The sequence below is a fragment of the Thunnus maccoyii genome, chromosome 24 (assembly GCF_910596095.1).
Source record: "Thunnus maccoyii chromosome 24, fThuMac1.1, whole genome shotgun sequence".
In the NCBI taxonomy this organism is placed as follows: domain Eukaryota; kingdom Metazoa; phylum Chordata; class Actinopteri; order Scombriformes; family Scombridae; genus Thunnus; species Thunnus maccoyii.
The window spans coordinates 16592699-16736877 of NC_056556.1; the positions used below are offsets into that span (position 1 = coordinate 16592699).

The 144179-nt window shown below is 40.1% G+C and overlaps 4 protein-coding genes and 3 long non-coding RNA genes across 26 annotated transcripts in view; 3 read left to right on the plus strand and 4 right to left on the minus strand.

The window, feature by feature from the left end:
• The first annotated feature begins 9818 nt into the window (after nt 1-9818).
• LOC121892236 (cysteine/serine-rich nuclear protein 3-like) lies at nt 9819-16761 on the plus strand. Of its 2 annotated transcripts, none has more exons than XM_042405146.1 (4): nt 9819-10008; nt 11373-11632; nt 11876-12172; nt 13666-16761. In XM_042405146.1, exons 1-4 carry the CDS (start codon nt 9858-9860, stop codon nt 14761-14763), a joined length of 1806 nt encoding a protein of 601 aa, XP_042261080.1. In that variant the 5' UTR covers nt 9819-9857; the 3' UTR covers nt 14764-16761. The 2 variants fall into 2 exon arrangements, with proteins under 2 accessions (XP_042261080.1, XP_042261079.1); XM_042405145.1 differs by having other exon boundaries at nt 11876-12187; nt 13666-16760.
• LOC121892238 lies at nt 13904-17454 on the minus strand. The gene is made up of 3 exons (XR_006094353.1): nt 17188-17454; nt 14543-14662; nt 13904-13986 (listed from the first exon to the last, which is right to left on the minus strand). It is a non-coding gene; the product is annotated as an uncharacterized LOC121892238 (long non-coding RNA).
• Nucleotides 17455-19780: 2326 nt separating this feature from the next.
• Nucleotides 19781-65418, minus strand: scn1lab (sodium channel, voltage-gated, type I like, alpha b). Of its 5 annotated transcripts, none has more exons than XM_042405141.1 (27): nt 65250-65418; nt 55131-55450; nt 53599-53717; nt 53163-53252; nt 51337-51465; nt 50313-50404; nt 47864-48151; nt 46932-46995; nt 45259-45400; nt 44710-44916; nt 42883-43161; nt 41994-42314; nt 41266-41398; nt 40788-41026; nt 40484-40657; nt 38802-39158; nt 38104-38631; nt 34314-34449; nt 33494-33648; nt 32797-32970; nt 31969-32091; nt 30448-30723; nt 29051-29104; nt 28718-28855; nt 25320-25424; nt 23740-24010; nt 19781-23654 (listed from the first exon to the last, which is right to left on the minus strand). In XM_042405141.1, exons 2-27 carry the CDS (start codon nt 55395-55397, stop codon nt 22462-22464), a joined length of 6054 nt encoding a protein of 2017 aa, XP_042261075.1. In that variant the 5' UTR covers nt 55398-55450; nt 65250-65418; the 3' UTR covers nt 19781-22461. The 5 variants fall into 5 exon arrangements, with proteins under 5 accessions (XP_042261075.1, XP_042261073.1, XP_042261074.1 ...); XM_042405139.1 differs by having other exon boundaries at nt 41973-42314; XM_042405140.1 differs by lacking the exon at nt 65250-65418 and adding an exon at nt 64002-64302 and having other exon boundaries at nt 41973-42314.
• Nucleotides 65419-70645: 5227 nt separating this feature from the next.
• Nucleotides 70646-80834, plus strand: LOC121892388 (cordon-bleu protein-like 1). Of its 4 annotated transcripts, none has more exons than XM_042405426.1 (11): nt 70646-70664; nt 70960-71014; nt 71820-71973; nt 72276-72477; nt 72569-72842; nt 73769-73810; nt 73898-73980; nt 74092-74286; nt 74423-74522; nt 76545-77897; nt 78785-80834. In XM_042405426.1, the coding sequence occupies exons 3-11, from the start codon at nt 71882-71884 to the stop codon at nt 78790-78792; spliced, it is 2349 nt and encodes a 782-aa protein (XP_042261360.1). In that variant the 5' UTR covers nt 70646-70664; nt 70960-71014; nt 71820-71881; the 3' UTR covers nt 78793-80834. The 4 variants fall into 4 exon arrangements, with proteins under 4 accessions (XP_042261360.1, XP_042261358.1, XP_042261357.1 ...); XM_042405424.1 differs by lacking the exon at nt 70646-70664 and adding an exon at nt 70671-70830; XM_042405425.1 differs by lacking the exon at nt 70646-70664 and adding an exon at nt 70746-70764.
• Nucleotides 80835-102332: 21498 nt separating this feature from the next.
• Nucleotides 102333-119859, minus strand: LOC121891664. Of its 5 annotated transcripts, none has more exons than XR_006094105.1 (4): nt 119777-119859; nt 117225-117346; nt 106088-106330; nt 102333-103224 (listed from the first exon to the last, which is right to left on the minus strand). It is a non-coding gene; the product is annotated as an uncharacterized LOC121891664 (long non-coding RNA). The 5 variants fall into 5 exon arrangements; XR_006094104.1 differs by lacking the exon at nt 119777-119859 and adding an exon at nt 117524-118837; XR_006094102.1 differs by lacking the exons at nt 117225-117346; nt 119777-119859 and adding an exon at nt 113703-113790.
• Nucleotides 111937-144179, plus strand: part of LOC121891662 (fidgetin-like) — a 48309-nt gene continuing 16066 nt past the window's right edge. The window contains exons 1-3 of one of the 8 annotated variants that reach the window (XR_006094099.1): nt 111937-112742; nt 113716-113917; nt 114232-117235. Coding sequence is in view for 3 of the 8 variants with exons in the window: in XM_042404176.1 (XP_042260110.1) it covers nt 126835-126958 (124 nt within the window). In the remaining 5 variants the exon portion in view is untranslated. Of the gene's footprint in view, nt 112743-113715; nt 113918-114231; nt 117236-119846; nt 119924-126724; nt 126959-127896; nt 127928-136278; nt 136416-138022; nt 138728-142466; nt 142531-144179 lie in introns of those variants that run through there. The other 7 variants (XR_006094100.1, XM_042404176.1, XM_042404177.1 and 4 more) reach the window with 7 other exon arrangements.
• On the minus strand, nt 135412-143232 carry LOC121891666. Its single transcript, XR_006094114.1, has 3 exons — nt 142581-143232; nt 136234-136333; nt 135412-135841 (listed from the first exon to the last, which is right to left on the minus strand). It is a non-coding gene; the product is annotated as an uncharacterized LOC121891666 (long non-coding RNA).

Here is a 144179-nt window from a genome sequence, read left to right on the forward strand (position 1 = left end):
GCATTGACTCGCCCAACATTACCCTGAGCTGAGGTTTAATCAGACAGAATAAGTGAAGCCTAACTAGCCTTTAATACTCAAACATTATTATTATTATTATTATTATTATTATTATTATTATTATTATTCAGTATATAAAAGATATGGCCCAAAAGCCTTGCTGATTCATATTTTTATGAATACTGTTGAAAATGTTATATATACTTCAATAGCAACTGCTACTGTTCACAACAAATATCCAATGCCTTCTGTAATATTTGCTTCGATATGGTATTCCCATGTGAAGACAATATTTACAGCCTTTCAGATAAACTACACCACACACCATGCTAATAATTGCTACATGTAATCCCACAAACATTCCTCTAACAGTTTTGTACAGCTTTGTTTGCTTTAACATTCAGTTTTTGTGTCAAAATGTTCCCCAAGTAATGCCAACAGGAGGACAATGAATCATTGATGTGTTAATTACAGCAGAATGGAATAATTCGAGAGGAAAATATGCATGGCACAAAGGCTCGGTGAGGGATACAGGTGGGAAAATGTAAGTTGCCAAGTAAGTAATCTGCTTTATGTACTTGGAAGAGTAAATGGAGTTTATGGATTTTCAGTTTAAACAAAGTGACAGTTAGGGCTCCCTAGAAGAAAAGCATTGGCAGCTCTGCTAATCATTCCCTGACACCGTTTCTGTGAGGACTGAACCGCATATTAGGCACCATAGAAACCTACTTTATATACAAGTCCTGTATTTCTAATTTTAGAGAGGTTAGGTCAGCTGTAAAAAAAACAAAACGTTGTTTTGGTCAAAACGGAAATACAACAAATAGATTACATAGAAATGATGTAATTCACACCATTTATTTTTTCCCCTGAGGTTAAGAAACTCCCTTCTCTTCAATTTTCTCTCTTTTTCACTGTCTCTTACACACACACACACACACACACACACACACACACACGAACCCAGGTCTGTGGGTCACAGAGCAGCTAGACAGCTGAGCCATTCATCTGGGTCCCTGGGGAAACAATTACACCCGACCAGGCAGCAGAGCCGGACAGAGGCTGGCAATAAATGATGGGCTCATGACTCAAGCTGAAGCAAAAACTTACAGTGAAAGGTTGGTGTCACAGACCAGGAACGTCCCCCCCCTTGCCGATCACTGCCAGCATGGTAAATTAAATCAGTAGCTCCCAAATCACTTCATTTGACTTGTTCCATACCAACATGTCAGCTTTTCTTTTGCAACATGAGTGATATCCTTTTAGCTGATGAAATCAAACATCACACAGAAATTACAAACCATATATAACATCCTTGAGTTATCGCGGTGGAACAGTGGACACAAACTAAACAAAAGATACGATAAATTCCTTTTGGACTTTCATTAGAATGATATAGTTATTATTCACCCCTGTGCTTTTCTTACAAAATATTATGCATTTTGCCCAGGCCTGCAGAATTAGCTCCACCTTGACCATTAAAATGCTGCTTACATGTTAATGCATCAGTAACAATCCACACTCTGAATAATGAGTAAGTGAAATTTGGAATGCAGGACTTATTGGAGTATTTTAGTAGTACTGATTATACGTAAGTAAAGGACTCGAGTACTTCTACCTGCGACTGTAATATTACAGGAAAGTTGTTGTCATGCAGCAGATGGTCACTAAAGTCACAATAAACTCATTTAATACAAAAGACACACTGCAGGTCCCTTTAAGGGGATAATACAAGATAATTACAGTCATTATTTTGTTTGGTATTATTTAGTTTTTTTTCCTGCAGATATGAACCATCCAATAAAAATAAGGGAAATGGATTTTAGTATGTTGTTTTGATTCTTATTACAAGTTACTGTGTGTGGACGTTGATCATGTGATATGTGGATTAGAGTCTTACACAGCCTGAGCCAAATTCACATGTACAGATGGTTGCAGTGTCCTCTAGTGACCTCAAGAGCCACATCAGCACAGACTTTTAAAAGGATGTTTATGGGAGAGAATACCCAGTATATGTGGAAATCATTATGGTGTTATTTGTACTTTGTGTATTCCATCCCACAATAATAAAATATTTGATGAATCCGGTAATAAATAAAATGGTCAAAACATGATCACGTCTCTGCTGTTGCTACAATAACATGATGCTATTCTTGCCTGACAGACTGTTATTTTAGTGTCTCATTTTCCTTAGCTGTATCCATTGTTCGAATATGCGAGCATGCACACACACACACACACCGTACACACACACACACACAGTGTTCTTTCTCTCGCTGTGAAAATGCAGACCTCTTCCAGCCTCCCCTCATGCTCTAACGTTTGGAGCTGCCACATCCCAACCCCCACCTCCCCACAACCCCTCTAGCTGCCTCCTCCTCTTCCTCGTCCTCCTCCGACTCTCCTACCCACCCTCCCCGCCTCCCTCTCATGGCCCGTTGCCATGGAAGCTGATTGGAAGGATCACTCTGTCTCTCCAGCACATTGCCACTCCATCCTTGCCAGGAGAAAACAAGGCGATTCAGAGCACAGCACAAAACCGAAAAACATCCTTCCCAAACACCAAGTGGAGATCAGGTATTAGTTGTTAATATATATAAAAAAATGGATTTTTCAGTCCTTATCATAGTATTTTTTTTGGTTAGATTTCTTAATTAAAATGCATTAACTTTTCATTTCATATTTTCAGCTCTCAGCAGTACTGACTCAACACTTCACATATTGTGCAGAAATATTTTGAGACTGTGGTTTTTCTACAACTGTGTGAGAATATTTATTCATATCAAGCACTTGATTTATGTGTTTTTTGCCCTTAGTTCCATGATCAAGGACATTTTTCCTCTACACACACCGGTAGTTTCATCCAACAGTAAACAGCATCCTGACAGAACACAAGCTTCAGTACTTTTTAATCACCCTTTAAACTAATTAATGAGGCTCTTTGCTGCAGAGAAAGAGGAGAATAATCAGCTGTTGCAGATCTCAGTGCAGTGCAATTATGTACTATGTGACAGATGGACATAGTCATAAATAAACATAATAACTATATATTATAAACTATATTATTTATATAATATCATATTAAACATAATGACAAGGTTTATTATGAATATTAATCTACTATAAATGCACCGATTATAAGTGCAGTTTCAACATAAATTATTCTATTTTGTATAGGAAACAAAGCTGTAAAACTAATTCAGGAAATCAGATTTACGTCCACATTTTTTTTTCGCTTTCTCAATGCTGCATTTGAAAAAGGAAAGAAAAAAAAAGTCTGACTGACAGATGAAGCTGGAACACTAACAGATTTTCTGTCAGTGCAGTACTGTACATACAAACTCAAGGCTAAGGCTCTTTATTTCTAATATTTTTCAACCAAGTACCACTATAATGGGATGACTGAACATTCATGGACCAGCATTGCTATAGCAACAATGTTTAGGGGCTTGTGGGTGGGGGTTGGGTGCTTAAACACATATTTTTGAAAGAAATTGTTGTGTGTATTTATGTTAACCTTCGTTAGTACTATATATAGAGTAAAGGCGGGTCTTTTTGCAATGTGAAATCAGTTTTAAAGAGATTTTGGCTTAAATTTAGCTCTCAAGAAATAAAGAAAGAAACTGAAATTCTCCACTGTTTTAAATCTTAAATGAATGATTTTCTTAATTTGGAATGAATCTACCCAGGGCTGTAGCTAACTGTCAGCTAGCAGGCTCATTAGCACGGTCGCTGACGTACGTACATATTTGTACCATTGACTCCTGTCTCATTACTGTCTAACATACCACGCCTGTTTTTGTGGAGCAGTTTTACTCCGACAGAGGAGGTTAAATGGAAGTGGAGCAACACAGCTAATAAGCAAAGATAGATTTCTTCATTTTGGATTCTCCAGACCTCCGGTCAACACTGTCAAAAAGGCTCGCTATTGGTCAAAAGCACAAATTAGTGAGTCACCAAAGTTGAACTCGACACAAACAAATCTGCAGATTTACTTTGTCCTTGCAATTCCAATAGAATGAATTGATTTCACTGTTTTTTAAATACAGGTCTGCTGACGCCTTTAATTTGACTGTTTCCCAGCAAAAAAACTGAAATGGAGAAGTCAGATAGCTGCCCAGAAATAATGGAAAGTTTGAGCATCCACAGTTCCAGCTATGAAAACTATATCTGCTAATGAAGGCCATGTGGTACAGTCAAAAGCTCCAGAACAAGCAATCAGGCCTCGAGTTAAGATTGTTCCGTCAACTGCTGTTGAGAGGGTCAGGAATCAGCTGTCAACTTTAAAATACTAAATAAATAAACACAAATAAAGGAATGAAGTATCCTCCACCAGACCTGGTGATGAGACAATTACTGAACAGTTAAACTAATAAATAAAGCATGATATTTTTAGATTTTTGTTTAAATACTCAGACAATTGTACAGATTTTGGTTAGTGGTGTCAGTTTGTGAAAAATGTCTTATATGTTCTGCTTAATGTAATAGAGTCATGACCTCAGTATTTCTAAAATCCTGGTGCTGAATCCATTTCATTTCATTTGGGAGTTTAGAAAAGGCAACAACGCCTAACTACTTGGACATTTGGTTTAAAAATCAATCAGTTAATAACTTCTATTTCATCCTGCGAGTGCTATTGTCAGAAATCACAATGCTTGTGTTAATTAAATATGCATTGAACACACACAAGACACAACATCTGGAAACTGTGTGAGGCTTGTGGCAGTACATGTGATCAAAAGCAGTGAGTCATCATCAACAGACGACAAAAAAAACACCCCAGCTTTCTCCAATTTTAGTCAATTGCACGTCTCATGCTTCCTCCGAATGACTAACAAAGATTTCAGCAGAAAACAGTCAAACATGTTTCATTTGGATGGCAGATTTGATCGCCTACTGTGGAAAATGAGCATGGAGCAACTGAAGAGGCTGTAGCAGTAATAATGCTATAGTGGTGAATGTGACAGTTTGGATCATAAAGTGACTCCTGTGCCTGCACAACTGAACCACTCCTGTTGGACGTGATGTGTGATGATGATGATGTCAGCCTGCATGGTTTGTGTCTACATGTGTACTGCATATGAAACACCTCCCACCAGCTCCAAGCACTATCTGACAACCTTAAAATCCTTGTCAGTGAAGCAAGATGCAGGAATTAATTTGTTTTGAAAACTTTTTTCATGTAGTTGGAATATTAGGATTATTTGGGATCATCAGTGCTATCTGTTTTAGGATTTTATCTATCTTTTTAGGTATTTATTTTTAAGAATTTTAATGTAATTCCTTGTTATGTTATATATATGTGGTTGTCAATCTTCTATTATCCTTTTGATCTTATGTGTTTTGTGATCCTTGATTATTCTCATCATATTTTATCTAAGTCATTATAAATCCATCTTCTGTGTTTTATGCCAATGTTTAATAAATAAAAGTTTCATATTTATATGAATGTTATATGTTGTGCTGCTATCCTGGATGAAACACTACAGTATAAAACACTGTTAATCTCAGTGAGGTCCTTTCCTGGTTCAATGAAGTTGTTTAATAATCTCAAATTCATATTAATTACAGAAAGAGAGAGAGAGAGAGAGCGAGAGAGAGAGAGAGAGAGAGAGAGAGAGAGAGAGAGAGAGAGAGAGAGAGAGAGAGAGACTGCGACTAGAAGGTTGAAAGTTTAAATCCTGGGACAACATTAAATGTGCAAGTGAATGAACAGAGATTTTTCCTCCCATAAAAAAATATTGTGCCTATGAGCAGCTAACTTCTCCGCTTCTCTGCCCTACAAAGCCAAAACGCAGTAACAAAATATTTGGTCAAATTTTGAGATCTGACTTTTTGACATCTGTGTTTCCATGTAAAAAACAAAAAACAAAACTATGCCATAGAAACTGGTGTAAAAACAGCATGTAAATATGCAGTAACTAGAAAACAGAGCTGGCTTTGTACTTACATTTAGGTCTTGGCTTTGTATTACTGCACAAGCTGCGATAACTGCTGTGTTTCGGTTTAATGAGTGACCAGTTTAACTGGTGACTTTCATCCGAAAGCATACTGGTTGCTTGTAGTGACAGCAGTTGTTAAAAACACACAAATAGAGCTCCTGCAGCATTTCATTTCAAAGTATCAATCTGGGTTAATGTTGGTGGTCACTTTTTCTACAGACATAGTGTCAAATTCTTCATAAGAAGGTAGATGCTCTGACTTTTATATAATATTGTATAATATAATTATATAATACTAACTTTTTGATGTTTCTAATCCTGAACTATTGACTTAAATGATGAAAATAAAGTTTATTTTTTTAAACAGGTTAAGATGGACAAGAAAGCTAAAACAACACATTTTATTTGCACTAGATACTGCATTTTCCCCACGAAAACTGTCAAAAAGCTGAGTGAAGTTTCTGCATTTTCTATATTGTTTTTTTTTTTTATTTTTTAGGTTAAATAATCAGCCTAAAAAGGCATAATATGAAAGCATCACAACCTATTTATACGAAAACCCATTTTCTCCTCAACTTGACTGGTTCTGCAGTTATTGCTCTGTGCAGTTGAGCGGTGGTCAACAACAGAAGTCTGTTTCTGTACTCACGTTCCTCTTCGACAAGATGAATGTCACCGACAGACTTTTTTCTGCATAAAGGCACAGTGAAAATAATTGATTTCCCAGTCATTGTCTCTCTTTCCTCGTTTCCTCTGATCTATTTGTCTCTGCTATCTATTTCAATTTCAAATGAGCTTTACAGACACAAAAAGAGGGAGCGTCACAAAGCAAAAAACACGTAACATTTGCATGATAAATACCCTGCACTAATGATAATAATGAATGTGAGAATTAATAAATTGTAGGGAGTGGAAAAAACTAGGAAGGACTGTGAAAAGGTGAAGAAAGTCACTGTTTTCGCTTATTTGTTTAAATAGTAGGAATTATTTCTTATATATTTGTGTTAATAATTCTCCTAAAGACTGTGGAAAGGAGGTGTTTCACATAGCAGAATCTACACTTTCCACCCCCACCCTATTACATCCACAACCACATCTACTAACCCCCCTTTCTCTCTCTGATCTCAAAGGGCTTGCTTCACCTCAGTCAAGCTCCAGCGCTCCAGCCGGCAGCAGCATCGAGCTAACAAGTCTTTGTGAGGAGAAAGAGAGAGAAAGGAAGGGAAGGGGGTGAGGGGGTGCAGAGCAAGAGAGAATCAGACAGCGAGAGAGCTGATAGTATGAGCATAGGATGAGGGTGCAGAGAGGGAACGCATAAGATAGTGACAGAAGTAGAGGTGTTCAGAGCTGCACAATAGTGCCAGAGGCTGCTGGAAAGAGTGAGAGAGAGTGCGAGAGAGAGAGAGAGAGAGAGAGAGAGCAGGCATCATGGCAGCGCTCACTGCATCATCACGACACATGGGGATGTTTGGCTGCTGCTGGTGAACACTGTGTGATGCAGAGGAGAGAGTCGAGGACTTCCTGGAAACCAAAGGCAAGCCAAGGAAACAGGTCAGTGACGGTAACACTCACACACTCATAGGAAGCCTTTAAGCATCCAGTAGAGTGAGATTTGATCACGTCACAGGATGCTTGCTGCATCTGGTGTTTGTTAGTATTTACATTTGTCAATAAGAATTCCCCTGTTAGATGCATGGGGAGTGGGAGGTTGCGCATGCATGCAGACACGTGAGCAGGCTTGTATGTGTGTGTGTGTGTGTGCAGGTTTGGTTGCACACTGCCCTAAATGGCACCGGTAAAGAGCTTGACCGGGAATGTTTAGGTGAAAGATGCACACAGGAAATCCTCCCGGATCCATGAAAACTGCAACACCTTCCGTGGCAGCACATACATAAAGAGGTGTTATGTAGCATGATGTGTTCAGTGTCTCTTCTAGTAGAGATCTTGATGTCCTTTTATTTCCTGAAAAGCAGTGAGCTGGATTGAAGGATTGTGAGAGGAGGAGAGGGACAGGAGGTAGCAGGGAGGTAAATTTTAAGGTGGAATAATGGAGGAAATAGTAAAAAAAAAGCAGGCAGGACAAAAGGATGTGGCACAGTGGAAGAATTGTATAGCAGTGGGTTGTAAAAGAAGGATAAGGGAGACAAAGCCTGTCAGAGAGGGAAAGCTTGGCCCAGCATTCAGCTCTGCTGCATATGATGTAATCCTCTACGAGTCCAGTTCACAAGCAGTCAGCTCAACAGTTTCTACAAATTTCAAATAGAAGTATTGACAAAGTGCTGAGGGCTTGGTGAAGACACACTCCCCATAATCAAGTACAGGAGAGAACTTACGATGTGTACGTATCATCTCACATCAGAAGTGTTATCGTACTTTCAATTTTCCACAAAAGCAACCACTAGAGAATATCAGTTAATCAAAATCTTAATGAGCTCAACACTTCATTTAACACGATTCATTCTTGACTTTTGAAGTGTCACAAAATTTGGCAAGGTCACTTAACAGCACATAATGGTTGGGATGCCAGTTTTAGCTTGATCATTTCTGACTAAATCAGCTCAGATATCTGGCAAAAAAAAAAACAACCCTGCTCACTGAGCTCAACTGAGAATTGCTTTTGTCACATTTGTTAGGTTTTACCTTCCACACATAAAAGTACAAATACAGTTTTCCAAAAATATAAATATTCTATCTGCTTGCTTGGCTTAAATGCTTTCCAAGTTCAATACAAGGGTTTATATTAAATCCTACCACTCCATAATGGAGTGATCAGCCGGTGTAATGGAATAAATGGGCTTAATAATAAATAATGACCCTTGAGAGGAAAATGGGTAATTCCCTTGTCCAGTGCAGTCAGAATGGCAGCAAGCTTGGAGATAATAGGTGCTGTTTTATTTCCAAACATTTTTGAAACTCCACTGCAAATAATCATTGACTTTATAATTATTTTGTAGCTTTAAAAAAGAATATATCTCTGATTGCATTGATAAATATCTATAGTTTTATTTCTGTGACACTGAACTTTTCACTTTCCTGGATAATAATACTGTACATAAATAACAATTCAGCTTTTCAGCTTTTAACATAGTCTTGTTAAGATAAAAACAAATTAAAATGTAAAATTATTGCAATTATGTAGACCTTGTGACTGTGGTTATTCTACATATTCCCAATTTTATGATGTATTTACTTAATTGTTGAGGAGGCCAATATGCTGTATATCTACATGAATAATATGGTATAATGTTAACTCCATTAAAAGTAAGCTTTTATCCAAGTTTGAAGAAAAGTCATTTGAATATCTTGCTATTAAAAAAAATATGTATATATACTGTATATTTATATACACATAAATACAAAGGTATGGTCCTGAATGATACATGTTACATCTCACTGATCTAGAAGCTAAAGATCTTAAACTGTACAGTTGAGAACTGTTATTTGGCTCAACAAAACCTTGCTATATTATTGTGTACAGATGATTAAAAATTGTAATGGTTGTTCAATTTTGATATGTTTAACTTTGTCCCAAAAGTCTGGAAAAGAACCCCTAACCCTAACCCCATATAATTAATCATTATACAGTATATGAATTGTCAATGACTTACAAATTTTGTTGTAGACACTAAAGGTCAGAAAATATGATTGTAAAAATGATTCGAATTGATCTTCTTTGTTTTCTGACTTTCTGTAGTATTGATTGAAAATGCATTCACAGCGTTCTAGATCTGGCTTGTATGATATTGTGGTGTGTTGTAAGGCCAAGTGGGCTGTGCATAGCTGTTTACATAACACAATTATAAAAACTTCATTCATTCATTCTAACTCAAATAATTTGAAGAGTTACTCCAACCCTGGTCGCCCATAAATGTTACCTCTGTCCTTTGTGTAGGTGTGACCAGTGGGAGGAGCCACATGATGAGTGGGATCCTGAAGAGGAAGCTTGAGGAGGGACCCTCCCCATATCTGTCCCTGCAAGGGTCCGACGATGATGAGGTTTCCTGCAGTGACAGTGGCAACAGCAGTGATAGTCTCAACCATCCTGTTCCCTCCGGACTGTTGGACTGTAAGATCACACACCACAACACTGCTTCTGTCAGCAGCTAGTATGTTTTGTTGCAATAAGATGAAAACATGAAAGATGTGACACAACATTTCTATATTGTAATTTTGAGTAACTGCATATATTTCTGTTTGAACCAGGACATTGAGGTGGAGGAACTATTCAAAATTGGGCAGAATAAACTAAAGTATAGACAGAAAAGGTTCAATGAGAACAATAAAACATGGTGGTTTAGGATGGAAGGTTTACTAGGGAGATCATTTTCAAATTTTCATGTATGCCTTATGACTATATATACCAACAACATGTTGTTTTGCAAGTAATTCAATACTCTCAACTCAATAAAACAGCTTATTTTTTTCGTGCAGAGTTAAAATGGTTACATCAATAGCAGGTCTGGCTTTTTCAAATTTTACAGCACTGAAACTGCTTGTAATTTTGAGTAATTGCACATATTTCTGTTTGAACCAGGACATTTAGGTGGAGGAACTATTCAAAATTGGGCAGAATAAACTAAAATATAGACAGAAAAGGTTCAATGAGAACAATAAAACATGGTGGTTTAGGATGGCAGGGTTACTAGGGAGATCATTTTCAAATTTTCATGTATGCCTTATGACTATATATACCATGTTGTTTTGCAAGTGATTCAATACTCTCAACTTAATAAAGCCGCTTATTTTTTCGTGCAAATTTTACAGCACTGAAACTGCTCTTGTCAAGGTCACCAGTGATTTACACCCTTACATCTGACTGTTTTAATCTTACTTGACTTGTCTTTGATGGCATAACTGGAAAACTGGATTGGCATTAAAGACATGGTTCTTAGCTGGTTTTCTTCCTACTTTACTATTGATAGAAGGTTCTCTGTAAGAATTGGAAGGGCCTCTTTCACACCTGTGGTGTCCATCAAGGCTCTATTTTGGGACCACTTTGTTTTCTATATACATATGCTACCATAGGGATTTAATTTATATTTCACCTTTATGCCGATGACACACAGCTTTACGTCTCCCTATGGCCTGATGACACTGTTAATGTTACCCAAATCTTGTCATGGCACAATAACTCTCTACAAGGAGAGATGTTTTGCTGCTACAGCACTACTTGGTCTGGTATGACCAGTAGCTTGTAGTGTCTGATGTTAGCTAATGTTAGCAAACTTTAGATACTGTAAGTATTAATACTATGTGTTACAGACTTGGTGTCAGTTTGTTTACTCCTCTCTATTTATGCTACTTTTAGCACCATTATCTTTTAGCAAAAGCTACATAGTCTTGCTTTAACTAGCATTTCCAAGCTTTGATCAAACTGTAAAGTTCTGTTTTTCACTCAGTATGTTTCTCACCTCTCTGTCTCAATCTCAGCTTCCTCTCTACAGCAGCAGCCAAAGCGACTGCGGGGCCGCAATGTGCACTTTGAGAGTGTGACCGTCTACTACTTCAACCGGCGGCAGGGATTCACCAGTGTTCCCACACAGGGTGGCAGCACCCTAGGGATGTCACCACGTCACAGTGGGGTGAAGCGCTTCACCCTGAGGGAGTTTGCCATGGAGCAGAAAAGGAGCCACCGGAACATGCTGAGGGATCATCTCAAAGAGGAGAAACTCAATGCCATCAAACTCAAAGTCAGTGGGACGTCTCAATAAGGCCTTGATTACCTGCAGTGATGTGGGATTTTTAGCTCTTCTGCTTGAACTGTTTCTTAACTGCAATTTGCCTACTTTTAAAGACTGTCTCCTTTTAAATATTAAAATGACTGTCTGCTGCTCATATGTTTATTGAAGAAGTCAGGCCTGAGGGTTTAAATGTATGTGTCGGTGTACATTTATGGTCCAATCTTAATTTAACTCAGCTTCCCTGTCCTCCAGCTGACTAAGAACGGCACCGTGTCATCTGTGGAGGCGGATACCCTGACACTCGATGACATCTCAGAAGACGACCTGGACGTGGACAACACGGAGGTGGATGATTACTTCTTCCTCCAGCCTCTGACTACCAGGCGGCGCCGCGCTCTTCTGCGTGTGTCAGGGGTGCGACGCATTGATGTGGATGAGAAGCACGAGCTGCGCACTCTCCGTATGTCCCGAGAGGAATGTGGGTGCCGCTGCCGGGGAATATGCGACCCAGAGACCTGTGCTTGCAGCCTGGCCGGCATTAAGTGCCAGGTAAATGGAACTGTGGTGAGGCCCATCTATAATCCTAAAGTGTTGTTCATGTCTGTCTGTGCGGTAGAACTTCTCTAAAGTCCAACTGAAATAAAAATGTATTTTCGTGAATCCATACATATATCCTTGGCGTTTCCACAAGGAGGAAAATAAAGTTTTGTACATTTTTCTGCAGTGACAGTGCACAACATTAGCATTCTCCATAGGCATGAAGTTTTAAGCGTGACAGTGTTGGTACTGGTAATTTGATTGGTGCATTATTTGTATCAGTGGACACTGAAAAGTTTGATCATTTATCGTTTATCATTTGAATGGACACAGAGGCACTTTACCAGCTGGGAGGCTGATGTTGTTAGCCGTTGCTTAGCACCATCTGTGATTTGAGCTGTCCCTAAGATATTCCATGACTTCATGTCTTAATCAGAATCACATGGTAATGTAGGGAGTGCTGAGCTTACAGGATTCTACTCATTGCTGTGAGTTTTGACAGTCTGGTCATTTGCCATCACCAACAACTGGGCTAATGGATGAGAGATAGCTAATGCTAGCTCCTTTCCATAATGTGAGATGAAAACTAGTGTGCAGGAGCTGATAACTCTGCAGGTGATAAAATAACATGAGCGACAAGTAACTAATACCGGGAATCAGTGTTAACGTTAGCAAGGTGGGTCAACTAGCTTTCACTTTCTGAGTAGACGCTAGTTAGCCTAGCTTGCTAGCTTCCACTTTTCAAGTGAAATACAATCTTAACAGACGTGTTCATTGTTATGGTACATATCTAACACTATGTTTATCTGTTGAAAAAGGGGGCGTGCCCCAGTCAGATGATCATCATTCAATTTGTATCATTTTTTAATTTATTTTTTAAAATATGCCCAAACAAACATCTTTTTTTGAAGAATGGAAAACTATTTGCCATAGCCGTATCATTATAGAGATAGATTTTCTTACACATTAACAAGGAGAATTCCAATTTCAGTTCGACTTTAAAGCAGAATGGAGCAGGTACTGAAATGTTCCCCGTCCACCAGCCTTTCCCAGGGGGCCTTGTGCCTGCGGTGCCCTCCCCCTGCATCTAAAAGTTTCTGTGCATACCACTGCTCATCTTACAGCATTTGTCAATCAAAACCCTGATGTTTCAAAGATGTTGTGTATTCAGGGTGGTATTCAGCTTTGTGAGTAGGCATTATTGAATGTCGCTTTGGGAAAATTTTTGAGACCAAATGATGATTTAAAAAAAAAAAAAAAAATACATACACATTTGTAATCCTTTAATTTAAGTTAGAAATCAGATCACTTTGATTTAAGATTTTCAGGGTATTTATGACACGAACATGAAGTTCTACTGCATTAAGGTGTGTAATAATATTAATAACACCAACAGTAGATTCTGCAGTTTCTCTTCAAGCATGACCAGCTATGATTGGCAGCTGAATTTACCTTTGCTGTTACTGCTGTTCCACACTGGTGTATTTAATTATTTTTGTCTGCAGGTGGACCGCATGTCCTTCCCTTGTGGCTGCACCAAAGAAGGCTGCAGCAACACCACGGGACGCCTGGAGTTCAACCCGGTCCGGGTGCGCACCCACTTCCTGCACACCATCATGAAGCTGGAGCTGGAGAAGAGCCGGGAGGAGCAGCAGCAGCATCAGCAGCAGCAGCCGGAGCAGCAGCTTGTAACCAATGGTAACGGTTACCATGGTGACTCTTCTTTGGTCCAGCAGCAGCAGCCGAACCTGCAGTTTCCACTGATGAGCGGCACGGCGCACATTCCCATCATGCACCTCCAGAACACAGGCGACACAGATTCGCATCTAGATGAAGAGGAAGAAGAGGAGGAAGAGGAGGAGGAAGAAGAAGACGAGGATGAGGATGATGAAGCTTATGAGGAAGATGAAGATGGCAGCAGTATTTGCAGCGGGTTGTCAGACTGCAGCACACACAGCTTAGAAACAATTGACCCAGAGGAAGATGAAGAGGATGAGGAGGATGAAGAAGAAGATGATGATGATGAGGAGGAGGACGAAGAGGAAGAGGAGGAGGATTGGGATTGCTCAATGCATGGAACAGGTCACCCTCCCTACTCAGTTCCGCTCCCTTCTGTGCTGGGTTACTCTAACAACACACTCATGAGCCTCAGTAACCCCTTCCACAACAGTCCCTCCATGCAGCATTATCAAATAGACAGCTCTGTAAATGAACCTACAGCTTTTCTAAGTGAAAATGTCACCGTCGCTCCCACACTCCCCACAGTAGAGCCTACATTAGAGTCCGAAATAAACACAGAACTCCACCGCCAAACAGAGCAGCAGAGCATTCCCTGTCATTTCCCCGACCCCACAGAGCCCCTGACACTCCAACCCTGCTCACATGTGGACACCCGTGAGAGTAACACTGCCCCTGCTGGCGCATCCGACAAACAGCCGCTCCCGACGGACCTCCAGAACAATCCAGACGCTCATGACTCACAGACTGAGGCTTCGGCTGGGTCTGTGGAGCAGACAGGGGAGGAAGTGAAGAAACTACCAGCGCAGGAAGACGCAGTTTTTCCATATCAAAAGACAGACACGTCATGCTCAGAGGCTATCTGATGATTCAAATGTTCTAGAGAGAGATCAGTTCATATTTGGAAATCGTTATTCAAGAATCGTGACCTTCAAACGTCAGAGTTTGATTTATTCTTGATAAGTGCACTTCCGAAGAGAGAATGAGTCACAATGAGTTGATTTGCTGTTGTTGATTTTGAAACAGAAGGCTCAAAGAGTTGATCTAATTTTAGCTCAATTCGTCTCTAAACCTTTGTAAGATTGTTGGTTTAGATAAAAGACTATAAAAGTATGTTCATTGATGAATATCAATAAAACAGTGTTTCTGTAAGTTACTGGTAACTATATGGAGTATTATGTATGCCCTGTTCTAAAGTCTTTGATCACTACAGCATGTTTTCTGGCCATGGCTGGCATCTATGACAAATCTACGAGATTTTGAGGTGCTTGTATTGTTTCACTATTTTCCATTGTGCTGGTGTCTCTAAGCGTTGCTGCTAATTGTTCTTATGCCTGTCTGTATAGCATGTATTCAGTTTACCTATGATGTTTCAAGGCTTTCACAAACTGTAAAATGATAAATAATGTCACTGGCAAAACACTGACATTCATATGAATTATTACCAACACATAAATACGTTGTCATTCATACTGTTTTTGTTCCATTTTTGTGCTCAGTTTCTAAGTCTTTGGTCCAGACTGAAACATGCCAACATAATTTTAATAATGACTTCAAATCGGCTATAATCAATATTTTTATATACTGATAATGGATCATATGAAAGGGGTCGCTGGTGGTGACAATTATCAGCAGACTGCGGTTCCTCTCAGCTCTATGGCGCTTTTTAGCATCTTTCAGCTTTTTGTTTTGAATTGTTTTAGTTTTACAGCCTGCATTTTTTACAGTTTGTGTACACTGTTCTCATGGCACTGTACCCTACCTGTCCTTAACGGCAGACTAGCTGGTGAACATTTAGCATTTAGCAGCTAGAGAGCTTGATATTTCCCTAAAGCCAAAAAAATAATGTGTCAGTATTGTGTTTCCAGCTTTCTGCTGCTGCTGTTACTGCAAGTTTAACTCGCGTCAGAATTTCACTTTGTCCTATATTTTATTTTCTGTTCAAATACCAACAAAATTAATGACATTCCCCCTTAGCATCAACTGTACTTGCCATTTAGCAAATGCTAACCTGCTAAACTAAAACATGGTAAACATTACCTGATGAAAATAGCATTGTTATTGTGAGTGTGTTAGCATACTGACCTTCGCATTCTGCTTGCACATTGCTGCTATCATGGCTGTTGACTCTTTGTTCAACCTTACAAGCCCTTACAAGACTGTAACATGAACAAAATGCTTCCACAGTATTAGGCAACAAAGTATTTTACAATAGACTGCAATAGAATTCAAGGAAACCATCAGTTTCACATATTCTTTCTGCACTTTTAAAACAATGATTTTGACACAGTATCTCCATCACCATTAAATTTGAGCTTTTAAAAAAGAGATGCCTTCCACCACTGAATCTATTTCAAATCTCGGACACTTTAAATTACATTTTCCCGTTTGAACGGCTACCAGCCAGAACATAAACAACCTTGTCAGTTCACGTTTTTCAAGACGAGTTGCATTAAATTTTTCATTAGAGTGAGATTTCGCATTCTCATGTCTTTCTCCTGTTTCTGTCTGTCTTCTCTCCACTCAGTAACATCACAATCAATATTTCTCACATATCAAAATACATGTGCCAAAGCTGATAAGATCAGAGAAACGCTTGTCTATGCCTGTTATTTATCATTTTACAGTCTTGTGAATAATGTGATCAAACTGCACTTTTTTTTTTTAAATATAGTTTTCAAATAAGTTAAGGCTTGAGTCTGACTAATTGACTTTGTCTCTCAATACTGCCAAGATGTGGGGGCCAAATATATTTCATGATTGTTTTGTTCTTTTTAAAACGACTGTACATTTCCATGACAGTGTGATTAAAAAGCTTTTTAACATCCTTCTGTTTAAAGTTGGTTAATGAACTGTGATTTGTTTTAATATCTGGGATAAAGATTTTTACTCTATTGAACTCAATCAGTGTCATATCATAGAGTTTAAAAGATGCACATTAATAAAATATAATATTTTTTTTAAAACCAGGGCAGACAAAGAGCCTGCCTCCACAAATACTGAGAATTTCTCAGCGTACTCTGTTTTTCTGCCAGCAGATGGCGCCTGTTACTTATAAACTGTTTTCACCTTCCTCGCCACTGACAGCCAACATGAGAGGGTTAAATCATTTTTTCTGACGTCAGTAAATTTGTTGATTACATGTTTTCAGCCTCAGAGCAGTCTGTGACATTGGTTTTGCTCGGAACATCTGTCAGCAAACAAACATTACCTAAATCTTTTTTTTTTTTTTAAACCAAAAAACACACATTCATCTCTGGCGTCAGAGACATTGTGATGTCAATACACACCTGTGGATTCCCAAACAGAGGATGACCTTTCTAACTGCTGCGTCACACTGCTGTCCCATTCTCATTTATGTACGTTACCAGTGCTTCCAGTTGAAATTCTTTGCACCTTGTAGCCTCTAGAGAGCACTCCTGAGTTGATGTCTGTGTTTGGGTGAGGCAGAGATCAGACAAGGGTAAGAGGAAGCTATGTGTTCCCACCTCATTGGCCAGCCTGTTCATGTATAGAAATATTTTCATGGCTTGTTGCATAACCACACAACAAACAGACTCTGCAGCAGGTGCTGGGCACAATAGAGCCCTGTACAGACTAAACGTACATTCAGTAGTCCTTTCTGATCTTCCAACAATGAAACAACAAGTGTGCAGTATAGGCAGTATACTGAATCTCATTGGGAACACAAGGTCATCACCTGACCTCTCTCTTTTCTTACATAATCAAACCGAGAAGGTGTGTGGCAGCATGCGAATGTCTGCTTGCTTTTTGACAGCAAGGTATTGTGGGTAAGCAAGCTCAGAAACGCTGCTGATCAATCACAGGCAGGGGAGCTGTGATGTTAGGTTGCCAGGCAACAGGAAGGGAGAAGCAGGAGCAGCAATGCATTAGGAGGGTGCTGCTGGGTGGGGGTAGTCTCAGCTTTTCACCTCCATCTCCCTCCTGTCTATCCCAGTACCACCTTCTCCTCCCTATACATGTCTGTCTAGTGGTTGACTGTCCTTCATCCTGTATAATGTGACAAAAGTTGACTTAAATATGTTGTTTAAAAAGCTACATACAGTATATAGTGCATGTAAAAGACAAATAGCTTGCTCCCTTAGCATATTTAACATTATATACCAAGTATTGCTCCACATTCACTCATTCAGCCATGTTCCCTCCTTCTCTATCTTCCTTTCTTTGTCTTTTTCTCTCAAATTCTCTGATCCAACTACGAATTTTCAGCCCCAACACCACCCCGCTCTAATTGGCAAAAATACAATCTGTATTTGAGCTTGACAGTTCATTCTTCACCTTGGAAACAGTAGTCTGGCAAAGAAATGTACATCTCAAGATCCACTTACTAGATTTCTTTCATAGCTTTAAGCCACATCTTGTGGCCTTCGTCAGCAGATGAGGTTGTCATAGAGATGTCATCAGGTTCAGCTGACAAGCTTGGACATGTGATAAGATGGGGTCATACATGGGATGATGAAGGTCATGGGAAGAAATCTGGTAAATGGACCTTGAGTCAAGATTTTTTTGTCAAAAATATCGGTATTTCATTCAAATGCAACGAAAATGTTTTTAAAGACCCCCTTAGTATTTATAAGCAGTATATAAACAGTTTGTAAATGATTTATAACACATTATAATGTATTATCTCAAAAACTATAACTCCTAAAATACATTATAAATAATTAACAAGTTAATATAGCAAGTTATATGTAATGACATATTTATTCAGTATATCTGCCAATTATATTATTTTTATTAATCATATTTTTATGAAGGTACTTTTAAACTTTATTATAAAGTATTTATTTATTTAGTTATAAGTACTTCTTCACTGTCATGACAACTGAGCAAACTACATCCACTGATGAAAGCCATGAGATGCATCTGAAAGCCTTGGAGGAAGTCATGTAAGTGGATGTTGAGCTGAGAATTTCTTTCTGCAGTTTCCAAGGATTAACCTGTAAGCTCAACATGTCTTTATGAGTTTTGAACACAGTCATTAACTGTTTTACACCAACATGTGAGTAACTTCTATGTATTTACAATTAGTATATGATTAATAACACACTAAGATTTACATAGTAATCATATTTCATTAGATATAATTACAGCTGTTATATTGTGTTATCAATCATTCAGTCAATCATCAGTCATTATCTGTTCACACTGTACACCAGTTTCAGATTCTTTCCATCTGCTTACAACTATGTTAAAGTGTGCTATAAATCACTAATTGAGTGTTTATCTATATACTATATCACTATTATTTATATAAATTATTTTTAAAAGATGATGGTTATGGAATGTAATCTGGTGTAATTTTTTTTTTTTTTAAATAGAGCAACTTGCAGCGTAAAAACACCCACCAGTATGGCTCCGTATTCCACCCTCTGGCAGGCTTTACTGGCCCAGTTTACCCTCATGAGTCCCAGCTATCTATATTCAATACATCATCCTCAGGCTGAAAACAGACCATCGTCTCAGAAGCTAAGTATCTATTTAAACCTCATTGAATATGCTGAGCCTCTTAACTGTTTCTTATAATGAGCTCTCACCTCAGAATGAATGCATCCTGCATGCAAAATATGCTTCCCAAAATAGGTTTTATTTTGGAAATCTAGATTTTGTGTTTTGTTGCCACATCTTTGGTTATAACAAAAAAATGTCACTTGTCACATTTTGCAAATTGATACATAGTTAAGTGTAACATGTACTTGAACCACATGAATGATCCTGTCAATCAAAGTTCCCGCCATGTTAAGCAATCATACTTCAGGTTCAGATCACAGACCAATGAGCTGATGTCACTCACAGAAAAACCTTTAGAACCATCAAGCAAGGAAAAGGCTGGAAAGGAAATGGAGAAAATAAGCAAGCAAATACAAAAAATATGTCCTTTATTCTTTTGGCTTTAAAATTATATTACCATATGAGCGGACAGTAGTCACATCTTGCATGCAGTTCACTAAAACACTACAAGCGCAATGAGAGATGGCTACTGATTGCTTCATGGTTTGTATCTACAGATATGGGGACCATACATGTGTTTCATCATGTGTTACGGAGCAGAAAGGAAAAAACGAGTTCTAGAAAAAATGTAAAACAAATCCGAAGACTGGAAAAAAGCACTCATATCTACAGTAAAAATGCTATTTATAATCGGTAGAACATAAGCAACCCGCAGACCCCAGTTGCACACATACACTCGCTCACATAAAGAGATAGATGCTTACATTCTCCCTTTCTTACAAATACACACATAAACATACAAATACAGACACACTTGAACTTTCTCTCGCACACACACTTACATGTATGACCGCCACACGTGGTATTACATAGCAGTGGGGATAAAAAGTGCTCTTACATCAAATGTAAGTGTGATGCATACTGTGGGCCCAAATAGCTATATTATTTACAAACCGAACCACTACATTAAAACCACTCGCTTCTCAATGTAAATCAAGAACAACATGAATGTCATACAAACATTTGTGATATTATAACTTTTAAATGTGATATATTGTCATATTCTAGTGTCAGAGCAGTTAGAAAGAGTGACATTTTCTTTTCAGTATGTTTCATTACTTAAGATATTTTCTTTACAAGACTCTGGGAGATGTGTGAAGAGGGTGGGATGGAGGATAAAAGGGAGGAAAATGAATGCATTAGAGGAGACACTGTAATACCACAGCGGATGAAGTAGATGTAGATGTGAGTGTCACTTTAAAGAAATAGTTAGTCATTTTGAGGAATACACTTCTTTGTTTTCTTGCAGAGAGTTAGAAGAGAAGATCAATAGCACTCTCAAGTCTGTGCGTTAGCTAACTACAGAGCTAAAGCTAGGAGTCCATTATCTTAGCTTGGCGCTGAGATTCGTAAACAGCTAGCCCACCTCACTCCAGAGCTCCAAAATATGCTTATCAGTGCCTCTAAAGCATGTTATATCTTTATTTAATCCGTTCAAAAATCCAATTGTAAAAAAAACAAGTTGTGGTTTTATGGAACTATTTTTTTTTATTTTTTTTTGCTGGTTTTTGCAGGTAATGGTTCATGTAACTAGGAATGAATGCACCACCACTGACCTTATTATGCAAATCAGGTAATAAGGTCCACATGAAGTACAGTTTTCTGTGCCACTCTGTCTTTTGTCAGAATAAATGCTTTTGAATGTGAAGGCAGTGGTAAGTCTTCACGGTAAAACCTGATGTGTTGACGTTAGCTAACGTTACCAAAATGGTAGATTTAAACATTTTCTGTACTTTTTGTCAGGACATTTTGAAGCTTTACATGAGCAGAATATATATATATATGTTTTACATATTTCACAAAGCTTGATAAAAAAAACAGCTCAGGAAATTCTTATTGATTACAAACTTATAACAACTAGAGGAGCTAAATGTGGAGCTACCGTTTCACAGGTGAAGTGGTTTGGTGAGGAGATGTAGTAGCATATAATTACACTGAGGGACGCTTTTATCACACCAGCTCAGCTCAATGTGTAATCTTTGCATGTTACAGGATTAGCAAAAACATGGTGGTGTGTCTGTCATTATGAGGTTGATGCTTTGTTATTATGCCATGTGTTAGTGAGCTTTATCCTACCTAACAGTCTCCTGGTGTTAGCTTAACATTTAATGGACAGACATGAGAGTGGTATCAATCTTCTCATCTATCTTTTTGTTTAAAAAAAAAAGCAAATAAACACATTTCACAAAATGTTAAACTATTCCTTTAAATGTGTCTCATTCCTTCAGCTTGCATACATTCAGCTTCTCTGTATTTAGAGACTATTTTCCACTGTGACGGGGAGATAGCAGTCCGAATAGCACAATTCAGAATTACAGATTTTAACAATCACTGATTGCACACCAGTCGGTATAATGTATTTGTCCATTGTACCTCAGTGAGATGCTTGTTGTTTCAGCTTTGTACAGTGTATGATTCAAGAGCATTCTGGCACAGACTCTGCATGATACAAGTTTCAAATGGTTGTTGGAGTTTCCAGCATTGACTTTGTCTGCCCTTGGTGATTTTACAACAGTGAAAGCAGTGGACACATTCTCACAATAATGACACAAAAAGTAGAAAACATTCTTTCTCATAAAAAAAGGAAATCTTGTAACCAAAAAATAAACAAAACCAAAAAAAAAAATGCAGAGTACTAAGTGATACAGCGATTGTTAAATTCAAGACACTGGATTTATAGTAGTAGCAGCAGCACTAGCTACAGACAACTTAACAGTACACTCAAGTGTGTCAGATAGTAACAACAACCAATAGGAAAATCACAAGCGTTTTGCAGAGAGGCTTTTCCGTGTTCCACTCAATCTCTGGCAGTGTCTGCTGTATCATTTGTTTCCAAAGTTCCCCTTTGAGAAGTCCTTATGTATTCATATATGACGTAACTGCGCTCCCATTTTAGGCCTACCTGGCATAGCATTCCTCAGCTCTTGACGATTAAAACACAAGCGTACATCTAGCTACCCCCTTTAGAAGCTGTAAACAAATTTCCCTCATGTCTCTGATGCATTTTTATTTTTTTGTTCCTTTTTAAAAGTCTATTTCTTTCGGTCTTTCAAGTCTTTCCCTTTGTTTTCTTTTTCCTTATTTTCTTTCTCGTATTTGTCCTTGTCCGATTTTGTCACGCTGTTGTAGGAGGGCGGGGAGGCTGTGGAGGGGGTCATGTCTGTTTTGTCTGAGGTTGAGTTCTCGTGGAACTTGCTGATGACCATCACGTCCTTGTCTGGGTCACGGATGCCCTCCTTCAGCTGCTCCTTGTAGAGGGTGGAGGCCTTCTTCATGGCTAGGCGGATCATATAGCGGCGGAAGGCTCTCTGGATGATTACAGCAGACATGTCCTCCTGCTTGCGGCGGAGCGTGGTGGTGATGGGCTCGTAAGACACCTTAGAAGGGTTAGAGGCCATGAAGCGCTCCTCCATCTGCCCGCGTAACACATCCATCTCACCACCTTCGCCCAACACTCGCTTGGTGAAGGCAAACAGGATGTCAAGGCAGTGGATGCGCTCCCCACTGACCATCGGCAGGTCCATGGAGATGAGCTGGATCATGTTAGGCTTGGGCATACGCAATGGTGGATCTAGAGCATCTGCAAAGTCAGAGAGCTTGCTGTACTCCATGAATTGAGTGGCGTCAGGGTCAAAGCGCTCCCACACTTCGTAGAACATCTCAAAGTCATCCTCACTCAGCGGCTCTGCACTCTCCTCTGTTGCCACGCTGAAGTTCTCCAGGATGACAGCAATGTACATGTTGACCACAATGAGGAAGCAAATGATGATGTAGCTGACAAAGAAGAAGATGCCCACTGATGGGTTGCCACAGTTGCCTTTGTAGGAGTTGCCTGGGTGCTCTATCTGGCTATCACAGTCAGGCTCCCTCTTGTTCAGTATGGGCGCCAGCAGGCCGTCCCACCCAGCTGAGGTGGTGATCTGAAATAAACAGATCATACTGTTCCCAAAGGTCTCGAAATTGAACATGTCATCAATTCCTGCCTCCCGCTTGACATAGGCAAAGTTGGACATGCCAAAGATGGCGTAGATGAACATAACCAGGAAGAGGAGGAGGCCAATGTTGAATAGGGCAGGAAGTGACATCATCAAAGCAAAGAGAAGCGTCCGGATGCCCTTGGCACCTTTGATAAGGCGGAGGATGCGGCCTATCCTGGCCAGACGGATCACTCGGAACAGCGTTGGGGACACAAAGTACTTCTCGATAACTTCAGATAAAAACATACCTGTAAAAGGAAAAACATTACATTCAGCCACGTGATTTAACTCGAATCTACTGGAAAGATGAGGCACCTTAAAATGTCTTCTTACCTACAATCGACAGGATCACTACCACAAAGTCAAATATATTCCAACCAATGGTGAAATAATAGTGACGCAGTGAGATCATCTTAAGCACACACTCCCCCGTGAAGAGCACGATGAAGACCAGGTTGATCCAGTACAGGATTTTGGCCATGTCTTGTGTTTGGTCGTCCGTCTCTACCATCATGGTCACCATGTTAAGGCAGATGAGGATCATGATCACAATGTCGAAGGCCTGTTTTGTGATGCAGTCGAACACGCAGCCTTGAAATGCATTCTGAAGGCAGAGGAGGACAAGGAAAGCATTAGTCATGTAACGTTACTGTTTGACATTCTGAAACACGTCAATGCAATTTTTATAACGTGTAATTTCATTAAATCAGTGTTCTGCTTTGTGAGCCATGACACAGAATTTATCAGAAGAACTGAGTGAATTGTGAAAAGTCTGTTTGATAAGTTAATTTACATTTTAAATAATTGACTACGAGGCAGCGACACAAACATGCCAGTTTTTACAATGTAGTTTGGCCTACAGTCACCTGTGTACTAACGATTGATTGGAAAAAGTATTTTAATTATTTTTGTGATGTTAACAGTGTCATGTTGTGAAATAACTTTATTCAAGTAAAAGTCATCAAGTCAAAGTGTGCCTTCAAAACATTTTTATCAGTTAAATGTAGTTAAATATCATCAGATAAAGTCTTCAACTGTTTCCTACTGTCGGAGGAAAACCTCTATTAACATATTGTTAAATTTAACAGAGCTGAGCTTACCGGTAAACATCTACTCCTTTTTAAAGATCATTTATGATTTCTTACAACTCATAAACAGACACTAACTCATTAGGTGAACATTTAACATAAAATTCATTATGAATTTTAGCTCCATGTAAAGTGAATAAACGTTATGTTTCCCAGATATTGCTCGTCTGCCTTAACAATGCAGTTTACACATTTTTATAACTGTTGATTTATTAAATCGATGTTCTACTGAGTGAAACATTACGCCGAAATTAGCAGAAGACCTTAGTAATATACAAAAAGTCTGTTTTGTCAGACTTTAGGCTAGCTCTGTTGTCTTTTGCACTTAAAATCTTGGTATATTTTGACATGCTTGTTAAAAAAGAATTATGTTTTATGGTGTGACAACACTGTGGTTAAGGTCTGATTAGATTTATGCACAAAAATCATGATTAGGGTTAGGGAAAGATCATGGTTTGGGTGAAAATGATCACTTGCACGTCAAAATACACTTACATATTAATGGCAAAAACTTTAGGGAAAGTGTGTTTTTTGTGGAGCAACGGGCCTTCGGAGCAGTGGGCGTTTTTTTTGGGGATAACAGGCTGTTAAACTATGGGCTTTCAGTCCAATGTTAAGTTTTTCAAATTACTGGTGTTTCGGAATAATGGGCCATCAAACCAATGGCATGGCACCTAGTAAGAATCAACAGACAGCAGACAAAGCAAAGCCCACAGTCTGAGTGCTTTGCCAGTGCATTTCCACTTCCAAAGATGGACATGTGAAGAATAACAAGCCATAACATCACAATGTCAGTGAAAAATATGTTAGCGAAAATAGTCTTACTGTTGGCCGAGGTATGGGTTTTTGTGGTTTCTTGGAACCCAGCTTCTTCATGGCATTATAGTATTTCTTCTGTTCCTCTGTCATGAAGATGTCCTGACCTCCAAAGTAAAGGGAACACAACAAAACTTGGTTATAACCACATACTTTGAAAGAATGTATTTCTTTTACATTTTAGAAAGCAATGTGATCCACGGAGCAACCTTCTATTTCACTTTGGACCAATACCTTCGAAATACCCTGGGTCTTTTAGGAAATTAATGAGTCTCACAGAGTATAAAAATATTGGCAGAGTCGGCAGGAAGAGTGTTAGGAAATTGTCTCCGAACCAGCTTTTCAACTTCATCAAAACTTTATGACTTTTATGTAGCAGTACGGCCTTTTAATGATGTCCCTGATAGGAATTCTATGCGCAGTCGAGACAGGAGGCATTTCTTTGGGTGCGTACATTTACAGGCCATTGAAAGGAAACATAGGGTGAAAACCATGTCTTGTAAAGCAGAGATGTGAAATAGTGACACTGGGGAACCGTCTTGTTCAATTGCCAGAACAAAGGTTGCATTTTCTCTGTCTGACTTGCATTTTATTATTAAATATTTGAAATAAACCCACGCTTAGAATTTACATTCAGATCAAGGTACCTTACTACACAGAACCATGTATCATTTACAGCGAAGGCAGAGGTCCCTGTGTGCTTAATTAAGAGCTGGTACCTTACTCCTGGCAACTAAGCTAAGGGTTTATTGGGGTTTTTGTGATCTCTGTGTTGTTGAGGAGGAATTTCATTTTATGTCTCATTGTCACATATACAGTGGCCTAAGGAGTCCACTATTATCAGTTAAAGAATCCTGATATGTTCCTGTTGTCTGAACTTTGAGTTGGTGATTTAATGAGAAGATTTTTGTTTTGGTGAGATTTATAGAAAATGCATGGCAGCTACAACAGAATACACTGTGTTCTTCATAATAGGACACTTATGTGAACTGGATCTTTAAAATGTTTTTTATTTCTTTTTCTTTTTCATTATTATAGATTTGGTTGTTGTTGTTTCTGTTCAGTGTTTGGTAAGTCCATACAAGTTGGGCACCATTTGGTGCAAGATACATAAACCCCCCCTCCACTCAAAAACACGTTTTTCTTATTGTGATTTCACATTCATCTTCATCTGTGCTCGCCTTAAATCACAGTTTAAGAAGTGTGCGTATGAGCAGGATTTTGTGATATCACAGCTAGTTTGGAACCAATCTTGGTCCAGTATGCAACAAGTGTGATGTGGAAACCTGAAACCTCCACTGCACAAACACTAAGAATGGACTTTTCAGTGAAGTAGGAGACATCTTGTTTCCAATAGTTAAACTTTTGAAATGAACAATATTTGCATGTTCATAGATAATAGATTTTTAAATGATGGAGAAGGAGGAGATATCATTTTAAGAATTTTTAGTCAATCAGTCTCCATGGGGTAAATTCCTCATGATAACAACATCTTGAAAATGTATTTTTATTTGACTTATTCTGTTTTTGGTTTTATATCTAGTGCAGACTTTGTGTATCAAGATTCCGACAACATCGAACAGCGTGATAGAAATGTCAAAAAATATATAGTGTCATAGCTGTCATTTCTAAATTATTTCCAAACATTTCAGCAGCTATGCTTTCATTAAAGAAATGAATACCCTGACAATGGCGTACATGAGGCACACATCACACTCTCCGTGCTGCTCACTGAGTGTATGATGCGTGTCTGGAGGGAGGACTGGTGTCAACACTGAACAACCATCTGTGTGACGCTGTGACTGTGGGGCTGCTGAACCAACTGATACAGTGGCTCAGTCAGTCAAGCCAGACCTGCCAGCACGCAGCAAAGCACAGAGCAAACCCCCTCCCCCCTCTCTCCTCCTCCCCTTCCTCCCTCTCTTGGGCGTTGCCAATCCTACTTGTTAGCGCTTGGTTGAATGGAGGGCACATTTTTAGACTATATTCACTGTGACACTGCATGTATATATGTGTGTGTGCAGGCAGGGTGTTTTTCAGTGACTCATGCACCCTCAGTGCTCTCAGTAATCCTTGGCAGAGGCAGGTCCTCACCGTGCTACAGATAATCATTATTCTGGAGCTCCGTTCTTTCTTTAACACAGCTGTGGGTCTGCTTTGGCTAAATCAGTGCTATCAGTTGCTATGTATGTGTTTGGCACAGGATTGGTACCTGTTGCTGCTCCATTGTGAGTGTTAACAACAGAGCAGAAGAACCAAAGCTGTAAGTCAACATTAATAACAGCTCGCACGGTGGACCAACTACGTTGTTTTGCTTCTATATTCTGCCTGGGATTTCATCTTCACTATGAAATACCATTACATCAACAAAAGCTAGGGCTACAGTTAGCGCTGGGGAATATATCAAATTAATTTGAATAAGTCAAATTGTGCAGGATGTGTCAAATATCATCAAAACTGAATTATTACAACATGCACAAAAAGTTATTTTCAGTCAAAAAGAAACTCAAATGATTGTTGGCTACATTAGCTGTCGAATCGTGACAGTTATGTAAACTATGAAGTGATTAGTACTATCGTTGTTCCATATAACATAATAATTATACACATTATATACTAAAGTATATACTAATATTCATTTTACACTGTTTTTGCAGTTAGTATACAAAATTCTTCTTATATTAACAAGAAACTTAACAGGAAATAACAACACATTCACCCTCAGACACCAGTCAAACTGTGATTTTAAAATCCACTGCCAATTAAACTTCACAAAGGAATAGCACAATGTTTTTCTAAGCATTTAATAGCTGTTTTTTGCTTTCTTAAATGTGTCAACGGAGCTGGTTCTCCACCATCCACAATTAATTTGTTCCAGCTGGGTGCACCTTTGTGGCCTAGGGGTTTAAGGTGCTGACCATCCTGCTCTCTCTCCTCTCATTTTCTGTCAACTCTCTACTGTACACTACCTCATAAAGGCATTAAATGTAAAAATATTGAAATAAACCATTCATTTTGTGAGCAGCTATTCCCATTGCTTTGTGGGAGAATAGTGTTTTTTAAAGTGCATACTCAGTGTTTTGACTATAATTTTTTTCCAGTCTGAAGACACTTCCAACTCAAAAAAATGCATAGAATTAGCAGTAGGATTTGTAGTCTGGATTTGGCACACAGCTTATGTACACCCACCACAGTTTATGAGAGTGTCGTGACTCCAGGTGGCTAGCTGCTCTGGCTATCTCTCAGTGAATCTAACAACTGCATCTATAAGAGGGACATACTGAAAAAAGACACTGATCTGCTCTCTGGTTGTGTTTGTTGATGAGATATTATCTGGTTACACTCTACTGAGAGGTATCTATCTACACTTACATTACTGAGGGAGACTGTTACTGAATGCAACTTATCTTTTTCTTCTGCTGGTTGAAGTTGTCGATGATGACACCAATGAAAAGGTTGAGGGTGAAAAAGGAGCCAAAGATGATGAAGATGACAAAGTAGAGGTACATGTACAAGTTCACTTCATATTCAGGCTGGTCTTCCACCTAAAACAAGCAAGATAGAACAGAATGAGAGTGTTATTGGCTTGCATGACTTGTCTTTGTAAGTCCCTTTACAAAGAAAAGAAATGAGCTGATTGTCCAACTGGTCATGCAACCAGCCATAAAAAACTGAGTAAATGAGTATTTTTCTGTTTGTAAAGGCTAACTTACAAATCCCTTTGAATCACAAAGACTTACGTTGCGAGAGTCCACGGCTGCATACATGATGTCCATCCAACCCTTAAATGTTGCCTAAGAGCACATAAGAGAAAAGCCAGCCAGTCAGTGTGAATGGCGGGGGTGGGGTTGGGGGATTACCTCAAACAACCTTCCTTACAATTTTCATCATCTGATTCCCCTAACAGTCAAGCAGTGCCAATGCTTGGCAGTCATTTAGAGGAGTGGGGGTTGTTATTTCACATCTTATTTTAGTACCTCCTTATGACAATGATGCAAGATGTTATTAGCTTTATTACTTTTCCAGTCATGTTTCCCTGGAAATCATCTGCTTAATGGCAATAAAGAATATCTGCAAAGCCATGGCTAAATGCCCCTTTTCCCAGGATGAAAGTGCTCAACTTCATTGTAAAAGGTAAACTCTAATATTAGATTCTTGTATTTTTTACTGATTTCAAATGATAGTAGGACTACCACCCATAACTGGGTGACATTACAAACTTGATTACATTACAAACCACATTATACAAACCACATTACAAACCACACCCCACTTGTGTAGATTTGAACAGTGGAAAAAAGACTGTGTTCTCCTTAGAGAGGCACATCATTACCCACAGAGGGTTTGCGACATCATTGCTGCATGTCTCTGTGCAAGATGGGACACTATACTCAATCACATGGTTTTCTACTACCTATAATATATTACAGACATTTTAAAAAGCTCTGATAGAGTAGGGCTGACTTGGATAAATTCATGCAGCTTAATTCAGAATGCCACTACATTATGAGATTTAAGCTATAATTAGTTCTGACAACATAATTTTGCATATATGTTGGTTAAATTAGTTACCTATGACATTTACCTATACACATAAATCCTACAGTGCTATTTTCTGCATTTCAAATTTTACCTTTTGCCCGCAGCTTTCAAAAAACTGCAACATGTCATCAAACTTTCTACTTTGTGGCTCTGAATGTCATAACACAGGGATGCCACCCTCTCTCCTGGGAGTTGTTCTCTTTGCAGAAAGTCACTGTATCAGTGTAAGTAGCTTCATAAATAACTCTCAGTCCTACTCTGAGGTAGGAGTGTTTATAGTCCTAGTTTAAATGGTTCTATAATATTTTATCAATAAGGGCCCTGACACCACTTCTTTGATAATATTAATGTGAGATACTCAAAGTGACTTGTTTCTTAATTTTATTTTGTCCGTATCATTTAATGTGTATCTCTTTTTCTGTTGTGTCAAAGAGTAAATGTAAATGAAACCATACAGAAAATGCAATAAAATATTTAATTCACAAGCTTAACTTCTAATCACTGATTAGAGTTCAGTCCTACATACTTCTAAATAAATATGCATGCTGTGACATTTTCGCCTTTATAATGCAAAGTCTGATTCACTGAAACTCACCACTTGCAACAGAGCCAGGTAGCCGGCACCGACATTGTCAAAGTTGATTTTGACATTCTTCCAGCGGGTGCTGTCGTTGACCAAGTTCAGGCACTCAGACATGTTGTTGACAACGTTGATGGGAAGCATATCGTCTGTGGTGGTGTTGACGCAGCGATAGTACTTCCCTGCGAACAGGTTGACACCCATGATGCTGAAGATGAGCCAGAAGATAAGGCAGACCAACAGCACGTTCATGATGGAGGGGATGGCCCCCAGCAGCGCATTCACCACAACCTGGAGAAGTTGAAGCACACGGACAAACTAAGCACTCACTTGTCTGTCAAACGGAGGTCTCTGCTTGCCAAAATAGAAAAGGCTGATTGTTGGATAAGTGGCCATAACAGTCATCTAATCACTTAACTGTTCTTAAATTGGACATGTGGACACCTGATTTGATGAGGCTGTAAAGCTGATGCTACGGCTTTCAGATCAAGAGCCAAGGCTGAATTAAACATTTATAGTGTTCCTGTATTATTCAAAGCTGTATTTAATATGTAATGTCTGCACATATGAAGCTCTTATCACCATACATATCTACGAATTTAACAACATGACAGTTGGAAAGAAGAAGGCGGATAGGTGAAAAAGTTAACATTTGATAGGTAAAAAAGCAAAACAGAAAAAAACCTTAGAGAGGCGGGATGAAGTCACAACATTTTGTTTGACTGTAAATGAAAAAAGACACACAACAAAGAAAAAAATTACAGGTCAAAGGCACCACACAAGCAACGTCAGAAAACAATGCCTGAGAACAGCTATATGCAGTAATCCATTGACACAATGTGAAGAAAGTCATGCAGATAGAAGAAGTACAGTGTTGAATTGCAAGGAAAAAATAACTTTACAGAAGTTGCAATAAGCATGCAGTCTTACAGTCAGGCCCCCTAATGTGCTAAAAGCTTTTTAAAACATTTTTGTCTGCAACAAGATGCCATAACTGACATCAAGCGTTAACTCTGAGGAATGTGACATTCTAAAAATGGAAATATATATTATGCTTTGGCATTTTCCCTACAGCATCCCCAAGAAGAGGACAAACAGACACTGAGAAACTGTCTCCATAGCCATAAACATTTAGATAAAAATCATGTGACTAAAAAAGCACATTTCATGTGGCCTTGCTTTAACAGCTTGATATTTTTGAAAAATTCTGTGCAGTTTTAAAGTCATAGCTTGACTATGTTTACTCACTTTCTTGCCAAGAGTTAGCTGAGAAGATTGATACAACTCAATATCTATCTTCACATCTAACTCTCCACAAGAAAGCAAATTAGCATATCTCCCAGAATGTCTAACTATTTCCATTTTGCAATTTTAACCTGAACCATTAAGGCATGCAGAATCAATTGGTGATAATTTAATTAATAAAAATGATTCCAGGAAATTGCTCAGGTACAGTATGCTTACTTTGAGCTTGCTCACAAAGATTAATCATTTTCAAATGTTTTTTTGTGTCACTGTTATTCCAGATGTCCTTACCCTCATGCCCTCAAACCGAGACAGGGCCCTCAGGGGCCGGAGGGCTCGCAGTGTCCTCAGAGATTTGATGGCGCTAAGCTCAGAGTAGCCCAGAGCATTGGCTACAAGGCTGACCAAGGACACCTGAGAGAAGATAATGACAGAGACAGGCAGGGTGAAAGGTGAGAAATGAAAAAGGTTCCTTTGCACCGTGCCAGCCTGAGTGTTTGAACAAGATGGTTAATGAGGTCTAAATTAGTCATTAATGACAAGTCTGCACATAATTCAAGAGATAATAAATTGTTAAAATGGTTTAAAAATGAATAACAGCAGTATCTCTGCACACTGTGTGTGAATTTTAAATAAACTGATGTGATAACAATGAATAAAGACTGAGTGGCACTCAGTGGTATCTGTGTAATAACAATTAAATGAATAGTTTTATTTGTTTTCTTGCCAAGAGCCTGATTAGAAGATTGATATTACTCTCATATCTGTACGCTAAATAATCTACAGCCAGGATATACAGTATGTATATGCCAGGATCAGAGCTTAGTTTAAGACTGTAATCGGGGGAAACAGCTAGCCTGGCTCTGTCCAAAGCTCTAACACTCACTAGTGCTGACTTTAGCTTCACAGTTAATGCTCTATGGAGAGTGGTATTGATCTTCTCATCTAACTCTTGGCATTGGCTTGGATTTCCCAAAAAATGTCTCAAAATGTTGAACTATTCCTTTAATTTTAAATTGTCTTTGATTTAAGGTCAGATTGGGAGTTTTATTTTCATAATACTGGGGTATGAATTGAAGCAGAATCCTAATGCATGACTACGTTTCATATTAAACATACGTCTACGATGAGGAAGTCGAGCCAGCACCAGGCGTTAGTGAAGTACTTGACGAAGCCGTATGCCACCCACTTCAACAGCATTTCCAGGATGAAGATGTAAGTGAACACCTTATCCGCATACTCCAGCACTGTTTTGATGGTCCTCCTCTGCTCAATGTAAATGTCCTCGAACGCCTGTGCAGAAGGGAATAAATCATGCAGACTGCTGGTAGAAACGATGAGGTGTGAACTGCTTAATTCTGCATGGGCAGAAGTTGATGGACGTCAAGGGTATAAATAAGTGCTAACCATGAATTAAGGCTGATAAATTTATATAAATCTAACTATAGACAATCAGTAGGCTAAGGCAGCACTGGAAAGCATACATCTCAGCTCTTAAGAGAAGTCTTTGCTAACTCTGCTCACATAACTTTGCTTTCCTAAATGTGGCGTTTTCTATGTGAAAAATGTGTCAAAGAACAGGGCAGCACACTTTGGGGTAATTTAGAGTCTTCAGTTCACCTGCTTGTCGTTGGACTGTGGGATGAAACCAGAGCATGTTGAGAAAATAAACTCTGCACAGACCTAAGATTTAAAGCCAGACTCTTCTAGCTGTGAAGCTAACTACTAACCCAACATGTTGTTAATAATGCATGAAGTCTTTCTAAAACATAGGTCTTCAAAAAAGGTGTCAAACTCTTATTCATGACACACTCACCAGCGCTCCACTGCTGAGCAGGATCATGAATATGATGAAGGATTCAAACCAGTTGTGCTCCACTATGACAAAACAGGTTTTCCTGAGGGTCCACCAGCTCTTATACTTGCCTCCCTCCTCGTTGATCTGACAGCACTGGAACCTACTCACACAGCCTGGGGGCATGGGGGAAATGTGGGGAGAGAGGCATAAGAAATGGACCACAGGAATGAATATAGCTCCATGTTGACTAAAGGTGATTGTATGATTAAACCAAAACAATGCTCTCTACCCTTTCTCCCTCTGTCAGTTTTCATTACCTGGCTTTTTTATGACACACATGGTCATTCTAGCAGCTCCATTGGCCAGATTTATTGTCTTGGAGCACTGCTTCTGACAATTATACCCCTTGTTTCTTGCTAAGCATATTCGACTTGCTAAGTATATTCGACTCGCATATTCGAAAAATGCAGTGCCAAGAATGTGAAAAAAATGTCCAAATAACAGATAAAGACTTTCTTCTGAAACTCTAAACAAAATTTATTCCACACTCATGAAGGACTGAAGTAGTATTTGCAGATTCAGAATTGTACTGGAGGTGTGCTAGACAAAATGTCAGGTTACATCACAAACCAAGAGAATCCCACAGACTACTTTTCTTTCTGTCCTGCTGAGCATTTGTATTCACTGTCACTCAGCAGTGAGTAAAACAGACCGGTGCTAAGCACAAGCAGTTAAAACGATTTACTCTACGTCTTGAAATGTGCTATGGAAGCATTTCGTCTCCCACCTTCGGTCCCCACTTTCCCCTCCCTGCCAATCACCCTTGCATCCTTCTCACCCTCGGTGAAGCAGGCCTCTGGATCCTGTGACTCCTCCGGCTCCAGCTCTACTGAATCGACCCCATCTCCTGGGGGGCGAATATCGACTGTGCTCCCCTCTGAAGAGCTGAGATGCTGGGGCTCTACATCGAGCTTCTGCATAGACGAGGAGGAAATTGGGGTACGAAATTACATTGCAATGCCTGAAACCTGAGTTAGTGGTTATAGGAGCCAACCTTCTGAGCTGGTTATCATTGTGATTCTCCATTCACATGTTCTCCAGTGCCACAACTGTATACCTTAGTGTGGAGACTAGGCACTGTAATAGCTCACAGAGTTGGGCTCTTTAGAGTCATTGTCATTGTATCATCATCATCACATGCAGCATCGATCAAATGTACCTACAGGCTTTGATATTAGTTTTATCTGATGGCTTAAATCAGATTATGTGGCAACACATGGCATGGGGAGGTTGGCATTACGGAAATGCACTGTGGGTACGTTTGATGTGACCTCATTTCGAGGAAGAGTGCATGCAGTATTCCAGTGCATTATCAATCCAAGCCTGAAATAGTACCAAGCAGAACGTGTGCTGAAGTATTTTCATGTCCACTGAAAAATGACCCCCAAATCAATTTGTCTTTAATTTATCCCGTTTTGTTTATCTTTTATGCATAGTAATTTCTCCGCCCTTAAACCTAGAATCCACCCACGGAAGGACTTCTGAACATTTTCCTCAGTGACATGAAAACACGTTATTTCCATTCCTTTAAAGCAGTGTACAAGCTTCTTTTGTTTGTGTTGAAGTAGACGGATAACCACATTAGCTTACCAGCAAAAACCAGTACTGTGCACTGTTTATAAGACAGCATGTGGTCTGGCATTTGTTTTTTTATTGTTCCCATTTGTAAAACATGTTGAATTAGCACCCATGCCTACCCAGAAAACATACAGGGCTAAGTGTGCTACTCAATGCTTTTTATCCTTCTTCTCAGCGATATGCAAAACACATGTAAGGACAAGTGTTGCTGCTGTGGTCAACTTCATTTGGCTCTCTCTTCCTTGCTAACTGAATTTTGAACCTTTGAAACTCCTCCTAAAATGCAGTGATCTTTGTTTTTGTAGTTAATGTACATTATAACATCATCTGCATAGAGTAAGACATTTTGCTGTTGTGAGGCTGTCTGTTTCATGTCTCCTGTCTGTTTTGCATTGGGCAAACATGGTGTTATGTTGTGTCTGATCTGTCTAGTGTGTGAAGTATAGGAACATGTCATCCTAGACAGTGCAGCAGCCCTGATTGCCGTGGGACCCAGCTAATACGGCATGGGAATGATGGAAGCATGCTGCTCAAGTGCATCGTTTTCTGGTAGGGTGTTTCCCTCCCGCTCTCTTTCTCTCCTTCAGCAAAAGACCCATTTTACCTCTTTGGGACGTGGATTATACAAGGCATTTACTCTTAACCTAACATGCTGGTATCGGTATAAGAACTGTCAGATTTTGTTGGCAAGTTCTACTATATTTTGTAAGTTATGTGATGAGATAGTTGCAGTTGAACGGAAGTGGATAACACAGGCATCGCAGCACACAGAACGGGGCTGACTACTCCACAAATATGTACCATATCTGGAAGGATTCAATGTAATTTAGGATGGATTTCTTCAGTTTTATAAGTAATTTTATATTGAGGTGTATACAAAATGAAGTAATGACCCTTGCTGCAGTGCGTCATCATAAATCAGTCTGATTCAATATTAACTGCCATGTGTTATCTGTTTTCCACTCTGCAAAAATCAGAGCTGATTCATTTGTGTTTCAAAATGATCTCCTTGGAAAGAATTCCATAAAGAATCTTTCATCATTCCACTATTATTCCAGTACCACAGAAAACAAGTATGTACAAGTATTTCATGTGTGTATGCATGGGCTATGAACCAGACAAATGAATTTTGTCAAACTACAGCAAAATTCATTCCTCCATTCTGTCTCTCTCTTTTTTCCTCCTCCTCCTCCTCCTCCCTTCCTTCATTCTCAAGCTCGGAGTGTATATGCCAATCAAGTCCCAAAACCAAGTCAAAACCAAGCAATGAAATCAAAAGCAAAGATCATGTTAGATGAGTTTGTCTATCAATGAAAAAAGGTGGTGTTGCTCATTCCTAATGGTTTGTAACTGCAATACAGCCTGATGCTTGGGGATAAATTATGAAAGGGGGGAGAGGGGAAGGGTAAAGGGAAAACTCAAAAGATTACAGCATTGATTGTGCTGCTGTATGGGGTGGGAGAGAGGTGGGGGTATAAAGCAAAAAGGGTTGGGGGGGGGGGGGGGGGGGGGGGTCGGTTAGGGACGGAGGACAGACCAGGCAAAGAACGAAAATGGGCAATCCATTGAAGGTATGAGAAAAAATGTGTTGTTTGTCTGTAAATGGCATAGGCAGTCCTCATGGTTAGTGCTATGGTACAATAAAGTGGTCTTACAATTCTCCTCTCACTGAAAACCTTGTGAGCGTCTGTGACACAGCTGCAATAACAAACGGGGGGTTAAACAAAGTAAGTCATACACACACCAAAAGCCAGCATACAACCTCAAGTCTGCTCTCACTGGTCAACCACAAGGCACGGTGGGCAAATAAATTAGCCACAGAGAACAGAAACTACAATTATGATTTCACTGAAAGCATATTCCTCAGTAGATGCAATGCAATAGGGTGGCTTTTTAACTAGCAATGACATTTGACACTCATACAACAGATATATAAACACCACACACTACATGTAGTGAAAAATATCTAAATATCTTTTAACTAGAGGACCATTTAGAGAAATGTTGAAAGTATTAAAAAAATCTCTAACCCTGGTTACAGGGTGTAAGGATCAGCAGTGACATGAGAGAGCATTGCCTGATCCATATATGGAGCATGTGGTGCCATGGCTAGAAATAGTCTCTTGGGTTGTTTTGAATCACAGGGAATTGGCACCACACCCACAGTGACAGGTCGACATCACCAGGGAGCTTAATGCTCTGTCAGCCTGGCAACACTGAACAGCAAACCTGACATTTGCTCTGTAAGAACAGGCACTGAATTACAAAAAAGAAATCTGCTAGTAAGATTTCTATGCGTGTGTGCAGTTAGTATTTTAATTTTGTTGATATGGTAGAAAATTAGATTTTGACTGGGATGCTTCTGATGTACACTGATAATGTATTGTTATTCAGCAGCATATGGAGTTTAAAAACCGTTTGCTGCTTCGTTAATTCCATTTTAGCACAGGACATGCACACATATGCGCTTTGCTTCCCCCGAAGCGTGGAGCAATGAATTCAGCAGCATCTTCAACAGGTTGTGTATCATAGTGAAGTGCATTTGCTGGCCTGCATGTTAGGTCAACCATGTAACACTGTACACAAACACTGACACTGACACTTACTGTCTAATGAGTACATCTAGAAAGTGAATGTGCTACATAAGTCAAAGGCATGTTTGAGTCATTATTTGTCATGGCTCTTTCTTGCTTTTTCTCCTAAGGGCTTTAGAACTGAATAAAAACTCCAGAAGATTCCCTCAGTAGCACAGCATGACGCGTGTACAAATGAGTCAGCAGGTATGTTATTTTCAAACTGCTTGACTGTCGGAAATTTGTCTGAAAAGGCCATCTCTATGCAAATGTTGACATATTCATACATTGACTGGCTTGCGTTGAGTATTAATTATTACATGTATAAAGGAGCTAATAAAATACAAAAGCTGTGTGACTCGAGATTCCCTAAAAATTGACAAGACATGTCAGTCTGATCAACGTCATTCATCTTACCTCTTTGCTGCCCTCCACATCTGACGAGTCGCTGCTGAAATCTTCTGTGTTAAGATTCTCAAAGTCTGACTCGCCCACAGCGATGGGCACCGTGACTGTCAGGCTGGGGTTATGAATAAACGACATGTAGTCACATTCCTCCACGGGGTACTTCCCTGTACTGTCCCCACCAACCCCGACCCCAACCACCAGCCCTCCTCCTGGCCGTCCATTTCCCTCTGTCATATACACCCCGCTGGGGTCTTTGGTGATCTCCACTGAAGTGTGGTTGGAGATACAGTTGCCTTTGCCATTGCTGTGCAGTTCATCCAGGGGTTTGCTCTCTTTGGCCAGATCAGAGCCCGCACTGCCCCCACCAAAGCAGAGGCTTTGGAGGAACTGCCGCACTGTGGCTTTGACAAAGGCGATGCCCCGCTGGATCCTGCCAACAGCAATTTGCAGGTTGTTCATCTCGCTGTCGTCGTCAGTTGCTGCCAGGTTGTCAGCGCTGAATGAGCTCAGGAGGAGAGCCAGGAACAGGTTTAGAACCTGGGAAGAAAGAACATTAGGCAGGGCAAGTGAATTCACTTGACTATATAACTTATAAACAGAGTGACTATACCTTCAGGACTTCAATCTATAACAAACACAACCAAAAAAATGTTCAAAAACAAATCATCCTGGTTATAGAAAGGAAATAAAGAGGAAGAACCCCATACCACCAGGTTTCCAATGACCATGACCATCATGAAGACGATCAGGCACATCGACTGTCCTGCCACCTCCATGCAGTCCCACATGGTCTCGATCCACTCTCCACACAGCACCCGGAAAACGATCAGGAAGGAGTGGAAGAAATCGTGCATGTGCCAACGGGGTAGCTTGCAATCATCAGAAATCTTACACACACACTCCTTGTAGCTCTTGCCGAATAGCTGCATGCCCACCACAGCGAAGATGAAGACGATGATGGCAAGCACCAGAGTCAAGTTCCCCAAAGCTCCCACTGAGTTACCGATGATCTTGATCAGCATGTTCAGAGTGGGCCATGACTTGGCCAGTTTGAAGACCCTCAGCTGTCAGAAAATTAAAAGCAGTGTGTGATATTCTGGATCTAGATGATTATTCAATTTATCAATTAAAAAACACTATATTAGATTGTATTCTGTTTGTTTAATGTAAATGTAAACTTGATTTAAACATATTTCTTGTAAAATACATTTTAAACCAGTTTGTTCATAAAAATGTAAGTTAACTGAAAAATACCAACATCTAAATCATGATTTCTTAGCAGCCATTAAATAATAAATATGTATAACTGCTAAAAGGAAAAGAAAAAAAAACTTTAAAGTTACACTCATTACATAGTTAGGACTTTTTAAACGTGGGGTGGTGAAAATGAATTCCGGTTGCCTCAACACTGAAGGACACACTTACCTTTTAGTCATTTACAAAAATAGTTGGACATTTTGTAAAATACACTTATTCTCTTTCTTGATTGATACCACTCATATGTATGTAAATACGTAGCTAGAACCAGGAGACAGCTAGAATAGCTTAGTATAAACACTGGAAACAGGAAGAAAAGACCAGCCTGGCTCTGTCCAAAAGATTAAACAGTCTGCCAAGCAGTACCTCTAAAACTCACATATTAACACACTATATCTCGTTTGCTGGCTGATCTCAGGAAGTCATGACACACAGAGAGAAATTGCTCCAGCGTGTAACCACAACTTGTTCTTTTTATGTTTCAGTTTGTGTGCAGATTAAACAAACAAGTGACAGTGTGTTAATTCGTGAGCTTAAGAGGGCTCCCTTAAAATATGTTTAGAGCCTTTAAGAGAGCCAGGTTTGCTATGCTATGCTTATGCTAAGCTAATCTAATTACCTGCTGGTTCTAGCTACATACTTAACATACAGTATCTTAAACAGAAAGATATATGAGGAGTGATATCAATGTTCTCATCTAATTCTCATATTTCCCAAAATGTCAAACTATTACTTTAAGAGAAGACTCACATTTTCAGTTACAGGGGCTCAAAAGTATGACTGAGCTTTTTGTTTATCAGTCTGTGTGGGTAGGCTAGATATTCAGTCTCAGTGGATGAAAATGGTGCCTCAAGGAGTCTGCACAGCATCAGTCACTGAACACTAATCAGGTGAACAGAAAAAAACATACTATGCCCCAAAGGCCACATCAACTCTCCGTGGAGCCTTTTGTGTACTTCACAAGAGCTCTCATTACATCATTGCCTCATTAATAGCATGCATGTTATTGACAAAGCCATGGTGGCCTGACCCTAGAAGCACAGGTACACGTTAACTTTTCTCATCTGAAGAGCAGACAGATCTTATAATGCGTATATTTCCTAATAAGATATTACTTTGGCAGAGCTCTTACCAATCTGAAGGACCTGAGCACAGACAGGCCTTCTACGTTGGCCAAACCAAGCTCCATCAGACTCAGACTAACAATGATCCCATCAAAAATGTTCCATCCCTCCTGGAAGTAGTAGTAGGGATCTAGGGCGATGATCTTGAAGCACATCTCTGCTGTGAAGATACCTGTGAACACCTAATGACAAAGAAAACTTTTTTATGCCTGATACTACATCATAGGAGATATTTGACATGTTTTTATTATTTTCTTTAATCTGGATTTGTTCAATCAGAGTTTGCAGCGAGACATATCTCTCTCTACTTGCCAGGTTTCCAACTGAGAGTACGTTGTCAAATTCCTCCGTCATGGGGTAATGCTCCATGGCCATGAAAAGGGTGTTGAGGACAATGCAAATTGTGATAGCCAGATCCACAAATGGATCCATGACCACCATGCTGACGAACTCCTTGATTTTCAACCATGCGGGACAACAATCCCAGATCAGAGCAGTGTTGGCAAATCTATACCAGCAGGGGGGGCACTTCTGTCTAGACTCTTCAAGCTCTGAAAAAGAGAAATAAGCACATTTCATTATAACAGAATGCAGTTAAATGAATTTCTGTAAGATTATACCTTCATACTGTCATCGTAGTTCTTTCCAGATCTAAAAATATACATGGTATGACTTTCAAGTAATTCAAAATAGTTTACAGATAAATATTTAAAAGAACAAAATTTTCTGTACGAATGTAAATGTTACAGAATGGTTGATCTCAGTGGTAAAAATATGGTCTGATTCTGACCTTCCATGGTGTTGGTGAGGATACTGGCCACACTCATGGCTCTTTGCCTGCCTCCTGGTTCGTCTAAATAATCCATGGATGGGTGGTGAAAACCTGTGCGCCGTTTCTTCAGCTCCGTATCTGTAGTTGTACCCTGGAAAAAAAAAATACATACAAAAAATACATGTTGAGCTCATATGAATAAACACTGGAAATATTTGATCATTTTTGAATTCATGAAGAACATTTTAGCTCAGTCTACTGTCTCCTCGTTCAGTGTGTGATTATTTTTATTAGCTTGCATGTAAAGGATAAGTCTGGTGATATTCTATATTTCTGTTATTCTGTATTCCATGAAAATACCAAAACCAACACAGAATTGATACAAAGTATTGTCTTAGTATCCACAACCTGATATATCTTATCCCTTTAATCAGTTTGTGTTGTTTGTGTTTCACTTGATAAATCGTTAGTTACTAATATGAGTGGTAATTATTTAAACACACAGACTTCATATTGTATGGAAGCATGCACTAAGGCAAGGATTGACTGCACCTGGGAAAAATGGAAATTGTCTGCTAACCATTTAATAATGGACTTACTCCAAATAATTAATTAATTATTCATGTATTAACACATCAGAACAAAGAAGTGAGAATAAAATAAACTTCAAGGGGAAAAACTTGAGGAGGTCAGTGGTAAAATAATACATGAAACAGTTAAGTCACCTCAGGCAGCAGTAGACCTACAGGGGAGGTTGTTACAGAAGTTCCACCAACCAGCGACACCACACCATTGCAGTCCACGGCACAGTGCATCTTGCCGTTGGCGGGCAGCATGATACGTGGAGCCCCTAGACTGGTCTGGCTTACAGCGCTGCTGCGGCGCTCGAGGCGGCGTGGCAAGAACAGGGAACCCCGACGGCTGTCGCTCTCCTCGAAGGTACTGTGCTCATCGTCCGCAAAGTCGTTTTCGGAGCCCATGTCACGTGCCCGGCCGCGGAAGCTGAACAGGCTGGCACGGCTGTTCCTCCGTGGCGAGAATAGAGATCCACGTATGCTGAGGAGAGACTGATAGAGAGAGAAAGAGAAAGGGAAAATGGGGTTAGAGGGTGGAGGGAGGTAGAGCCCTGGAGAACTTGGGGAAGACTGGGAGGATAGAGGAGACACCAAAATGCCACATTTGGTGTTTGGTGGTCATGAGAAATGAGGGAAGGAAAGGTAGTTGGATGGGACAGGAAGGAATGAGACAGAAACAGAGGGAAGAATGGGGTAATGGAAAAAATGGGATGGGAAACGAAAATGCCACCAAAAAGACACGATTGTCAATTATGTAATGTCTACATGACGGCTCAACTGATTGGTTGGTGTTCAACGAGCTCAGTCACCAATAGGGACTTTGCACTAATATTTAACATCTTTAATTATTTAATCATTTGATACCAACAAATGTTCACATTATTGTTATTGTGAAACTGGCTTGATTTTTTTTTTTTTTTACTGTTTAGGAATATGGGATAATTTGACATTTTGGGAAATACATTCAGTTGCTAACCTACAGACTGGAAGCAGGGGGAAACAGCTAGTGTGGCTCTAAAAGACAGGTATCAGGTAACTTTATTTTTCAGGTAGCAGTTACCTGGTTGGGTGAGGAGCATCTCTTCTCATAAGAGAGTCTGTTGGCATCAATGGAGAAGCGGAAGCTGGATCTCTTGATGCTGCCCTCGGACTCAGACTTGCGGAACTTGTCGCGGACCCCCCTCTCCTCCTCTTCCTCCCTCTGCTTCCTCTTCTTCCGCCTGTTGCGTCGCTCCTTGGCACTTTTCGAGCTGAGCTTAGACGTCCCTGAGGAGGACTCAGAGGTGGGGCCCCCTCTCCCACTGTACTCTCCGCTCTCCGTGGCTGCTGCCGCGGCAACCTGCCAGCCAATCAGAGCACAAACACAGTTGTCATGGCGACCCGGTGCCTGTCTCAAAGGCTCTCGCCGACTGGAGCGGAGGAGAGAGCCTGGCAGCTGAGAGCAGCAGCATGTAGAGCCAAATAAGCCTCAGACACCTTCTAAAAATGGACGCCTGAATGTTTTCATGCAAACCAAAACATTTCTGAATTCTTGCATTTATAATTCTACTTGAGTAAGAAAAAAGGTCATAGCCTTTTTGTTTTATACAAGATGTGGAAACATCGATTAAATCACTGCGTGGAAAAGACAACACCAGAGGCACAGAATCTCTTGCATCTTCCCTTAAGGAAGCCAATATGATTTCCTACCATGTGTAAACAGACACACTGTTTCATATTACAAATGTGTTGTGTGTTCTCATCATAAAATGCTTTAGGGAAGATTTAGCTTCAGGTTTAGAATATGAGTGGGTAAAATCTGGTACTTTAGGCACAAAAGATTTTCCATACAGTTACAAATCCTGTATATCTAATAACTAAACATTCAAAGAAAATCATGATCATCTTCTATCACTTAATTTTGATTTTAATACATAACATTTACCTTACTTTTATGCTTAAAATATATATATTTATTAAAAAGGAGAGAAATGCTCCTGTACTGTTCCACAAAACATATACTCTACACTATAGAGGATTTAAGACGGTAACCAGACACAAAATCATCAATTGGTCTGTCATGGCAACTACAGCCCAATCAACATCAACAATCTGAATGTGCACAAGCCTGATAAGACAGGAAGAATAGCCACTGAGGGAGCAGAAGTGGGGATGGAGGTCTGAAAGGAAACAGGCAGCAACACAGAGGACAAAGTATCTTCACTTTCCATTAATGAGGATGAGATGACTAACAATGTTGTGGTATCGTTCATTATGATATACAAAAAGCCCTGAATTGTCTTTCTGATGTGTAAATCTATTTCTTATTATACCAATTTTCCCACATCTGCCTCCACATCAGTCAGTCTAAATTTCCTAAATTTAACAGGACAGATATAGACTGTCTGGCTTTGTCGCCAAAAGCTTCAAAATAACTGTTTGACAGCCAGAAACACGAGTTATGGCTCTCCCTTCCAAATCAAAAGTCAAAGTTACAGTAAGTATCATTTTCCATTATCCAGCATTTCATTTGCACTCCATCTCCATCTGCTAATTTTTCTCTCTGTAGGTTGATCAAGGACTCCTGACCCCTGAGGGAAAGCAGAGGGTTGTCAGTCATCCAGGACAGCGAATCCCTCAGTCGCCCTGGGCAACACTGCTTTTGGCAGCTGGCTCAAGACTCTAAGCCGAAGAATCAACAGAGTCTCCCTAGTTACACACAAAGAGAATCTCCAAGCTACTCCTCTATGTTACGGAGTAAACACTATTTTACGTCCTCAACAAAAAAAATGACAACAATGGATCCTAACCATAACAGTTTAACACACAAATCACTTTCAAATTCGATCTTTGTATCTCAATTCTAACATGAATCTAGACAGACAAAAATGAAAGATGAATGTCCTGCCTGTGCCTCCTCCTGCTGTCTCTTCAGCTGCTCCAGCATGGCCTGGAACTCCTCTTCCTTCTGCTGAGCCTCCTCAATAGTAGCCTGGTTCTGCTCGTCATAAGCCATGGCCACCACGGCCAAGATCAGGTTGACCAGGTAGAAGGAGCCCAGGAAGATCACCAGCACGAAGAAGATCATGTAGGGTTTCCCCGCCGCACGCAGCGTCTGATGGGTCCAGGACAGACCGCAGAGGAGAAAAAACATGGGTTTTTATTGGAAATATATTACAAAATCAACCAATTTTTATCTTTCTTTTCTTTTCTGAAACAACAGAAGACATAGTGTTCATTTGGGGTCATCTTGTTGTTTGGTGACTTTGCAAATGTCAAGTTGACTGCTGCAGTAAAAAAACAACAACATACAACTGGCTTTTGTTATGAGATGTAAAGCTTTCATTTCATGGTTTTATTGAATACTGAAATAGAGCATATCTCATATTTTGAGACATGACTCATTGTCACCAACCTTTCAAGATGGATACTGTGTACAATAGAAATGTCTGCCAACCTGCTGGTAGAGGTTTTCCCAATAGTCCTGGGTCATTAGTCGGAACAGAGAGAGGAACGCCCAGCTGAAGGTGTCAAAGCTGGTGTAGCCGAAGTCCGGATTACGACCCCCTTTGATACATATATAGCCCTCTGGACAAAGCCTGTAAGGACACAAATCAGATCACAATATGAACTGTTTTTAGCGTGCAGACATGACATGAGTGCTATCAATCTTCTCATGTAATTCTCAGCAAGAAAGCAAATATGTGTATTTCCAGAAATGTCAAACTATTTCTTTAATTTAGGCATTATGTCAGACATACACTTTTTACACTGAACAGATAATGGCATTTTATGGCCTTGCTGGTTTAAGCATATAGTAAACTTCAAGATCAAACAGCAGAATCCTGAAAGAAACACAGTCTTAATGTAGAGGAGTTCTAGCATCAGAGGCTTCTAACAGTCTTGATCATTGTCTCACTTGTCTTATGGTAAGTATACTAACATATCACAAATAATTTGATGATATTCATGTATGAATCTGTTACGTGGAGTGATTTCAATAAGTGTACAGGTTTGGTCTCTACTGTGTGTGATTGATATAGTGGTATACGGTATACTTTAATGATTAGGACTGTACCATGTGTATTTGATAATATCATTCAAGTTCGGCTTTATAAACCAGTATTAATTTTATTAATTTCAGCTTTGATACCAGGAGGTCAGAGATATTTAAAACATGTATGAGGAGCACAGAGGCACTGATGCAGTTTCAAGCTTCTGTTTGACTTCAGCACCATCGTCAGGAGCAGGTGGAGGCTAATTGATGCCAGGTGTGCCAGTCAATCGCTCAGTTGCATCAATTAGGTTGATGATGTCACAGGCCTACACTGCTGTTAAGACTGAACATCAACACGTCAACACCCAATGCTCTAAATGTCATGTCAACAACAAGATTTATATCTGTTGATGGCAAATGGCTTTTTATGAAGTAGGGTGTATAGCACTCATCAAACTTCCTGATGAATTGGACAGCTGAATTGGGTTGCACCAGTTATTCAAAATAGTAACTACAACTATGAGTTGAATAATAAAAACTTCAGTGTCGCCGTCCAATCAAAAGCATGCAAACAGGAAATTACAACGGCATCACAATGTGTAACATAACGTCCAAAAATAACAGTTTAAGTGGGCCAAACAATATATTAAACTGTCAGTCCTTTGTAAATGTAGGTATAACTTTGTTTTATTTTTATTATTATTGTTATTTATTTACTACAACTTTGATAAGTGCCTTAAATTATCTTTAGGGGATAGATTCACATTTAACTCACACTGTTGAAGCCTCATATTAACTTCAGATAAACTTTGACTAAACATCAAACCAGTATGAACAGGAGGAGTGAGTACAAGCAAAAACTGTCGCAATGTAGATGAGTACATGAATATTGTTTTTAAGGCAAACTTGAAAAAATGTGAACCTGTCTTTTAATCAACAGATTCTCTCAGAAGCAAATAGGAAGAAGTTTCCAACGTTTGCCAAAACACACTAAATGAAGTGCACCCATGGTTAACCAGCAGTTTAGACGCCTGTGATGCTTCAGCGCGGTGGTGAGTGTCGACACTAATTGTGTATGCTCAGCTTTGTGGTGCATCTAATTGGCCATATAAATAAAACATGTCAAGCCTTACCCAGCGCCACTGCCATTCCCACAGAGCAGAGCATCCCTACGGCCAGGGAGGTAATAGTAATTATCTAGAAGAGAGGGAAAAACAGAAGGACGGTCAGTCAAACCCACATCACAGAAGTGAAACAGTGGATATGAAGAAACAGAAAAGATTGATGGGGGAACAGAAGGACAATAAGCACCCCGTGGGCTTCTCTTCAATTTTTGTGTGTGGTTGTACAGTACGGTGGCTGGTTGGACAGAGAAAAGTAGTGATTTGTTTTTTGTTTTAACACCCAACCACATTAGTCATCCCTTTTCACATTTATAGTCTGGTGTGCTTTGCAACTTTAGAAGCAGTCATGTCTGTCCTCACTCACCACTTAACTGTCACAAAATCACAATCACATCACATAGTCATTGCCGCAATTAAGATGCCAGGCTTTATAACATCTATGCAATTGTAATCAGCTCTGTCTCACTTCTTCTTCTCTTTCTCGCTCACTCTGGCATCACTTTGTCATGTAGCTGGTGCACGTCTTCTCGATATCCTGCTGGCGGTCAGTGACTCACCCTCCTCTAGCACTTTAGGCTGCTCATGCCACACAGATGGGCTATGGGAGAATGATGAAGGGTAGCGAGGGGGTGAAAGTAGAGGGTTTTATTGTTGTGGCGATTATCCGCCACATTTGTCGTATTCTCCCACCAGCCCTTGTTAGAGAGCGTGCCCCCTGCTCCCAGCCATTGCTGTCACTCTCTATCACGGCAGCAGGCCAGTGTGCCTGACCCCTCCCCCCCACCACCAACATCACTACCACCACCCTGACCCATCTCTGCATATGAAGTAGCCAGTATGTGACTCAGGCCGTCTGGGCCCGACGCATACTTGACCCCGGTTAACCCCTGTGTGCCTCGCAGACATGTAACAGCACTTTCGCGCCACTTCGCTTGGCTTACTCTCATCGCTGATATACTCCGTCCAGTTGAAGTAGTTCTCCGTGGTGTTCTGCGCAAACGTGAGATTGACGTCCAGCAGGCTGTTGTTCAAAAGCATCGTGTCATCGGCAGTGATGTTGGTGCTGTTGGTGCTGTTACTCGGCATACGTATGCACTTCTGCCTCAGGTTGCCCATGAAGAGCTGCAGGCCGATGAGGGCGAACACGCTGAGGCAGAACACGGTGAGGATCATCACGTCCGACAGCTTTTTCACCGATTGGATCAGTGCGCCAACGATGGTCTTCAAGCCTAAACGGGAGATGGGGCGAGGGGGGTGGGAGCGGGACATTGCAGAATGATTACTGCCTGCTAATTACAGCCACAAGCTTGTATAGAGGAGAAGCTGCTAATAAGAGCTTACAGTAGTGAGCAGCCAAGGGGATCTGCAGTGGAAGTTCCTGTATGAACCGTTTGCTGTCATACAGGAACCAGACTCACAATGATGGATAAACCACTCGAGAAAGTTTGGTTTCCCATTCCCATTATAATGCTTTGTATTGGTTTCTGGGGTAATTATCATTAATAAATTATGTGTTTGTTTTTTTTATATATTTCTACGGAACCTACAAGGAATAACAATCTGTAGTACAGTATAATATTCTGTAAATCTGTGCTGTTGTCTTCTGGTTACAATGCCTCTTAAAAGGTTAAATTGAGCTCTTTTTTTAGCGCAACTGCAAAGCACTAGGTCATGTGCACAAGGTCAATGAGGAAATATCCAAGCACACATGCTGTTTTTATCCATATAAGCATGGCGCACTACGCGCAAGAGGGTCGAGTGAAGTGGAATATAAATTGGAGGGTGATTGTGGTGATTGATTGTTGTCCTCTCACCCAGTCACAATACTGGTCTCATACTGTTCTCATCCAGCTGTTAATGGAGCATAGGGGAAATGGGTCGCCAAATACAGCCATCAAGTCCACGCTGGCTTCCTCAAGTCAGAAAATAATGTGGTTGTTGGCAGGCGACATTACTCTTGTGTCAATGCTGATTGGTCTTTTGTGTTATTTAAGTTTTTTGGTGTGTAATGTTGTCATGGTTTTGAAACTGCTGCAGATTTTTGTATTAGTTTGTAAGTATTAGTTTGTGCTTGTTGATGGAACTTATTAAAAGAATACTCCAACATTTTGTGAAATACAGTACGCTTATTTGCTTTCTTGCCAAGAGTTAGATGAGAAGATATAACTTTCATGTCTATATGCTAAATATGAAACTAGAGCCAGTGGGTGATTAGCTTAGCTTTAAGTATAGAGTACTGTACTTTAAAATACTAAAGATAGGGCAACTAGCCTAGTTCTGTCCAAAATTTGAAGGAAAATAAAAGCATAGCACCAGTTTGATTTAAAGAAACACAATACAATGTGTTAATTAGTGAGCTTTAGAGGTGTTGGTACCTTTGAACAGAGCCAGGCTGCTTCCAGTCTGAAGCAGTAGCTGATCACTTAGTGGCTATCAAGCATACAGACTATTGATCTTCTAATCAAACTCTCAACAAGAACACAAATAAACATATTTCCCCTAAATGTCTAACTAGTCCTTTACTAGAGTCATGTTGCAAGAAAACAGACCTGGTCTATCCTCAACATTTAAGACCCAGTTGTCACCAAAACACCATTCTCAGTTATGTTACACCTCTCTTCCCACCTTTGCACCATGCACACTGTGCTCTACACATTAATACCGAAGTGACGGGCAAAATACATTTCAAGTTGAGGAAAATACCAACATGTGCTAACATTGCTTGTACAAGGCTTTGCATTGCCACAAAAACAGAGCCCAACATGTTTACACTGGGTCCACATGTAGTTTGTGACAGCTAGAATAAGTAATATATGTGGTGGATTTCAATGATCCTCTTTATACACAAAGCCAATGACAGTCTTCCTGAGATGGTTTACATATGACCTTTTTGTTAGTTTGTGTCATGAAGAATGTTGCTTAGAATGCCATTACCCACCCACCACTCACCATATCACAATTTCTCCAAAAAATACACAACATTGAACAAGACATGCACAGGAAAACAAGGTAAGGAGGAACCCTACACACACAAGTGCTTGCCACCAGAAAATCGGCTTTTGCAATGTCTCATGCAAAAAGGAAAAACAAATAGTGCACAAAGTCTACTTGTAAGGCTCCCAAGGCAAGAATAAATTTCAACCAAAAAGAATTCTGCCTTAAAGGATGTGTCTAAAAGCTAAGAATCCTGTCAATCTCTGCAGATTGGAGCCAGATTCCAGCTTTTATTGGCCTTTGGACGAAGGCAGCATGAGGGACGGCGACGGGCGTCGTCAGGCTTAGCTACAGTGAGATGAGCTGAGAGAGGGCGGGGGTGTGCTTGGATGTTAGCGAAACGCCAGTTAGCCGTTAGCATTTCATTAACCCTATGGGCCTTGATGGCTCTCTCACCTGGGATGACTGATATAGTTTTCAGGGCTCGCAGAACCCTGAAGGTTCGCAGTGCTGAGACATTGCCCAGGTCCACAAACTCTGTGACATATCTGTAAGGGAAGGGAGGGGAGGGGGAGGAGGGAGGGAAGGAAGGAGGTAGGGGTGGGAGTTGGGTAGATGGGACATTTTGGGGAAAGGTGTGGGACACACGCACACACACACATACGCACGCACACATATCAGGCACCCATATCCCACACACATGGCATGACAAGACAAAAGGAGGGGCATGGGAAGGGGGGAGGAGGGGAGAGGAGGGAACGGCAAACGGTCACGCACAGAGGACAAATGGCAGGAGTGCTGGCAGCAGGCGCGGGCAGCCTTACCTGGGATTACTGAGATAGTTTTCAAAGCTCGCAATACTCTGAACGTGCGCAGAGCTGAAACATTGCCTAGGTTTACAAACTCTGTTATATACCTGCAGGATCAAATGAACAGTTACTACACAGCATCACACAGGAATATAAACCCATTAAACGTGCACAAACACAGACATCTGAGTAATAAAACCACCTCTGGTAAAAGCATTATGATTTACAGGAATCCCTTAGACAAAACAAGATTACAGTCTTATTATATTATGTGACCCAATGAGTAATCCTTCACATCAACAGACAGAACAAATACTACAAAAAACAACTATCACACACTGCGTAACCTAATGCTGAAGGCTTTCTTTTGTAGTTTCAGGACAAGTAGCTGAAGTCACTGAGGCGTGGGACAAATGTGGGCCAAGATACTCTATGCTTTGGGGGCTCACATCCATTATAACAGAGTACTGTTGACATTTCTGGCCATGCTCTCCAAAAGTACACCAATAAGTTTCAGATTACCATACCCCTCTTCATTCTCTCTCTCCTTCTTCTCACATTCATTGGGACTTAATATGCTGCTGGGCTTATTAGCATTAAAAGCATTCGGCCTCTGAATCTATGCCAGATCATGTTACGCTGATCCTAACTATGCTTGTCATAATACTTACGCCATGAGGATAACACTGAAATCCAGCCAGTTCCATGGGTCTCGGAGGAAAGTGAACTTCCCCACACAGAAGCCCCTGGCCAGGATCTTTATAAGGGACTCGAAGGTGTAAATCCCTGTGAATGTGTACCTGGTAAACAAGGAGAGGAAATGAGAGGAGACAGGAGGAAATGACACGCAGAATAATGACTTTGGTTCCATTACTCAGAGGTAAGGTGACAGACCCACTGTGTGCTGTGCAGTACAGGATTTTTACCTCACCTGTATCTCTACATCCTCAAATCTCATATATCACATATCTCATATCTCAACCGTATTCTTAATGGGATTTTTGATTATTATGTTAGCTCTGACAATTGCTGCAGTGTGTACTGATCTTCTTTGGTAAACAGTGAATCTGTGGTTCGGTTTGCTTCACTGCACCCATTTTTATTGGGGGTGAGTATTCATGTGAAGCTAAAATTAAACTTAAGACAGCATAGTAGTAGCCATATCTGCAGTATTTTGAACCTAAATAACCCGATCTCTTCTATGATTATTTACTGTTTCATAATATAATGTCAAAATTTGTTGCTTCCTGCAACTCCCACAACATCCCCCATGTCGCTAATCTGTAAATTGCTTGCAAACTGATCTAATTTTTCACTAGTTATTGCTATTACCCCTTTGAACCCTTGGCTTTTTTCTCTTTTTGCTTTTGGTTTTGCTTGAAATTCCATTAATTTGTGTGTCAGTGGTACTATACATTTTCTAGGACAGCTTTTATCGGAAAGAAAGTTGTTTTTTTACACTCAATTTAAAATTGATCAAAACACAAATATCTGTATATGAAAGGATAGATGAGTGCATCAGTTTTCCAAGGAGATAAAAACAGTGATGAGGGGACATTCTGAGACACAGTAATGTCAAAAAAGCTAATATTCATGGATTTGTCGCTCTTAAAGTGCTTTCAGACAATAAGCGGATGCCGCTCAGCTGTATTTTGACCCATACAGAGTGGTGTTTTGATACACTACAGGCTGCTGCTATCACCTAGTCTAATCTCATCATGCAGCTAAAAAGAGGACGTTGAAGCAAGTTCTGCTCACTAATATCATAAAGTAGCCCGGATTGGATAATCAAACTTTGATACTATCTCTCTTCATTGATGTGTGTGTTCTCTGCTGGTGAAGAGATGTTCAGGGAAGTCTGATACCAGTAAAAATCTTTGGGATAAACATGTCCTGAGTTTAGTAATTACAGTTTCCATATTGCTTTGGGGGATGTGGGCAGGAAGTATACACCTTGAGCCCCATTTTTTTCTACCTATATTTCTTTACATTTTGGCAAATTTGCACATTATAAAGGTGCTTGTTGTTTTATGATACTTTTATTGTATCATTGTTTGTATTTTATGCTGTTTTGTATGTATTTTCTTGTTGAGTTTTATGTATTGTAAAGGCCCATCAAGGGATTGGCATTGCTAACTAGCTGAGGCTATAAATGCTGTGGTATGCAGCAATAGTTCACACTGTATACTTGTCCCTATACATATGAACATTAAATAAATAAAATACTGAATTATCTACTAGGAGTTCCTGTTTGCACTGTAACCATGGTGAGCTGAAGTATCTTCTTTTATATGATTTCAGCAGATTTGTAGATATTTATCTGTGATAAGACATCAGACATACAGAGAGTAGTGACTCTGAGAATGAGGGGTGCGATTTTTGACACAGTCAGGTTAAAAGAGTTAATCAACAAGTACTGTATGTCAGTGTATCCATAAATCAATAATTGCCGTGTCTACAGACAGAAAGAAGACAAAGTGGACAGCTGGGAACTTACTCTACATTCTTGGCCCATTCCGGGGGATTACTGAGGGTCATGAAAGCACAGTTGGTCAGGATGGTGAACATGATCAACATGCTGAACATCGTAGGAAAAAAGTCAAGGAACGCAACGGAACATTTGTGTTTTTCAGCATTTATCCCTCTACTCTAGTGAGCCGTGGAAATTTCTACCAAGACACAACCAAACATGACAGCAACACAGTCAGAACTAACATTCCCCCATCCATCACTGCAATGAGAAATAGAAATAGAAATGTTTCTCTTCATCCATAATCATAAGTGTCTTCAGCTGCTCAGCTGCTGTAAAGCTTGATGTATGTTGAAGCCAATCACGACAGTCAGTCTTCATCAGCACATTCAAATCCTTCTTTTGTCTGATAAACCCTATAATCCAAATCAAGCTGTGTCCATAGCAAACTCTGAAAGGATATGAGTGTACTAAAACTCTAATAGCTATCCTCCTTAGAGGGTTGAAGGGGCTTAAGATGTACAAGGCAGGGGTGGCATTGAAACGGAAGATTGCCTTCCCGCGATTCAATACTATGAAGGTCTGAAAGAGAGACAGAGGAGAATATTTAAAATCTGTACAAAACAATGGAGTTGGACAATGTTCAGTTATATACAGCATGTAGATTCAGAACAATAACATATATTTGCGGCTTTTCAAAGCTCTTGTGCATGTGTGATCAGTCGTAAAAGTAGAGACTAAGCTGGCCTCTCTGTGCGGCCTCTGCACACAGTCTGTGGTTGTTATAATAATGAAGCTGGATGAGTCCACCTCAGGCTGGACATGTTGGCACCACAGTTCAACTGGCACAACAGCTCAGATAGCACTTAGCACCTCTGTTGGCCCATACATGAAAGACTTGGCTGAACACAGTTATGTTGAAATGGGATGTACATCTTGCCTGTTGAAATATCAAATGCTAATGTTGCCAATTTGTTTGAATTCTTCTGGAAGAAGTATTCAGATACTTTAGTTAAGTAGAAGTAGCAATACAACAATGTAAACATACTCTGTTACAAGTGAACAGTTGCTTAGGAATAGCTCGATATTTTGAGAAATACGCACCATTCGCTTTCTTGCCGAGAGTTCGATGAAAATGATACCACTCTTGTGTCTGTACACTATATATGAAGGTCCAGTCAGCAGCCAATTAGCTTAGTTTAGCATAAAGACCAGAAACAAGAGAAAACAGCCAACCTGGCTCTGTCCAAAGCTAACAAAAGCTCACTAATTTACATGTTATCTCAACAAGAAATAATCATGAACAGAATGTCCTGTGAAATCACAATTTGTTGTTTTTAAGTTTTGGTTTTTGTGCAGATTAAAGAAGATATAACATGCTACTGGATAGAGCTAGCTGTTTCCCCTTGTTCTCAGTCATTATGGTAAGCTAAGCTTAGCTAAACTAAACTAAGCCGGTCAACTTCATATTGTACAGACATGAGAGGGGTATCAACCTTCTCTTTCCAAGAAAATGAATAAGCGTATTTCCCAAAATGTCGAACTAATAGCAGTGTCCAAGATTACAATATACTTTTTTAAATGAACGTTGATTAGTGTACCCATCAATAAAACCAGATCTGCTCTCACTGAGAGAAATTTATATATTCCGTTCTAATCTGTTTTTACAAGAAGTTTGTCTTATGTGGGAGGAAATTGCTACATCTGCCCATGTGTTTTCTTAAAATAGTTTGTTAAGAGCATCCAGCCATTAACTTCAAGCTTTTAAGGACTAAAAAGCCTGGACTAGAAAGAAAGTAAAGACCTGTAATGGATCAGAATTCAATGCTGAGTCATGCCATAATTGAAGGCTGAGTCAGTGTACATAATGATGCTTTAAACACGGTTATTATTCATCTATTTTTAAGTCACAAACATGATTTACAGGTATCCATCCACATTAACTATGATGTTTGCATTTCATAAAATGACTCCATTAATAACTCTGAAACAGACCTTCTGATTGCTGTAGAAGGGGTCCATGTCCTCCAGAGGAGTGGACACCAGGGGGGGAGGGATGTCCCCATAGATGAAGGGGAGAGATTTCCCCGCCTCCAGGTCACTGTTGGGCTTGGGCCCATTTTCATCATCGCTGTCGCTGCGACGCTCCGTCCGTGGTCTCCGGGCCTCCTCCTCGGCGATGCGCCTCTCGATGGCGGCCAGCGACTCGGGGACGAAGGGGCGGAAGCTGTCAGGTCCGGGCGGTACAAGCAGCTGTGCCATCTTGTCATCCTGCTCCTTCAGAGGGCAGCGAGGGGCTCAGCTTCGGCAGGGAGCTGCAGAGAGAAGGGAGTCAGGGGGAAATGGGTCAAGAGTCAGGGCCAGGTTTCTGAAAATAGTTGGTACGTTCACCTTTGGAGGTCAACTTATCTTCCAGGATCATGCTGTAAGTATGAACTCCTGGAAGCCCTATCTGGATAAATAAGATGTAAAACATATAAGAATAAGGAAGTCTGTCTTTAGATTGTCTTCTCTCTCTAAAGACCTTTTCAGACACAGAATATGTAACATTCCTGGCTTCATCTACGTCCAGTTGTTGCTCTCATGTATTAATGTCATTTCCAGCAACCTGGATAGCAAATACAGTTGTGACTTGAAAAACCTGAGAAAAATCTTTTTTTTATCAGACAACAAATGAATATTTTTTATTTATTAAAAAGGTTAGAGGAGCCTATGGGGATTCTGGAAATACCTTTGCACAACTTTCTGGATTTTTCAAAATATATAGTTTTCCAAAATCAGATGCTTAGTGCTGAGACTTGATTGTAATGGTAATACTTGAGAGGCACAAACTGTAGTTAAAGTAATGGCTTTTTTGTCATTCAGTAATAGGTCTATATAGTGTTCCTATCAGCTTTATTGCATTTACTGCATCTTATCTGGCACCTGGTGCGAGAGAGGGAGCAATGGCACTGCTATGAATAGCGGTAAGTGTTTTCTGTTCTCCCACAGGCTGCATTATTGATAGCTATTAAAGCTTATTTTTCCACTGAACCATTTAAATCATCTTCATCATTTATCAGACAGAGAAGTCTGCTGTCTAATGTAAAAAGTCAGACATTCTCCAAGCATAGAATGACTTCACCTTAAGCTGGGACTGTTGTTTAATTCCTCACATGCTGTATGAAACATTTTTCCTGAATATTTGTTTATTTTTTGCTGGATATTTAAGCTGAAACTTTGCCTTTATGTTAATCTGATGGCATTCAATTCACACGTGTTGAAAGTGCTGCCTAAATGTTACTAGCTCCGACTTCAACATAAAAGCAGCTAAAGTGATTATCCAGACATGAGACGGCCATGTTGAATTGCCATCATATTTATGTGACAATGTGCCTGTCTGAAAGGGGAGACATATGATCTGAGATGCTGAAATGGCCTTCATATTTTGACCATAACTATCTATTTAATGTATGATAATGGAAGGTGTGTCAGAGACATGGATGCATTTGAAAGGCTGCTGGGGGAGAAATACAAAAGGGAAAGGGAGCACATTTCACATGCAAATGGAGATATATATATATATATATATATATATATATATATATATATATATATATATATATATATATATATATATATATATATATAGATAGATAGATAGATAGATAGATAGATAGATAGATAGATATACAGTACTTATACAGATACTTACACTTTATTTGATCCAAAATTGGGAAATTCTTGTGTTACAGCAGTTTATTCAGGTATTGCACAGTAAATACACAGTAAATGTATGTATCAACACTAGAAGAGAGAAATACATATCTATAGAAAATAAATACAACAATAAAAAAATAAGATAGCTCAATACAAGAATATTAGAAAAAACCTTAGACTACAAATATAATAAAATATAAACATAGGATAACATATTATTTGAAGGAGCAAAACAGAGTGGAGTTTGGTTGAGACAGAAACTGTAAAGCTGAGAGTTCTCTCTTTGACAGAGGTGAGGTGTTGTGGAGAATTACTGCTTTTAGCAGGAAAGATTTCCCGTATCAGTCCTTGTGACAGCAAAGCTGATCCAGTCTGTTAGAGAATGTGCTCCGCTCTCGGTTAATAATGGATAACACTTTGTTCAGTGTCCTCCTCTCCACCACAACTTCAAAGGTGTCTGGTTTACAGCCAATTATGGATCTGGCCTTCTTAATCAGTTCATTAAGTCTGTTGGTGTCTCCGGCTCCAATGCTGTTCCCCCAGAAGACTACAGTGAAGTAAAGTGAACTGGCCACAACAGACTGGTAGAAGGTTTCCAACATCTTGCTGCACACATTGAAGTATCTCAGCTTCCTCAGGAACTTGAGTCTGATCACCTCCTTTTTATATACAGCCTTGATATGTTGGTCTTCCAGTTCAGTCTGTTGTCGATATGGACACATAGGTCATGTCAACATCCTCTCCCAGAATGCACAGGGGTTGTGTAGCCATCCATGGGCACCTAGTTATGTTTTAAAATGCGGGAACTTGGAAAGACACTTAATTAGTTGGGGGGTCTGGGAGTCCTCCTCCAGAAAAAAAAAGTAATTTAAAACAAATTTCCTGCATTTCTAGACCACCTAACCTCTTGGATTCAGTCAAGAAACAGCCACCTGCACCAGTCTAGATCAGTAAGATTGAGGGTGCTACGTAAACCAAGAATGCATCAGTATATAATTGGGTGGATCAAGACAGGAAATGGGTATTAGAAGAATGGCTATTTCCTACCTGAAATTATATTTATAAAAACATTATGTAGCCTAAATATGTAGCCTGGTAGTAGGTTGCAGGCTATTAGGCCGTCTTCAAGGTCAAACAAGGAAAAAGAATTTATATAAATGAAATAGCCTTACAACACATCACGATATGATTTGGATAATTAAACCTGATTAAACAATGTTAAACCTGAAGGTTGCTGTTCTCAATACTCACAAAGCCGTCTTCAAAGTCTAACAATTGCAACAAAGTAGAAAGAATCTGGATGAATGAAATGTCCTCACAACAACTATCTAATTCCAATCCCACCTGTTTATTTTACACACAAGTTCTAGTGGGAGCTATTCACAATAGCACCACTGGCTGATGTAGTTGTGTAATGTTGTAGTAATGTTATAAAAGAATGATTATTCATAAAGCAGATCATTGAACCTACATTATGTCTCCCAGAAGAGCCACTGACAGAGATTACTTTGAGCAGCATGTACGGGAATAAATTTCGATATAACAGATTTGTGTATATTTCTTGCTGGTGCACTGTGCTGCTCTGTCTTCTCTGTCTGTGTGTTGTCCAGCGTCCTCTTTTCATGCCGTGACGTTATTGATTATGAATTTTTCATTTTCACTGTGTGAGAAAAGGGATGTGTGTAAATTTCATCGTCAGACAGTGTATGCATAGGCTCTGTGCAGACATCCGTGTACCTCCAATTTGTTGTGATCACGTGGCCACTACGCTGTCTTCCTGTAGACGCTGATCTACTGCGCATGTGTGGTATGCGTCCTCCAAGTGCACTCCAGAAAGTAGTATAAACTACATGTGCGTGGTGTTCGCAGCTGTCCGTGTACGTGTCCGCTCAAGTGTGTGTGGTGGAGGAGACAGCTGAGGGCGGTGAACTAAACCTGTTGAAGAAACAGTTTAGTTCATTTGCCCTCTCCAGGCTGCTCACTGGTTATCTGTCTCTCACCTTGAACCCAATGATTTCCTTCATTCCAGCCCACACATCCCTTGCATTGTTCTGCTGGAGTTTGGCCTCCAGCCTCCTCCTGTAGGAGTCCTTGTACTCCCTCAGCTTCACCTTCAGGTCGTACTCATTTCTTCCCTGTCCCCAGACCTGATGGCTTTCTCCTTCTTATTAAGAAGTACTTTCAGGTCACTGGAGATCCAGGGCTTGTTGTTAGGGAAGCAGCATACAGTCCGGGCTGGCGAGGTGGTGTGTTCACAGAATTTGATGTATTCTTTCATGCAGTCTGTCATGCTGTTGATGTCCTTCGCATGTGGCTCACAAAGCACATCCCAGTCTGTAGACTCAAATCAGTCCTGCAGAACTTCATTAGCCTCCTGAGTTCACCTCTTCACAGTCCTTGTGGATGCAGACTGACGTTGGACAAGAGGGACATACTTTGGTGTAAGCAGAACCAGGTTGTTATCAGATCTGCCAAGGGTTAGAAGGGCAGTGGCACTTTCTCTGGTGGGGCAGTTAACATACTGATAAAATGAAGGAAATGTTTTGTCCAGTGTGATATGATTGAATTACCCAGTAATGGCATCAAAAGCATTATGATGCTGAGTTTGAAGTCTTGCAACAGAGGAGTGAATGGTTTGCTGATGGAGGAATATAGACAGCAAGAACAATGGTGGACGAGGACTCTCTCAGCAAGTAATATAATATAATAATATAATATGGATGCTTCCCCACAGCTAGCAGTTCACAGAAACATTCCTTCACATTAACATGTCCAGGATTGCACCACCTTTCAGTCACATACAGTAAAATCCCTCCTCCCTTTTCTTACTACTCTGTATAATGTCCCTGTCCACTCAAACAATCCTGAAGTCAGCTACAGCCGCACTGTGAACCGGGAAGTCCGAGTGCAGCCATGTCTCCGTGAAACACAAAATGTTGCTGTCACGGTATTCCCTCTGGGTCTTGGTCAGTGTGCCAAGCTCGTCCATCTTATTGGCCAAGGATCTCACATTCCCCATGATTGCTGAAACAGAGGGTTTATATTTCCTCTTCTTCGCTCTCCACTTAGCTCAAACTCTACAACCCCGGCGTCGCCTGTGCAGGTCCTTCGGGATTTCAGGCCTTGCTCTGGGCAGTAGCACTGGTTTACTCAATGCAATAAGCTGGCAGTGTGAGTAAACAATGCCCTCACTCTCTGCATAGCTCTCCATTTGGAGTGACTAATTCCATTTGGAGTGACTAATACCAATTTGAGTGCCTTATAACACAATAGTCGCCTGTTTTATAACTGATGACTAGAATTCATATCAGAAATATCATGTGGAAAAATCACAAACCTAATATATTAATATGCCAGTAATTTAAACAACAAACCAACTGTCTGCTAAAAGGCATATTTATGTCTCTACTCCATGGAGGAGAAAGAAAAACTGCGTTGTGTGTCTCACTGACCTGTGAGTAGAATATTTTAATCAAAGCAGTTAGAGGTTACAGGTAAGGGCTTTAGAGAGGCAGTAAACAGGGGTCTCACGTGGTGACTTCAGCTGATGCACAGGGGCACAAAAATAGCCAGCAGCAACGGAGTCAAACAGCATGAGACACTGACTGAATATGGAGAAAGTGGATTATGGCGAGTTAGAGGCAGTAAAGCTGTTAAATAAATTGCCATTTCATCACATAATTAATCGGTAGATGGCCTTAAATTAGAAAAAAACTTGAATGAACTGCTCCCACAATAACTTCATGTAGAAAACATATTAAGTCACCAGCAATTATCGATTTGTCACTCCTGCACTAATCAGCACCAACAAAAGTTTCCCCACCCTTCACACCCAGAAGCCCATCATGTTCCCGTAGGAAATAATTGGAGGCACACAAACAAGATCTTCCCAAAAAACCCTGGTGAGCCATTATCAGCATGTCCTTGGTGCCTCCTAGTCTCCACAGTGTCTCAGGTGGGTCCTGTTCCTTGTGGGACACCGTACTAGCCCAAAAAACAAGAACCTCCCCTCTGGCAGAATTGCAAAAGTGATGTCTCCTTGAGTCATCCGCTTTTCATCCTTTCCTAAATAGAAATGGAGGAACAGGGACTGTCTCAGCCACTACAACCTAGTTCTCTTTCCATTTCAAAAGGTACGGGTAGAGCAAGAGAAAATTTTAAGCTATTTTGACATTCAGTCCTCGCCTGTATAGCAAGCAACCCAAGGAAAATGTGTAATTCAGCATCATCCCCCAAGCAGGGTAATGCTTAGGCATGATTTTACTGAGGATTACTAATTTGGGACTTTATGTGTCATGTCTAACAGTGCCTCAGTGTCATACTACTGCCAAACCTCATACTCACAACTCCTTATTTTACACATCTCTGAAAGCAAACTTACATTTCTCATCAGTTGCATCTGGGAAGTCAAAAGTGATGTGACCAGTGTGACCCCACTGACAATGAATGTGAAGGAATTGTATTCTTAATTTAAACAAAAAGATCTACTTCTCTGAATAAAAATATAAAAACCCAGCAACATAAAGCAGATTCTCAACTATGGCATTCTCTCATAGGATATCTTGTTTCTATACAACATTATGCAAAGTAATATAAATTGATAAGATGCCCTTGTTTCTTAGGAAAACACAGCTTGAGGATTTAAGGAATTACACTAATTTCTTACTGAGAAGAAGATAAGAAGATCAATACCACTCTCATATCTGTCTTTTTAATCAAACAGCCTGCAGCTGGGTAGCTAGTTTAGCATAAAAACTGGACACAGGAGGAAACAGCAAATAAGCCAATTACCCAAAATGTCAAACTATCTCCTTAATTCATGCTGCTCAGAATAATGGAAAGTTTGAACATCTACAGTTCCATGACAACAAAGCAAGCTCAATCTGCTGATGAGGACTGTATCATACAGTCAAAAGCTCAAGAAAAGGCGAGTGAGCGGACCATGAGTCGACATTGTCAAAATCAGGGTTATAGTTTTTATGTTATAGTTTTGTCACCAAATCAACTCTTTGATTGGACAAACAACTCTTAAATCAACACTTGTCTACTGCAAACATGTGTAACTTAAAAACTGAACTGCAGTTACCACTGAAATGTGAAGATTTTTGTCCTAACTACAGGACAAAATGGATTTTTATACTATAACACAAATCATTTGAGATTTATTTTTTAAATTTCTTGATGTGAGAGCCAAACCGGAAGAAAAGAAGAGATGAGTGATATGGCTCATAAGCTCCACTCAGCCAAGCAAAGCATCTATCAACACTGGAGTGACGGATTATTACAGAGCCAACGAATATTGTGTTTCAAAGAATTCATCAGCCATAAACTGTGAATTAATTAGCTTCTCCCATAGGGGAGTCACATAAAACACATCTGCTTGTGTCCCAAAGACTGCCCAAGGACCCAATGTTGTGATGTGTGACCTGACAGCTTGTCTAGCATGAGCTCCAGGATGGTGGGGGGTTGTGAGGCCTGATCGACCCTGTAGGCCCAACATCCACACCCACCTCTGAGCTCAGCGATCAGCGCGGTCATCCCTGCAGTCAGATATAACATGACAGACTGAAAACATGTAGGGACAGCAGACATTTCCGCACTTATGTATCCTGGCACTGAGAGGAATCAAAGTATCTATGAAATCACAAGCAATCTGGTTCACAGCTATCAGTGTTACACATGGATACAGCATTTTTAGTAGACATCTTATGATGAATCTTTTTTCTAATGGCCAGTAAAAAGACATCCTCCATGACCTTTTAAATGATGATAGCAGCGTCAGTAGGGCAACGTACTGGCCTAGCAGTTAAAGAACAGGTTCATATTTTTAAAAGTGCATCTTTAAACAACACTCACATGTCCATAAGTGCACTGAAGCAGTTTTTGTTTGCTGTGATTGTTGGTCCTCTTCATACTGGCTGTTAAAGTCACAGTGAAATGGAAGTTAAGAGTGTCTTGAGCTTCTATTTGTGCAGTGTAAAATTACAATGTACAATGCTTCAGATTTGATTGGACAACTAGTCGCTAGTTGCCCCAAAACACATTTGATTGGATACATTTTTGTACACACCCCTGAGTACAAGATGAGTCATCAAACATAATACAGGATGAAAAGACAGGAATTTTGATATAAAAATACCCAAAAATGAGGCTCACAGAATTATAACAATCTTGGACATTTTAGTTGTTATTTCAATGTCTTTAAAAGATCCCAAAAATGCCCTCCAAAATTCAGACAAAGCTACCACAATGTTTCAACAGTCTGATGTAGACAAATAAAGTGGGTATCCTTCAAAGTTTTTTAAGTAAAAACTTGCCCTTTTTTGTTACCATCTCTGCACCACAGCTCGTCAAGTTACAAGTGTTTGGGAAACACTTGATGCATTTTACACAGAACAATGACTGTAGATTTTGTCCTCCATCCTTTACATTGAAATCACCTTATCTCTTAGTTATCTCTTAACAGCTGCTACAGAGAGGAGGAACAATCTCAGCAACCTAAAAGCTGCTTTAATGCACATATGGGCATACATGTATTGTTGTAAGACAGACTTGAAAAATTGTGAACCTGTCCTTTAAGGTCCTTATCACGTCACAGAAAGGTCACAGGTTTGATCTCCATAACAATTCCACCTCCTTTAAAGTGTGCCTGAGCAAAACTCTTTTTTTTTTTTTAATCCATGAACTGATGTTTCGCTGAGAGGGAGAGCAGTAAAAAAGCAGCTGCCTCAGGAAACAAACAAGTGGCATCCTACGTCAATGTATCAGACACAACAAATACCTCTCCAGTGTTCTTGAACAAGACATTTGCTCTCTGCTAGTTAAATCTACCTGTGCGGCTGAATGACTAAAATTTCAGCTGACATGGTGTCAAAGGGCGCTGCTGTCCATGGTGCTTAAAGAAGAAGAGCAAGGAAAAAAACGGCTAACTGAGAAAACAGACGACACAGAAGCATTCTGACACCTATGAGACATTTTCAATGTTTTTGAATCTACTTATAAGAAGCTAAAGATAGCAGACATCTGTATGGTAACCCTTCTTTTATTCCAGGGCTGTCGCATTGATTTTGTATCCAACTAATAGCTACAGATAGAGTAGGTGGACAGAATAGCTCGTAAGGCTGATTATAAATCAAAAATAAAGCAACGGCGGGAGACAGACGATACCTTAATTGTCGCTCGTTTCAAAACGAGCAGAGGGGGCCGCAGCAGCTGTCGCCATGTTGATTATGTCTTCGGAAAAAAAAAAACGCCGACACTTTACGCATCATATTCCCCACAGACGAGAGCCTGTCGAAGTAACCGCGGCCATCATCTCTTCCCCCCCTTCCAGACACACACACACTCACACACACACACACATACACACACACACACGCGCACACCGGTGAGAGACCGACCGAGGTTTGCCCATACTAGGGTCCGGGGGCCACCTGTGATCTTTAGCTGTGGTTGAAATGGCTCCCATATAGGCTAAACCAGGAGTGCTTAAATTGAATTAATTTATTCATTTTCTGCGGTTGTTATACCTGTTTCACTCTCTCACTTTATCATTTCTTCATCTTCCCAAAATGTAAATACAGAACCATCAACTGAAGTATCTTATATGTGCGTATACGAGTCAAATATGTGAATTCTTTCCAGGAGTAAAAAGGTATAGGAGAAGTCCTACCATAAACCACTGAATGGGTCTTGAATGAGTCTGGGCGTGTCCTTGCCAGATGTGTGTCTATTGCTTTTATTCAATCCTATAGGAGGAAGCAACTGGTTTACCAAAAGCAGAAACAGACCTTTGTTTCTCTTGTCACTCTGCACGGTCGCTTATTTCTGAAACCTGTGGATTTTGCACCACTTTTTTTTTCTTTTTTCCCCCTTTATACATGTCATGAATAGGTAACATTTAACACCAAAGGGCCTGAAGCTATGAGGGCTATCCCCCCCACCCCCCTCCAACACGCCGGGGGATGCTTATAGCTAATTTGACGCCGATTTTGTTTGTCACATTTAGTCCACAATATATATCACAAATGAATGAAAATTTTCACAGTTTATAAGTCAGATATAGCCCAATTAATCTATTAATTAGTTCAATGAAGTGGCTTTTCCTAACACATATTTCTCTGTAATTATAAGCGTATCCTTAAGGGGGAAATAATTGTAAAATCTTTATTAGCCTGTCAATGTATAGGCCTATCACGAGCGCAATTAGCGGAGGGATATCATAACAGATAAATTGTTATAAGGGTTTTAAAAATGTTATTACGTTTCGTCCATTGCCTATAAAAACCGTTAACGTAGCTTATATTGTATTGCCTGGACAAAGACATAAAACCTAAATCCGAATATCCATCAGTGAAAGTACACTCACACCAGAAAAAGGTAGATAGACCTTTCTCCACAGATCTGGATACTCACCACCATTACGGTGCCCAGCAGGTGGGGACCCTGAAGGTGGATCCCATATCCGAAAGAATAATCCTTTTTTTAAGCGGATAGCGCGTCAATTAGCGATTTAAACCCTCGTCTCCTTTTGAGAAATCCTGTTCGAGGGTTGATGGATTATCATTTAATAAGCGCTCCTTTGATTTTTTTTTTCTTTTCTTTTTTTTTTTTTTTAGCCGCCCTTGCTTGCCGTGGAGAAATCAATCCGCGCTTCCGGTTGGTTAGGCATCACAGGCGGGGAATGAATGTCCTTAAAGCTGTGGCTGTCGCAAGATGGCCTGGATGTACACTTCTAGAAAATAGGAAAGTCACAAGGGAAGCAGAGCGGAGAAGTAGAGAAACCCACCTGCTGTCACCGATAAGAAGAAAAGAATAATTGAAATGAGATCTTCCTATTCTCTTATCAACCACAAGCCTATTTCATATTAAATAGTTCATATTTATTTTATATAGTAGCTGTTTACCATATGTTAATCATCACAACTATCATCCTATAAATTAACCATAAAATCAACGTTGTTTTGTAAGTTGCCTATTTGAATATAGACCCACATATCCACCCTACAGCTATTTAATAAGAGAAAATGTTTTTTCCAAGCGTTTTAAACACTGGTTATATGTGAAGTAATGGATACAAACTTAAGGTAAAAGCTATTATTATGATTATGACTCATTTTCTATTATATAGGATACATTTTTCTACTGGCCAAACAAGACATAATCAGAGGTTATACTTTCTATTACTGATTACAGTAAATGCTATACTATCGTTTATGAATGTGTTGCATCCTTGTTTATGCAACTGAAGCTCTACTTCTATGTGCATTGGTTATATTGTATTGATGGTGTCAGGTGGCTGGAGGTTGGAGTTTAAAATAGGAAAATGAATTGTTTTCTAACGATTTTGCTAAAATGGAGGTGGAGGTTGAGGGGCAGGTAACTGGTATGTACGTGCTCACGTGGAGACCTCATTGGGGTACAGACATCATAAGGACAAACGTACAAGACTCCCTCTGTATGTTTCTTATGAAGTTATGCCACCTGCTGGACAGCTCCTTTAATTACACCCAAACAGTTACATTACATAACAGCTACACAGTGGAATAAAGTTTATTCTCCTGTTGTCCTCTTGTTGAGAATAATATGGTTCTCTTGTGAAACATCTAAAGTCACATGACTATGAGGAAAACATAAAAGTAGACAAGCTATGACCTCCAACAGCAAACAACTCAGATGCTAAGACTCAAATTTAATAAAACATGCTTTATACACACTTTGTGCACGGTTGTGTGAGTCACTAGGAAAGTAAATTCCATTTGGGAAATGAAAAAGAGGTTGAACTACATCCGTCACCCGCACACTCACAGTCAGCAGATGTAGGCACACCCCTGAGATAAATTTAGCATGTCACTCTCACATGGGAGCACGCACTTTCACTTCACCATACAAACATAACTTTTCAACACCTCCTTCGAACACATCTACAAGAAAGTTTAATGTAATTTGTTTCATCTTATTTATTCCTTCTCTTTTTTTACCTATTCATATTCTTTTTTGCTCGGTGAGTTTATATGCTTGTTGTTTATCTTGTTTACTTACTACAACCAACTGTGCAGTTTGTATTTGGGATGGGAGGACGTTTCATTTCTACCGTTGCAGTTTGATTTATTCAGTAAATCTCCCTAAACAACGTCCTCTGACACGGTGACGCATGTTCTACTGTTTGCTCACAGCAATATTAAGCTTTGTGAGTGGTGTCAAGTGCTTTGTGGGGTTTTTTTTGCCCTGGGTTTCACCTTTTATGCCACATAGTCAGCTCTGAAACTGTGACTGGGGGAGCATGAAGGTGACACTGTGTAATTTTATGATTATAATAAAAAGATGCTACAGTTTAACAACAATCAGTGTTCCTGAGAGAAGAATTGATTTTGGTGACTAATTTTGTCTTCTTTATTTATTTAATTTTACTGTAATACTTATAGTTTATACTCTAATAGTAAATCATCAGTCTTAGTTCTCTATTAATGAAACTAAACATAAAGTAATTTTTAGAGTTTTTGCATTAATACTACAGATATTTAGGCCACATTTCCTATTCTTTTGTTTGGTATATTGAAGACATGAAGACCAGTTTCTTTATAATGTGTTATTTAGTAGATTAATATGAGTGTATATAAATAAATAGCATTCATCATGCCCCCCCGTTTCAGAAATGAAGTCTTCATCTTTCATATCCGTCATGCTTGTAAAATAGCACTCACAGTCATACTGTATTACGAAGAATCAAATACAGAGGTTAAGTGGGTCTATGAGATCACATTTTACATACATAACACTTAATAATATGCTGCTTGTAACTGTACAGTTGCAGATGAAGCCAGTCGGTGTCATATAATTATGTAGTCAACCCAAATCATACAAATTTGACTTTATGTGTGAACACAACACTCTTAACTCTGAGGTTTGAGGACATCATTTAAAAAATATTTAGCAGATATTTATGGTTTCCTGTCAACAGAATTCAAATATGAACTACTGCTAACAATGTGTAGATATACAGTGTTTCCCTGCTCGTACCCCACCAGTGTGAACAATGTTTCCAAAGGTGCGTTCACAGTTGTTCTACTTGGCAGCTATGTGTGACTTTGCTGCATGTTTCATTAGAAGCCGAGTGATGAATTTGGGAGCTTTGTTCAGACTGCAGGATGTCAGAATTAGGTTGTAGCATGCCGCTTTGCTCAAAGGAAGGCTTCCATTTGATTATGTCGCTTTGCACAACACTTCAAATTAGCCCTCTGTCACCGGCTCTGCCCCTGTTAGATGCTTACGTTACAGTTCACATGCGTTTGTGTGCATGTACGCACATTTTCGATTCTTTCTATAAATGTTCAGGTGGAAAAACAGAACATAGATGGAGCAGTATACACATTCTGTACACTTCTGGGTAAAAACTTCCTGAGTTTACATGAATCTATTCAAGAATCCAGTTTACATGAGCCTACACATGGATGTTAACATTGAACGTTGAGTAGAGGATAGCAGGGAGGAAATGAACTCATATTGTTGCCATTTTCATTTCCTTTCACAGGAAAAATAAAGCTTGTCAGTATCACGCCACTTATTTGTAGCTAGTCCAGAGTGGAAATTAGCTAAATCTATTTCTGACCACAAGTGAATGCGTTTAAGACAACCAGATGGAAACAAACTGACAATTTAACACCTTCTACCTTCACCTTCGCAGCGGAGTTTAAACTCTGCGGTGTGCGTGTGTTTGTCCGGGCCGCCTTCCATTTCCACACACGATAAGTGATGATACAGAGCGACAGACTGGATGGTGTGACTAACTGGCTCTCTGTTCATCTGTTAGTCATCAAAAGAAGTTCATTAACTTAGACAGTCACACAGTGATCTGTTTACTGCAGCCAGAGAGAAATCCATTGAGTCTCCACTGACAGACTTCACAATGAGATTACAAGATTACAGTCAGCGTGGACATGTGTTCCCTGCGCTTAATTTGATTAAAACTCCCACTTAACTGCCTGTTACCGCTCACCTACTGTATGCAGATGAATCAGGAGCTTATAATCAATTTGTGTATTACAAAAGATTGTTACTGTAAGAGAGATTTGGCTAATCACATATTAATTGAATAGAAATATAAAACCCTGGAAGCTCTGATACCACTAGTTTAATACTTCCCAGGAGTTATTTTTTAATCTTTTTGCACCAACTGCTAGTTAGTGAACTTGTTTCACTCAACTGGGTTACACAAGGAGGTGGAGAGAGAAATAGCTTTGTAGAAGCAAGAGAGTGCAATTTTCCAGTGGTGAAAAATCAGTCTTGTGCAAAACTGAAAGTCTGATACTGTGACTGCACTGAATTCTAGACTACTGTCAGGGGGGCGGATACTGGTGTCTCTGCCTCTTTGATGGATTTCTTTATGGTTGCTGATTCACTGCTGTAGCTGTGATGCGAATACTTACTTGTAACATCACCTCAATTATGTTCAGCTAGTTTAAAGAAAAATACCATTAAACAACAAGGTGGAGGAGTGTTAACTGAGCCCTCAAGCGTTCATTTACCTTTTAACACTATTATCTTCTTATTGTCCACTGACAGTCTTTTTTTTTTATTAGTAAAAGGGGATTAAGTTAGAAATAATCTACAAAGTACAGAGTGGTACTGCTTGGAGAAGGAACTCAGTGTGTGTTCATGCTATATGGACAACAGTATAGCTGATCACTAATAATTTAGCCAGATCCTATAGAGAGGATCAGTAGCTTATGTGGATTAGAGGCCTTTTTACAAATTGGGTATGTGCACCCTTTCCAATGTTCATGTGGTTAGGGAAAAGCTTTCACATTACAGATCGGTCTAACAGGTTACCATCTACATGCCCGTGCAAAAATGCTCCCTTCACCACCACCCACAAAGCACACACACACACATACACATTGCACACACACACACAAACACAGACATGCAAAGTGTCACATGATTGGGCAGGGCCTTCGGGTGTGGTAGGTTGTCTGCTAAACAGGGATTACCAGAGAGGAAAAAAAAAACTTGCTGCCTGTGTCTTTCTCAGCCTCTCTCCTCCTACAACTTAATAACACAGAAGCGAAAGTTGAAAGAGAATGGGAAGAATTTGCAGACACAGGTAAGTGCAAAATATAAAAGGATGTATATATAATTAATTAAGTGCTTTTACATGTGTGCCTGGTAGCATGGAGAGAGGCAGCCTTTTAAAGGCACTAATCCCTGTCTCTCAAGAAGCTGTGTAAGCTTAACTCGGAACTGAGTATTACTGCTTGAACAACATGGCTGAAGACAAACAGGACCTTCCATTGTATATGTAATTAAGATACATTTGTTTGAGGATAAACATGACTTTTCATGGTGTCATTGTAGTGTTGATCTACTGCTGTATGTGTCAACTATATAGCATGATCAGTTGGTGGGAACAGATTTGAGTTTTTCCAGAAACATAACACTGAATATCAATTGGCTGATGGTGATTAATTGGCTCTTTATAGCAATGTATGCAAGTGTCAGGATTCTGTACTTTTAAAAGAAGGCGTTTATATAAAAATGAGTCAATTAGCAGCTAAATAACTCTCAAATTTCCTGTATTTAATAAATCTCAAATTGTTATATGTGAAATATTTTCTTTTAAATATGCCTATTTTGAAAGCAGTTTGGATATAATACTTTTAAACTAAATGTAAGCTATGTTCAAATGAATGTATGTAAATGTATTTTAGTTGAATTTGATACTTTACTCAGTCACATCCTTGTGTGCGCGTGTCGGTGTCCGCGCGCTGAGGGAGCAGTGGCACGCGCGTGTTGATGAAGAGATAGGCACAGCTGTTTGGTTGGCACGCTCCGGTGAGCTCCAAGCTGAAAATACACACAGGGCGTTGACTCAGACCAAACTGTGTAAAGAGGCTGTTCCTAAGTCATGGCTGAGTGCTACACAAGGTCAAAGGTGAAGATAGAGAGCGGTTAAAATCCTGGAGAGAGGAGAGGAGCTTCCTAATTCACCACAACAACCGTCGGTTACGTCTAAAAGTTACAGAGGAAAACACAGCAAAGTCGCAAACGTTGACATCTGTGGTTATAATTCAGTTTTCAGCGACACTTTGGATTTATTTCTTTTTGTTTTTTTCTCATGTGGGAATAGTGCGGTTGTCGGATTTCTACTGGCGTGTTTAACGTTTGAGGAAGAGGTTGTTCAGGTAAACGTCTACATTTGTCACAATATTTATTTGGCTTGGAGCGTGTATGAACTCATGACGTAGCCAACGATATTGAAGATAAAAAACTACGGAGACCCCCGAAGTCTCAAAAAAAAAGTATATATTGTCCACAAGTTACTATCTTGAGTAGCACTCAGTTCTACTATAATGTATTTGAATTGAGATTGAGTTTAGCAGAGCCTTGAGTAGATTGTCTTATTTTCAGTGAATTAGGGCTGAAACGATTAGTCAATTACTCAATGGACAAACAATTAATCAGCAATCATTTTGATTATTGTTTAACTGTAAATGAATATTTATTTAAACAAAAATGCCCCAAATTCCATAGTTGCAACTGTGAATATTTGCTGGTTTTCATGATCTTCTTTCATAATTAATGGTTTGAATTGGAGTTTGGATTGTTGATTGTTGTTGACAAAACAAACAATGTGAATACGTGTCTCAGAAACATTTCCTCTGACATTTTAACAACCAAACGAGTAATTGATACAATGATAGATTAATTGATAATGAAAATAATAATTAGTTACAACTCTACAGTGAATAATAGATTCTTGAGGTGTACCGATGGGAGTCAGGATCAGGCCCTCAAACTCATTCTTGAAATGTTTTCGAGTAGCTGTAAGACATTTCACACTGGCACCAACAGTCAGTCATTGTGTTCCTGTAATGATTTTGAGCAGCCTGAACTCTCATAGACATAATTTTGGGTAAGTGAGGTTATGTGAGGTATTTTGTTCTTGTATTCATCAATGTAATTGCTGGAATATTTTTGATATCTCAGGAGGTTTACCTGACATTGGGGAAAAGCATCAGATCTGGAGTGGCCCTTGTGTTCCTTCTGAGATGGACGAGCAGGTGAATCCACTGGAGAGGGACCACTCTCTGTCTGTGGTTCTGCCGGGGGGAATGGAGAGGAACACCACAGTGCATGGAAGGTAGGCCATATTACAAACTTTGATTGTTGAAACGGGTGTTGGTGCCATGTTTTTGTACTTGTTCCAGTCCAATGCTGGTTTAAGTGTTTCCTGTTCTCAGCTACTGTTGGGTATTGAGTTGAGTTAGACAGATCTCTGTCATTTCTAAGGAAACCTCTGTATCTATCTTTTTATGGTCTGGTGCATCTATGGAAAGTCCTAGTTTTATAATAACGTGTACTATAATTTGAGTTCACAAGATATGAGTTAATTATGGTCATTTGTTTTCTTTTGTGATTTTCATTCAATGTTCTTCTCTTCAGTAAACCAGTGATGGACTTACTGGTGACACTCTGTGGGAGTTACCACCTGAATCCTTCTGACTATACTGTGGAGGTTCTCTCACCCAACAAGAACAACATCAGCTTCAAACCAAACTCCCCTATTGGCTCACTAGAAGCAGAAAAGATTGTGCTGAAGCCCAAAGGTGTGGAGGAAAAGATCAGGAAGCCATACATGCCTGAGGTAAAAACTACCCTCATTTAATTATGATCCACAATCCTTTCATTTCTGTGTTTTTCAGACTTTCAGTAGAAAATGAAACTTCTCTTTTCAGGCAACAGTGCGTCTGTTGATCAACTACAATAAATCCCACAAGGCCGTGGTGCGAGTGAATCCCAGAGTGCCCCTTGAGATGCTGCTGCCAGTGGTGTGTGACAAGTGTGAGTTAAATGTAGAAACAACCGTCTTACTGAAAGAGTCTCTGTCAGAAGAGCCGCTGGACCTGACCAAGACCTTAAATGAGCACGGACTGAGAGAAGTGTTTGCTAAAGACACAGCTGGTAAGGACCCTGTTGACCATCAACACCAACCCAAGACACCCGAAGAAGGTAGAGGACACAACCCTATGTATCCTATCAGTCAAATGCTGCAAGTTGTATTGCTCCCACCATTGTTGATACTACACTCTGGGATATGTATTAAGAACCACCAGTAACCACATGTGTCTCAGCAAGGTGGATAGTTTTCAGGATTGTTACGTTAAAGGAACAGTTTGACATTTTTGGAAAATACGCTTATTCGTATCCTCGCTGAGAGTGAGATGAGAAGCATACAGCTAACCTGGCTCAGTCCAAAGTAAACATATCCACCAATCAACACCTCTTAAACTCACTCATTAACACATTATATCTTGTTTGTTTAATCCATACAAAAACTGATGAGTGAGTGTTGGTTTTACAGGGAGTTACATGCTTTAACTGTTTTTTGGCAAGGCCAGTAATCTCCACTGGTTGCCAGGCAACCTCATGGTGATGACCTGACTCCAGGTGCTTTAGAGGTGCTGGTAGGCAGATGTTTTTTAAAACTTAGGACAAAGCCAGGCTAGCTGTTTCTCTCTGCTTCCAGTGTTTATGCTAAGCTAAGTTAATCACCCACAGTCTCTTGCAGATTGAACAGATTTAGTGTACAGACATTAGAAATATAAATCGTCTCATCTTAGCATACTGTATTTCCCAAATGTAGAACTACTGCTTGTCTGCTCTCTTTTCTGCTTACACCGTTGCCAGTATAAACAAGTTAGCGGTTGTTAAACTTTATCTACCCAAATTGACACCACATATGTCAGTGTGTCAGTTTTTAGCTCCCTGACTTTTACATCGTCTTTATTTTGTAGTTTTTCACCACAAAGTTCACTGTTAAAGGAATGTTTAGAAGATGTTTCATTACAGTATACATTTGTTCATACTGTACAGTCTGACTTGATCCATCTGTGTTGGCAAATATGATAATGACACATTTATTTGTTCTGAAACAGCTGTCACACCAACAGAGGTCATCTCACCGCCTCCACTACTAGGTACAGTAACACACAAATACAATCTAAGCCTTTCCCATTATTCCTGCTACATATCATTTACTAATCTTAGTCTTGTGTAATATGTAGACCTGCCAAAGAAGGAAAAGAAACAGAAGGAGAACACAGGATTCCTCAGCTTATTCAGAAGACGGAAGAAAAAACCTGAGACGGTATGTTGTCAACTTGTAGGAGACATGATGTGAACAACTGTTTGCAGTGACTTTCCCTGACATCTTCTTCTTTTCTTTTTTGACCAAAAATGTGCATTTTCCTCTTCAAAGGAAGGGGCAGTGAGTGCTCCAACTTCTCCTGGTCTCCACAAAGAAGCGTCTGCAAGCGTCAATGCGCTGGCTCGTTCCTCTTCCAACACCCTGCCAGCAGATATGCCCAAGAAGAGGCGAGCCCCACAGCCGCCCATGGTTGCATCACAGAGCATCCCCAGCAACCTCAGCAGCTGCCATCTAAGAGGAGCACAGGTGAGTTGGTCCTTCTTCTTCTTTTTTCCACTCCCACTGAGTGAGTGTGTTAATCTACTGGTCAGCAAAACTGAATATGTCTCTCAAAGCCATGAAGAAACAGACATCCTCCAATAATATCATTGTATCTGTGTAGAGATCTGCAGAATCTACCTTAAGGACTACCAAGAGGAGGGCACCACCTCCTCCCTCTGTAAACACACATGAGGAGCGGCAGGCAGACACTGAGGTTGAAGGTAAAGTCTTCATCGATGACTGACCTTAGGCTACTAGATCCTGCGCTGAACACGTTTACATTTTAATGATAATGAATGAGATCTTAGCTAACAATAAAATGGGTGTTAAGTGTCGCCATTTAAAGGTATAAATTGGGGTCAGTACCATTACATAGTAGTCAGTGCAGAGTTAATATTAGCTGTCAAAATGCTGCATGATCCCACAGGCAAATCCTCAGTTTATTTTGCCATCTAGTGGCGACTTCGGAGGTAGCATCATTGAAATAGAAGAGAAGATGAAATATGCTGGTAGAAGAAGCCCAATTGACCTTTTACAGTATTTCAGTGGAAATCAAATGGGTTTAGAGGAGGGTGAATTCTTGTATCTGCCAAATCCTTACGGCTTCAGTCAGTGCCACATGAGGTCAAGAGAGATTGAAGTTAAATCAAGATTAAAATGTCAAAGCGAATACCATTAAATAGAAGATTTAGCAGTTAAATCCACCGCAAAATGCAGCTGTTATTATCAGTCAGAACAATTTAACCCTGTTCAGGGCAATTAAAGTGACCCAGAGCCTTGTTCATAGAGCATATTGGCTTCAGTCTGTTGCAAGATAAATCCCTCTATTGTTCAAGCTTTCATTCCCCTGTATTAGTCTGTCTGATATGCTTTCCTCCGCTTGGGTTCAGGTTCTCCCTGTGCACGGCTCCTTTTTACTGATCTGCTTTCACAGACTTGAATGGACAATGATCGTTTTGTTATTAGAGGTAGTTTCTAAGGGATCTGCAATTATGTGAGAAACACTTCATTGTGCATTCGCGTCACATAGGCTTTAAAAAAAAAAAGGCAAAGTAAAAGTTTGGAGCACTTTTTCTTCTCTTGCAGTGTTCTAATTATCAGACTAAATTGCCGTCAGCAGTGTCTTGGTTCACTCCCTCGCTGTTTTCTTTTAGCCATGATAGTGTAAAACACTGCTGAGTTGGTATCAATCCTTGGCTGGAAAAACAACTCCCTGTCCAGAGTTGATCACACTCTTGATCCTGTCCTCCCACACTTACATAATTATGGTCTGTGAAAGTTCAAAATCACATTTCCACGTATCTCAGTATTTTTTTTTTCATCACTCCAGTATGAGACTTGATCGTAAAGGTCTTGTGATTATTTTGTTTTGGAGACATTTAGACTGAAGATCGCTGCCCTAAAGCCAAGCTTTTTCTCCCTGCCCACAGGCTCTGTGTTACCTGAACGGGGTGATTGAGAGCTGCTGCTGCTCTCTCCTTTTCCTCTCCTCCTTCCACCATCCCTATTCCTCCTCTCCGTCCTCCTCCTGCGTTGGCTTCTTCTTCCTCCTTCCCATCTTAGTGGCTTTTATGGATGTATCTCACTGTTGCCTGCTGCACTTCAGTGCTATTTATTTGTACTGTTTATAAGTTGTCTGCTTGTTTCTGTCTGTGTTTTGTGAAATTTCTTCCCTTTTTTTTGTCTTTATGCCCCTTTTTTGTGTTTTTCTTTTATTTAATGGATTAGAATTTGTAAAAATTGCTGTGCCTTTAAATCAAAACAAAAGCCTGATCAACAGTAGTATTTGTTAAATAAATTAACTATTTGGTACATCTATAAGTAATTATAATTTTTACAGACCGCTTTTGTAAAATGATGAATACTCTCTTTCCACAATCATGTTTTTATGTTACATCCGTCTTTCTTTCTTTACTATGTTGTATATTAATGCTTTTCATTTCATTATGTTTCTTAAACATGTAAAAACACACAATGCTGATTTTATTTGGACATCATAATTTTTCAGGAAAATGTAACATTACAATTGTATTTGCCAGGTTTTTCATTCTTAAATAGTGTTTCTCACTATTCCTCTATTATAATAAATTTGTGAATCATTAACTTTAACACTTGATGTCATTTTTAAAATGTGTTAATGTCTCTAAGATTATATTAAGAGATTAATGTTAAAAAAAAGTGAATACTGAGAATATTCACTCATTCTCGTGATCCATGTTGCTAAGTGTTTTCTGTCTCTCCAGGGACTGTAGACTCCCTGAACACTCAGGAGGAGCCGAGAGAATACGATGAGTCAGACTCTGTAAACCTGTCGCTATCCTCACCTTCATCACCACATCCATCACAACCTACGTCATCCTCATTCCCCTCACGTCCATCACTGGCTTATTTCCATGAAGTGGCTGACCCATACCTTCCTACGTTGCGAGGGAAAGACCTATCAGATGCCCGCTGTGCTCTTGCCAAAGTCCTGACGTCCTCCATTTCCAAAGGACCACTGGTCAAGCGTTTGAAGAACTCTGCCACCTTCCCAAAATTATACAACAGCTCCTCATGTATGTCAGTGACTCAGAAGTGTCCAGATGATGAGGATTACTATGCAGAAATTCAATCTGTTCTGAAATCTACCCTCCCCACTGAGCGTGAGTGGGAGGACCCCGTACACAGGAAGGGGATGACCACGTTCAAGGTGGTTCCTTCAAAGAAACAGATGTCCTATGATGCAGAGCTCATCCTGGATGTCCCAGACCAGTGCCAGATAACAGTAGAAGATAACCATGATAGTGTAGCTTCTCCTCCTCCTGAGGACAGGAATAATCAGACTGAGAGTGAGGAGGATCCATGTTCTCCAGACAGAGCAGAGACTGAAACATCTTCACCCAGTCCAGAACCCTGTCCTCAGGAGATTCCGGCCTCTGACGCGCCGGCGTCTCCTCCATCTCCACATGACTTAGACAGTCAGGATTGTCCAGGCTCACCTCTTTCTGAGGTTGGAAACACTGATGAAAAACTGGAAGAAGAGGAGGAACCTGAAGACACATCTGAGGTGACACAAGCTCCATTGTCAGACTGCAGTGATGAAGAACTTACAGGTGATGATCAGATTAACTCAGAAACTCAGAGCGAACTTCTCCAAAGCCCCAGTGCACAGTCTCTAAGCACAGACACGGACCAATATGGATCATGTGTCGATGAGAGGGAAGGTGAGGAAGTGGTACAAGAAGAAGAAGAAGAAGAAGAGGACAGTTTCCCTCCTCCTCCTTCACCTGTCTTCTTTAATGAAGACATAGAAGTCCTGCAGGAGAGCACAGAAGATACTACAGCTTCCACTCTGCCGTGTTCCAAACCATCAAGTCCTACCTTCAATGGTCAAACTAATGCATTCTCTGAGGACCATCAGAATGAGGCTACCTCAGCCACGCCTGACCAGTCCTCAGCCCCATCATCGCCTCCGGACAAGATGAGCACAGCCCCATCCCTATTTGCACAGGCAGTGGCACTGGCAGTGCAGAGGTCTCGCCTGCAGAGCAGAGGGAAAGGTTTAGGCCCAGAGGCTGCCACGCTTCCCTCATCACCCAGGTCTGCATACCAGTACGGTGAGTTGCCACTCATTACTTACTGTGACCTCACCAAGTAAGTGAGGTATTAGTATGTAGGGCCTGTAGATGTGCAGCATCATCATTTGTTTGTGGTATACTGAGAAAATAAACTACATTACAAACATCACAATAATCAGAAATGTTGATATGAATAAAAACTGCATCTCTTAAGTATTATACAGCCTTGAAAAGGAGGAACAGTTAAATATTTAATCTCAGTGTCTCAATATGATATTCAGTTTAGTCGATTAATTAATTAGTCAAACAGAAAAACAGTTATTGGCAACTATTTTGATCATCAATAAGTCGAATTGGTCATTTTAAAGCAAACGAGTCAAATATTCCATGTTTCTGTCTTCTCCAATATTTGCTGCTTTCTTTTTTTATATTATTATAAAGTGAATATCTTTGGGTTTTGGACAGTTAGTCAGACAAAATAAGACATTTGAAGACATAACCTTGGATTTGACATTTTATAGACCTAACAATTAATCGATTAACCAAGAAAATAATTGCCAGATTAATCAATAATGACTTTTTTTTTCCTGCAGCTCTAGTTGAATTGCTGATGTACATACATCCCAGGGATAACTCTTAATTGCATTAGTTTACATTCTCAGTGAAGCTTTCAGTCACAGTACACATATAATTATTGCCACTCATAGAAAACGAGGGAACAGACATGTAGTACTTAGGCTTTCTTGGCATAGAAACAAACTGACATGGAGACACTGAATGCATGATGACAAGTATATTTCTGGATGTTTGATGTCTGACTGTCCAAGACTGTGTGTCAGTATTTGCCTGAAGCCCTTTATATTTCCCTCCTATAGAAGAAGAAGTGATGTAGACATGCTCCTGTTTTAATCTCTCCTCTGCCTCAGGTGCCTGACTGGCTTCCTCACACATCTGTGAATGGAAGCGCTTATTTATGGTGAGAGTTCAGAGCTGACTGAAGACACCAGACTTCCAGCACGTCACCTCCAAATAAGTATAACCGATTAATTTCCAAGAAGACGAACTGCATCAGTTTTATCACAAGAAGCAACAGACTTGGTTTCTGCAAAGTATGATTGTTTTCATTTTTTTTGTGCAGGACAACTTGCTGTCACATTTTGTGTTTGACTTTATGTTCACAGGTTGAACATAAACATTTTGTGTTGTGGAGAAGGCCAAACGTACAGGACACGAGTTGTTGAACTGACAGTGTCCTGTTTTTTTCTTTACTTCCTTTTAAATGTTGATTGAAGACGTGCCAAAGCGGACATAACGCTGACGTGAGAGCTTTTTTTTTTGTTTGTTTGTGTAAAACAAAAGAAATAATGTACTGGCAATAATAGGCTTATTCTATGTTTGTGCCGGACTTTATTTTACCTCTCGGGGTGTATATTTTTATGCTTTCAGTAAAACTCAAGAGCTGTATTTAAGACTGGTTTGCTTTTTAGTCAGCAGGTGGCAGAAGTGCATTGCTTCTAAAATGAATATCTATCTGTGAGGTCTTTTTCATTGTATGACTTGTGATGGATGTATCCAAAGTGACACAAATATGTATAATTTTAACAGAAATAATAGTAAATATTGTTTTCTACTTACTCAGCAGCCATGAATGAAATAATCTAAAAATTATATTATTATAATATATAATTTTCATGAAGTGTCTTATGATTTTTATGAAGGCGATCTCTGTCCAAGAATATATATCAACTCCAAGGACATTCTCTGCATAAAAGTGCATGCAATATTTAATGGCGACATGAGAATATCCTACATTTCCGACAACAAAGTGAAAAAAAAAAAAATCATGTTGGAAGCATCAGTTTTATGCCAAATATTTCAACACCTTCCTGAATAAACTCAGTCCACTTTGCACATGCTGTTATGTCTTTAACGGACGCATAGCTCAGGGCAATACTGCATAGCTATACTTGGGTGCCAAAAGAATTCGCACTACTATATGTATTGATCCAGCCCTGGCCTTGGAGGAACAGCAAGGAGCTATGCGAGGTAGAGACCTAGCCAGAACCGCCTGTGGCTAAATCTCCTTGTTTGCCAGGCCTGGACTGAGTGGGCTCGCTTCAAGACTTTCTTTCTCTCTCTCTCTAACATTCCTTGCTCCACCTGAGGAGAGTGAGGGGGGAGAGAGAGAGAGAGAGAGGAGGACGGGTTGCTGGTGGATGATGGGAGGTGACCGCTGACCCTGTCGTGTTTCTGCGGCGCTCCCCCCAGAGGGGGCGCCCGGCCCTCAAGGGCACAGCCGTGTCACACTGCCGTTGTCATGGAGAATGCCATTACCGCCCCTAAGGGAGAGAGCTACGTCTAACGTTTTATATAAAAAAAAAAAGTCAGTGGAAACAGAAACACACACACATACGCTGGAGAGAAGCTCTTTTTCTGCCCAAAGCAATGATACCCAATGTAAGTGACAACTCTGGCATTATCCTTTTTTTTTTTTTTTTACAGTGAAAGGTTGAATTTCAACCTGAGCAGCAATTCAACTCAATCTCATGATTACGCAGACAAAAGAAAGCTGGATTTATAATCCAGTATAGCATGAAATGCTACCCTGTCATGTACGTTTACGATCCAGCACGTGACATAAGATGCTATCAGCACCAATGAACCTTTGAACAAAACAGACGTCGACATAAAGAGGTTTGTTGATAATTGTCTCAGGAGACGAGGTGGAGAGAGACGTGAACAAACAGGGTATTGTAAATCCAGGAGGACACTTCAGTCACATGGGCACGAACCAATTAATGAGGAGGCCGTGGTATGAATGCAAGATCACTCAGTGGATCACTCCCGGTAAAACATACACACCTGAACAAACATGTATTGTTTCACCACCACTAACAAAATATTCAAGTGTAACTGCATGTGTGGACATAAATGAACAAACTGTTGACTGTAAGATAAATAAACCTGTATATTTTTCTTGCTTTTACTCATTCTTCAAACAAACACAATGTGCAGGTGCAGCAAGACAACACACTATAGTCATATATCAACATAAACAGTATATTATATGACCCTACGCTATACAGTGTGCACTCATTTTACAACCCCATTTCATTTCATAACCACCACCCCCACTCTATAGCCTCAAAATAAAATGAAAAATCTAAAAATAAAATATCTAGGAGAAAAAAAGAAATTACATAAATAAATAAATCAATAATAAATAAAAAAAATACAGAAAAACTGTTATATATTCAAGAAAAATACCATAAAGCAGCTCAATTCCTCCCACTGAGCAGTAAAGACATACACACTTATGAAAAATTATTTAAAAACCAAGTAATAAAACTAAAAGTAAAGAAAAAACAAGTTTAACCAACCAGAGCTCCACATATTTGTGATATACTGTGTTGTCCTGTACATTCTACTAATTGATATTTTAATACAAAGTATGTAAAAAACCAAACATCCATTGAATACAATTGAGAGAGACAGTTAAATTTTTTCCCCCCACAGCAGTCAAACCAGCTAATAGACCTTTTTCACATCAGTCATTTTAACATAGCGTATTAATAACACGAACGATGGCTGCATTCCATTTATTTGTATTGTGCATGCTGGCTCGCTGGCTCTGCTCACTGAGATGACTAAATGGCACAGAGCCATGGTCAATATTATTAGTAACACCTGTGCTTTTTCCTGCTATGACAAGTCAAAATGTCTGCTGTGAAAAAGGCAGATTAGATACATTGTTGTTGGGTCGATAATGTCAAGGAAGAATCATCAACCAATCAATATGATTTATAATAACTTTGGGCAGCAAGGTAGTCCTATAATAAGGACACTCCCAGTATGAAAAAAGTGCCAATGTGGTTATTCAAACCAAAATAAAAAAGTGGAGAGTGAGTATTAAAGCATTTTTGGGAGATAAATTCATTTTATATAGAGTTAGAAAAGTTTGCTAGTCAGCATCCTTGTTGTCAAATTGTTTGACATACACAAATTGTTGGAAAGGTTTCTCTCTTTGTCACCTTTAGTAATCCACTGAGAGAAAGAAAAAACATTTTGAATAGCACAGATTAAACATTATAACTTGGCCTTCATACTGTAGCCTACTTTGTGTACACACAAAAAAAAAAACCCAAATCAATAACACAATATCAGGCCCACACAAATACCGGTAATGCAGATTTATCATTTATTTATTCCTTCATCTCCTCATTCATTTCTATTTAATTACCCATCAGATGTATCTGCATTGTGATTTGAAGATGCCCACGAGCTGCTTCAAATCGGCATCTGATTATAAAACAGTGAGTAGGCCCAGGGCTTGCTTCACTGGATACACGGCATGTGTGTTAGCGGTGCACATGTGCATTGTAGACTACTAATATATGTGTGTTTACATGGCACCTCCATGCTTGGGTAGAAATAATCAATAGATGAATCACCCAAAGCAGTGTTGTTCTCCCCAGGCAGAGTGGTGCAGCTTAATGCTATTCTTTTCCATTCACCTTGGGAACGGCATCCATCAGGCCTCCCCCAAAGTGAGGTACGGTTGCCTAAAACATCACCAGTGCTTGAGGGGCTGCTTGGAAAGTGATGCAGGGAGAGCACAGTTGACCTTTCACCTCCTCCATGTTTGCGCTCGCTTCCCTCCTCTTTGGCGGAGCGGCAAATCACAGAGTCCCTGCCTCATTGGCATTGTCAGGCGCTTACAGTAGTGTTTCTCTGCATTGTGCTGGTGGTTAACTGGTTCAAATGTTATGGAAATGATATTTACCTCTTCTTTGATCCTGTAAACTCCAAACAGACAGGCCTTTTTTCTCCCCAGTTGAGGGAAGAAGGACTTAAAGAGGCGCTATAAATACAAACAACAGGAAAAAATAGATATCCAAAACTGAGCTGCACGGTGTTCAAATCAATCAAATCTCTGGATTCTCTACCGCAGCTGAAGCCTTTTAAATCATCTTGCTCTTGCACGTTAAAGGACACAGTGGAACATTTTCGACAGAAACCACAAAGTCAAGCCAGGCTTGATTCATGATGCTTGGCAGCACTGTATGAAATAAGCAAGCAGCAACAAAAGCAGGAGCAGCGTCTGATGGTTGAGCATACAGTATAGACGGCCCCTTGTTGCTCTGTGATAGATAGTGGACAAGCCCTATCTCTCTCTCATTTTTCTTCATTCATCCCTTATCACTGAATCCTGCAAGGGAGAGAAAAAAATGCAGCTTTTCTCCGTGATGAATGGCCGATGTCTCCGATTCAGTGCGGTGACAAACTGACACAATCACTGCAGTTAATTTGTCACCGGCGGCTGTCCCTTTGATCAAAACAGACACCCCCCCCCACCCCCCCCACCCCCCTTTTGCCCCCTCTCATTCTATACAATGAAACAAATGAGCACTTTAATGCAAAACAATGTATTGTCTCCTTCTGATTTACCACCCTGCCGCTCTGACACGTAGAGTATATCTTTGACTTCCACTCTAATGATCGCACCAGTCGGGCGTAAGCTCACTGAGAAGTTGCTTGTGATGCTGTTGAATGACAATGCAGTGCTGATTTACAACCAAGAGGGGGCACAGTAATCCCTGCTTCAGATCAGGGACATTACCATGAGCCGGAGAAACACACTGACTTTGATGGTTGTATAGAGACATATATATAAGCTCAGCACAATCAATAATAATTGTTAAAGTTGTTGCAGATGAGGCTTTGCTTTGCCGTTTGTCTTGAAAGGAAATCATGAAAACAGCTGGAATTATCTTGTTATGAATAATTTTGAGCACTTTTCTTTATTAGTCAAGTTTAAGATCCAAAAAATGTGACCTAGAACTATTTGGCTGCACCACAGCTCATATATTTTTTTTTATATTATGTCAAACTTTCCTCTACTTGAGCCAACTACACTCAAATTTACTGTCTTATCTGCAGGCCTCTTGATGGAGCCGAAGCACTCAGCAGCATTCCTTCAAAAATATTAGGTTTATTTTTTTAAACTCTCCCTCTTTCTTTTTTGTCTGTCATCATTAATAATTCATCTCTTTTCTTGGATGCTAAAACAACAACAAACAGAACAACAGCTCAGATAATGTATTCAGTCAAAAGCTCATTGTCTGGGGGAGGAGGAGAGGGGACAGCGAAAATGTGCACTGGAGTGAGACAAGAGAGCACCCCGACAGGGAGAGGCTCAATGTCACTCCGCAGCATGGCGGAAAGGAAGAAAAACAAACGCCAGAGGGGAAAAAAATAAAAAAAATAAAAAAAAAAGAGAGAGGAAGATACAGTTTGTAAGTCATAAAAGCCCAATTAGAGGCATTAGGGTCCTCAAATGGAGGATTACAATGAATAATTTGTGACTGCAATTTTTTCTGGCTGATTGTGCCATTAATGTGGGTGACAAAAAAAACAGATATATTTTTGAGAGAAGCTAGTAGAAAAGCTTTCAATGCGGGAAGAAAGAAAAGAAAAAAAAAAAAAAGAAACAATAATTCAAGGTTACATGTATGCTGTGCCAATTCTGCACCCTGGCCGTCCATTGACTCAGCTGCCTTACTTTAAATCTCTTCACTCCCCCGTCACCCTTTCATTTGGAGTAGCTCGACCTTGAATGTCTCCGGTGTGAACCAGTGCCCCAGCTTTCACATTACGCCAGAATGGATCCTGACTCATTCAATTTAAACCCATCAAGAAAGCACAATACAAGGCAAATTAGCTGCCATTATTTAGATACTTTCATGCCCCCCCCCAATTCGAGGTTACGTGACAATTAGTTACATTTGTCTCGACTGTCTTCGTGCTTGTCCTGTTCTCGGCGACGTGCTCGGGCCTCCTCGACGGGATTTGGATATTTATATCTTTAATTCTCATAGAAGAGTGAGGTATTAGCAAATTAAACCTTAATTATGGCATTTATAATCCATAGTGGCAATTTTTCAAGTTTTCTTAAAATTAAAAAATAACACACTGAATCTTCATGACAGCTCTGGAAAAAATATCTTCTCTCTTTTCTTTTTGCTGCAGCATTTATTTAAGAATGCTGTAACTTAAAGACCACTTCAATGTTGGTGAAATTAAGGGTTTTTGACAACCTTAATACATTGTTTATGTAACTGTTAAAGCAGTGCATCTTACCCAGAAGACTATATTGTTACTTTGCAAGCAATCATTGCTCACTGACCTTGGACTTCTGCAGGCCAGGAGGATAATGGCATGCTTCTGGAAACATACGGACATACCTTTTATAGGGATGCGGAGAAAAGGAACTGACAGATTGACATATACTGTTATAGAGAAAGAAGAAACTTGACCCCTTAGTGTATATAGAATTTTTGGAGAGCCACACTTTTGAATGATTTATAAATTTCTGTTTTTTCTTTGTTTTTTTTTGCTTTTGGGGGGGAGAATGCGTTAATTTACATGTTCTATATGTTACAACTCAGCTACAAGCCGTGTTCTCTCCCAGATGGAATGGGGTGTATTTTTGGAGAAAATGAGCCAAATGAAAACTAATGAACATGTACAGTTGTTTTTTGAGCCATCGCAATGTGATGTGTTAACAGGTAAATGATTTCAGTGTTGAGTTGAGAGCGTAGGTGCTGCATCAGTAGGGGGGTTTGTAGCCTTTTCTAGCTCATACAAAGGTCACAAAGGTTGTGAAATCCTAAATATTGCAGTGGGAAGGTTTGGTACTATTGGCTGTCCAGTGTCAAACATCTGAGATTAGGGAGGCAGGGAGTGATCTATGTTGGTCTCTGAAGGAATCAATATTAGGATATACTGTAGGAAGTTTGACTTTAGAGAAATGCAGTCGACGGAGCACCTTGAACTGCATCAATTGAATCTGTATGTAGCCCCCTTCACATCGCTCCTATGCCACAGCCAACCCCAAATCCCAAAGATCATACATAGAAGATACTAATCTTCTGGCTGGAAGGGGTTGGAAGTTTCCAGAGATGAACCAATAGATAACCTGGAGAAATCTACAGAAGTGAGATTGTGGTAAACTAGTGCAAATGATTTTAGATGATTTAAAAAAAAAAGAGTGTAATAAAATATTTGCCTTTGTTACACCATATTTTACATTTGATTGTCTCAGTTAAAACAGTCTCTAATTTGTCAAATGTCACAGAGCTCACTCTCACACATGACCACAGCTGAAAGCTGACGAGTTAATCAAAGACACCTTCTCCCATTTACCAGCTTTCTCCTGATTGGTCATTTCTGTTCGTCTGATTGCCTATTGACATTTTTTGTGCTCACGATGGTCCTGCAAACTGAAATTTTCACTTTTCTGTCACATTTTTCACACTTTCTCAACATGTGGATATCTAATAAATTGATCCTGTTTAACTTTGTTTTTTGTCAGTATGTGGGCATTTTTTCATATGTTATGGGGCTGTTTACAGCTGATGCTACTTTTTGAGACTTTATGGGAGTACAAACAAAAACAATTTCCCAGTTTTATTGTAGGAATGCACTATAGATTGGGGTTTATTTCTTTATACACACAGTTTATCAGTAATATATTTTTTTCTTTTATTAAAACAAAAGGGAGAGTAAAAGTAAAGGAGATATAGGAAAAGAAAGATCTGGCAGAAATCCATTCTAGGCCAACGGGAGCACAGAAGCGGTTTACTTCCAGAGGGAAAAGATAAAAGACTATCTTTGAATGCAGTTAATTACTTTTCTCACCTAAAGTCTGTGTTGACAACCGCTTCCTTATTTTACCTCTTACCAGGCCGGACTGCCCAAAACCAACCTGAGCCTATTGTTTCTACAGTGTATCCCTCCACCTTCACCTCCTCCACAGAAACCAAACCTCCTCTTTCAGACGCGTAAAGAGTTACAACACTCTTATCTTGTGCGTCGTTCCGCTGCATCTTCAACTTTAAATCCGACTCTGCTGTGATGAGTTTAAGGTGGAGGGTTCAGAGCCTGAGAGAGATGAAGTGAAAAGCTTTACTTGTTTGGAGAGATGTGTTGCAATGTAAAATCTCATTTTCAAGTTTGTTGGAGAAAAAGCAGCAGGGCAGCGCTATTAACAGGTGTTCACGCAGCCTTCCAGCTTCAGCTCTTTATAGAGCCTAAAGGTAGCTTTAACCTCAGTGCCATCAAACTTAGGGTAAACAAACATGAACCCTGCACACAGCAGGAATCCACTATTCAGAATCTGTTATTGGGTGCAGTAAATCGGAGATTGTGCAGACAAGATATATGGGCTTTAATGCAAATTGTCCATTTTATCTGTGGATGCTTTTAAAGTTCTGGCAACACATGTTTTATGTAAGAAAATATACTATAAAATGAAGCCAAACATCTAAAAACCTTGTAACAATACAGATGTATTATGTAAAAAAGTGGTAAACAGAAGCCCGCATTTCCTATGATGCACCTGAAAGAAAGCAGACAGTGGCCCCCGCATGTCTGCCAGAAATAATTTGGTGCGCGTTCAAGTCAAATTTGTATTCATGTGTCTGACTCCTGCCAGTTACATTGTTTTGTTTTATCTGGAGAAAGTTTGCTGAGCCCAAATGTTCCTTTTCAATCACACATAACTGAGAGGAAATAATTTCCCACCTCTGCTGCTGCTTATCTCATCTTAAATTCAAGTGGTTTCAGTTAATTGCTACATTATTGGCATCTGTACAGCATTTGAGTATCACACTGCATTATCACAAATTAAAACTCATTATTAATTTTTTATTAATTATCCATGTTAGGCTGCGGGAGTTTAAGGACAATGCTTACTGTTGCCTCACGTAGACGTCGAGAAAATCTTTACCATGTGCTCTTCATTTGTCAGTGTCAGAGAAAAGAGATGTTTTCCCAGCCAATTGAGTGATATATGTTACACCCATTGATTTCAGCATCTACAAAAATAGCACCTGAATGTGTGTGTGTGTGTGCGTGTAGGTAAGAAACAGCTTTACAAGACAGCAGCTGTCTTTATTTTGTCCTCACGCTCTATTTTCAAGACAAAGTTGTGCTTCAGCATTGAAGAAAGTGCTTGGAAGTGACTTTTAATTGTATGTTTTTTTTTTAGGATATTGTAAAGGCAGAAAAAAAAAGGCTGCATACCTGACTCTATCCCTCTCAAATGTAATATGAATTCATGGTATGATACCTGGAGTTTATTAATTCAGGGCCACAGAGACAGCTGAATAATGAAATTTAATGAAAATTTTAGATGGACTAAAAGTCAGAGTGCTTCTGTCATTAATTTTAAAAGCACACATACCGTCAAGCTTCGCACAGTAATTCCTCCATTGGGCTTCATGTATATAGTAGCTGTGGCCAATACTATGTAGAAAGAACTTGGACTAGCTTTTTCTGAATCAAGTGGAATTCAAGGTCTTATTACATAAAAAATGATTTCCAGAAAAAGTGCAAAACTGAAAAAGTATTTACTTTAAAGAAGCATTAGGGACTGTACAAAAATTATTTTATGGCTCACTTAAAAAAGCAAAAGCAGTGCCTTCCCCAACTTTATTAAAAATTTCCCCTTGTCTCATAAATAACTGTAACATCCTCCCTGCTAATATCTCAAAATAATATAACAGCGTTAACAACTGTTTTCATGATAAAAACATGTGGTGTACCATTTTAAACATCTTATCATCACCATCCAGTGAAAACCCTGTATTTCTAAATCTGTGATAAAAGAATTAAGTGTTCCTTTATGATGAAAATACGGCTACTTCTTAAGCTGAATAAATAATTAGTCTTATTTTGTGAAAAGTAGCTGTTTTTAGAAATTCATGTTTTTCACAGGACAGCTACAATGCGTTAATGGCATAATCATTTTTACATTATCCACCAAATTGCACATCAGAAATGATGGCAAACATAGAAGAGTGTGTCCTTTTAAAGCAAGAACTGAACAGTTATTAGCACTGTTAGCTCTGTGTGGGCTGAAATCAAATAAATCCAGAGTGAGAACATTTTAAAAGACCCCCCGCTGCTACTCAAAAAATTTCAAACCATCCTTTCTTCCGCAAAAAAACAAAACTTTCCCTGTTTTTTGACACCTCTCAACCCCTAATAATTTCCATACAGTCTCTAACTTTTGCTTATCAGCAATATATTCTTAGCAGATTATTATGATAACTGGCACGATAAAATCATATTTTTGGGTCATACTGTCAGTATGTCTGTCTGAACGTAAAGTGGTACATTACCACGAAAACAAAAAAGAGGAGAGATAAAGCTGCTCTGTCTTCCTTTAAACAGAATATCTGAGCTGTCTTTACATCACAAACCATCGATTTATTCTTTATAGCAAGTTTCATAATGCTACAAATGGGCAGCCTACAACATTTTTATAAAACCCAAACATAAATCTAAAGAAAAACAAGCAAAAGAAACCTCACAAACAGCAGCCTTCAACAGCTTCACAGCCAACACACTGAATTGAAAATGAATTACATAACTCGGAACGAGCAGATAAAGGTGAAGACGAAAGGTAGAGTAAGTCAGACGGTTCTCAATAAATCATAACATACAATAGCAGCAGGCACAAACAACTATCTGAATTGTTGATTACTGCTGCCACTGCTGAGCTGCAGCATCGTTTCTCCTGACACTCTGTGTGGGGATTTCAGGGTTCGGCATCATAAAGCAACACCTTTTCAAAGCAAGTTCTTCAAGGGGAACATTTTATAATCTTCCTGTTTTTCATTCCAACAAAAAATCTAAAACACTCTGGCATAGAGGCTAGTTTTTCACACTATAAGTAGATAAATTAGAACTTATTTAATTGTCAACGCACTAAAACATTAACCTGACGCGCCAGATGGTTTGTTACACAGAACCATCTGAGAAGTTGTCTGTGGAAACTGAAAAGGGCAGGCACTTTCAAATAATACTTGGCAGGTGATTGGCTGAACCATCACCATCTATCAAGGGGTTAGCTTCTCGCTGTCGTCGCACCTACGCTAATTTGTCTGAACCACTTGTTGTTTGGACACATAACCTGAAGCCTGATAAGATGGATTCTTGTGTGATCTTATGAATCCAGCTGCCTCGCAAGGTAACTAAAACATTTCAGGTCAGGATAGAAAATGTGAACAAATCCATTTTTCTATATTCAGAGGCTAAATTTCAGAGTAGAATCATCAACTCTCAACATTTTTATCTTAAATGAATCTTTTTTTTAAAAGAAATTCACATTCTCTACATAGCAGACTTCACAAGTAGTTGGGTTATCAACTTCTTTTCACACATAGTAAATTAAGTTCAGAGATAAATTGTACATTATTAAACATGAATGAAAAATTATACTTCAGCTCAATCAGAAGTGTTTATAATTTTCAGCTTTCAGTTCTTTCTGTCAGAGCTCAATTTTTGCTATTGTTAAAACAAACAAAAAAAGGCGTCCTTGTTGCACCACATCCCTGAGCACCATCCTCTACCTGTCTTTATTAGCTGTCTCCCTTAGTCACTCTTTGACTCTGTGTTTCTTATACCATATTGAGCTAGTACAATAGGTCCACTACCAACCAAAAAGGTTGCTAGCAGGAGAGTAAATCCACTCAGATCCCTGTGGTTTACTCATCCTACCTCACGTCCCGTGGACTTGCCACTATACCTCCGGCCCAGCGTGGGCTGCACTCAGCCAAGCATGGTGCTATTGGACCAGCCATGGAAGCCCTATGTACTTTGACCCCAGACGAGATTGGATCCTTGGTTATGGAAGAACTTAGTGGCGGCTGCCTCAGTGGCACCGCAGTATGAGTCCTTACAGTGGGATAATGTGTTAGTTGTGGAGTGGTAAGACTCAATAAAAAGAGTTCATACAGGATAGGGAGGATGATCCTCTTGTTAAACTTTTTTTGTTTAGGTTTGATTTAACAGTTTTTTCACTGAACTACCTACTTTTAAAGTAAAAGATTAGTACAAATTTTTCTTGTTATCTCATGAAAAGACCCAAACCAACAACACATTGATCTACTAACACGTATTGTGTGTGTATCAATGTCTGATTTTATCTTATTATCCTGTGCTGTAGAGCTCCATTAATGTCCAAAACCTTAAAAAAACACATGATGAGCGACACTGTTGCACTGGTTGACACGTTTCAGTGGCTGTTTCTCTTACACTTGTACTACAACTTGTTTTGAACCCACCTCCTAAAAGGAGTTGAATCAACCAATCAGTTTGCTTGACGAACATATCAGATCATGATTGCCCATAACACCCTTCTGTTTGTAGGTTTGCAGAGACATTTACATGTATATTTCGGCCAATTCCAGCTTTTCGGTTGTTTATTTTGTGACTCAACTTAAATACTAGTCTCCAACAAATGCAGTTTTTCCTCATGTTTGAATAACTTTTGCTAAAAACTACAGTGACCAGCTGTTTTAGCAAATTATTTACAGCCTTTTTTAAAAATTTAAGTATATATTCATGACCTGTTTTTAAAGGTTTATATCCTCAGAATTGGCTTGTGAAAGTCAGAAAGTATTGACAGACCAACTAACACATTGTTAGTGTTGGTCTTTTCATGTGAATATAGAACATTGTCAGACTTATCCTTAAAATTTACCAAAGCAAAAAGTACAAAATTTGAAACCTTGATAAAGATGAAACTGCACTGATGAAATTGACTTTTGTATCAACTACGTGACTGAAGATTTTGCGTTCACCTGCTTGTTCCAACAGTCAGTCAAACAACATTATAAGTTGAGGTATTGAAGGCATATCTGCCAAACGTAGCCCTGACGATGTTTGAAATACACTCTGAGCCCACAACACTTTTTAAATAAAAATAAAATTAGCCCATCAACTTAGTGTACATTTGGCAGCAAAAAGGTATCCCTATATTTTTTGAGCGGGTATACTGCCGAGTCTTTTGAAGGTGTTTGTCTATGGAGTGTCAAAGCTGTCAAATGATGTTGTCACATAAACATGTCACTGCGAGATCCAATATCTAGCCCCCGTCCACTCGCTGACAGAACGACGCCTCTTCTGTTAAATCCTGCACAGTATGACTCTTCATAAACAAACAAACACAGACAAAAGGCAGCCGAATTCTTACATGTCGAAATTCAACTCTTTGAAAGCCAAAAAAGAAGGAAGAGAGCGGGTGTAAGAACCAGAAACTGTCTTCCACTTAACTACCCATAGCTTTTGAATAGCATTAGAATACATGAGGACTCCTAGACAGCGAGGTGCTCTCCCCTGGTTCCTAATGTATGACTATTTCATATGGACAGGAGAGGGGGGCGAGGGGGGAGCTGTCTGTGGGGGTGATTGACACAGGCCCACATTAGGAGCAGCTTTTGGAAATAGGTCCGTGGAGACTTGGCGGATTGGGTCTGCTGAAGGAACGGTGTCTCCGCGAGGAGCCGTGCCTTCTTAACCCCACTCATTGGTATGCCGGTGTGCGGGTAGCGAGCCGTGCTCCAAACGGCACAGACTTCCAGACTGCTTCCCCCCCAACACACCGCTACGCAGACACAATCCCACCGAGGACCTGTGACGATATGCAGCGTGGAATACTGAATCAAAATAGACTCCAATTAATAATCACATAGTTAGTTCATTTTTAGGCTCCTTGTGCGCGCACTCTGGCCTGCAAAGAGAGCTCATCCTCCCAGAAGTTTCAGCAGGGAAAGTTTGGTTTCAATTTCTTGACATGCTGCAGCACACATACACACACACACACACATACACACACACATACATACACACACAGCGTCAAACATGTCAAATTTCAACTTGGTGGAAACGAGAAGGCACAGGCCCTGGAGTCTGTCCCTCCCATCTCTCCCACATGTGACAAAACACAGGCAAAATAAAATGTTTAAATTTGGTTTTAGATCTCACTTCTGGTCTCTAGAATTAGAGGAATAACATGTCAGCATTGAGACATACTCTGCTGTCAGGTAAGAAGACAGAATATCACTTTACCCTATTGTGACTTTGAACTATATGACGGTAAGCAGACAGATTGTTTTTGTCACAGAACTAACTGACCTTGAACCTAACCGTTCTCTTTTCAAACTCTTCCGCCGTACATCTAAAAATATTCCCATCAGAAGCGAACTGATAGAATTTACAAGACCTAATGTCATTGCAAAGAAATATTACCACAAACATACAGTACATATTTTTGTCTTTATCATTCGAAGGGAGTTATCATTTAGCAAGCTTTGAGGTCCAAGGTGAGACAGGAATATTTGAGTATGCCTAATGAAAGGCAATATAAAAGGTGCCTCTTGTGTTGTTTGAAATCAGCTTGTTTTGTTTTTTGGCTATGTTACATGTGCTGGCACTAATTATACAAGCTAGGTAGTCCTCGCACATTCAAAAAAGAAAACTCGACCATTTTTGACATGTTCATTTAAAGTTACTAATCAGATGTAAATATGCAAAGCAGGTCCCGATGGGATTTCTTTGATATGCAAATTGAAAGTGCAAACAAAGGTGGGGGAGATGGAGGGTTTTTTTTTTTTTTTTTTTTTTTAAAAAAAAAAAAAAAAAAAATCTCAAAGATGGTATTGTCATGACATTTTGTTAGAAAGAAAAATGTGAGATACCACTATTAATGACGTTTTTAACACAAGGCCTGAGCTGATAGCATTGCTGCGAATGTGTGGGCATTAGAGAAAACATCAGATTCCGAGATTCAACCAAATTCCTGACTTCTATTCATATATCAAAAGCAGCGTCCGATACGAATCTAGTCCTATTTGCCATTCGCCTGCATCAGAACATGTAAACAAGCATGACAGTGTTCTTCCCCCTCCTCCTATCATAACAGCAACTTACTGGCCAGTTATCTGTTTGATGGGATGTAAAGGGAAGGTCAGTGTTTCCATAATTCACTCCAGAACCATAAATCACATTATATGATCTCCTCTGTGCAGGGAGCTGGCGTGTGCTGTTCACTCTGAATGCAGAAAACGACCAATTCACTACTGTATAATATGGCACTTATGGCACAGGTGGAGGTTTTAAAGATATTGTTTTCCTCTGTCTGTCGCTTACTATCTACCTGTGCGCTCAGATTAATCATTAAAATCTTACAGGCTATAAAATGCAATCGTCATTTTCTGCACGTTAGCACAATATTAACCATCCAGAGCTCTGACTGTAGCTGACAAAAGTCCCTTTGTGGTCAGCGATGGGAAGCAATGGAGGGAAACTGACTTTTATTGACACAAGGCTGTCAGAATGGAGACGGCACCGCTGTTCATTTCCAATTTCAGCCCACAGATTGGAATCCGCCACTGGGCTCTCCAGTGTCTCAAGCACCATTTTCTGAACCTATGGTGTGGAAAACATGATTTAATTCCTGTTCAATGCTTTTCATCAGATTCGCCATCTCTTCAAATCGTCTTTGTGTGGCATCATATTGAAGGAGTAATTGTGCATCACTGTGGATGGTAGAGAGCAACATCCTCTGGTAAAGCCCAGGGTAAAATTACAGCTGGACAGTTTAGCTACAGAATATTATATAGAGAAGCTGCAGTTTCTTGTTCCAGCATTGTTAATGATAATGTTTAATCACCTACTTCTTTGGCAAACATACAAAGAATAAGACAATCTTAAACATTATCATTATTTTTCAATGGAATACCCTGCTTCTACCTTTTTGGCCCTTTACTGACTTTTTACAATATTGTGATAATGTTCTTTTTGAGTTCAAGTGACTCTGGATCTGCAGTCACAGCAACTAATAAAACGTGATTGTAAACCAATACCTGGCTATATGATCAATATTTTAATTATATCTTTGTGTAGAGTACCATGATGATGCTCCTTCACCAATGATATGTTTATTCACGCAGAAGTGGAGGCTAAATAAGCGACAGCTCTGATTGTATTGGAGTTACTGCACTACAATAATTTCTTTTTCAGTTATTTTTTGGAGTACTTTTTACCTTGGGAAAAAAAAGATTTTTGTTACTTGTTTCTGAAGCGTTAATCCACATTTTGTGGCCTTCATCAGTGGATAAAGCCTTCATACCCACAAGTTGCTCTGTATTCAATGCATGGAAAAAAGAAAACAATACAAGCCTGTGATTTAGAGGTATTAACTGACCATCAACAGCTATCTTAGACAGTATCTTAACTTAGCTTAGAAGTCCACGGTGAGGCCACGGGGTTCAAACACTGTCCAACTCTGAACAAAACCCAGCTGATTCCTGAATGTGGCCTGCTAACGTAACGTTAGCCAAGATGATGCAACATAAAAGGCCTTTTTCACTACAGATATATTATATTTTGTCACTAATAACGTCAACAATGGTTCAGTTCTATTCATGAGTCCCAATAAGGCGGCATACACAATACCAGGACCTTAAAACTGAAGCAGCTAAATGAAAATTGAAATAATCAATTATTATTATTATTATTATTATTATTATTATTATTATTATCATTTACACCTGTTCTTCTCCTACTGCGACATGTCAAAATGTCAACCATGATGAAGGCCAATAAGTCAACTTTGGAGTTACTGTAGGGCAGTCTTGCTAACGTTTAGCCGTCTTGCTAATGTGAGCAAGCCAGCTAAGAAGAAAATAAGTAAACAACAAAGTTAGAATAAAGTAAGACTATATTCCTGCACTTTTGGAAACTAGCTGCCTCCCCTCACCTCAAGAGCCCTGCAACAAGCTACCACGCACCAGACAAAGGAGATGAAACAGATCAATCCTCATATCCAACTACCGGTAAAAAGCAAACAAGCTAACCTTCAAAATGTTACAGGGATTAGTAACTGTAACTGAACACTACTTGTTACTGAAAAAACAACAAAAAAGTTACTGCTTAGAGCTTAGATAAAGGAGCCAGCCCTGAGCCTTTGGGCAATACTGACACATTCTTTCTTTCTTATTATTACTATCAAAAGGATACCAAACTGTGAATTGTGGGACTGAAATCTTAATGTTCAAATCATTGGTGGATTCACCTGCAAATTAACTTAAAACCCTTGTTTTCAGGTATTTGTTGGCACAGCTCAAGCAGCTGGTTTCATAGTGTCACCTTTTGATGAATAAAAATGGCACTCCCGCTCACAGATGAAAAATGTTCTTTATTCTGAAGGTAAACACAATTCATATAAAAAATTTAGTTTAAATATTATTTTCAATGACTTTGCAGACATATTAATATTTCAATTGTACATTTGTGTAGTGGAATTCTGCTAAAATATATTAACTGCTTTAGGACTAAGACATTTGTAACGTAGAGGACAGAATGCACAGAAATATCCATCAAGCCATGTATGTTTTCCTACTTGTTGGCGGGCTATTGTGGCACGGCTGGCGCTGGAAGTATGGGGGGAAAAATAGAAAGAGGGATTTATTATCCTGTATTGAAGTTCACCCCAAAAGAGCATTTCACAGGAGCCGCACGCTGACCTTTCCAACAGCCAAAAATGTCATTGAAGGTTTAAGGCAAAGAAATCCAGTCGTATTTAACCAAGCCTTCAAAATCTTTGACATTTCTTCTGATGTTGCCACAGGATGGCACCCTGAAGACTGAGAGCTGGCCTTCTCATAGAGAGCTATACCTTTCTACACATACAGGCTTCACATGGAAGCAGACCCTGTGCAAACACCGGTCCTCACTATGAAAAGAGAGGATTTAGAGATATGGCATCGCAGCTGATAGGAGATATGATTTGGTCCTTTTTAAAAGCCTCTCTTTGTCTTCTTATTCTCTCACATGAATGGGTTATTAATTAGGAGACACACACACACACACACACACACACACAGATCATGTGGCAACAGTTGCTGATTATTTTAGAAAGATCAGGTAAAATCAAGATACTGTTCACATGTTAATCTGCCCTTTTTCTTCCTTACACACTTAAACTTAATTCTTAATGTTTTCCTTCTCTCACTCTTTGCAGTTGGTTACCCCTTAAATTAACACACACGTAACGGCTTGCACATTCCCCTCCACACACACACACACATGCACAAGTACACATGCGTGCACATACACACACTCCACTGAATCAGTACAGTGTCAGTCTGCATCTTCCCTGCCACTCACTAAATTGGAGAGAGAGCTGCTCTGCGCTCAGGCAGAACTAAACTAGGAAGTGCTAAAGCTGGAGGCAGAAGCAAGGGACAAGAGTGGGGGTGCGGAGGGGTGGTGGTGGGTTGTGAATAAGAACACAGGGGTGGAAGGGGGGTGGGGTTGTTGGAGGGGACACACTCTCAACACCACTGGATACCACCACGGTGGTCCCTCACTGATTCACATTCCTCTAATCCCAGTTGGCAACCTCTTGGACAGGCACGCTCACTTCACGCACACACAAACAAATGCACACACACACACTCCCAGGCTCACACACTACCCCCATGCTGCACTAACTCGCTCACTCTTTTAGAAAATGGACACAATAGTGTGGATGGGTTCGGCTTTAGATGAGGCACAGCCGCAGATTGAAGTCTTTACACTCGCGTAGTCGTCTCAGTGGATTGACATCACCTCCAGGAAAGAGGCTGAGCAACTGCGAATAGCAGAGTTACTGAAGAGCTAACTGTCTATCAAGGAAAACTGAGAAAACAGTATTATTGAATAACCAAAGCATGAGAAGAAGTGAATACATTTATCGTGTGGCCTTTGCATTTTTACATACTAAATGTGGAATTGTTATTTCAAGGTTCCCTCAATGAGTTTAGTGACTAAACTTTGGCTATGATAAGTAATGGGTCTTGAACTGCATCATAATTAGGATGAGAAAGTTCACCTGGGAAAGCAGTGCTCCCAACAAGTGTTTAAAGAATTTTGACAAACATTTCTATTTCATATTTTTTCGTTTCATTCTGAAATGAGAAACAATAAATAGAATGAAATATTAAAAGCAAGGATGTGTTAGTTCGTTAGGTTTTTGTCCATGCTGTAGAAAATGATTTTTGGCTTCACTACATAGTGTTAAAAAACAATACAGGATAATACGGTACAATACAGGATAATTGACAAAACAGGTCAATGATGAGAGGACGCATCAACAAAATACATGATTTAATGGAGGATAAAATGGGAAAAGGACATGATTTTTTGTAAAATCCCTAATTGCATTTGTCTATAGCACCTCCTTGAGGGTAAAAGCTCAAAATCAAATCCTGAGGAATGATATCAACTGTTTACAGGTGCGTTGTGTATACAAATTTCATACAGACAGTTAGCTTTTTTAATAACCTAAACCTAACCAAGTATTTTACTTGCCTAACCCCAAACATAACTTAACAATAGTTAATTTGCCATTACCATGATCTTACTCTAATACTGTAGCTGCCATTTGCAGATATTCTAGAAAACAAGAATTTGACTAAAAACGTTATAGAACATATTTCTGAGTTTTGGGGAATCATCCAGCATCAACGTTCTTGTCTGCTGAAAGGGTTAAAGGGCTCTAAAATAGATTACAGGGCTAAAATATGAAAATACATAACCCTTAACACATTCCATGCACATTTCCCAAAATGCTACAGTTCACAAGCCATTCTTCAGTAGGAATATTTCTTCCTGACAAATCTCCACTAACACAGCAGCCGATCACATTCAGGTGGGTCATTTGATAATGATATCAGTGAAGTTTTGACTTTAGAGTAACAAAAACCAAACCAATTTTTTTTTAAGCCAGACATTTACTGAATTTATGTTTGAGAAACATAGCCTACTGCACTGCCTCTTTCCTATTGGTTGATCTTAATGTCAGGTGATGTCAAGATTAGTTGCACCCATACACAAAAATATAGACGTATTCACCGTGACGTCACCCATAGGGTTGTGGACTGCTGTTTTGGAGCCTTGAGTTTGGCGATTTGGCCCTCGCCATCTTGGATTTGACGGCCGCCATCTTTGATATTTGGAGCCAGAAGTGACAATATTTGGATGAGAGGGCGGAGCTGACCATAGCGCTAGCTGATAGCTTGGTTAGCACAGTGCATTTACAATTTATGGTTAACTGTGATAATGCTAATGCTAATTTTCACTAGTGAAAAACAGACTTAAAACTTTTCAAACAAAATGTACTAAATGGAACCATAATTTATAAAATGAACATCATGCTGTATTGAAGAAGATTTGAAACTAGTGATTCAGACCATAAACTCATTAGGAAAGTGTTTACTGAGGTAATAAATCGAGTGAGAAGTAGTGTCATTTTCTCATAGACTTCTATACAATCAGACTTTTTGAAACCAGTAGTCGCCCCCTGTTGGCCATTAGAAAGAATGCAGATTAAAGGCACTTCCACATTGGCTTCACTTTTCAGACGCGAAGCTACCCGCTTGTTTGCACCAAAGACCAGCCAATAGAGAGAGTAGATGTCAGGCTTTTTGTTTTGAATTTGCACCCACTGCTGGCAGAATAAGAATTTAAACTACTTCATTTTCTAGACCCTCTTTGATTATAGCTCACTTTTAAACCAGTATATTTGAATGTAGGTTTTTTATTAGTAGCTGCCCAGCTGTTTAACCAGTTGAATTCCTTGCTTAACAAGGAGGCTAAGGAGCAATTGCATTTACTTATTGCTTTAGAGGCAGTCAGTCTCGAAATATAAAAGTAAAAGCAATAAAATACCAACTTATCACTTGATATTTTAAACAACTTACAGTGTAGTGGAATAGTATTGACATGCTTTTTCAAAACAGAGACTATCACCTTTTCAAGGTGGATGCAAGTGGTTGCCGGTGGCCATGTTGGAGGACTGCAAAATATGAGAGGCCAAATTGTTCAGGCTGTCTGAAGGACTGACGCATGTTAAAGTATTTCATTGCAGTCCTTTCAGTTACACAAGCCAAACAAAAATACAGAGAAAGATATAGAATATATTCATGTCTTTCTGTGATGCAGGGGAGGAAGAAAAGATTTTCAATTTATACTTGGTTGCATGGTGTTAAAGGATTATCTTCAGGTGTTTTTTGTCTAAATGGATGATATGTTTCACACACACACACTCACACACACACATACACACACATACACCTGTGTCATTGGCTCCCTGCCAGGAGTTGTGACATGCAGACAGACTATAGTTTTGTCCATCTGGCTGAGCTTTCACATTTCACTTTTCTTAACATTTACATGTGCATCTTTATTCACACGCAGAATCTCAAACCTCTGCGATTGTATTCAGGGCCTGGCAGCGTGTGAGCTCTTACCTTGAATCTTGAAGCAGCATGTGTAAACGGAGATGTCTTTATAAGCTCAAGTAGAAATCCGTTGGCTTAAAAAACACATCATTTGATTTTACGCACGTGCGAGCTGTTCCGTGTATTTTGATGTGCAACTTTGACGAGTACCAGTTTGGTTTGTGTCTGGTGTCCTTTCACTGAAACAATAGCTGTTACCTTTTGCTATGGACTGTTCGCGGCCAGTCATGTAGAGAAAGGGGGGGAAAGATTTTCTATATGAATTAATTACAAATGCTTCGAAATGTCAAGTATAGATAAAGCTTAATACCCTGTCTCCTCCCTTCTGCAACAGAGAAGCTTTTAAATGGCTCTCTGCCAGCCCCTATCTGCCAAACGACACCAAGGTTACTGGGAGAAGCTGAAATATTCATAATATATGCAAAACCACCGCTGTCCATGGACAGTGTTCATTGGAATTCAAGAGCGAGCTTCAAACCTTTGACAACTGCTTAAGTAATTAGTTGCTGGGAGAGCGACCCCCCCCCCCCACTCCCTCCCTCTGCATAGCTGCTGAAACTGGCAAGTAAATATTAGAGCATTTTATCTTTTCAGTTTGATAGTATAATTGAATGTGTCGAGGAAAGGTTGTTAGATTTCATGTAATCTAAATTCATCTAAAGATTGTTTGATATGAAATAATCCACCGTTTAGATTCAATTGTACAACTAAACAGCTGTTTCACTCAGATGCGTTGAACTACAAAGCCCTCTCTCTCTCTTTACATGTGTTGGAGAATTGCACTAAATGCTCATTCTATATTCTGAATTGAATGAACAGAGAGAAGATAAAACAACTGAAAGAGGAAAAAAAAAAGAATGGAGAAAGGCAACAGGTCAAGAAAGTCAATGTACAGTAACGGTTACCTCAGAGAAACTGCAGGTGTTCTTGCAGTTTCTTTGAGGTAACCGTGTGAGTGAAGAGGAAAGTGAAGAAGAAAACTTTTTCTGCAGAGTGGGACTTTTTGCTGCCAGACTCTGACAATCTAGAAGTGTCCACGGATGTAAGTAATCCCAGTTGTGTAACTATTATAAATGGATTTACAGCGTTAATCAACATTGTCGTCCTGGAGACTGTTTCACCTCCACAGACTCGACTGGAGGAAAAGAGCGAGGCCAGCTGGACCAAACGTTCAGCTCCACACGGTAAGAAAAATGTGATTACGACACGTGACGGTGTGAGAAATTACAGTATGTATGTCTCTATCATCTAGCAGTAATCCCTGACAACTGCACAGTGTGGATCTGGTCTTGCAATTTGGAAACTTGCAGACATGAACCATTTTATTTTATCTACTGAGTAACTACTTCTATAGCATGAACAGATGCTGAGCTATCCACAGCATCAGACGTAAATAAACTGATGTGCAAACTGCCCTGGATGTAGTTCCCTATGCAGTTAGCCATAATGCTGCTACAGGCGGCTAGCTCCTTTGTTCACTTTCATTGTCAGACACTTATAATAACAATCTGAGCATGTCAGTGGCAAAAACAAGCACTTTTACTGGAGGTTCTTTGACGGGCACAATTGCCCCCAAGGATTACATTGCAGCCCTTTTTGCGGCTGCCACCTGAAACGATCTCGCTCAATACTGGATCAATTTCAAACATTTTTGTCCCCATTAGTCATTCAGACCCAAAATGATGGGCAAATAGGGTCCAGGTTAAAAAATAGCAGAATATCCCTTTCAGCTGCACATACTGTAATTAAGTAAATTAATTTACTGCAAATATCAAATCAACATGTAAATTTAATCACACTTTTTACATTTGCATGACAGAAAAGTATCACAGTATGCCCACAAGTTATATGATACTCAGTTTGGGCTTCGAACAAGGTACCCCATGCTTAACATTTGACTCACAGATTTTGGTCGATGTATTATTAATAGCAGACAACAAAGAACAATGTGTTTTGTGTTGAAACAATAGAATTCAGTGTCGGACATGGGCTTGTGCTGCTTCTCAGCTTTATCTTCACTCTCCCCTCTGCAACTGCTAGTCACTGGTCAGTTCGTCAAGGCTGGGAGCTGCTGCACAATGAGAATCATGCCCAAATTGGAGCGGAGCCAAAGCCCATTCAAAGCAACTCCCCGTGCCTAACGCATTACCCCGGCTTATTAATCTGAAGAGACTGTGTTTTTGTGTTTACTAAGCATGATTCGCTTCTAATTAAAGTGAAATAATTATACTTCAAAGGAGCAGGGAGGCAGGATAACTGTTCAAAGACAGGAGCACCTCTTATCACAGGGAGAATTGCTTGCCACAACAATGCAGGACACCAAAATTAATCAAATGGATTGTAGAAATTAAAGTGTTTTTATTACACAAGTTAAAGTGCAAAATCACAGGGAATTTCACATAATCACCACCATATATGAATTAACATTTCTGAACACCTGTGCATCACAACTAAATGATTTGATTTCATAGGCATTACATCTCTATAAATGATTAGAAAATGATTCAATATAGCAAATTAAATATAGCAGATTCATACAATTTTATCTGTCCTTGAAGTTTATTGGTGTATTTATATAAAGAATATGGTATTTAATAGACTTGTAGTCATTAGATGCTGGATTGGACTGGAAAGTAAAACTAAATTTTTATTTTAGTCAAGGCTGAAATTTCAGCAGAATCAGTGGTATGTTTAAACTTGAGAATCAAAGAAATTCATTGGAATACGAGCTGACTAAAGAGTGCAATATGAACATGTAAGCCTGGCTCCAAGGCTTGGTTCAGCAGCCATGGCTGGTGTGAACAATTGGACCACCCCTTTTTACGAGCACAAGTGTCCTTGTCCTTGGTAAGGCGAAGGTCGATGTGTTCCCCCCTCTCTCTCCTGCTGTGGCGCTTCCACTGGCCATTCATTTGGGCCTGTGATGGCTCTAATAACATCTCCATCACATTAAACCGAACCAGGCTGAGGAGATGTTAATACTCCCCTGCACTCGCTGCCGGGAAATTGGTCATGTATTACAACAAGTGCTTTTTAAGAGCCTCTGTGGCCAAGTCTATGGAAATGGCAGATATTCATGGCTGCCTGCACGTGAAGCTCTTAACACGGTGGATTTTCAAGTTGTGACAGTTCAAGGGAAGCGGCGCTGTTAACACATTCAGAATGGTCCTGTAGCAAGGCCGTTCCTCCAATTCCTCTTTGCATCTCCACTGCTCGGCTGACAAGGTTGCCTGTGAATTTTTTTTAAAAAGGAAGAGATTAGAGAGGAATGCTGCAAACACTCAACTCAAAGGGAGGATATACAAAAAGGATAATATTGAATTCAAAACACCTGGTGAATAGATTGGAAAGCAAACAGACCCTAGATAGATACAGTAGATAGATATGAGGGATGTAAAGCAATAGGAAGGTACAGGTATGGCAATGGCAGTTTTATTTTTTACAGTACATTTCACCACAAGTAAGCTCAATATGGTTTACATTGAAAATCAAAATATAAAAATACAGGCATAAATATGAGAACATAGGTAACATAAGCAATATAAATATAAGAACAGAAGCATGAAGCATACACCCAATATACATTAAACATACCACACAGCAATTAAAACCCCAAAAGCATCAACACAACACAAAACATTAACACCCCAAATCCCCCAAAAATTCAACACAGCACAATCAAATAGAAACCCCTGCCCTATCACATAGCTGCACATGTAACCAACTGTACAAGAAACAAGTGCTACCATTACAGGCACACACACACACACACAGAGTAATTAACTATAAGCCTGTGAGAATAGGAATGTTTTGAGTTTGCGTTTGAATGTAGACACAGTTGTGATGAACCTCAGGTCAGCAGTCAGCCTGTTCCAGAGAGCAAGACCACAGTAACTGAGCACAGCTAGAAGACTTCCAACTGATGACCTGAGAGGCCAGAGGAGTCAAACTATTAAGTGCTTTATAGACGATTAGCAGGATTTTGAAGGTGATTCTGTATTGTTCTGGGAGCCAAAGAACTGCTTTCAGTACTAGAGTAATATGTTCAAATTTTAATATGCGTGTAAGCACTGTGACTGCTGTATTTTGAATGAGCTGGAGCCATCCTACTGACTGTTTGGGTAATCCTTCAAATAGAGCGTTAAGAGTAGTCTAACCTGAACCAATTTCTCAGAGTCAGTTTGAGATATGAATGCTGTTCTGGTGATATTGGTAATGTGATTTTCAAAACTGAGATCAGTATCCAAAATAATACCAAGGTTTCTGACTTGCTCACTGTATTTCAGAGACAACGATGCCAAGTGTGAATACATTTCCTGTTTCTGAATTTTAGGAGCAACTATGAGCATCTCAGTCTTGTCTGTATTCAGCTTTAAAAAGTTTCTGGACATCCAGTAGTTAATATCATCAATACAGTTTATTAGTTTGTTAACAGGACTGATATCACCAGAGGAAAGTGAAATATACAACTGTGTCATTGGCATATGAATGGTAAGATATGTTTGTTTATGATGATACCAAGCGGGAGCATGTATAAATTAAAGAGCAGTGGCTCCAGGACTGATCCTTGTGGAACTTCAGAGATTTCTGTAGATTTGAAACTACCAACTGAAACATAAAAACTCCTGTCCTTTAAGTAGGATGAAAACCAGAAAAGAACAGGACAGGCTAAGCTGACTGAATCATGAAGCCGTTGAATTAAAATGTCAATGGTGTCAAAGGCAGCAGTGAGATCAAGCAATACTAAAATGGAAATTCTCTGTGAGTCACTGTTCACATCTTGGACTGGTATGTATGGTATATATTGTGAATTTGAAGATATTCATCCAGTTGTTTGAATACAACTTTTTAAAGTATTTTATTTAGAAGAAGAAGATTAGAGATTGGTCTGTAATTATTAATTGCAGATGGATCCAGGTTGTTTTGCTTCAACAGAGTGAGATTACAGCACGCTTGAGAGAAGCAAGGAAAATGCCAGTCTGCAGGGAGCTATTAATATTATTTACTATGTCATTTATAAAGCAGTGAAAGACAGTTTTGAATAGTTGGGTGGGGATAGAATCAAGAGAACAGGTGGAAGACTTTAGACACTGAATTACTTTCTCCAGATTTCTGGAGTTAACAGATGAGAATGTAGACACTGAGCTCATGCAGTAAATTGGTTTGAGGTTGACAAGGGGCCAGATGTATTGCTACAAGAAATTAATATATTATCTCTAATATGAGAGACTTTTTCCTGATAGAAAACAGCAAATTCATCACATTTGGTCATAGGAAGAAGCTCATGAGGGGTAGATTTGGAGTGATTAATCAGTTTGTCAACTGAAGAGAATAGGAATGAGGAATTATTCTGATTATTGTTAATCAATTGAGAAATGTAGGACAGTCTGGCAGATATCATATCTTTGTTATTACAGTAAAGTGCATATTTATAGATCTCAAAATCAACTTGTGATCTGTTTTTTATCCATTCATGTTGTTACTTTTTCACTGTTTCTCCAACGTGCTTTTGGTGGTCCACATATCTTTACAGTTTTGGCAGGAGCAACATTATCAATGATCTGAGACATAACATTAGAAACATTTTCTGATGATGGCAAGGTGGGTAATGTATACTTTGAAAATGTATTAACGTATTAATAAGTTTATTAGCTGTATTATCATTAATGTAATGTTTGTTAGAATAACCCCTCCACTCCAAATGAAATGTACACAATTGTACTTAGCCAGTGATGTTTCAATCAGCTCCTTATTACCAGTTTGATCAAGCCAGGTTTCTGTCAGTAGGATATAGTCCAGTTTGTGAACAGTAATGGTGTCATATAACAATGAATGTCTTTTTAGCTACATTACAGATCTAACATTAAGCAGTGTAAGTTTCAGAGTGCAAGGAGAAGTATAGCAGGGTCAGACAGAGAAGGCTTGATATGTACAAGACAGCTAGTAGATCTCTGAGATTTTCTTATTTGCTTGTTACTAGACTTTGGTCTATTGTTAATATCTACTTCGCTGGCTGAGATGTCATTATGCAATGAATGTCATCGAGTTAGAAAATGTACAAATTGGTTCACTCAGGTAATAATTGGGACTCACAGATAGATACCATGGTCCATGGCTAGCTGTCACCCCCGGTCACCATGGTGAAGGAGGGATTGATGGCACCCATTGGCTAGTGAAGATGTATACATCATGTTGGTCCAGGGCTGCTGCATCCAGATGGATCCGGGCCATCCATTGTCTGTCAGGGACACAGCTGTCGGTGAAGTGCTATCCTCCCTTCTCCTCCTTTCTCACACCGCTAACAAGTCTTTCACCCTCCACATAGGATGATGTCGTCTATAGGGGCAGGATGAGTTTTTCTATCAGCGCACAAGGTTTTCAAGGAGCAAGATAAAGATGTACGCTAGATTGCATGTACAGTATGGTTTTTTGACCTGATCACCTCAGAGCAGCAAGGCTCACTGTGATTTGTTATTTTCTCTCACTTGAAAAAAGGAAAAAATATTTTTATTGTGACATTTTGAAGTGCTGTGACTTGAGAATCTAGGATATGGTAAAATAAACGGTTATAATGTGGTTTTATTTTCAAAGTCAGTGAAGCTGGTGGAATGCTGGAATGTTTACTTTGTCAAGGACTAGGCACAGCTTAAGTATCAATTGTTGATTTTTACAAAGCACGATTCACAGCAACTCAAAAAGTAAGAATTGTTTTTATCCGAACTGTTTCACATATGAATAAAATATATTTGTTGGTATATGCCTCACAGTTCAAGCATCTGCACTTGAGTTGGACAGTTTATCTGTGTCCTTTGAGGGAACTTCTGCTTTCTAACGAAACTAGCTGCACAACTGTTTGTTTTGATGTGTGAGGCTGTGGGTTGCTGTCGACCCGAATTGTCAGCTTAGTAACAACAAATACTACTAAGCAATCAAGTTTTTTAGGACATTTTTGTGATATCTGTTTACCTCCATTGAATAGAATCATCCTGTATATGAAACAGTAAGTAATTATTGTTGGTTATTACTGGAGATGGGCAGATAATTTCGTTAGCTGGCAACTTGCCCCGTAGGTAGAGCCCTATGCAGTTAGCAACAATAGCTAATTTAGGGGGCTACCCTCTGCATTACCTTATTTTGGACTCAGAGACAAGTGTTTGGGAGCTGCAGCTCACACTTCTAGCCCCAATAAATGTCTTTTTGCCAGTCACATTTCCTTTCCACAGGTAAAGAGGGCAAAGTTAGAATGGCTGCAATTATAAGATAAGACTCATGTTGAAAAATACCAGAATTTTCCTTTAAAGGAAGACACATTTTGGGAAATATGCTTACTCTCTTTCATATGGGGAGAAGATTGATACTATTCTTACATTTGTACGCTAAATATGAAGCTACAACCAGCAGCTGGTTAGCTTAGCTTATCATAAAGAATGGGGGCAGGGAGAAGCAGCCCATTCAAGAAATAGTCCAACACATATTCCACCATAAAACCACAACTTCATACACAACTGCACTTCAGTTTAGATCTTTGGACGGAGCCAGACTAGCTGTTTTCCCCCACTTCCAGTCTTTGTGCTAAGCTAAGCCAACCATCTCCTGACCGTAGGATACCATGCCATTGGTCCGACGACCCATTATTCTGAAACCCCATTATTTTGCAAAACTTACCATTGGACCAAAAGCCCATAGTCTGATGGCCCATTATCCCGAAAACAAAAGCCCACTGCTCTGAAAGCCTGTTGCTCCAAAAATACATGCGCAAGTGATCATTTTAACCCAAACCATGATCTTTACCAGACCTTAACCACAGCGTTATCACACCATAAAACATTGCATTTTCACAAGCACATCAAAATACACTAAGATATTAAGGGCAAAAGATGACAGAGGTCCTCCAACATTAGGAAACAGCTGAAGACTTTATTTGCCTCGTCGTCAGTCATTTAAAATGTAAATTAACTTATCAAACAGACTTTTCACAATTCACTAAGTTCTTCTGTTAAATTCGGTGTCATGTTTCGCAAAGCCGAACTCTGATTTAAGGAAATCACACATTATAGAAGTTATTTAACTTAGTTCACAGAAGAGCTGTTAAAGTTAAATATCAGCCAAAATGAAAAGTATTTCTTTAGGAGTCATACTAAGTCATACATTCTGATTTATGTTAAGATTTATATGTTATCTGTTAAACTGAGCAATATGTTAACAGAGTCTGGAAAGTTGTAAGGCCGGCAGTCACTTAACTCCAACTCCAGTGTGTGTGTTTTCGGAGCAACAGGCCTTCGGAGCTTTTATTTTTCGGGACATTGTGCTGTCTGACTATGGGCTTTTGGTCCAATGGGACATTTTTCAAACTATTGAGGTTTCAGAATAACGGGCAGTTCCCGACTGTAGCTTTTTAGCTGACAGACATAAGAATAGTATAAACCTTCTCATTCAACTCTTAGCAACAAAGGGAATAAGCGTATATCCCAAAATGTCAAACTATTCCTTTAATCACAGAAGAAGCAGGTGTGACAATTACACACATTCATGCACAGACAGACATGTACACACACATTCCAGTCAGCTAGCCAGGCAGTTCATCCCCCTTTGGTATGAGGTGGGACTAGGGAAGCATGGAGTTATTCACTGTCTGCCTACTTGGTTCTAATAGTCTGGCACAGCGTGACTGACGCTGCCCCTCTCAGCCGTGATTGAGTGTATTGATCTTGAGCTGCTGCCGCCGGCGTGCTCCCTGGACACCAGGCGGGAGGAGACCAACAATCAGATCCTTCACTGGGGGAAAAAGCCCTCCTCATCTGCCTTAATCATCCGATCGATGATTAGCGCGCCGGCCCACTCATGTCTTTCTCTCACTGACAAAGACATCTCCTCAGTGTCTGCTCACCATTTGTTTTTTTCACCCCCACTTCCTTCTCTTTATTTCTTCCTTCACCTTGCACTGTGTGTGTCTTTTCTATGTTTGCACCTTGCGTAGGCTTTTGTGTGAGCGCGTGTGTGCGTGCATACGTGGCTGAAGCCAAACACAGAAATATTCTTCAGTGAAAAGGCCTTCTGCTGACCATCCATTTTTTTTGAGTGAAAGTGAGGAAGACAGGGAAAGGACTTGATTAGGGAGGGACAGAGACATAGAGCGAGAGGGAAAGAAAGACAAAGACATGGGGGGATGTAATGGAATCTGACAATAGGAACTGTTGAATCACCAGCTGCTTTTTGGGGTTGGGATGCTTCCAAACCCTCTCTCTTAGCCCCCATAACCCCTCCCTGCTGTTGTCAGCAGCCAATGGTGCACTTCTCCCTCCTTCGTTTGGAGCTGATTGGGCAGCAAATTGCTCCCATCACCTGGCATTAGTCCAAGTCTCACCAGTCAAAGCTTTTAATCTGATCATTATCCTGGTGCTAAGCGGCAGCACCACAGCTTCTGTTTGCTGGAGCAAGATATTGTGGCTGATTGAGTGAGGCGGATGGCTATAGAATTTCAGTTCCATCGCTGTCGAACCGTTTAAATGTGTGGATTATCAGAACTGGAACAGGATCATGTGACCTCTGACTGTGTGCTCTACCTTTCAGGCAACTCCTTTCTTGTCTCTTACTCTTTTCCTCTGTGTCTCTCTTCTTTAAATCAAGTTGTTTCCACTCCCAAGGTTACCCCTCTAAATAGATTTTGTATCTGCACACCCTCATAGAACACAATGGAGGCAAATAGAAGCGTTATTTTGCCATTCAGCACAATTTTCTGACCATTTCACCATCTTCCACTCTCTTGACAACGTGTCCTTCAGTGCAGTAACCATACTTCATAATCAGCATTCTTAAAAGAGTTTATTTTTTGCTTTTCAAATTGCACAAATGTGACAAGGTCTTAATCTGTGTGAAGCATCCGCTGAAAGCCTATAGCGACTGCTCAAATCTATCAGAGGGTGGCAAAAGTAGCTAAGGCTAAGAGTACCATTTGTCCTGAAAGCAATGGATAAAGACAGGAGAAAGTAATACTGAAGAAGAGGTTCTTTCTCCTTGAGCAACCTACTCGTTGAATTTTGTCACATTTCAGTAAAACTTTCAAGGCTGCTGCCCCCTGCCCTGCAGCGACAAGTAGCCTTTTTCCACTGGCACTTTTGGCCATGCCAAGTCAAACCATGCCGTGTTGTTTGCCTTTCCATTACCAGCTTAAACGCACAGAGTCGCACCTGAGATGGACCATCTCTGAAGTCAGGTCAAAGCACACCCGACCCACGTCCAAACGGGTTGCAGAAATGTCAGATGGCCTTTATCATCATTCAAGGACGAGCCGCTAATTTCCGGTTCAACCCTCTGTTAACTTGAATGGCTAAAATGATTCAATGGTGCAGCTTTGCTAGACTAACTTGAGTAAATCGTGCTAAAGAGGGCGCTGCTTTTAAATGTCATCGACCCTTCAAGCGGGTTGTAATGGAGATGCAAATCCCGCGATGTGTTAAACTGACTCAAGCCAAGCCAGCACATGTACATAAAACCCCCAAAGGAGTTCAGTGTAATATCTGCAAGGGACTCCTTCAGCAGGCTGCAAAAAGTTGTTAGAGCGAGCGCATGATCTGGTTATTTTTTCTTTTTCTGTGAAATGTATGTTGAACACCTATATAATGCATAGTATCCACTAATGAGCCCTTCCATTGAATGTTGAGTACAACAGAGTCTAGCACATGATTACTGCAGCCTTTCCTCATGTACGAGGAAAATACCAGCCAACGGCTTCTAAGTGCTCATTTTCAATTACCTTCTATTAGGAATTCCAGCATCTACTGCCCCTCACAGAGAACCCACTCCTGCTGCCCACCCACTAACCTACACACACTCAATCCAGCACCCAAATGGGCCAAGAGCCCGCTAAACATGCCAGCCAGTGAAACAATGCATGATGTAAGTTTTGAGAGCGTAGAGAGGCACTTCACGCAGAGAATCAGCCCGCTCCGTCTCTCGAGGTGTAAGGGGTGGTGGGGGGGAAGACGTGGAAACAAAATGACTGTTTTTAGAAGATCCACTTCTTCCTGATGAAGCAAAATCATTATCCCCCTTGGTGAAAATGGCTCTTATGGATACAGAGGATAACTAACACTAGAAATGGGTAGTTATTGTTCAAGAGGACATTCTCTAACTTGCAAATAGCCCCTCAAATCTGTGTGGAGGGCTTCTCTTTAATATAAATGCTGGAGTGCTCCTTCAAAGTAAATGAAGTAAAGAAATTAGACACTATGTTAGACAATAGAAACATTTGCTGTGTGAGAAGTTAATCAAACAGTTGCAGGGAGCATCAACAAAGAGCTTATGATTCATTATGTTTTATGATAACTGAACAAGTCTATATTTTGTTGGCTATGGCTCAAACCAACACTGCAAACAAAGAACAGGAGGCAGATCAGGCAATGAACAGAAATGGATCCCCCCTGTAAGTGACTAATGTGTAACATCAGTCTTCACTAATGCCCGACTGACAGTCAGTCTATTTGGCGTGACACGAGACAACCACCCTGTTGTTTCACTTCCCGGTTCCGGAGGAGTTGATGGAGGGCGTTGATTGTTGTGTTGTTCCCATGACAAACAGGAGGCAGGGGAACCAATTAGTTGCAATGGCTTTTAACATTCCTCTCAAACCAGGAGGAGACGCAGAGGTTTGCGCTAAGGTTTGCTCGAGTCTGCCAGTGGCTTAATTATAAAGAGGAGATGTTCTCCCAAGGCCAGCACACGCAGACATATTACTAATTCATTGAATACATTGAGTTTTGCATGCATTCTGTTTTGGGTACATACTATATAGCCACGGTTGTTTGTACTGATGAACACGAATTTTGTGGGCATTCAGGTCAGGAAAAAGTTTAGTTTTAAGGTGATTACAGTAAGGCAACTACAGAAATCTGGTCATAAAAACTAATAATTGAAAAATATGTCTTGATTATGATAGACTCAACCTCATAAAAGCTTTAAATTGCAGTACTCTTTCTCTTCATAATCTTTTCCAGCGTCATGAGAGGCTGAGGTCTACCCCAGCATACTGCAGAAGACTCCCTAAGGTTACCAGTCTGTCACAGGGTCAATGACAAGTCTATTAATTTCAGTGATCTATTTAAAATTACTCCAAAGATGTTGAAATGCACCTCACCAGCCCTGCTACTATTTAGAAGTTTGTATGTGATGTTACCATGAACTCGGTGTGTGTGTAATGTTTACACGAGGGAACTCAGAACTCTGCATAACCTCTTCTGATATAAGATATTGTCAGTCAGTGATGTGCATTTCAGAAATTAGTCATTAATTTATGTATTGCTTTTTAGAAAGCCACTCTTCTTTCATTTGGCTGTCTACTTGAACTGTGACTTTTAGCCTGATTTCCTACATTTCCCAGAATGCTTTTCTAAAAACCTATTGAACACATCTGACTGAAAATTAAAAAACTATTATAGTAAAGTATTATAATTTTTGTCAACTAATAAAAATAGTATAATAGTAATAGAATAATAAAAGAGTATATGCCACTTTAAAAAGAAGTTGATTAAGCTTCTTGACCTGTTGCACTAGTTAGCAGCATCTCGCATTTCAGTAAGGTCTCGGCCAGTAACGTTAGCTTATGTTACTGGTTCCGGGAAAGGAAGAATTTAAGAAATTTACGGTCTAAATTAATTCACTATCCCACAGAAAATTAGACAAGAAGCAGCCACACACATACAGCTGGAACAAAGAGTCCATGCAGGTTAGCATGCCAAAATTTATGAAAAAGGTAAGCTAACGCAACATGATCACAGGCCGTGAATTTTATGGTAATGTTACTTTCAGCTATCTTCTGTTTGTAGTTTTTGGGAGGAAATTAGTTCAGGAATAATGTAAGCTGTCAACCATCCATATATTTCTTTAAATTTTCACTTGATGAATATTACTGCATTTCTATTTTATCTGCTTATTTCAAGCTAAACTGAGACAGCAAATACTTGTGCCATTTAGCATTGTGTTGGCTACACAATTTTAAATGCTCAATAAAAATGAGACTGAAATTTCCCTGAACAAAACTGAGATGTCTTACATTTTTGTTGACTAAAACTAATAATAATCAAAAGATGAAAATGTGAGTACAACTAATATGGATTTTTGTCAAAACTCTAAGACTGACTGACTGGTTTATTGTACGTAGTGGGAGAAATTGATTTCTATGTGATTGCTGAATATTGTCGCAATAATAGAGCTTTTAAGAACCCACATGCTCTTTGATTCTGAGCAACTGACAGCTGAAAAATGTCTTTCAAACTCCACTACTGAAAACACATCAACATGACATACTGTAACCTTGTCCATGTTTGGCACCTTTTCCATATCTATAAAAATAAAGACACACCACCGGTTAAGAAAAATGGACCAGAAACATAAAGTCCATCACTATTAGCTATTTTTCAAACAGTGCTGAAGTTTTTCATGGTGGATTTTTGTCTCTAGCAAATGATCTGGCAGGCTTCTGCTGACTTGTTGGACTTCTCTGTGTAAATGGTTCACCACATATGGCAGCTGCAAGTTTTCGGGCCAACTTGTTGAATTTGATGGATAGTGAAAAGGCCTTCGGGCTGCATGTGTTGGCCCTCCCTACCCCATGCTTTATTTCCTTCTTTCTGTCTTTGTTTCTTCCTCTCTAACTTACTCTCTGTGCCTATTGATTATCAGAACTTCTTCTCAACACTCGAATATATATTACCTCCTCTCCTCAGTGTGTCTTCACTGCTCTGACTGTTGGAGGTTCTCCAGCACTCTCCAAACAGGTCTGATCCTTAACAAAGGTGAGGGGCTGCAGCTCATTGTGTTCCAGCACAGCAGAGGTGAACGGAGAGAGGTCTGTGTTCCTGGCACACGATTCCTTCAGCACGCTGTCACGTCTCTTCAACTCTTCCCTTCTCTGATGTTACCTGACAGGTGAGGGTGTGTGTGTAGGTGTGTGTGTGTGTATGTTGTTTCATGCATTCTGCAGTGGGAGGGGGTGAGGAGGAGGAGGAGAGCTGGGGGTGAGGAGGAGGTGAGGGAGGGAGGGAGGACAAACAACAGGATATGGATAGGGTCGAATCAGAGGGGGCGCCAGGGAAAGGATGCTAGGAAGGGAAGAGGTGGGAGGTAAGCAAGTAGGAGATGAGGGGTGTTGGGTGTATATGTGCATTGTGGATCTATGTGTGTCTGTAAGTATGTGGGCATATGTGTGTGTCTATCGATTTGTGTGTGTGTGCCATGGACAGGGAGGGTGTGTGATGGCAGTGCCTTCAGGCTCCTCCAGGCGTAAGAATCAGTGAGCAGGTGGAGCACACCGGCAGCGCTGTCTTCTGACGAGTCCCCGCCGTCTCCTGTTTTGTCAGGACCCCTGGAGCGAAGACCAGGGAGTGTGTGTGTTTATGTGTGTGTGTGTGTGTGTGTGTTTGTTGAGCGGTTGGGATGCACTGTGATCATTAGGATTCACAATGGCTTTGACAGCGGGGCTCTGGAGCAGTGGACACAGCATATGCCTAGGGAGATAACTGGTTGGCTGACTGGTTATCATACTGGCTGGCCAGTACGCTAACTGTGTCCGCTCCACTAATAAATCCAGATCCTTTAATTCAAACAGACGTCGCTCTGGATGTAAGGCCCACTCTGTGTAGCTGACTTGTCTGTATTGCATCAAGCAGGACCACAAGCCTGAATTATTTGTTTACTCTGAAGTTGTGATTAATTTTGCAGCAGTCTTGCCTCCACTCAAGTGAACTCTAAGTTGCAGAGAGGGAACATATTGTTGATTTTGGATATTTGGGACTGCTGCTACAGGATGAGGCTTGTCTGTGGTAATAATTCTGGAGGATAAATAACACGTCTGTTTCCCCACAAGCACCATTTGCTCTTACATGTAAGCTCTTTTGACCGCTGTGTAGTTGAGGAAGAGTTGAATGTAAAAGTGTGTGTGTGTGTGTGACTATCCTAAGTGTGTAAGTGGCTCAGGTGGTAAAGAAAGGACGTCCTAATAATAGCCCCCTGTCTCCACACTGGTCCACAGGCTGTAGCCGTATCGATTCTGCCTCTCCATCTTCGGCGTTGCCCGGCATAGACCAGATACCGAGGGTTTAGTTTGGAATCTTGTGCAGCGCAGAGCAGCGATTTCTCCGACCTGAGCTGGATAAAGCCGAACGCCCTGGGGGGAGGCAGCAGTGGTTTTTAATTGTTTGTAGTGTTAGTTGGCCACGCTGGAGGCGAGCTCTCCAGGGACAGGCCTCCAGCCAGGGTCTTGACCCTGCAACTTACACACTTCCCTGCCCTCGCACAAACACCAATGACAAAATGAACGGACTAATGCACACATCTCTGCACAGGTACACTGAAGCAACAGTGACTGAGTACACACAAACACAACTACATACACATACTGTACATGGATCCTGTTTATAATGAGAAACCCAATTAACATTTGTACGAAGAATTCAAATAGTATAAAGATAGAGTGAAAACATTCATATTTTCTATAACTTTCTGTTTGCTACTTTTGCACCCATTACACTAAATATATTAAGGGTTAATACTGCACAAGTCTTTATAATATAGTGCTTTATTCTATGCCTCAAAACTCTATTTACATGCAACAAAAATCCTATATCCCATAAATTCCCCAGAAGTGTGAAAATAGTTTTTAATAACGCTACAGTAACTGTGTGTGTGTGTGTGTGTGCAAAATACACAGTATTTTTTTTTTGTTTGGGAACTGTATGAGGTAAGATAGAAAATAAATGAGCTTTGATTTTTGCTTAAGTGCCTTTTAATCATTCGTGAGACTATAATCATTCGTAACAGTGAGAACCCAAATGGACTTCTCATAAAGAAAATCTAAAATCTTCCCTGCACTTCAGTTTTTTTCCCCCCTCTATCTGCAGAAGTGGTTGTTTTATCCTTTGATCTGCAGTACATTAAAGTAATACTGTGGGTTTGAAAAACCATTAGGTGGCCTTTTGCAGGGCAGCAGGTCTCTTTTAAAAGCACAATGAACCTCTGTACAGATCAGGTTAGAAACTTAGTTAAAGGCACAATAACACATAGTCTCAAATTAGTCTTAAATGGTGTTAGCCCTCAAATAAGACCATTGACTCCTGACCTGTGCTGCTGCAGTCCAATTACACCTACGGCTTATTCCTGTTTTCACATGTTTTGAGCGAGGCGGTTTGTTCTCGGATTTTGTCGAGAGCTTAAATATTCACATGCTGTGTGTGTCTTTTGTCGTTCTTGCCCGCTCGTCTTTCTGTCCGTCATGCTCTCTGTCCGTCTGTCTGTCAGGGTGGCAGGTCTTGTTGAATAGAGAGTGGGTCATCTCCCTGACAGAGCTCAACTGGTAGTTATGGCAGCCTCGCCACGGCTGGCTGGCTCCACACAGTCACCAGGAGACAGGGGATCATCAAGTCTGTCCTCCTGCTCCAACACACACACACATACACATCTGTGTCACACACGATCACGCCCTCGCTCTCATCGTCACAAAACATGCACCTATAATAATAATAGCTGGATAAAGTTGTAAGATCATTAGGACAGATTACTTTTTTTTTTTTTTTTTTTTTTACATTTTCTAACGTTATTTGCAGCTTATTTCTATACTGTGGAACTGAAATTAAAGTTCATTTTTGCTAAGAAATCAGTATATATATTCTTGATGTTTGTTTTGACTTGTACACTTAAGTACACAAATTGTAAAGTAAATAGTAAAAGTACAATATGTGAAATTGTAATTAAAAAGAAGACATGTTTTATGTATTTTTCTGCATTGACAACCCCCCCTACGTCAGTGTTCTCTATGTGGGTGGGAATTTTTGTTATTGGTGCTGTAATTTAATTGGTGCAATAAAATAGTTTGTGCTTCAATTCTAACGGACACACATGCAATTAAAGTTAGCCGCCACCTAGTCGCATCTGTGATTTTAGCACTCCTATGTTACTCCATGGCTGTGGCATGTACATTACTCTGTGTTGTTGTGACTGAAATCACAGGGCGACGTACGGAGTGCTGAGGTTACAGAACTACCCTTTGCTGTGAGTTCTGACAGTCTGGTCATTTGCCATCACCAGAAATGGACCCATTACAGAGAGGCAGGCAGCTAATGCTAGCAAGCTAAGGCTAGCCTTCTAGCTTCAACTTCCTGAGTGGAATTGAAACTTCACAGATGGACGTTTGATAGCTAAAACTGTGGACTTGTTGAAAAGTAAGAAAAAACAGTCTCACTGTTTGTAGGATGAACAACATCGGCCCTCAGATGTCAGTCAACTGCTACAACGGGAAACACCTACGCAGAGGCTTGACACCTAGATGCCGTTTCCATAAAGCTGTCCACAAATAGGTTCATCCTTTTTGAAAAGTGAACAAAAATATGCATAATAGCTTCAGTATCATTATAGTTTACATTACCTTACACAAAAAATGATGATAATTCACATTTCAGTTTGACTTTAAGATATGTGGAGTGCTCAGAACACACAGTTATCATTAAAAGAAAAAAAAAAAAAAGAGGCATTATACCCCACCAGTGAACGTCCCAGTTATTCCACAAAGCCAACAGTGTTTTAATCTTCTTTGCCACTTAATGTCCCATTTAAATGTTCTGCAGCCTTCAAATATGAATCATGAATATCTGCACCCGGGGGTTGGCCAGCACAGTCTATTAGAATACATCACTATCCTACCAGGGGACCACTTTGTGCATCCCTCTAAAATGTATCATATCTCCACTGTAGAGAGGGAGACATGACTTCATGTGTCTTGTGATGTAAGTATTATTACAATTCATGAAATTCAAACACTTATGGCAGGGCCATTAATTTGAACCATAAGCCGTTGGGGAGAGATTTACAGTGGAGTTAAGGGCGATCACACCATTAAAGGACCTGGGAGGAAGACAGAGAGAGACTGTGAGAGATAACTGGTTAGAGCTGGAGCTCTGCAATAGCAGCTGTTTGAATTTCTTCACGTATAAACGCAGCAATTAATATTTCTGTTTCAGGCTCTCAGGTCAAATCTGCAAACATTTCTGTCAGAATTAGAGCGGGAATAGTCAAGTACTGAAGGTTCACCAGTTAAAACATAACCCCTGCCTTCTGCCTTGGCTGCATCTAAGTCTACATACAAAGTGCTGAATTTTGCATGAGCGCCTGAGCGTATAGCAACTGGAACCCTATAGCGTTGTTTACTGATACTTCCTTGGGGCGTCTCACTCCGCACAGCCCATTCTGATAAGAGTGCGAGCAGCTGAGACCTGTCTCCCGTCGGTGCTGTGTGATGGTCTTGTTATACAGCAGAGCATGAAGAAACAACGGGCAGAGGTCAGGACATGCAGACGTACTTCTCTGCTTCAAAATGACCAATCAGGAAGTCTGCTCCCAGCCAATGTTCATTTCTCAGATAGAACTGCTACAAATTGACGTGACTCACAGCAGAAATAGTCTGGGTGGTTCTTCATGCTGTTAAGTGCAACAAAATGTATTTCCCTACGCCGAGGAAATCGATATTATGATATCAGTGTGATACGGTGTGATAGAGAGAAACTTTTAAAATCATATTTAGTGAGAGCTTACGTACCCCGATCAAGAATAAAAACCACCCACATGACTTGCCAATTACTCATATGATGAATCTCTTAAAGGACTGGTTTGACGTTACGGATAGTTTGACTCCGTCCGTTAAAATGAGGCTACAGCCAGCAGACCGTTAGCTTAGCTTAGCTTAAAGACTGGAAGCAGGGGGAAACACCTGCTTGTCTCTTACCTTAAGGGAAAAAAATACAACTTGTCAACTTTACATGTCTTAAACAGATATAATTAGTGAGCTTCAGAGGTGCTGGTAGGTGTATTTCTTTAAGCTTCATATTTAACGGACAGATACGAGAGTGATATCAATCTTCTCATGTAACTCTCAGCAAGACAGCTATTTCCCCAAATGTCGAACTATTCCTCTGACAGGTTGTTGCAGAAATACAAATATGTTCTTGTCTTCTTGACTATAATAATGACTCCACAAATATAACATGAACATTGAAAGCTCCCGGGAAAAAAAAAAATGCACCATTCTTTTTTTTCTTTTTTTTAGTTTTAGTTTCAACTCAGCTGACTATAATAATCTTCTCGGAGTGGCTCAGGCGCCGTGTTTGCTATCATTTGTCACATGGCCATAGTGTTATGGGTTCAAACTGAAATTTGCAATGGCTCAGTGCACTCCAACAGCACAGTTTTCCATCTCTGCTCTCCCCTGGCCCAGTTTCATTATCCTCAAGGTATTCGAGGAGTAATGGCTTCTAAGGCCAGAAACCTATTGGCCATTTCAAGTTCTTTGGCCAGCCCTGCGTAGGTATTGTTCAGGAACTGCACCTAAGTGTTTTGGAAAGATGAGACAGAATCCTGAAAAGATTTGTCCACCTATCTGCAGCTGTGTCTGCTGAAATCCCTCCAGTCCTTTTAAGCTGTACATCTGTTCTAAATCTGATTTTAGGATAAGTAAATGATGTGATCTCTGAGCTGTGCCTTTGATGATTTAAATACACATTTGAATCTTCTGCTTTAAAATTGGTTTGACAGTAGAAAAGTAAAAAAAAAGGCTAAGAGGATTTATTTTAATTGTAGCATTGACTCTAACAAACCATCAGAAAACTACACAAGTAGAAAACTGCATATTCCCAAGTATGTTGTTTGTCCCCAAACATAAAGTACGTTTCCATGCCAGTGACGACAATTAAGCAATTTAGCAGTGCTGCTCCATGTCAACACGTCAAAATGATGTTTACGTACTTAAAATTCAGGTTTTCCGTGGTTTCCACAGTGGTAAGTAGTGTCTTTACATGTAAACATCGTCTGAGAACCAGGCCGTCTTTTCTCTGAGGAGCTGCTGCAGTGTAACTTCAGCTCCATTGAACATCACCCTTCACTGGGTTTGAGGTATCTGATTGAGTCCATCCATGTGGAGCGCTATTGAATCAAAAGAGTAAACCTCAAGGACATGGTCCACCACACACACATCTACTGTGCGGAAGCTACAAAAAAAAAAAAAAAAAAAGAGAGAAAGAAAGCTCACATACAAACGTGAGCACACACTAAAACTGTGTTTCGTGCATGAAATACAAAAGAAATAATGATTTTAGTAATAAAAGGTGCAGATGTGGCTTTAAAATATCCTTAGTCTGTTAAATTATTTGAATCCAGAAATGTATATGTGTAAATCTGTGGAATATAAAGTTAAATAAACATTATATTGTCACAATTGATTGCATTTGACTCAGAAGCTGTAATGGACTAGAGCAGCCAGTGATTTATCATTTAATCCCAGCATGTGTAATCTGTTCCTCCACAACCCTGGTGAGATGTTTTTCTCATAATTATATTGTTCCTGATTGTCAGGCGTTGATTCACATTAGTGGTAGAAAGGCAAATTCTTGCTCGGAGGGAGACTTGTCTCATTTCAAAGAGCCAACAGAGAGAGCTGCTGAGAGATGGACTGGTCAGCAACAATAACCCCGCACTCACCACTGCAGGAGACAACGCTTGGACTGTAGGCTCGGCTACACCTCTCAAGTGGTTAATTAAATGAGTCCAAGCACAGAGCTACCACACGACGCTTGGTTTATCATAAACAATGTGATTAAAGCAGCCATGGGCCAGCCAGAATGCAGAGTTGAAAAAAAAAATAATTCAGATCACCATGGAGATGCGAGAGAAAAAGAGGTATGAATGCAGATAGGGATGTCATTATTACTTTTTATTCATTATTTTCATAATGACTGTCATTATGCGCAGGCTCTGATTGAATTCCATTTTGTTAGTCAGGTTTATGGCGAGCAGAATAATTATCACTTAAGTGATATTAAGATTAATGCTGAACATTTTCATGGTCAGAGTTTCTACATGTTGGGGGGGAAAAAAGGACGTGTTCATCTTTGATTATAAAAGAAAAGATGACAAAGAGAGAGGATGTTTTTTAGCTGTAGAAATGAGTTCTGTCTGGCTGATTAGAAAAGAGACAGTAATATTGCAGACCATTTTAAATACTGTTAAGCAGCCATTATTTCCATTTGCATGGCCAATCTCAGCAACTCTGAGTGTGAATGTTACACATAAATATCCACATTTAAATGCGTCGCGTGATTGTTTTGTCACGATCACTTTTTTAAAACATCGGATTTATGAACATAAGCTTCATTAAATTTAGTCTACATGCAAAATTCAAAAGCAGTCATCAACTCGTATATAAAATTGATGAAAACAGATGATGACATCATGGGAAGTGTAATCATCAGTGGACTAATACATTTACAGCATGTGAAATATAAGAATTGATTAAGTCTATGTGGCCATTAAAAAGGCTTTTTTTTTTTTTTTTTTTTTTTTGGAAGAAGGATGATATGAGTTTCTAGCTGCGAAGGCTCATCCCTTCTATTTCCTCTCTCTCTCTATATATCTATTCTGGATCAAGTAGAAGAAGACTGCAGGCTCTGACAAAGCTCCAATGGGAATCAGATGAAATTTAGAGACTGTTATTTGGTATCACACATAAGGTCCATGCACATTACAATCACATCAATCCTCACAAATTTAACAAGCTGATAGCACTGATTTTCCTAATAATACATGATGTTACAATACACTGCTCTACCGTTCCTCAGAAATGCTGTCGAGGTACTCTTGAGCAAGGTATTTGAAATCAGATTGCAAGCTCAGATTAAAGTTATCTAACATTCAGAACGTGTGTTTTGAATTAAGCATTCCTTTTAAATCTGCAAAACTTCAATCTGGTATTGTCAGTTCTGGTGGAAAGTCACTATACTGAAGTACAATTTGAACGTACTTATACCGTACTTGAGTATATAAATAACATGTTATGTATTGCTTTGAATAAATCTACCCAACAGTATATAAAGTAGTTAAAATGATCTCCACCTCCACCAGCTACAACATTAAAAGGGTGCTTAAATATTAATGCATCAGTATTAATAACCCGATGATATAATATATAAAAATATGACAATGACAGGGACTGTTCATCCTCCATAATGACTACTTTTTATTATTATTATTTACTACTGCTGTTTTTTTTCTATTTTGACTTTTTGCACAAACTGCTCTTTGGGCTCCTGGAGAACCTCTTTAACAGCCCAATAAACGTACTTAACATTATTTTATCAGCTTACTTCTTCACGGCTTTAACATATTTTATGAGAATTGCATATAAACACAACACTACCCTCCTAAAATCCCACATAAGTCTGTTTGGATGAATGTTATTGAAGTTTTATAGCAGTCAGTTCATAGGGAGTTTGACCTGTCTGGAGTCTAATTGAAGTGACATCACTATGTAGGATAACATACTGTACATTTCTTTGTCTGTGAATGTCTTTTTGGCAAAGATAAAGGAATATTTTTTTTTTTTTTTTTACAAATGTTTCCTTATTTGGTGTCATAAAAACACTTTCCATATTATGTCATATTCAGCGAATGTGCCAACCCAGCTTGTGACACCACTTCAACACTTTTCTACATAATATAATAAGCACAGAAGAAAATAAATATATGTTTAATTGGTATTATTATTAATTTGACACATATAGCAGTGAGGACTCCAAACAATGAGGAAGCCAGTATCAACAAAACACAAGGGTTAAAACATGAGTAATTGGGTTTTATTCGGGGATTGATCCAGTATGAATGACTTATTGGATTCTGATCTGTACAGTTGAACTTTGCCACGTGAATGACTTGATACAGATACATGCACACGCTCACACACACAGAACTCTGCTCCAGTGATTGTCTCCCTGTCTTTTCCTCTCCGTGTGTGTGTCTCTCTCTGCCTCTCGCAGTAGCAGGCGGGCCTGCAGCCTACCAATGCATTCAGTGAGGGGATTTGGCCGGGGTCTTATCAATCACTGACAGATTACCTCCAAAGCCACTTCCACAGCCATTAAAGCAGGACAAATGCAGAATTGCAACTGAACAAGTTGGAGTTTTTAAGCCAACACCAGGACTTCCTGGTTATTTGTCAAAGTCACCGCCGCTGAGCCGCATGAGTGGCTGCACGAGTGTGTGTGTGTGTGTGTGTGGGGCTCAGAGGCAAGCCGGCCAGGCGTGCTCAATGTGTGTGTGTGTGTGTGTGTGTCTCAGGGAGAATGAGGGAGAGAGCAAGAGACGGTAACAGAGTGAGTGAGTTATTGTTAGTGTACGTTCCTCTGTGTGTGTGTGTGTGTCTGCAGCTGTGCGTTTTTATGCTCTCAGGTGTGTGTGTGCGCACATGTACACACGCCATCGGCTGCGTCGCTCTCGGCCCAGTGGAGCTTACAGTAAATCACATTCCCTTTATTGCCAAATTTAGCAGCTTATGCTCAATAGGCTCTGCTCAAATCTACGCCGTGTCCCATCAGGGCGTTAGTCTGGGCTCATAAAAGAGGATTGGCCACACACTAGCCTCTGAGACACAGTAAAGACGACTCATCCCCTCTTCTATTTTCCTACATTATTTCCCCCCTCTTCTTTATCTGCGCAACACTGTCTGGGCTTTTCTAATCTCTTCTTTTTTCTCCCACTGGATTCCCTGCTTTGAGATCTCCCCACCATTGTCCCCCATTCACAGGGGCTTTGTTTATATCAGGCCGTACTTGATAGAAGACACTAAGAAATTGGATATCATCATTTTCATAGCCAGTATCACCAAGGGAATGCGCTTTATGAAAAAAAAAATGTATTGTACAGTTTAAAGAATGGACATTTTTATCCTATAAGCTTACCTCTGTGCTCAAATTGATTTTGACATTTTTACGTCTTTTCAGACGTCGCGGGTTAAGTGCTGATAATTATTTGAAGGAGATGAATAAAAATATGAAATGCGCCTAGAAGATGTGACATCAAAGCAGCGGGTTTGTTGCATGTTTTTTCCCTCTTATACTGTGCATATGGAACACACTCATTTGCAGTGGTTTGATTAGTCCCTTTTTATTCTTTTTCTTTGTGCAGATGACTTTGATTAGATTCATATTGTGGAAAAAAAACGGCTTTTGTCTTTTCCTCATATTAAAGACTTTTATCATTTACACAGCAGCGATTTAATCATTTGTTTTTGGAGTGTATATTGGGGCCGACAATGAAGTCCGCAGGCACGGGAGTTGAAATTTAGCTGGTCATGTGACTGTGACTCCCCCCCATCATGACCCCAGAGAGAGAGAGAAGGGAGGGAAAAAAAAAACACCCAACACAGGAGGCGGGATTGTATTTGTAGGTGTGTGTGTGTGTGTGTGGACGTGAGTGTGTCCTAATGTGTACATCCTTTTGTGTAAGGGTTGTGTGGGTGTTCAAGTAATATGTGTGTGTGAGTTTGTGTGAGTGTGTGTGAGTGTGTGTGTGTGTGTGTGTGTGTGTGTTCCTCCTCCCCCCTCCTATTCAATTAAGAGCTTAAGCTCATTAGTGGCAGACTTACATCATTACCTCTCCAATGGCTAATGAGTTAAAATCTATTTAGATTTATGTTGCCGTTAAATCTCTTCTACCACACACACACACACACACACACACACACAGAGTTTGTGATGGTCACAAATCACAAGAAACATGTCATAAAATGAAATCTGAACACGGAGGCATCAGTGAAGTGTCCTGCGACTCCACATAAGATTTTCTTTCCCCCATATCAACGTGGGAGCCTTTTATAGCAACACTGCATATTCAACACACTTGAATTATACCTTTGCCTTCAGTATGTAAATCAGAAATGAGAATGCTTGGTTATGCAGGCTATATCTACACACTATAACCCACATCCTTACTGAACATTAAAGAAACTCATTTAAGGCCTTTTATAATTACTAACTAATAATTAGCGCCGCATAACAAAAAGAACAACACGTCTTTACAAAGCGATTACACAGCGATTAGTTGAGTTTTCAATCAATTTTAATTACGCTAACAAAAATCCTTGATTGGGTTGCACGTTGCAGGCTTGACAAATTTAATGAATTGATGGAACTGGAAAAAAAAAAAAAGAAGACAATTAACCATAGACAACTGAGAGTGAAAGGTGGAGTAGAAGCTCTCCAGGCCTGCTGCAGAGTGTTGCAGCAGTGTCTAATCTGCTGCAGCCGCTGCTCCAATAAACAAAGACAGAGAATATAACAGCAGGTGGGGGAAGGAAGCTTCCACTTTTCTACATATGCTCCTTACTGGTGACTCAAGGACATCATGTTTAACTGAATGGATGCCCCCCCCTTCCACCACCACCACCACCACCACCTCCTCACCCCCAACCACCCTCCCTCCCCTACCTGCAGCCCTGCAACCGGACCTCATGAAACCACACTCATCAGAGCATGCAGTCATCTCTCTTAGTGTGTGTGTGTGTGTGTGTGTAAGCAACTTCTTTTTTTTTTTTTTTTAAATTTTTGCTCTTTTTTAAATCAACCTCACCTTTAATTTTATTCACCATAATAAGTAGTATTCTCAGTGAGTCACATAAATAACCTGGCGCGTGCACCGCCAACACGTGGGGGTGATTAGGAACAATGAACTGACAGTTATTCCATCTTTGATGTCTTGTTTAAATATGGTCTCCCCGCTGATGCTTTGATAACGCGCTAACTGGGACATTTTTATTCTAATTAGGGCTTCAATTGCTAATTCCATATTGCTGCTATAATTATCACTGGGAGATACGCGGACACTGCCGGCGTGTTTTGGAGTGAGATTCCGGGCAGACAGGGGAAGCAGGGCCGGCCCTAGCACATTTGGTGCCCCAGGCAAGCTTCACCCCAGACCCCCATACACCCCTAACCCCCCAAAACCCCAAAACCCCAAAATAATTAAACAGATAAATAGATGAATACATGTGCAGCGATTGTTCTTAAGACACAAACATGCATTTTGTTTTTGCAATACTTACCTTAACAAATTCTAATTACAATCATCATAAATAGACAATATAGAAATTAACTATAAATGTCATTTCAATAGAACTTTATAAAATAAAAATATGTACATGCAAATGATTCATGAATAATATCTAACATAGATACAGATACAGCATTAGAATGTGTAGATTCTTTTGAAACACATATACAACTAATTAAAAACTTTCACATGACATAATTTAAAACCAAAACATATCAAAGCTCTGGGCACCATGAAGCCAGTGGATCCAGTAGGACGTTAACCGCAGCTCGTTTCCAGCGCATTGTGAAATTGACTTATTATAACTGCCCCCCCCCCCCCCCCCCCCCCACCCATTAGATGGCACCCTAGACGGTTGCCTAGCTCACCTATAGCCAGGACCAGGCCTATGGGAGAGACAGGTGTGCAGGTTTGACCCCAATGTTCTGTGGGGTTCCCAAACTGCGGCCAGGTGGGGGGCTGCCAGGGGACCTGCAGTGCTCTACAGTCTGTCAGAGTTTCTGCTTCATATATCATCTGCAACCAAAATTTCCAAACATCAAACAACTTTTTGGGAGATAAAACATCTCTATAACTCCTTAATAATTATTTTCAATTAAATCCATACGTTATATGCATTTTAACAAGACAACAACAACAATTCTCTATTTATCTCCAAGATTAAAAACTCTCTTTATATATTTGTATATATTGTCAGAAATGCTCTTAAAGTAAACCTTGCCAACCTTGCCACACAAACCAGAAGCCCATAATAACCTTGTGGGCAATAATTGGAATTGAGGATTTTTTTTTTTTTTTCCTCCTTTTACCCTTTAGACGCATGCGCAGTGGGGAGCGTACTGGTCAGTCTGAGAAGCAGCTGTTCAGGGCTGGTGAAATTCCAACATGGCAGTGGCTGTGGTCAGTGTTTCCTGCGTTAACTTGGGATGGTTTCAGCTCGCACGCAACCCGGCTTAACCTCGGCACCCCGTTCATCAGCAGAACCCCTCCCCGGGATCGATGAGACCCTAACCCCCCACTTGAAAGGTCGACCTGTCGCTAAAAAAACAGGTAAGGAAGGATAGTCCGGGGATCCGCTGCGTCTGCAATTAGACAGAGTGGTCAGAGCAGACAGCCTCTCTAAGGCAGGCAGGCAGGCAAGGCAGGCAGCGCGTCTGTAGAGCAGAGCAGCTCAGCAGCCTGTGCACGCCGCTTATATCGGAATAATGCATGTGCACTTTGTGATTTAGCAAGTTTCCCCTATTGCAAAACGATACCTGAGCGTGAATTGCTGTGTGCGTTATTTATTTATTTTTTTTTTAAATGTGATTTTCGAGGAGCGCACCTGCGCCACGGTTAAATCGCAGAGGCATGGACACGTAGGCTGCACTATAGGTTTCCCTGTTTCTATGTGTCGGCTGTGCGGCACTCACTAAATAGCAAAATTACACAACTTGCATGCACACACACAAGGCTTTTTCCAGCCTCCATCCGGCTGCTGCGGCGATACGGTTACAACAAGTTGCCCTATGCATGCGTGCAGAGAGCGGATACAGTGTCACCGCAGTGTGTGTGTGTGTGTGTGTTTTTTTTTTAAAAGCTGAGGCGTTTTAGGGCGTTATCAGCTGATTTAACTTCACGCGACTCTCCGGGTATCATCTTCACACCAATCGGCCACAAATCAGCTGAGACACACCAGTTGATTTCTCTCCGTGTGTGTCAGCCCGGGCTCCACTTTCTAATGAGATGCATGTAGGTTAGATGCTTCTCCTATTGAGTTGCTCGCTCCGAGACTTGAAGGGCCCACCTTTCACACGGCTTGAAATCCGAGCAGTGCTGGACCAAAAAAGAAAAGGAAAAAAAAAAAAAAGAAAAGTGTTCCTGTGTGTAATTTAAAGCTTTTTTTTTCTTTTTGTTGAGGGGGAATCCTTCCGCTTTTTCTCTCCACAAATTAATTCCAATGCTCTCATCTCCTCTTCCTCTCCCTGTTCCTCTTCCTCTTCTCCCAGCACGACATGATCAGCAGCAGCAGCGTCTATGGTAGGTGATTTTCCATCAACTTCTGCACTTTTTTTTTCCCTCTCTCCCCCCCACTTGTTATTAATGCATTAGAGGGTGTAATAATGCACAGATGAGTTTCAGTGAGTGGTGGAGGTGATGGGAGATTTGTCAGCATGCCGCACACTGGTTGTGTTTATGTATAAAAAAAAACAAACAAGGGAACTATTTAGTGGAAGTGACAGACAACCTGTGTGCATGTTCACACCTTCAGCTTGAATTTAAATTGTGTGTTAAATAGTTTTTTTAAAATATAAATTAAATCTGCAGAATTGCAGGAGTCACGTTTAGGTTTTTCATCTTTATATTTTCTTTATATTATATATACTCTTTACACATTTTGCACACGATTAGAACTACCTGGTAATTAACATGTGCAGACTAAAAAGTGCTCTATTTAAATTGCACATGCCTTCATTTGCAGCCATTATTATTTTCTATTATTATTTAGATAATTAGTTATAAATCTGTTCTGTTAATATTGTTGCTAAACTTTTAAAATAATCAAACCTGCAGATTAATAAGATGGAAATGAGTCAGAAGTTGTTTTTTTTGCTCACTTGTGTTTAAACACACACACTCTCTCTCACACACACACACGAGGCGGTGCAGTTTTCTGTCGATTCAGACATGAAAACACACCGTCAAATTGACTAATCATTTAATGAAGGAAGTGGCATGTGGATGTAATTGCATGTGGATGTAATGTGATGGAGTCATAGTGAACCAGGCCTGGATCACATGTGAAGTGAAAATGCATATTTATTTCTTAGTTGCACTTTCATATTTCATACTTTGTTACATTAAAGCTGAATTCTCTGATAATTACTGTGAGGGAATTGTGGGTAAATAACATAAATATGCCGCGTTAAGGACTCGCTGTGAGCACAACTTGCACAAATATTCGATGTATTTAATACTCTTTAAAAAAAAAAAAAAAGGATGGATGAAAAATGATTTGTTTAGAACGCTGCAGAGTGTCGTCGCAGGAAAAAGTGTTTTTATTTTTTTTGTTTTTTCTCCTCTAACTCGGCCCTCACTATTTGTACAGAACAATGGTGGATTGTTGAAACTGATAATAGCCATCCCACCCTGTTGCAAGTGAGAACCTCAGCGGATAGCTTTCTAATGAATAATCACATCCTGAACCACAATGTACTTCTTTCTGTACACACACACACACACACACACACACACACACACACACACACACACACACACACACACACACACAGGGGCTGAAGTTCCACGATTGCACATTCTTGGTTTTTGTAGCAGTTATTAGTGAGGACTCAACCTTTCACCTTTGATCTTTCTCTCTCTGCTCTCTCTCACATTCAAGTCTCTCTCTCTCTCACACACACACACACACACACACACAGTTACTTGCTTCACATCATGTGCTGTTTCCTCATTTCTCCTGCTGATCCACATGTGTGTGTGTGTGCGTTTAATACCTTGTGAATGCTTGCATGCTCATATCTATCCTTACAGTGTATATAAGTGTATGTGTGTGTGTGTGTCAAACTTTTAACTGCACTGCAAATACTGAATGCAGGATGACAACGCTTCTTTTTTGAGCCTCAGGTGTTGTTTTATCATTTAAAATGATACAGATATGCAGGTGTGCATTCATTTGAAATAGCACATAACTGTCAGGTTAAAAAATCCACCGTTTCTGCAGCTTTTTCATGTTAATTTAACATCTGACTTGCTTTTGATTGCACTTCTGTTTCTGATATGTTTTTAAGTCAAGTCTCATGCAATCGTCAAGAGAATTAACTTCTTATGTGGGCATATGGGGACTGATGGGGTTGCATGAAATTTAAGTTTGTGTGTATATGTGTGTGTAAGTGACACAGGAACACATGCGCAGCCACCCGTGTATCGGCTGTGTGCGTGTGTGTGTGTAATGTAAATAATGTAGCTACTCAGTGGTTTGTTTATTCCTCTAAGTCTATTTGTTTGCTATAGTCCTCGGCTTAAGATCCGTCCTCTGCATCCGCTGTCTGTGCGTGTTGCAGTGACAGTAGCAATAATCCCCCTCATTATACACATAACGTATCGCCTCACATCTCCGGCAGCCCCCCGATACAGCTAATAGGGACAGAGAAAAGGAGAGATAATAGGAAGAGAAGAAAAACTGCTTTACAAACAGGGACCCCTTTACTCTGCCTCTCCTCCACTTTATTTATCTAAATACGGACTTTCCCTCAAATGAATAGAGAGACGGTGTGCCGCGAGGGTGGCTAAGCTACTCCCAGTGGGGCCGTATAAATAAATTATCCTGACACTTTCTATCAGTCTGTAATGTTTACCATTAAAAGCTGTTTTACCATCCCGGAGCCAACGGCGTGCGATCCAGCCCGTCCCACCCCCCCTCCACCCCCCTCCTCCCCCCCTGTGGGACTTCTGCCAGATGTAAGGCGATGTGGGGGAAATATTGTGCTTTTTTAGACACACAGAGAGAGACATTTGTTAGTCTCCGCCGCGTCCATATCAGTGGATTTCTCCTGTCTGCACGTCCTGACAAAGGGCCCCTTCAAACGAGATCCAGGCAGGGTTGTCATCTTTTAGCAAATATGTTAAGTGTTATCTTTTGTGCTCTCGGCTCGCCGAGCGGAGCTGGACCCCATGGGAGCCCGGCGCATGCAAATAGAACAAATCCCTCTCGGACCTGTCTGTCTGTTTCACTCTCTCCATCTCTCTCCATCTCTCTCTTTCTCTCTGTTTTCTCATCTTTCTCCCCCCCTCCCTCCCTCCCTCCTTCTTTTCTTTCTCCACGTTTGCCCGACAGTGCGTCAGCCCGTCTTGTCTCCTTGCTCTCTCATCTATTTCACTCTTTGTCCACTTATTCTCCCCTCCCTCCCCTCCCTCCCCACCTCTCCTCTTCCCTCCCTCCTCCTCCTCTCTCTTTCTCTCTCGTCCCAGAAGACAGTGCTCGGGCTGTGTGTCAGCTAACTGTAGCGAAGCTGTGTAGTCTTTGTGTGTTTCTCTGCGTGCTCGCTGACAGCCCCTCCTCGCTGATCTAAGTTCCTCTCCCAGAGACGGCAGGCAGCTGTCGGTAGCGCCCGCTGCCCGAGACGCGTTTCGCCGTAGATGAGCGGACGCCAATTCCTTAAAATCCTTGACACCCTGATCCACTCAATCCTCCCCCCCTCCTCCTCCTCCTCCTCCTCCTCCTCCTCCTCCTCCTCCTCCTCCTCCTCTTCCCCTCTTTCAAAATTGGTGGAAGCTCACTGGCTGCATTTTTTTTTTTTTCCTTTCAAATGTAGGTTTTGGGATTTTTTTTTTTTTTTTTTTGGGGAGGGGGCAGTGTTGCTGTGACTGACAGTTGCCGGTTGATGGATTTTTTTCTTCCATGTTGCAATTGAAGTCGACCTTTCTCTCAAAAACACACACACACACACACACACACATACACACACACACACACACGCACAACTCAGCTTTATATTCATTCTCATCTGCCCTCACGTCTTTCTCCCAGTGCTGACTGGTTATTATCCAGTCAAAATCTGATGGGTGTACTTAAAACGAAGGGTATCCACATAAGACTGACTCATGGGTGGAGTAACACTTACAGCTTACTGTTGTAACCCTGTGATGCCTAATACCAACATAATGCTTGTGTGTGTACATCACAGTGATACATACTGTATCAGTTAGATCAGGTGTGTTTGATCAGGTTTATTTCCCCAAAATCTGACCAGTACTCAGGATGGTACTGAACTGGTGTGTTAAGGTATCATAGAATATCTAAAAAGTGTAATCCTGGAGTAGAATTCTAATAGCTGGGTTACATTATAAAGTTAAAAATGTTAAATAAATGATATTATATTGAGGTTTAAATAGAAGATGTGTGTCATCAGTGGTTTTGTGGCAGCTCCAGGGTCAGCTCAGGTCCCAAACTGATCTAAGATCGGCGTCACCAAATTTCCACCTCTTATTTCCCATCCTTGAGCAGACGTTTCGCCAAATTCATTTCCATGTTAATTCCAGCATTAAAAGCATTATCTCACTTTCTTTGAACTCCGAATCCCCCAAAATGTTTGAAGTTTCTTCTTTTTATGTAATGCATCATTTTCATAGGTTTAATCAAATCAAAGCTGTAGTTTTTTTTTTTTTCCTCTCTCTCTCTCCCTCCCCTCCTACCTTCTTTTGCAATCCGCTGCCCCCTTTTCTGAATTTTAAACAGACCCCCGCTCACCTCCCTTTACTCTTCACCAGCAATCTCCACCACCCATGGCCCGGATTCTCTGGCAGATATTAAAACATTCATCGCGCGGAAGCGTTAAATATGCTAAGGACTTATTAAAAAAAAAAAAAAAAAAAAAAAAAAAAATCTAACTTCCACTTTGGAATATTCCGCACCATTAGACCTCAATAGACATGGCGGCATACAGCTTATCCTTTACATTGTGCCTTCAAATGAGAAGGCGCCGTTTCTAATTAGGTTATTGCCATGGAAGTCTTAAGTTAAATTGTGCATTGATATGCGGAGCTGCTCGCCACTCATTTGGCCCGCCGATGGAGGAGAACCGCGCCGACATGAGCCTTTTTTTTTTTTTTTTTTTTTTCCACAGGGCCAGAGAAAATGACAGCTAGGAGAGAGGAAGGATCTGACTGTAATCTCTCGCCGCTGCTGCTCTTCTCTTTCTGGCTCTGGCTGGATGATCTGATTTTGTTAACAGCGAGCCTTGGCTAGATAGTGGCCGTCTGCCGCCGCTCCCCCCCCCCCCCTCCACCTCACCCCTCCCTCCCTCCCCTCCATCCCTCCTCTCCCTCCCCTCCACCCCCACCTCCCCTCTGCAGCTCAGTTTGAACGTCTTGATTAGCGAGGCATCTTTGCGCGGCGCGACGGCAAGTAAGTCGGGCACTTTTGTCTGCGAGGCGGCAAAGGTGTGCGTGCGTGCTAATGAACAATGGCTCATTGGGTGTGAGGGAGAATATGTGTGTGTGTGTGTGTGTGTGTGTGTGTGTGTGTGTGTGTGTGTTTGAGCTTGGCAGGCTGCCAGGGGATGGACACAAAGGATGTTGAGTGGCTGGGCGTGTGGCACAGCATCACTGAGCTGCCTGTGGCCCCTGGGAGACGGGCACAAACTAGAAGCGAGAGCAAAAACAACTGCTATCGCTAAATAGCTTAAAAATTTTGCAGCGTCCATTGTTTAACTCACATCTGTGCTTAAGTGAAAAAAGTGATGCGTGCACATGGTTTTGCCTTGAATACGGCCGATAACTGGTGATTAATTTCATTATCGTCATTGTCGATGAACCTGCGGAGAACCGATAACTGTCCATCCCAGTTTCCCGGAGTCCAAGGTGACGTCTTCAAATGTCTTGTTTTGTCCGACCAACACTCCAAAACACAAAAATGTACAGTTTAAAATGATATAAAACAGAGAAAAGCGGCAAATCCTCACATTGGAGAAGCTTTACCTAGAAAATATAAAGTATTTTGCTTAAAAAAATCTGAATAATTGCTGATTATTACTGTTGATCCACAAATCGTTTCACCTTGAATCAACATCATCTGTTCATGTACCCTGGCCTGCTGGGGGAGGAAGTGCTTGTATGCTTACTTGTGATTGTGTTTGTGCGTGCTCGTACTGTGTGTGTGTGTGTGTGTGTGTGTGTGTGTGTGTGCGTGCGGGACAGGTTTCCCTACTGGAAGCAGGCGAGAGCATTAGGATGTTGCTTGTACGACTCAGTTGGCAGGATGGACACATGTGGTAGATTGCTAATGATAGCATGCAGCGTATAATGAGATCCTGCTCTCCGTCTGTCTCCTCTACCTGGCATCATGCATTAACCATACAAGAGGAAGAGGAGGCACGCATGGTATTGACTTTTGAGTGGGTGTCTGCTTGTCCGTTGTAGGTTTTGTTTAGCGCTCAGAGGTCAGCATGGCTGCAAGCGCTGCACATTTATAACAAGTATTTTTTCAAAAAAAAAAAAAAAAACAAGAGAAAAAATTATGACAGAAGCTCATTTTTTGTACGGGGTGGGGGTGGGGGGGATCTCTCTTCATCTGTACCTCTTGAGCTCTGCTAAATGGTTGTAAATTGATTTTGGACGTGCTGCAATGTATACGCTTAACAAGCCAAATAGGTTCAGTTTGTGGGTTAGTTTGTGTTATATGCACTCTGAAGATTATTCTATTAATGTATTCCACATCCCCATAATCCACAGTATGTTGTGTGAAGGAGGGAGACATTGGCAGCGGTCCATCTTCTTGCCCAGTAACATATATTTATCCTCTTCACTACACAATCCTCTAGGCTGCTCAAATCCCCCAGGGGGTCCCAATGACATGCTTGCTAATGTGTGCTTTGGAAACGGAGTGCTATTGTATCCCCTAAATCTCACAAAGCACTGTATGATTTGCCCATTGTCGCTAAATCGCTTTGCTTGTGCCAAGTACTTGCATCTCACAGAGGCTTAATGCTTTGAGGGTTTCAGGGACAGCTTCGAGTTCCCCTTTTGTTGATTTCGGGGAAAAGTGCCAAGACTGCTGCGCTGAATATTGTTTTGAGTACGGAGGAGGGAGGGGAAGAAGGGCCATTGCCAAGCGACTCCATTGAGCCCCGTGAATGGGCCATTCATATTTAGGAGAATCACCCAGATGCCATATTGTTGGCTCAACAACGCTAAATATTCTCCAACAAGGATGGGATTGTAACAGGTTTTTGAATTGTGTAAGTGTGGAAAAAGGACGTTGGGAAATGAGGAAGAAAAAAAAAAAAAAAGTGTCCAGCCTTCACTCTTCTTGTGTGGTGAATAGTACAACAAAGACGAGAACTGTGACATGATAGTGTTCTCATTTCGCTGAAAATGTTTTATTTATATTTTTAGTCATGCAAGAATTGAAGTATTGTAAGTCAAAATAGACTATGATTTGTGTGCACTTCGCTCTGCATTGTTCTGTTGGAAATTAAATATCAGTCAGTTATGTTTTAAAAGTGAAATGAAGTTTGCAAACTTTTAAACTAAATCAATTTGATATTTTACGCCTTTTTTAACAGGTTCAAACATCTGGTTTAAATAATTTTCTTGATATATATCCAACGTTTGGTAACACTATATACTTATATCTGACTACAACTACATTACAGTGTGTTATAAACCCTTTGTTAATTTATATAATGCTTATAAATGCTAAATAGGGGAGGTTAAAGGTCAGTGTTTAATGTATTTCTTCATATTGTATGTAAAGAAATACAATTACTAATTTTCAATACTAATGATTTTCAAATCTGATATAAAATGACATCAAGTATTGTGTTTAGTCTTGATGCCATATTTTAGTATCAGCAGATTTTAGTTGAACAAAATCTGGAAGTAGTAACTGTGCTGTCAGCCTTCAGAAGGTTACAGTCTGAAGTGCAAATATAAAAAAGCATTAAAATATCACTAAGCTCATCATTTAGAGGCCGATAGATGTCTTTGATGGAAAGCAGGGCGTGCCACTTGGTGTGGCTGCCTCAGGACAGCAGGTACTAGTGGGATTCGATCCCAGGCCAGCAGGAGCGGACGGTATGTTGCTGCTGAGCCCCGCAAAATCCCCCTCTGTGCACACGGAGCTCTCCGAAGATACCGGCCGCACTAAACAACCTTGAAACTGCCGCTGTAAGCAGCCGAACTCTTGTCCCCGCACCGTCGAAAGGGTCTAAGACACGACTTAGCAAAATGTCATTGTGGTCTTTTATGTCATGCATGCACTGAGTATTAATCACGACTGGATCTGCGCCTGAGAGGCTGATCAAATTTATTGTTTGGCTGCACGGGACAGTAATGGGTGTTTAATTACTCAATAAAAGCCCTTTTATAGATTCCCAGGCCTCCTGTGTGTTGAGCAAATGGTATTGATCTGTCTCCGGGCTGCAACATGATAGCCTGTGAAGGAGAATTAGAGCCGTTAGCCTGCTAGCGCTTTCTCATTCATTAGCTGCATTAGCCAGAGGGTGGTTAAGACGTAGCATCATTGTTAATACCAAAGTCTCAAAGGTTTTTGTGTCTGCCTGGTGTTGTAAAGCTCCGCACACCTCATTTACACAAATATGGATTAGATGAGCAATGAATAACATTGACCAGTGTGAAAAGTGTTTCCATAAGAATCTCCAAGAGAGTCGTTTTTCTTTTAAAACATTTCCCTCAGTGCGGTTTGTCAATGGACTAACCACAGTATAATCCACAGGACTAAATTTGACAACGCCCTCAGCCAAGCCGTGAGCTGTATTAGTCGGGCTACCATCTCGATGGCATGTGTAATCCCACCACTTCCCCACCTTCTAATCTGTAATCTGACGGCTCCTCCTCCTCTTCCTCCTCAGAGGCCTAATTCTGGATCTCTGTCCTCCTGCTCACAGCACAGTCTGGAAAACAAGTCTGAAAAGGAGGAAAAGGCTGAATGATAATGACAAGTTTGCCTCAGCCTGTCCCTGACATGGTTATCTGTCCATGCGTTCATGTAAGCATACATGTTGGGTGTTTATATGCAGGCCTGCGCAGTGACCACTCTCTTTTTTTTTTTTCCGCCTAACTGCATCTGCCTTGCAACCATTGTTCTTTTATGTTCAGAGCATATTGCTGCTTCTGTGAACCAGCTCCACTTCTCTTGATGCACGGCGAAACCACTGCAATATCTCCCTTGATGTGTCTATATCAAATGAATGTGGCCTATTACAGACGTGGTGGAGTCAGTTGGGTGGCTTTGTGGACAAAAAAGGGTCTGCAAGAGACCATGAAAGAGACATTGTCCACTATGGACCATACAGTTCTTTTGTAGATAAATGGATTTTCATGCTTATCAACTCGGACACTGACATGAGTGAAAACTGTGGAGAATGTGGAATTATTCTCACTCTTCGGCCGTACACATGGACAACTGTAGTTTCAAGTGTGTGTGGTCTCTTATTGTTCAACAGTAAGGTTTTTTTGGCGGTGTAACATTCAAATTGAAAAATATGTACTGCTGATGCCACAAATCTGCATTGTGCAGGGAGCCAATTGTAGGCAAAATATTATTCACATCCACATTTTAACATACAAACATTTACCGTATGTGCACATTGTTATTGACCTTGTATCTCCCAAATGCCAGCCAAAGAAAACAAATTTAAGATTTTAGTTTGACCATCATACTTTTTTAGAAGGATCCCTTAGACCTGGGCCATATGGATGAAATTGATATAATGATATAAATTGAAATATAACTGCAATAAGATATATCACAATATCAAATTCAGCCAGTTTTTAATTACAACTCGCTTGGAATCTAGGGCTGAATGATTAATTGCTTTTATATTGAAACCACAATTTTTAAGGAGGGCAGAATACAAATTGCAACATCCCCAATTTTAATCGTAATGTACATAATTAACAGTGTCTTAACAAGCTGTAGCAAAAGAAAGTTGAAGCCAGTTGCTTTCACTGGCTAAAATGACTAGAACAAACTGACTCAGCTGTAGCTAATTAACGTTAACTCTGGTAAAACAACAAAAAGAGAAACTCTTGGCTTTTGTCTGGTTAATCAAGTAGTCTGCACACTTGTGTCTACTTGGCCAGATGTTTTTATGGAAGAAGAAAGACTACTCTTTATCATTTTTGATGTTTGAAAAAATAAGGAGTGGACTTTGTCCTTTTGCTGTTCATGAAAGACTTCTACATGAAGTGATTGCTTCACGTCAATTTAAAAAGTTTGCTAGCAGCTATCTTGGTAGTTGTTGAGTGTAAATGAAAGACAGATGGTGAAAAGAGTTGTTGGACTCTCTAGTTAAACTCTTAAGTACTTCATATCTTTGTTTTAATCTTATCACATTAAAGTTTCAGACTGGTGAGTTACTCCCAGGATTCAGAGCTGTGATGTTGTCGTGTCAGTAACGTTTACGTTAGCTTAAGCAGCTACAGTGCTGTCAACTCATTACGTGTCATCTGTGCGACATCAAAACCTTGTCAGACATAACATACCAGCAGTTTGTCATTATTGCCATAACCTGACAACTATGTAGCTATTAATAAATATAGTACCATTTTTGAATGTCATAAATTCAAATACTTTTGAGTAATGTCAAATATACAACTGATAGCTTATGCAAATAGCAACAACGTTATTTTATCTGATTCAATTTATGTCGAACCACATAGGTTTGTCTCTATGCTTGGTGCATTCATTTGGTTAATAATAGTTAGACCATAAATACAGGCCTGGAGTTTAATCTTGGAAAATAAGCACAATTTAAATTGCAATATTGGTCATAAAAATCACTATTACAAGTTCAGCATTATGTTTTTCTTCGTGCATGAACATGATATGATCTTATGGTAACATTACAACCCCACCCAAAACTGACAGGGCATGTCATCATTCATATAATATAATATAAATAAAAAATGGCAGTAGAACGTTGTCACCTGACAGCAAACAATATGCAAGTAGAGAATTAACTCAAACAGACATAAACCAGCTCCCTTGTTTCATGTTCTAATCCCCGGCTCAAGTGCACATATATACAAGCATACTCGTACACACACACACACACACACACACACACACAGGCACACATTAAACCCTGTTCACATTCCACTGCCTGTGGGGCGCGAATGAGAAGCGATGTCTACTCGATGCGGAGCCAGTGATCTAGGTAATCTGCCTGTGCTGTGGGACAGGTCTATTGGTCCACAAATCAATTGGCTTCATGTCCGTGCCATTAGGCTAACATGGCGTTGCTGAGGCGCTGAGAGCGGTAAACAGACTGTTTAATTCCCCTGGACACCGGCCAGGTGGACACTCCTCCTCCTCCTGTTTCCTCCTGATCCCTCTGTTTTATTTCCCCTCCTCTCCCCTCATTCTATCGTCCTCTTACATTCCTTCCTCCTCTCCACTTCAGTCAATGCAGTTATTCTCAGTGGACGAGTGCTTACAGGAATATTGCTTGAAGGGATTGTGTATGTGTGTGCGTGCATGTGTGTGTAAAGAGGAGAGATTTTGGCCAATGAACCCTTGTTGTGCTCTGTCCTCCAGTACTGTGTCTATACTGAGTAAGTGATCCCTTGGGATGCAGTACACACATCCCGCATCCCTCCCTATCTCTCTCTATCTACTTCTCTTTCTGTGTCTCTCTTTCTCTTTCCCTCTCTCTATGTTTGTCTCAGTCTTTGTTTCTCTCTCTGTATATCTATTTCCCATTCTGTTTATGTCTCTATCTGTCTTTCTCTTCATGTATCCCCCCCCCCCCCCCCCCCCCCCCCCCGCCTCTTTTTCTCTCTTTCTCCAGACAGAGGCAGCAAACAAGTACAGTAATATGAGGAGGCTGCATCAAAAACAAACACACACACACGATTAGAAAAATGGACATTTATGTCCGGGCTGCATGAAGTTTACCACTTCCTCTTTTGCACAGCTACACTAAATAAAACAACACCTCCGTCCTCCTCGCTTTTGGTCTCCCTATATGGACGCGACTAATGACTTAGCTTGTATAACGTCAGCAATTCAATTTATCCACTTCACCGCCGCACCGTGCATCCTGTTTTGTGCGAGTCTTTGTGCTACAGTATGGTAATTGAGCCGGTGTGTCTTGACAGATGAGTGTTGTTGGCAGTATCACTGTTGTGTGTCTCATTTCCTGCACGCTGTTGCCGATTGACTGATAAGATAAGAGGCCCGTAGCCACGTCTGAGAGCTTCAGCACAACTAACAACCTGATGAACGGCAGCGCTAAAGCCGTGATTAAGCCGCGGGGAAGCTGTGTTGGCTCAGGCACTCACAGTAGAACTTTGAGGCCAACTAAATGTCACATGTGCAGAATGAGAACAGAATCTCCTCATGGTTTTAAGAAAGTGATTCAACTTAAATTCACATTACTGTTGTCCAGAAAACCTTTACAAATGACACACTAAGAAATCTGTGCTAGGGTTGCAGATTTGCCCATAGCACCAGAATGCTTTACTGTTGCTAGGAGACGTTGAAACCCTCTGACACATCTGGTCAGCTGTTAGTACAAGTTGTTGACAAGGGCTGGAGCATCCACAACAGCATGATAATGTTTACGGAATGAAACCATCTACAGGCTTAATGTCAATCAGTTTTTCAGTTGCTGAAGGCATGCAGGCACTCACTGTAAGGCTGCTTACTGAGTAGCAGAGAAATGTGTTTTCATAAGGAGGCATTGGAAGTTTTGAGGGGGAAGAGTGTTTAAAAAAATACCGAATAAGTACTATATTCAGTTAATAGCAACAGGCCTAAAATAGGCATTACCACAGGAAATTGATATGTCATGACGAATACCACAACTTGAAAAAAATGAAAATATAATGGCCTGAATTTCAGGCTGTTCCGTTGGCCCTTCGTTCCTCGGCCTTGACTCATCTCCCTCCTGGGACCTCAGTGGTGGAATGACATTCCCCTTCCAACAGAGTCACTCCTTATCTTGTGTCACAACTCATCTCTTCAATAAATACTTCATGCCCTTTTCTCCCCGAAGAATCACATCCTTTTCATTGTTCTTCTACCTCTCTACCTGATCATATTCCCATCGTCTTTACGGACCTGAAGATATTAATCTCCCTGGTTCTCATACTTTTTCCTGGACCAATCACAACCATGCTCGTTTTGAATCATGTGATGAAAAAGCAGACACAGAGGCAACAGAGAAATATCGGTACCACAACAGAGTGGTGCCTGTCTGAACAGGAAATGGGTTAGTTCTTAAAACTGGATCATCATTTGTCTTTTGGAGAAACAGTATCTTGGTTTTTGTCCAGATGACAAATAAGTACAGATCTTGTGTTTGCCTCAGGCTTGGAGCTGCGCCCTACAGTAATAAAGCTGTAATTATTTATTTAGTAAGAGTGAAAACAAGACTTTCTATCTGCTGCTGCTGCTGCTGCTGTGAGAAATATTGCACAGAAAATATGTGAAAGTATATTAAGTTGCCAACACATAGACACAAACATACACATCCACACTGTTATCAAGGTCCTGGTCTCTCTCACTCCAGATCAGGCAGAACTGGAGGGTAAATGTCTAATTTTCTGTTTGCTTCACAGCTTTAGTAGCTTTGAGTAGGAATACGGTGGTTATTGCTGATAGTGTCTATAATGGATTCTGTAGTACTAGAACTCTAACTGAACAACGTACAAATATATTGTCAATTGATGTGCTTAGTGGTGAATATTTCTGCTGGCAGATATAAGGTTGTCAAAGCAAAATGTTATTTCTCGCTAAGAAATTTCGTTGACCCTCCAGGACGACCAAAAAAATGTACCAAATTTACTGATGACAGCTACTGTACAAATACTGGAATTTTAATCAAATAGTGACAAACTACTGGTGGGTCACATCTCAAGTTCAAGACTGACTGGAATGTCCAGATCTGTATCAAACATTTGACATTTTCATCAGCAGTATTGCTTTGTAAGTAGTTGAATGAACCAAATTGTTATTCGGGCCAAGACAAAAAATGACAACTTAGTGAAATGACATCTGCTGGCTGCCTGGCCTTAGTCATCACATCTCAGAATGTTAAACCAATCAAAAGACAAAGTTTCAAATGGTACTCCTTCTCAGGTACTGTCTTAAGTGTAGTTATGCCCAAACACTATAGATTTAAATTGGCCAGCCACTTTCCTGATCTACATACTCTAATAAAAAATATATTACAGAAATAACTGCTTAACAATAAGGTTCTCAACTACAGTACAGCAAATTGTCTGGTTTGAATTTTTCACAAATGCAAATATTGTTATAGCTAATTAACATTATTAGCCACTTCATTAGCTACCTACTCTATAGTAGAGCTTTCACTTTTTCCAAAATATAAAGTTTGATTAAATAGAAATGTATGCATCATTTGTTTGAATACAGTCAAAAGCAACCCACGTAGCCCACTCCTAAACTAAGCTACAGAATTGTTCTGCCTCGCTAGAGTGACAAGCTAACGTTACTTTAGGACAGTCAAGTTTAACACAGTCATAAACACACGAGTCATCTATGGTTTCGAATGCAAAATGCTTCCTCATGTTACTTCTCAGATGATTTGCTTTCATGATTATGTGTTTAGCTAAAAATGGCACAGCTTGATAGTTTTCCCTGTTTTGCGTTAGCTAAGAGCACAACGGTAACCTAGTAACAGGCTAACAGGGCGTGCAATTTATTAGATGTATATGCTGAATTTTTAGGAATGGTACAGCTTGTGTTTATGAACTGTGAATTTTGAATTTGAACAGATTATTATAGATCAGATGTTTAATTTTTTCCCCACATTTGAATGACAGTTTGATTTCGGAATTTTGGATACGTGAAAGCCCTACTTTATAGTTAACTGTACTTAACTAGTATTAATTAATTAGTAGTATATTTAACAGAAAAGTCAGGGGTTTCATTTTATTTATTACACAACCTGTAACCTGTAAAAGAATATATATATACGGCATATTTACATTATTATCTTTTTTACATATACTTGTACACCAACTCTTCAAAAATAATCAGAAAGTTGTTTGCCTTTTTAAGGTGTAGCCACAGTGACACCCTGAGCCCAGACGGTTGCTGAGCCTAAGTGGCTTCGACAACAGCAGGCAGAGTACAGAGCTTTATTTACTTTACAAGTAAATACTGTATGTCTTTTATTACCTTGCATGTACAGATGATAGCGTCTGCCAGTGCGCTTGTCATTTTAGCCCGTGAAATCAGTAGTCGCAGGATAAACTGAGAAGCCTGTGTTCACAGTACACAACCTACTACCATGTTCATCGCCTGTGAATGTGATTACAGCTATTGATCGATAGACAATGACACGATGCTGGTGGATGTCACCTGAGGAGAGAGAGAGTGTGTGTGTGTGTGTCTGTGTGTGTGTGAGAAAACAGGCACACAGAAAAGAAAGGGAGCGTATGTGTCCATATGCTAGTGTTCATGCATGCACGTACACGCACTATGCCTGCCTGTGTGTGTACATGCGTGTGCGTGTGTGCATGTGTGTGCATGTTAAACCCAGATCCAGTGTGGTAATGTGAGATCACACGTAGCCTGTTAGCCAGAGCCTTACATCTGCTGTCAGCCACTCGCTCTAACTCTGTTAAGGACGTTATTGATTGCTCATTATTACCCCGTTCCCTGAAAGATGAGCGTCCCCTATGATCACATTAAATCTCTCCTCTGTCCAATTCTCCTGAGATGCCTTCTGCTCATTGGTGCCCATCAAATTTCTCCTCCGAGATCTGATATCAAGCAGCCTGACGTTTTTTATTGCCTCTGGTTCTCTTTGCGTCTTGTTTGATTTACTCCAAATAACTGTCTTTTTTCTTTCTTGTTTTTTTTCCTTCTCTTTTTTATTTGAACGGACGCAGTTTAGCTAATTGATGTCTTTAGTCTGTGTAATGGAAATCAGCAACCACGGATGAGCAACATTTGAAATTATGATTTGTTTTCTTTTTATTAGCGCAAAGAGACGCTTCAGGTTTTCATGTTAACTTTGTGATCCGTGTTTATTGACTTGATAGCAAACAAGAGGAGCTGACAAGAGAGTCATAATATGTACTTTATTTGTCAGAGTGGGGCTATTTTAGCTCTGTTGCATTTTATTTAAAAGGCAGCAACACTCGGTTGTGAAAGAGAAAGATCTTCACAAACGTACAGCCTCATTCAAAAGCGACAAATTTGCTTCACTGCTTAAAAATTCAAATTCCTCCCTGAGCCTACCCCTTTAAAGTTGCATGCCCTTTCTTGTGCCTCACGTTGTCATTTTCGCTGACGATAAACAGTTGTTGAAGGTGTCACGCGTCTGCCAGCCCCTGTAAAGTTTGGGACTGTTGAAATCCAGCCCTCAGTGAGAGGCCATCTCATCGGCCTCCGCCGTCCCCATGAATAATGCAGCGCTATCGACTGTGTCAGTTCAGCGCGAGGAGACGCAGCAGCAGCCAGCTTGATATTCAGCTGCTGAAGCTGACTGGATGCCCTCACTTTGAGACAAACTGCTGGCAGACTGCTCTGACTTGAACAGACAGGACATGAATCTGTTCGTATGAGATGACTGTGTCAGTGAAGGTAGTTTGTGTCCCAAGGAAGCCCGAGTTTCTGTTCGAGTGGGTAGGGAGGCTGATCTGAGCAGAGAAGAGCATGTACAATAGCACAAATGTATGTTCATAAATCCTTATACATGAGCTCACAAATATTTGTGGTCTATAGCACACCATATATAAATATATATGTGTGTGTGTGTGCTTGCACCAC

What these genes read in the sequence shown, in the direction of transcription:
- LOC121892236 (XM_042405145.1), top strand. Translation starts at nt 9,858, where the DNA reads ATGATGAGTGGGATCCTGAAGAGGAAGCTTGAGGAGGGACCCTCCCCA. An exon ending in TCCCTCCGGACTGTTGGACT is followed by an intron (nt 10,009 to 11,372) that starts GTAAGATCACAC and finishes TCTCAATCTCAG; the next exon opens with CTTCCTCTCTACAGCAGCAG. An exon ending in TCAATGCCATCAAACTCAAA is followed by an intron (nt 11,633 to 11,875) that starts GTCAGTGGGACG and finishes CCTGTCCTCCAG; the next exon opens with CTGACTAAGAACGGCACCGT.
- scn1lab (XM_042405139.1), bottom strand. Translation starts at nt 55,397, where the DNA reads ATGGCACAGCTGCTTGTACCGCCCGGACCTGACAGCTTCCGCCCCTTC. An exon ending in GGGAAAACCTCTACCAGCAG is followed by an intron (nt 44,917 to 45,258) that starts GTTGGCAGACAT and finishes TGGACCCATCAG; the next exon opens with ACGCTGCGTGCGGCGGGGAA. An exon ending in TGCTCAGCAGTGGAGCGCTG is followed by an intron (nt 32,971 to 33,493) that starts GTGAGTGTGTCA and finishes CCTTCTGCACAG; the next exon opens with GCGTTCGAGGACATTTACAT.
- LOC121892388 (XM_042405426.1), top strand. Translation starts at nt 71,882, where the DNA reads ATGGACGAGCAGGTGAATCCACTGGAGAGGGACCACTCTCTGTCTGTG. An exon ending in AACACCACAGTGCATGGAAG is followed by an intron (nt 71,974 to 72,275) that starts GTAGGCCATATT and finishes TCTTCTCTTCAG; the next exon opens with TAAACCAGTGATGGACTTAC. An exon ending in GCCATCTAAGAGGAGCACAG is followed by an intron (nt 74,287 to 74,422) that starts GTGAGTTGGTCC and finishes GTATCTGTGTAG; the next exon opens with AGATCTGCAGAATCTACCTT.